At 44.0% G+C, this 144,179-nt stretch overlaps 2 protein-coding genes across 11 annotated transcripts in view; both read right to left on the reverse strand.

The window, feature by feature from the left end:
• Nucleotides 1–5,621, reverse strand: part of Lyve1 (lymphatic vessel endothelial hyaluronan receptor 1) — a 14,446-nt gene extending 8,825 nt beyond the window's left edge. Inside the window, exon 1 of the mRNA XM_070035306.1 lies at nucleotides 5,043–5,621. Within this exon, the coding sequence (XP_069891407.1) occupies nucleotides 5,043–5,127 (85 nt within the window). The 5' untranslated portion in view covers nucleotides 5,128–5,621. The remainder of the gene's footprint in view (nucleotides 1–5,042) is intronic.
• Nucleotides 5,622–11,073: 5,452 nt separating this feature from the next.
• Nucleotides 11,074–117,949, reverse strand: Irag1 (inositol 1,4,5-triphosphate receptor associated 1). Of its 10 annotated transcripts, none has more exons than XM_070035309.1 (21): nucleotides 117,875–117,917; nucleotides 87,315–87,463; nucleotides 69,858–69,958; nucleotides 68,486–68,556; nucleotides 66,251–66,424; nucleotides 65,203–65,280; nucleotides 64,431–64,483; nucleotides 64,209–64,253; nucleotides 62,415–63,032; nucleotides 60,531–60,609; nucleotides 46,321–46,444; nucleotides 42,885–42,915; nucleotides 40,740–40,880; nucleotides 39,704–39,835; nucleotides 36,934–37,075; nucleotides 30,059–30,105; nucleotides 29,429–29,536; nucleotides 27,563–27,627; nucleotides 20,282–20,401; nucleotides 18,934–19,068; nucleotides 11,074–14,786 (listed from the first exon to the last, which is right to left on the reverse strand). In XM_070035309.1, exons 2-21 carry the CDS (start codon nucleotides 87,381–87,383, stop codon nucleotides 14,543–14,545), a joined length of 2,577 nt encoding a protein of 858 aa, XP_069891410.1. In that variant the 5' UTR covers nucleotides 87,384–87,463; nucleotides 117,875–117,917; the 3' UTR covers nucleotides 11,074–14,542. The 10 variants fall into 10 exon arrangements, with proteins under 10 accessions (XP_069891410.1, XP_069891408.1, XP_069891412.1 ...); XM_070035307.1 differs by having other exon boundaries at nucleotides 30,059–30,108; nucleotides 117,875–117,916; XM_070035311.1 differs by lacking the exon at nucleotides 117,875–117,917 and adding an exon at nucleotides 117,797–117,870 and having other exon boundaries at nucleotides 30,059–30,108; nucleotides 64,209–64,256.
• Between the last annotated feature and the right edge of the window lie 26,230 nt (nucleotides 117,950–144,179).

Genomic DNA, 144,179 nt, shown 5'->3' on the forward strand with positions numbered 1-144,179 from the left:
TCTGGTTCAAACTGTAAATCTCACCCATCAGAGTCCATCCTATCCCCCTCATGAAGGTATTTTGCTAACCCTTCAAGTTCCTGAAGGGGAGGGAGGTATCTAGATAATACAGGTTGCTCCAAACCTGTTTAGAATCCGTAAAAGTCTGACACTGAGAAAATTCAAGGCTCTTATTGATAGGATAATTAATAATACCAGCAATAACTCCAAACTAATGTGGTCGATGACACCACCATTTCTGAAAGTGGATAAGATGTACTTGTTAGAAGAGAATGGGAGTTTTTAGTTCCAAGTCTTGTCTGGCCATTGGGGGGCAGGCTCACTCAGAAGTTCCTAGAGGAAGTGAGCAGGCAATCTTTCAAGCATGGTAGAGAAACTAAATATAGGAAGGAGAATTTTATTTTTTCTAGTCCTGGGGCTTGAACTTAGAGCCTGGGTGCTGCTTTTGATATTCTTTTGCTCAAGGCTAGTGCTCTACCACTTGAGCCATGCCACTACTTTCAGCTTTGGGGGGGGGGGGGAGTTTATTGGAAATAAGAGTTTCACAGACTTTCCTGCCCAGGAATGGCTTCAAACCATGATCCTCAGATCTCAGTTTCCTGAGTAGCTAAGATTACAGGACATGAGCCACTGGCCCATAGCTAGGAAGTAGAATTTTAGAATCAGATCTGGTGCTTGGATGTCACCTGTGTTGTTTGCTAGCTCTGTAACTGTAGGCTAGTTGCTTTATCTCTTTAAACCTGTTTCTTATTTGTAATATAAAGAGGAACACTATCTACCCCATTGGAGAATGAGGGTTAAGCCAAAGAGTTCTAACAAAAATGCTTAGCCCAAACCTCGTGCAGGTGGCTCATGTCTGTAATCCTAGCTGCTCACGAGGTTGAAATGTGAGGATTATTGTTTGATGCCATCCGAGGCAGGAAAGTCTGTGAGATTCTTACCTCCAACTCAGAAAAAGCTGAAGTGGTGCTGTGACTCAAGTGGTAGTGTGTTGGCCTTGAGCCAAAGAAGCTCAGGGACAGCACCCAGGCCCAGAGTTGAAACACCAGGAACAGCAAAAAAAAAAAAAAAAAAAAAAAGCTTAGCCCAGTGCTGGGTGCATAATAGACATTGATAAGTAAGCATTGACAAACTATCATCATATGTTATCTTCAGAGCATTTTGGATTTAGTGAGTTACTGATTGGTCTTCCACGGGAAATGGAGGTGGTTGAAATGTTAAGGATGTGAATAATATTTTTTACACACAATCTAATGGACCTGGAAGACCTTTTGAACCTTTCCTTCCAGGTTCCAGGATTTATAGTTCTGTATGAAACTGCCACAGTACACTATAATGAAGCTCAGAGCCTCATCCACTGAAAGCCAACACAGGGTGTTTCCATCTCCCCAGCAATTGCTGTGCAGAAAACTCTGTGGAGTCAATGCTTAAACACCTCCATAACTTTTTGTGGGTATTTAAGGGAAGTTTCTTCTAACAAACATAGAAAGAACATTCCAAAGTCCTCTGTGTGCTGTTGCTGTGTTGTGGAGCAGGGGGGAGTGGAAGGGGTTTGTGTCTGAGGCACAGGATTAGGTTGCTAGCTTCCAGACTCTTCTCTCACCAGCATTTCAGTAGGAATGATGGTGTATAAGTGAGAAGACAGACCAGCAGCAATACTGTGATTTGTACTCATAGTCACTCCAACACCTATGGTCTACTGATGTCACTCTGTGCCTAACCTGGCCTCTTTTAGAGAAAACTGAGGCTCGAGGAAAGAATAAGCATTTCTCCAAGCTCACATAGAGATATTTAGGAGGTATATTAGGGGCACAAACCCAATTTTGCCTCTCATTTTTCTTCTTCATGGCAATACTAGGATTTGAGGTTAGGGCCTTGTGCTTTCCAGTATGGCATTCTACCACACCTAAGTCTCTAGCCCTGCTTTTTGCTATTTTTTTTTCTTTTTTGAGATAAGGTCTCACAAATTGCTCTGCTTATGCTGGCCTGGAACTATGATCTTCCTGTTCTCTGCCTCCAAAACTTCAGTTCTTAACTGAGATTCTGCACTGTTTTCTACTACTATGCTATAGGGATACAGACAGACAGACAGACAGACAGACACACACACACACACACACACACACACACACACAATTGTCCATTAGGACACATGTAACTGTCTTGGAATTTTGATTTCTCTCAGAGCCTTGCTATTGCTCATGGTGCTTCTTTGGAAGTTGGCTTCAGAGGGGGCTTATTTATTATACTATAAAGCAGTTTTACTATTCTTGCTATCACACTGATCTTTAAATATTATTTGGAGCCAGTGTGGTGGCTCATGCCCATAACCCCTGCTATTCAGGAGGCTGAGGCAGGAAAGACAATAGCAAGCCTTAATCTAAAAAAAAAAAAAAGAATAATGATGTACCTATTCTGAGAGAATAAATATGGTTTTAGATATTTCTGCTATTGTTAATTGGTTGGACAAATTAGTATTGCTATCTGTAATAGATGATTATATTTTCCCAGATTTTTACTCAGAATTAAATTAAGTAAATCTAGCCAACAGAGTCTGGATCCATAGAAAGCAGTTAATTAAATTAATTTTAGCTCTCCTATTGTGTTTATAGATAGTAATACAAAGCTGGAGTTCACAGGGGGTACTCCAGCAACTCCTTTCTTAAGACTTCTATGTAAACAACAAATATGTCTATAATCCAAGCTGCTTTGGAGGCAAAGATCTAGAGGACTGCAGTTCAAGATCAGCCTAAGTAAAAAGTTAGACTCTATATTTACAAACAAGCTGGGCATTGTGGTATACATTAATCACTGCTCATAGGAGGCACAGGGAAGATAATTGAAGTCTGGAATGGCCTGAGGAAACAATGAGAGACTTTATCAAAAAACAAAACAAAACAAAACAAAAAACCCAGCCAGGTGCACATGGCTCACACCCGTAATCCTAGCTACTCAGGAGGCTGAGATCTGAGGATCACAGTTCAAAGCCAGCCTGGGCACGTATGTCCCTAAGACTCATTTCTAATAAACCACAGAAGACCAGAAGTGGTGCTGTGGCTCAAGTGGTAGAGCACTAGCCTTGAGCTGAAGAGCTGAGGGATAGCACCCAGGCCCAGAGTTCAAGACCCACAACTGACAAAAACAAAACTAAACTAAAGTATAAAAGGGTTAGAACCATGGCTCAAGAAGTAGAGTACACAAGACCCTGTATTCAAGCCCTAGTACCACAAGAATGGAAGAAAGAAAGAAAGAAAGAAAGAAAGAAAGAAAGAAAGAAAGAAAAGAAAGAAAGAAGAAAGAAAGAAAAGAAAGAAAGAAAGGAAAGAAAGAAAGGAAGGAAGGAAGGAAGAAAGAAAGGAAGGAAGAAAGAAAGAAAAGAAAGGAAGAGAAAAGAAGAAAGGAAGGAAGGGAAAGAAAGAAAGAAAGAAAGAGAAAGAAAAGGAAGGAAGGAAGGAAGGAAGGGAAAGGGGGGAAGGAAAGGAAAAAGTAAGTGTAGTTGAAGCAGTATGTGATTAAGAATCAGAACAGAATTCAATGCTAAGTTAAATAAAACCATGGGTGTACACCTAACTCTGTATCTCTATATAACAGGCCCTCAAAAGAGTTCCCATCTTCTTCCCCACTCTTCCACTATCATGACTGGGGACCCTGCTGCTCTTCCAACCTTTGCTTTTCTTAGGAAAACACTGCCATTGTGGAGGATGGGGCAGGGTGTGAGGAAGTAATTGTTAAAGTATGACTGCCAAAAGAGTTTGAATAATGGCAGAGTTGTTGGGAAATGGGAATAGTGTCTCTAAGGAATGACTTAAAAGTAATAGTTCTGAGCCAGGAGTCAGTGGCTCATGCTATAATCATAGCTGCTCAGGAGTCTGAGATCTGAGAATTGCAGTTAGAAGCCAGCCCAAGCAGAAAAGTCCCCTTGAGACCCTTATCTCCAACAAACTACTCAAAAGAGCCAGGAGTGGCGCTGTAGCTCAAGTGGTAGAGTGCTAGCCTTGAACACAAAGAGGGTCAGGGACAGCATCCAGGCCCTGAGTTCAAGCCCAAGACCAGAAAAAAAGAAAAAAAATTAATAGTTCTGCTATTTGGTGGGAAAAAAGCAACCATATAACTCCAGTCTCCCTTTAAAAATTAAAATATTACTGTAGAGGAAACAACTCTGAATGTCTGTCCTGATATATTTCTATCACAGGGCATCTTCTAATAGAGGAAGGATAATCTTCCTTTAATGAAAGCACTCAGGGCTTCCTTGCCTAGAGCTGTAATAAGTGATTTGTGGTTACACTTTTTGCCTACAGTGCAGAATGAGGCTTCTGTGTAGACATTTGAAAAGCCTAGAAATTCCTGGATGTCATTCCTTTGGTTAGGGACTAATGGCAAATTGTCAAACCTGAACTTTTACAGAATTCTTTCAGTTAATTTACTACATATTAAATTTACTGTGAATTAAAAATCACATTTCATTTTATAGTATAGTAAACTTGAAATTAATGTAATTATATAAGCACTTTGAGAAACATAAAATAGGCCAATATTTATGAAATGTTACCCATTTTTCCCCACAGGCTTGATGGTTGTTTTTCCAACCACTGTTTGCTTCTTTTTTTGCTGGCTAATTGCAGACAAGATTCTCCTGGATTTGTCTGCTCAGGCTGGCTTTGAACTGTGGCCCTCAGATCTCAGTCTTTGGAGGAGCCAGGATAACAGGCATGAGCCACACACACCCTGGCTTTGCGTCTTGAATAAAATACTCTGAAAAATGAGTAACTTCTCACTTGTAATTTCCAGATAGCATTAGTGAAAGTATACTATACCCAAAGATAAAAGCCAAAGTTATGTAAAGGTGAATACAACTTATTTGGGAAAGTTGATGTTATGTGGAAACATTTCTGATGGATCAATGCTACCAATTAGATGTTCCACTGACCTTGAGTCTCTTCAGCTGACCTTGAGTGTCTCACCATTCCCAGCAATCTATGGTCAAGAGCACAGTGGGCTGAGACCTTGTGTCTCTTATTTGGAAATATGGCAAAAGAACGTACCTTGAACTGAGATGGAGCCTTGAACCAGGAGCCCAGTGGTCCAGATGGAGGCGAGAAGCCACAGCAGACAGATGTACTTGGCCATTGTACAAACCCCTTAGAGCCAGGGAAGCTGTGCAGATGGCTACTGGCAGTGAGGGAAGCAGATGCTCAATCACCAGGCTGGATGGAGAGTTCTCGAAATATGCTGAAGCTCCCACTGTTTCACTTCATAATGGAGACATCCGGATTTCCCTGCTTTCAGGCTTCTGACTTGTCAAGGTCACTTGGGGGAAATGAGTGACGTCCCTTGAATGCCCAGGCTGTACTTTGTGGATGGCTTTCTGGAAAATTCAGCTAATGCTGACTCAGAACACACACAAATGAGGAAGGCAGATAGCACAGTGTGAGCTGCTGAAGGTTTTCCTACTTCCCAAATTCCCTGACACTGGCTTTCCCCAGGGGCTCAGTTCTCACACCATTCACAGTTATTGTTTGCAAAACCCATTCACCCATACATTCCTTGGAAACTCTCTGCCTCTAAAGGAGATGGAGCCCGGCTGTGTTTCTTTCCCCTTTGACCATCAGTGATGGTTTTTCTCCTCTTCATCTGCATTGCTCTGTGACATGTGGAGAAATGAAAGCTCCTGAGAGCAAATGCCTCTCTCTGGGACGTTTTATCTAGGTTGGAAATCTCACTACTAATATGGGGGAATTCCCTTCTCAAAAAAACAAAACCAAAAAACCTACATAAAAATTCATATTTACAAAACACAGAGGGTAAATTAAAAAGCTACTCATTTTATACCTTAGAAAAGACTTTTTGACTTTACAATAATAAACACCACAGGGGTTCTTTTCATCATTTTTATTTTAATAATTTCTGTTATGTTCTGGCAGGCCAATATTCAGCTAAGACTCCCCTTTTTCCTTGAGGAATGTGAGGAATATCTGTACTTGAAACAGCAGTGTACTCTCTATGTTTTCCCAAGTAGATTTTCAGGGGTTTTGCCCTCCAGGTAATCATGGAATCTTGGCTTGTGAACAGTGCTTTAAAAAAATGTGAGTATTTTTTTTTTTTGACCAAGGTTTGGCTCAAGGGGTAGAGCACCTACGTGTCAAGTATAAGGCTCTGAATTCAAATCCCAGGGCTACCAGTTTGTGAGTTTTCTCCAAAATGATTGTCTTCCATAGGAATACTGTATGGATAATTAGTTCTAGTCTATATAAATGGAATTGATCATGAAGTTATATATCTATGCAGAAAATACTAATAATGAAAAAGAATCTGTTCTGTACAAGCACAAAGAACTTCTAAGAGGCCAGGGGAAAAGCCCCTAATGCTCTCCACTGTATGTTGTATTACTTATGCAAGCACAAGTTTCGCTTCCAGTACCTCAAAAACATAGATGACTACTTAATTACATACATTATTACAGGCTCATGCCTCTAGCCCTAGCTACTCAGGCCGCTGAGATCTGAATATAAGGTTTGAAGCCAGCCAGGACAGACAAATATGAAAACCTCTTATCTCCAATTAACCAGCATACAGCTGGCAGTGGAGGTGTGGCTTAAATGTTAGAGCACCAGCCTTGAGTGAAAAAGCTAAGAGAGAATGTGAGGCCCCAAGCTCAAGCCCTAGGGAAACAAACAAACAAAACCCCATAAGATTCTAACATTATAGTAGCAGACAGAGAGGCAAGATCTTATCTTCATAGTTGTTCTAATGCCTAACACCATGTATGAATGGAAACTAGATTTCAAGTTATTTTTTAAAAAAGAAAAAGAAGGAAGACGGGATGAGAAAAATAGATCATGGGTGGCAACACAGGAGAAATAGCTTATGAGAAATGAGAAGACACTTGATTCTGCAGGATGGGTATCTGGATAAAGAGAGTTTCCCTCATAGTGTTGATTCTTAATAATGAGTTTCTGGAAGTGGAAACAATCTTTAAATTTTTTTTTGAAGTACTGGGGTTTAGGAACATGGCCTCATGCTAGCTAGGCAAACTTCTTTACCACTTGAGCCATGTCCTATGCCTAACAATCTTATTTTTATATCCTCATTGAATGATGTCATCATTGGAATGTGCTTTACTTCCCTTTGGACATTCTTTTTCATTTTTATTATTATTTTTCATCATTATTTTTATCAGTGTATATTAATTGTACAAAGGGGTATCGTTTGTGATTATTTCCATACATTCACATACTGTGATGAAACTCACATCCTCCATTACTATTCCTTCAGAAATTCTGGATTGGAACTCTCTGTCTTGTTAAGTGAGGATGTTTAGGCACATGGTACTCTCTCACCCATGACTAGGCTGTTCTCAAGCAATAAGAGCTGAAGTGGAGAGCCATAAAGAAAATATTACCAAAGAGTGTTTGCCATTTTAAGAAAGCTTAGGATATAGCACTTCTACCAGTAGTTCATTGGCCCAGAACCTTCTCCCATGTTTCAACCTGACTACAAAGAATCTAGCTTCATGCTAACCATAAAAGGAAATACAATGTGGTGAACACAGTGTGGACTTCACTACAGTTTACTTTTCTGGTCACATGATATTAGGCTGCCACGAGGCCATTTCCAGAACTGAGTTATGCAGAACTATGTTCTTGAATCCCTAGCACTGTGAGCTAAATAAACCTTGTTTTGTTTTTAGGTGGTCATAGTGGTATACACCTGTAATCCCAGCACTGGAGAAGCAAAGTCAGGACAATTGATGAGTTCAAGACCAGCTGGGATTCATAGAGACACACTTCTCCCTTTTATTATTTTTTTAACAAAAGCAAGGGATGAGGATGTAACTCAGTGACAGAGCACTTGCCTCGCATGCCCAAGACCTTGTGCTCAATTCTCAGCACCTCAAAAAGTATCGGGGGCCTGTTACAGGTATTGGTTGATTATTTATTGATTTTTTGCCAGGTTGTATTATGACTAATACAACCATGCATAACACATTACTACTGAATTAGTGCCTTAAAGGATTGGAGTGGTATGTCTTTGGAAAGCAATTTTAAATAACATCTATTTTTGAATCTTAGTTCCTGTGAGTCAGAAGTCTGGGTAGCTCAGCTAGGTCCTCAACTCTGGTTCTCACCACACTAAAATCAAAGTGTCAGCTGGGCTAGACTCATACCTAGAGGCTCTGGGGAAAACTGTATTTGCAAACTAATTCAGATACATAGTAGAATTTTTTCTTTTTTGGTTGATCATGGGTCTTGAACTCAGGGCCTGGGCATAGTCTCTGACCTCTTTTGCTCAAGGGTAGTACTCTACCACTTTGAGCCCACAGTTCTCCACTTTTGGTTTTCTGGTGGTTAATTGGAGATGAGTCTCACGGAGGCTGGGAATGTGGCTTAGTGGTAGAGTGCTTGCCTTGAATGCATGAAGCCCTGGGTTTGATTCCTCAGTATCACAAAACTGAAAAAGCAGGGTGGTGCTGTGGCTCAAGTGGTAGAGTGCTAGCCTTGAGCAAAAGAAGCTCAGGGACAGTGCTCAGGTCCTGAGTTCAAGCGCCACAACTGGCAAATAAAAAGAAAAAGAAAAAGAAAAAAAAGAGTCTCATGGACTTTTCTTCCTGGGCTGGCTTTGAACTGCATTCCTTAGATCTCAGCCTCCTGAGTAGTTAGATTACAAGCCCTTGGCCTAGAGTTCATTTTTTGAGATTCTTGGTTTCTAGAGGCCTCTCCATCTTCAAAACAGCACAGCAGGGTTGGGAAAGTGGCTCAGTGGAAGAGGGCTTACCTTGCATGGATGAGGCCCTGGGTTTGATTCCTCAGCACCACATAAGCAGAAAAAGCAGGAAGTGGCTCTATGGCTCAAGTGGTAGAGCACTAGCCTTGAGCTGAAGTGCTGAGGGACAGCGTTAGGCCCAGAGTGCAGGCCCCATGACAAAACAAAACAAAACAAAAAACAACAACAAAAACAGCACGGCACACTGAGTCTTTCTCATAATCCTCATCCTCTGATTTCCACTTCTACTCTAACCAGAGCAAACTGTCTGCTTATAAAGGCTTATAGGATCCCATGGGGCCACCTGGATGATCCTTAAGGCCACCTATACAGTGTGATGAGATTGTTCCAGGTGTTACAGCTCATATTTAAAGGCTCCAGGTGTTGCCTCCTCTTTGGGAGGCATTGTTAGCAATCCTGTTTATCTATCCTTGCTTAGATCCTGAATCTCTCTGAGACCAATACTTACGTCTTCATTTTATCAGTTCTTTTGTTTTGTTTAAAGTTTGTTTGTTTTTTTAACAAAACGTGTTTGGAATTTAAAAGAAGCCAGGTGTTCTAATACTTCGATCTCTCAAATTTCTGATTCTCTATATTCTTTCATTTCTACTTCTCAGTGGCTCATTCTTTCACAAGTTCTTACAATATCTCATCAAAACAACCAACAGAAGTTCACATAGTCTAACATCTGATTTCTTCCAACCATGCTTAGAGCTGTAGGCAGCCCATAGGTGGCCCTTCAAGTTATTGTGGGCAAGACTTCATATTTTGTTTTATTCACAACATGGTTCATGACCTTCCAGTTCCTAATATTAGTTTTGTGATACTTAGCTGATAAGCTACTTCCTCATATTTTGCGATCTTGTAACTAAAGGTCCTTATTCGGGGCTTAAATATATATATATATATATATATATATATATATATATATATATATATATATATATATATATATATATATATATATATATATATATATATATATATTAGTCAGAGTAGCCCAGCTATCACAAACATTCCTGAATCTCATTAGCTTTAGCTGTCGAAGATCCTGGTTCTAGCTGGGCACCTGGTTCTAGCAGTGGCTCATGCCTGTAATCCTAGCTACTCAGGAGGCTGAGATCTGAGTAGCTAGGATTCAAAACCAGCTTGGGCAGAAAAGTCTATGAGACTCTTACCATCATTAAACTTTCACATACACCGCCCCCCAAAATGGAAATGGAGCTGTGGCTCAAGTGATAGAGCAAATGAAGCTCAGGGACAGCACCCAGTTCAAGACTTAGGCAGAAAAAAAAATCCTGGCTCAGGTTTCAGAGATCTCAACAGAATCCTCAGATTTTGGTAGGCAAAGAAGGAAATAAAAAGAGTGTTAAGACTGGGTATGGTAGTTCATTCCTGTAATCAAAGCTACTCTGTAGGCAGAGATCCAGAGGATTGAGATTCAAGGCTAGCCTGGGCAAAAAGTGTGTGAGACCCCCATCTCAACCAATAGAAAGCTTGGCATTATGGCACGCACCTATCATCCCAGCCTGTGAGTAAAACACAAAGGAGATCCTGGTCCAGGTCAATCCAGGCATTAAACTGAACTCCTATTTGAAAAATAATGAAAGCAAACATGGATGGAGGCAGAGATCAAGTCATAGCCTTGCCTGGAAAGCCTAAAGCCTTGAATCCAACCTTCAATACTAAAAAAGAAAAAAAAATTGAGGGCTGGGAAGGTGGCTCAGTGGTAGAGCGCTTGCCTTGCATGCATGAGGCCCTGTGTTCGATTCCTCAGCACCACATAAGCAGAAAAAAAAAGCCAAAGTGGCGCTGTGGCTCAAGTGGTAGAACGCTCGCCTTGAGCTTAAGAGCTGAGGGACAGCGCCCAGGTCCAGAGTTCAGGCCCCACGACCGGACCCCCCCCCCCCAAAAAAATTGAAAATGCTGAGTATTGTGCATGAGTTTGTTTTTAGGGGAGTAGAGACAGAAATTTACATTCCCCAGTATCTGCTTCAAGAAAGACCAAAAATTCAGGAGAACTGTGAAAATAGGATTTGGTAAAAACTTAATAGTCTATCAAAACACAATGTATTATATTTTAGACCTCATAGGAAGGTATGGGAAATGAGGCCCAGGGAGGGGCAAGGGATGAAGAAAGGTTGTTCCAGCCCTTGTGAGGGAGTCTAGAGAACAGTGACCCACTGGCGGGGTCCTCTGCCCTGGTTCTGGAAGCATTGATCTCCAAGGGCATCTAATTCAGGGTTGTAGCGATCTGTGGCTCCACTGTATGGAATGAGGAGTCATTTGACTACTGTCCAAAGTTTGGAAATACTTTTTTTTTATTTTCAAACTCAGGTATGTAACACTACAGTTCAATGCTGGCACACCTCTGTGAGGCTTAACCTTAGGGACTGAGAGCCAGTGACCCACAAATCCAGCCTCCCCCCCGCCATTCCTTCTGCCACGCTGTACAAGGAGAACAATAAATGATTTTGTGGCAGCCAGAAAGTGAAGGTTCTTTTAGGTGACATCAACCACAATGCAAACAACACATCACTTTGCAACTGACCATAGGTGACCAGCCTTGTAGGGCTAAACAGAAATGTCATGTTCAAGAGGCAATTTTTTTTTTTCAGGTCAATGTTGCGGTGAAACTACAAGGTCTGTTTCCATTTCACAGCTGCTTTGGCAGAGGCTGCAACTGCTTCAGGTTGAGCTTTCATTTTCACATAGACCAATGAGTACTTTTCCAGCTATTCCCTTGCAAAATGACTACCTTATCCTGCCTTTTCTTTGACCTCCCTTACTCATAATGGAGTAGTGTGGGCGAGGCCTGATGTACTCCTGCAGGCCTCCCTGTAGGGCCATTTGGAGGTGCAAAAGCTCATTCTGCCTGCTGTTTGCCTCTATCTTACCTAGGGACAGGGGTTGGAACTTGTGGACAATGAGCCAGCTCAGCCTGGTCTGCATTGAAGTAGGCTGAGATTGGACATTGGCCATCTGGAATCCTGGCCTACAGCTGCTCTCTCTCTCTGGGTCTCCATTCACAGCCCGCCTTTGGCTCTGAGGGGCTCATTAACTAAAGCTCCTTCTGTAGTGTCTGGTCCCTGTGGAAGAGACCAGTTAAACCACCCACTCATGCCCCTAAGTATCTCTACTCCTCTTCACCTTAATGGCACATCCTTGGGCAATTCTGGCAGGCTTCTCTTTCAGTCATTTTCCAGCCATTGTAAAAGATGCCCACTTCAATAAACATGTTGTTTATGGAACACCCCTTGTCTAGGGGTGGGTGTTCCTCTGAAGAGAGTGACTGCATTGAACACAGTCCTTCAGCTGCTAATCTGTTTTTTATTCCTGTGCTCACTTAGATTAAAGAACTATTAGAACAAGCTGAGGTCACAAGAAAGATGTGACTTCTCTAAGAGATGGTGTTGGTACTGGGAAACTCCATAAAATATCATTTGTCTCAGGCTGCCCACCACCACCTTGCATGTTCTTGGTCTGACATTTGTTCATTTATTCTTGACACCTTCCCAAACTTCAGCCACCATGTTAGGCACCTACCCAAGAGATGGGTAAGATATGGTTCTTGTCTTTGAAGAAGAATGCCCAGGGAGACAGATACATAAATAAATTATGGTAACAAACTATAGGTAGAGGTCAATAATGAAAATACTTAACAAATGCTGGAAAGTACAGAGGTGGTGACCCATTATGTTGGGTATGGTAGAAGTGGGGAAGAAGGTCACCAAACTGTTTACACTTGGCCTTCAAGATCGGCCAGATGGGGCTGGGAAGGTGGCTCAGTGGTAGAGTGCTTGCCTTGCATGCATGAGACCCTGGGTTTGATTCCTCAGCACCACATAAGCAAAAAGAAAAAAGCCGAAAGTGGTGCTGTGGCTCAAGTGGTGGAGTGCTAGCCTTGAGCTGAAGAGCTGAGGGTCAGCGCCTAGGCCCAGAGTTCAGGCCCCATGACCAGACCCCCCCCCCCAAAAAAAGATTGGCCAGATGAAAAAAGACTGGCAGGAGAAAAACTCAGGAATGGAAGTTCAGAGCAGCGAGAGAGACAGTTTGGAGAACCAGAGATGGTCTGGGGTAGCTGAGGGCTAGTTGGGGGTGTGAGGCCAGTGTGGACTGCATCTAGCCAGAGGACCAGTGGAGAAGGCGACACAGCAGAGGGGTCAAGGGCACAGCCCCTGGAGCCAGGTCTCTATGAATGCTGTTCCACATCAAGCCGTGTGTGCTTGACAACTTTCTTGTTTTGTGTCTTGTTTCCTTATCTGAAAATGGGAAGAGTAGTATACATCTCTGAGGTTGCTTTTTTTTCTTGATGACTAAATGAATGCTTACATGATACTGAGATGGTGCTTGACTCATAGTAAGTTCTATGTGTGTTGGCAACAAAAGCAAACTCTATCAGAACAAAACCAAAAGCAACTACAACAGAAACCCCATAGAAACCGGCAGCGTCTAAACTGATAAAGATTAAAGCGAAGACAATAGCTGAAAACCAGGAAGGGAGACATTAAATTGGCAAGAAGATGTGCTCCTTCCGGTATATGCTGAGCAGGGGGAACCCCCGCCCTTTTTGCCATTCCTGGGGCTTGAACTCAGGGACTGGCACTATCCCTGAGCTTCTTTTGCTCAAGACTAGCACTCTGCCACTTGAGACACAGGGTCACTTCTGGCTTTTTATGTTTATGTGGTACTGAGGAATCGAACCCAGGGCTTCATGCATGCTAGGTGAGCACTCTACCACTAAGCCACATTCCCATCCCCCAGGAAACCCTTTGAAGCATCCACTTGAGTTGGAAATCTAGTGTGAACTGAAGTCTAAAGGTGTGCCTGAAACACACAGAGTGAGAAAAGCTGAGTGCATACCATTTCTTCTTGCTTACCCAAGAGGAAGGCCAACTGTATAGAATCACTTTTGAAGTGAAGAAACACATGGAAAACAGAAGGTGCTGTACAGCAGCTTGGAATTGGCATTAAAATATGCCATTGAAGCCATGAGTTTTAGTGTCAAACTTTAGTCCATGTGGAGAACACACAATACAGGTGTCCCATGACTGTCCCGCACTTAGGGAAGCCTAAGGATGGGCTTGACAAGTATCTTATTGCTCCAGATCACACACCCCAGAGGGTTGTTAGCTTTGTGTACATGCATGTCATGTGTATTTTGAATGTGTATAGATGCATATATATTAATTTACATCTTTCCATTTCATTTCAAGCACTGAGCTAATTATCAGCCTAGACAGTATATTTTTTTCTGAGAAACCTTTCTACTCTGTGAAAAGAAACTATGCTTCCAAATGGGAGAAGGGGAGGCTGAAGGATAACCATGGAAAATGAGATGGGAAATGGGAAGATACTCCCATTCCAGATGTGATCTTTAGGGTCAGCATTAGCTGTCAAGCACATGTCTTCCCGTTAGCCACTGCGGGGAGGAAAATGCCAACAATGAGCATCTCACTGTCCCCCTGGTGAAGATGGTTCAGCTCTCCCTCACCACCTGAGCTGGGAACAGGGGAGTTCCTTGGTCAAGGTCACTTCTTCATCCACCAGATGCACTCCCAGGACAGTTGTGTCAATCTTCCGAGAACATCTAATTACTGTGTGTGAATAGCTCACACTATTTCTACTCCAAAAATAGGTGTTGAGTGTGAAAAAAAAATCCCTCCTCATTCCAAGATGAGATGGGTGGCAGCATGTTCACATCTGGATGTGACACACCATACTTGGGGACTGGGTGGTGAGCTGAATCCACTGGAGCAGGGCTTGATGAGAATGAGGCTTTCTACTGTTCTGTAGGCTGCTCATGCTGGAGTCCTGAGCTCCACCAGGACTCTCTCTGGGCTGCCGAGCAGGTGGATCTTCCAAGGGGCCCATCAGCCTGCTCCACACAAGAGTTATAGGAATTGTAGAGCCCCAGCACAATAGTTAAGACCAGCAGCACTGCAGCCATCATCCAGATCACTTGCCAGTGCCGACACAGTTTGGGATACATGACTTGTAAGAAATGGACCAGTTCTTCAAGTTTACTGTCAATGATAAAAGAGGTAGAGGGTTTAATATAATGAATACATATTATCATGCCCAGACCCATGCTTCTCCATTTGAGGATATCTCCTATGCTGTCAACAGCAGAGGGTTTTCAGCAGAGCTGTGCATATTACTGAAAATACCTAGGGGTATTTTCAGCAATTACTCAAAATACCCTAGGTCTTCTGAATGAGAATCAAGAAAGCTTTGGTATAGGAATCTATACTCAAATTTCCTTAGGTGATTTTTGATGCTACTGTAGTCCCATAGCTGCCATACTGATAGCTACTGGTCCACAATACTCTTAACTCTGATCCTTTACCGATTCATACCTATCCTATTCATGGGATGATTACTCAAACTGTACTTTACAAGCCTGAGGATATGTGGTTAGCTGATCCATACACCCATTACCATTTCTTAGCTGACTTAGTGATCCTGCACTTAGTGTACTACTCCCTGATTTGATATCTTCTTCAGTGCTGAGATGTGTAATTTGTTGCTCTCAGTTCACCTTTGTGTCCATAGTGGAGGAATCATACTAAACAATCAGAAAGAGTTTGATGTCCAGTGATAACTGGTAAAGGTTCAGACCAACCGCAAGAGTCACTTCAAACCACCCCAAAGGCCATGAGAAGATGAGTAGCCTCTAGCAACTTCTAGTTCATATATTTTAGCAATCTCTTTATACTTTCTCTAATTTCTTCCTCTTCTCTTGCTCTCTCCCTTTCTTCCCTTTATCTCTTTTTTGTACCTCTCCCCCCCTCTTTTTTTTTATACAGGGTCTTGCTATATAGCCCAGGCTGGCCTAAAACTTGTAATACCCTATCTTAGCCTTCTAAGTGCTGCTACTATACCTAGAAATTCCTCCATTTTGCTCACTTTCCTTTTTGCTTCTTTACCAACTACTTTTTAACCTTTGGTGAAAAGACATTTGTTCAGAGATCCAGTATAGAACTCACTGGCAAAGCCCTGTCTATTTTTAAAACTTTTTGAGAAATGAGAATACTTGGGATTATCAAACCAAAGAGATAAGGCTCACATAGACCCTAAGGTGCAAACAGATACTTGCAGTATGCTAGCCAATTGGTGAAGAGTTGGTTATTCTAATACAGAACTAGTAGATGAGTCACCATGGCATGAAAATCTCTATAAATGGCCTCCTTAGGAAGGCACCAGAGGCTCAGTGTACTTACCTCAGATGTTAAAGCTAAGTAAAGGAAAGAGCGATTGGTTTCTTCTCAATATGATAAGTGCATCAGCTCATTTCAGGTACAATTAAGCAAAGATAAAAGTGAACACATTAGCTGATGTGAAAATCATTGGTTATTTTAATAACTTTTGGGAAGAGAGAGACTGGAAATGCCAGCTTATTTTCTTCTAGACCTTTCTAGGTTCTATTTAAATATAGTTGGATACCCAAATGGAGTCATTCTTTGGAGCTGTATTTCCATGCTCCAAAGCAGACTGCTGGAGCAGGAAGAATCACTCTCTAAACCCACTCTTAATAGATGACCAAGGATGGGATCAAGATCAACTTTGTGATTCTTGTCTGGTCACCCACTTCAAGTGTCTAGGAGAGGTTAGAAGCAGAATTCTTACTCTTCTGTCCTCTGTGCAGCTGCCAAATAATATATTTGGCAATGTCCGAGCACAGTGTGACTTCTGTTTTCTGAGAGTTACTGGAAAATTAAAAGCATCGGCCTAACTATCATTTTAACTTTGTAGAACAGGTTTGAACAGGTGGTAAAAAAAAAAACAAAAATTTTATGTCACAGCTCACGCATTTCACTCCTTTAGTGTATTATGTAAATGTCAGAAGATTTCATTTTCTGTTTTATTATTACTCAGATGGGCTGAGTCACCCAAAGCTTCTTTAAAGTGATTCTCTGGAGATCAATATTTATAGCAAATTACATATTACATATAACAGGGTGGAAATTCAGACACAAAGACTTTAGTGTTTGATGTTGAAACTCTTAAATAAGGCACTGGCTTCTGGGCTTAGCTAAATGTTTTTAAGATACACTAAGTAGAACATGGAACAATTACTAATTTGAGACCTTTCCTGTTACTGAAGTGCCAAACTTGCATGGGGACTCGGGTTTGAGGATAGATGGCTGTAGGCAACTCTGGGTCTAAGAGACTCAGGGATGGAGAAGCATTGCCCAGTACTGAAGATAACAAACTCTTGGGTTCAGTCCATTGGGTTTCAGGTGATCATGACTGGGAAGTCATGCCAACCCCTATGAAGAAGATGGCTCCATACAGCTGGTCTTTAAAAGGTGAAGCGACAGCTTGGGTCTGAAGGCTGAGGACCCTATGAGGGTCTTGCTCCTGCCTGCTATCCATCACCCGGGGAACACACACATTCTCAAAATCAAAGGTTAGGTCTGAGGAGGAGAAAAGATTGGGAAACTGATCAAGGCCTCTCAGAATCAGCAGGACCAAGGGCACTTCCAAATGCTGATGACCAGCTGGGCAGAAAGGGACAAAGGAAAGGCTTTCCCTGGAGTTTTATGGAAGGGTGGGAGCTGCCAAATGCCTAAGATCAAATTAGCTAGATAAGGCCTGTGCTTTATAAACCATACTGTTTATATTCCATGTACTCTCTCTGTTTATTTCTCTTTTGTTCTTTCTGTGTTTGGGAGCATTAGAAGTTCTAGCTTATTTTAGCTGTATTTAAAGTGACAAAGGGAGAGTTTTTGTCCAGGCTTGGGCTTGATGACAGTCAAGGAGAAGATGCTGTGTTGTGGCCTGAAACATAAGAGCAGATGACCCCTAACAGGGAGGTGGAACCTAAAGAGAACAGGATCAAATTGCTTAGAGTATGGCTTATGCTTGTTCAATTTGAGTGTCTTTCATTAGGAGAGGTGTCATGCTAGCACAGGCTACCTCTCCATGGGAATGTTTCTCTCCCTCCCACCCCCAGAATTCCTGGATGGCTCTTCCCTGAACAACAGGGGGGCTCAAAGGAACCCCACGTTAAGAACTATACCTTTGGTTGAATCTTCCATTAGTGGGCTCTATTGATGACTCCTACATGCTTTGAAGCACAGTCATCCTGCTTCTAACCTTCATTGATTACCTTTGCATGTGGGTAATTTCCAGTTTAGCAGCAAGAAGTCACAGACACATCCCCTGTCCCAAGTTCAGCAGCAGATCAAATAACCATTTTGTCTGGGGACTGCCCTAGACCCCAGAAGGGCCCAAGAATCTAAAAACAAAGATTTTGGTGAGATGTTCCAACATTGCTATAACTATATTAAAAATAAATAAAATTTCAAAGCTTATAGTGTGAATGTGCTAACAGAGACCATAGCACAGCATATATGAAGTTTGGGCCGTTCTGAAAATCCAGTATGTTGGTGTGCAGTCATTAAACATAAAGGACAGGGTCCATTCATCTACTGGCACAAGTTTTTCTATGAGATAATCCAAGCCTAGTAGGGTTGAGGATATATTGAAACTAGACAAGGTTACATCACCTGTTCTGTGTTCTAAAGGCCAGGCAGGAAACAGGATCTATAGTCTCTTTATCTACATATTCCCTACCTTCTACTCTAATTTAGGGAGAAATACACATGAAATATAAAGTATCTTTAAATAAAAAGATAAGAATTTCCAGTCCAAAATAAGAGACTCTATATGGATGACCAAACTGATTGGAAACACCTTTGCCAGTAATCTAAGTTTGTCTTCTACCTCATGTGTTCCCTCTGTTTTGCCCTTGTTCTTATTCTTGTAATATATACCTTCCTCTCAGTTTTCAGGTCAAGTCTCTTCCTCTTGGCCTTTTTATGGGGTTGGCTGGGTAATGGGCGGACCGTGCTATGGCTGGGAACAAGTCTACTAACCATCTTTGATCCTTTCTCAGCTCCTAAGAACTCTCCATGGCTGTTTCCCTTGCTCATAAACACCTCAGACCGCTTGGCTCTTGCAAACATACCATGAATTATTTAGGCTCTTGATGTCCTTTACCTCATCCCAAATGAGTGCTTTGTTGGTTTCTGATGGCTCCATACTTGGGCCCTAGACTCATTGCTGTGCTTGACTAGCATTTCCAGAGAATTTGTGCAAGTCAACCATTAAGTGAATTGTAAACCATTTCAGCAATGGCACAGGCTCCAATTGCAGGCTTCCCACCTGCTTCTCTGGTCCTTTTCCTCATCCTCAGTTTCTTCCATCTCCTCAGGCTCCTCAGGACTCTCATTCTTCTGTTCGTCCTCTTCCTCCTTCAGGTCTTGAAGTTCTTTGGTCTTCTTTAGACCTTCTTGGTATCTAGAGAACAAAAAGGAACAACTGAGTCTGGAATGGCCAGACATGCAACATCCTTTCCTGAGTCCATGGGGGATGGGACGGGAGCAAGCATCTCCAATGATACGCACTTCCTGTGGTTCCACACAACAGGAAAAAGCTGGGAAGGTCCACTGAACCCCAACATGGTTTATGTCAGTACAATTTCCCCTCACTCCTCAGTCATCCTTCCTGTTTATGTGACAATGTGACAAACTGACAAGGGGAAAAATGTGGGACAGGGTCTCCTGCCTCGGTTCTTGTCCAATAGAACATTCCATAGAGATAAGATTGCATCTCCTCTCCACATAATCTTGGAATTTAACCTATGCAGCCATAGAACAGCCCCTGTGTCACAGGATACTAGAATGTTTTTCAGACATGTCAGGGCTTGACCTAGAGAGGTATTTGGTAAACGTTCACAAAGCTAGTACAGGAGTTTTCCCCCACACTTTCCGGGGGCAGATGACAGTTGTGAATGTGAAGACAAGCTTTCCTGGCATTTTCTGATGTCCTTCTCCCCAGGACTAGCACTGCCCTTAACACAAGCTGTTCACTGTTCAACAGCTGTCTTTAGCTACAGCAGTTTTGCTTGGGCAATCCCACCAGCATGTATGGGAAGCTGTAGCTTTTGAAGGTGCTCCCTGCCATGTTCAAGGTGATTTTCCACATAGAGGTCTGTGCCCAAGTCCTGATCTATCTTGTCACCCAGTGACCAACAGCTGGTCCTAGGTGCTACTGCTTCGTTTAGACAAGGGGATGGGTGGAAGTGGAGGACTCCAGTTTATAGGAGGAAGGGATGGCCAGGAAAGTAGTAGGCAGCAGAGATGCAGCTGCCCCTGAGCATTGTTGGCAGCAACACGCCCACTATGCACATGTGTCAGGAAGTCTCAGGCACCACCAAGAGGAACCTACCCTGGCCCCTGATTTCCAGACCATTCTGGGCAGTGGCATTCTTGTGGCTTTGAGCCTAAAAAGAGAGTAGTCTAGTTATTGTCCAACCACACCCTCTGACCCTGCTTCCTTCTTTCTTTCCTTTGGAACAGTCTCACTCTTTCCTATGGAGTTTCTTCCAGGCCAAGCAGGCTCTGGGGCCTCTGGTTGCTTCCCTAATGTCTGTAAGAAACAAGAGAGGCCGTGGGAAGGTACTGTCTAAGATCTGCCAGGTGCCCTTTGGTGTAGCTCAAGTCTGACTCACCCCTTGTTGTAGGCCTCTTCCTCCATCCTGGCCTTGGTCTCCTGGCTTATCTCCTCCAGGCAGCTCAGAGGTGGTGCAGGGGCTGTGGCTTCACAATCTGCCTCGCCATTTGTCTTTCCACTAGTGAGAAGGAGGAAGTACAAGGTGTCATTTCAGGGAGAGGTTAATTGTCTGCAAACAGAACCATGCCTCTGCCCCAATTCCTGCTTACAAATGAATTTTCAGATTTTTAAAATTCTTTCTATCCTGACACAAAATTTTATAAAAGCACTAGTCCATGAATCCTCCCATGATATTATGTGAATATCACATAATCTCCCCTTTTCCTCATGCTCCCAAATCCACCTTTATTCCTATTCCAGGAAGTGTTGTGAGTAGAAAGACAGGAATTTTCCAGTACTGAGATGAGGAAAACACAAGCAGGCCAAAATGTTCTGGGTCATTCCTTACATGTAGTCCATCTTGAGCCTCAACTCCTGCTCATTCTTTCAAATATTTACCAAGTATAATAAAAACATAAGCATATTGTAATGTGGAATTTAAAAAGGGGAAATAAGAATTTTTTTTGCCAAAGTGGTGCTTAGAAGAGAAATTTCCCACTCATCCTCAAAGAAAAACAAGGAGAAGAAAAAAATGCACTTAATTACAAATTACAGTATACATAAAAGAAACCTTACAGTGATAAGAAAGTACAAGGAGAAAATATGTTTAATGTGAATGGCCAGAAAAGGCCTCTCAGGTGGTGAGCTTGAAGCTCGTGACTGAAAAATGAGGTATCCATGTCTCTCAAAGGTCATCCCAGACAAGAAATGCAGGATGTAACAAAGATTTGGAGACACAAAAGTGTGGGGAAACCTGAGAAGCTGAAAAGTGTGAGTCTGGCAGGGGTTACGGCTTAGACAGGGTAAATCTTTGAGATGTGTAAGGGTCCAAACTGACTTGTCAAGTGGACAAGTGGATATACCCAAGTCAGGCAGATGAGAGCTCTCAACACGAGATATTCATTTGGTGTCATCAGATACACATGAAGTTCAATGTTATGGAAATGGACAAGATTGCCTAGAGAGACAGCATGAGAAAAAATGAGAAGACCCAAGAGGAAGCCCCAGCTAGCTCTGCACTAAGCTTGGGGTTGGGGTGGAGGGAGCAGGAGGAGAAGCTCACAGAGATGGAGTAGCAGCTGAAAGGGTACAGGGAAGACAGGAGAAAGTAAAGCTTTGGGAACCAAAAGGGATATGTGTCTGAAAGGGAGAGCTGCTCATTTTCTTCTGAGTCCAAGGTGACTGACTATTAGACTTGATAATGGAGAGGTCACAAGGAATCCTGAGGTAATGCTGAGGTACAAGTGTGGTTGAAAAGACTAAATAAGGAAGGGAAGATGACAAAGATGGGAAATGGAGGGGTATATCAGAGGGAACACTCAGCTGAAGCAGTTGGATCAGAGGATGAAACCCATTTGGATGTAGCAGAGGGAATAAAAGGGATGGCCAAAAAAATCAATGTCCTTGACTAAAGAAGCCAAGATCTTAGAAAGACAGAGGAACTGCTCCTTGGTTATAACGAAGAGCAGAAAGTGAAGAGTTGCTGGGGATTGGTGAAGGAAGATGAGACATCGGCCCTGTCACTGAAATGTTCTCTGTGGAAGGTAAGGTCATCTGTGGAGAGGTAGATGATCCTGGGAAGGTTGAGGAATAAGTACAGCGCAGGAAAATAAATATACTAGAAAATTCTAGTAGCAAGGCTGGGCATACTGGGACCCACTTGGATATATGGATGGGTCCCAGGTTCGATGGAAGTGTCCTGATGGCCAAAGGCAAGATGCCTTCCCTAGAGATCCTGCAGCCCGCCTGGGTAACCAGAATCCCACTGGGAGTAATGTGGTTGTGGAGGAGCCCTCAAACAAGGTAAAAGTGTGAGCAGAGCCTTCTAGCCCAGGTGCTGAGACATCACAGCTGCCCTCTGTCTCTGACCTCTTGGGCAGGGCTTGGGAGTGAGCCTTCACTCTGTTCCCCATTCTTGGCATAGGTGTTCTGTTTCTTAGTTTTCACTCAGACCTTGAAAATTTACATTTCATCAGGCTGGAAGTCAAAACCCATTGTGAACAAGAAAGATAACACTCTAAAAATACCAACTATTCATAACATTTCTCCCTTTGCAAGTTACATTATCCACTCCCTTCCATGTGACCTTTACCTAATGTGCATGCAGTTTCCTATTTGTCAAAATGATTGGAGCAAGAGAAGAAAAACACAGCTGCAGCCAAGGGCAAGGAGAGGAACTCCTTCATGAAATACATTCAGACAGTAGAAATGAAATACTGGTATCACAATTTTTAATTTCTTTTATTTATCGCTGTTGACTTTAGAGGCTTAATGTTAACCAAGCATGAAGGAGGACAATATATTATAGAGGAAAAAAGCCTGCGTGAGGTAAACCTAGGTTCAAATCCTAGGTTCCACACATGCAAATTACCTAACCCTGTTGAAGTTCAGATTCTTTTACTGCAAAATGAGAATAGTAATACAGATTTGATGGTGTAAACTAACGTTGAGAATAGCCTATGGCTACCCTAGGGATTTCTGGGAAATCTTGTGCCTTTCTGTGGGGTAACTCATTTCAAATGTGGGTTATTTTTTTCATAAGTCTACCAAGTCAAAAGTGTTTTTCATTGTGCTTAGTAACATGAGGACTAGTTAGTCAAACTATGTTGCTGACTGGGTAGGCATACTAGATTGAATTTTCCCCACCTAGCAAATAATATTTGAAAGTGATTCCAGCCCTTTTCAACGGACACATCTTACCTCTTGGCTCAGCAATGTTTCTAAGATACCTCTGCTCACTCTTTGCAAATCCTGGCCAACAGATCTAAGCTAAAGCATCTTCTTCCTCCTTGTTACTCAGTCTACATTTCTGGAGCTGCAAAGCTTATTTAAGGGGACAAATTTACTTCCGAATATTATCAATAAGGAGACTAACTTACTGTACAAATCTAGTGTCCTCTAAAATCTTCAAGCAATTTACCTTGACTTCTTCAAAAGTGTAGCTATGATGTCAGAGATCATAAACAACATCTCACTGTGATACCTAAGCAGAATGATTGCTTTTATGAAGCTTATCCTGGGTGTCATCCTGTTATAGCTTTACTGGTCCCTTAATGACTATTTGCCTCACATAGCCTGTCTTGCCAACACTCCATTCTTTCCCTGCAGCCATTGGCCATGTTATTTCAGAAGGAGGTCTTAAATCCATCCTCTTCTCTGAGGCCACCACTTTTCTATTCTTTTTTCAGAGATCAGGAGCATAAACTACACAATCTACAAGTGGTGCAAAGTCAGGCAAGTGAAGTCTCTGAGCATTAGTTTCTTCATCTGTAAGATAAGGAGATTAATAGTATATCTACCTCCAGCCAGGTATGGTGGCTCACACTGCCAGCTTAGTTATTTGGGAGGTAAATATCTGCAGGATTGTGATTTGAGAGAGTGTGATTTGAGAGTATGATTTGAGCACCTGGGCAAGTAAGTCAAGTTTGTAAGATATCGTCTCAACCAGTAAAAAACTGTGTGTGCTGATATGTGCTTGCCGTCATAACTATGTAGGATGGGTCAGAAGGAGATCACAAGCCAGGCTGGTCTAAGCATAATACAAGACCCTATTTGAAAAATAACTACAGTACAAAGGACTGGGATGTGGCTCATGAAGAACATCTGCCTAGCAAGCAAGAACATCTCCGACACTGCCAAAGGAAAAAAATAGTCTACCTACCTCATGGGATTATTGCAAGGATTAGTTAAGACTTGTAATGTTCAGTAATTAGTAAAGTACTTGGCATATAGTGAGTGTTTAGTAAGTTGTAACAGTAATTATCGTCACTATTCCTTGACAATTCTATACCTTTTTTCTTTTTTTTTCTTTTGTCAGTCCTGGGGCTTGAACTCAGGGCCTGGACACTGTCCCTAAGCTGCTTTTTGTTCAAGGCTCTACCATTGAACAAAACATTGCTCTACCACTTGAGGCACTATGCCCCTTCTGGCTTTTTCTGTTTATATGGTGCTGAGGAATCGAACCCAGGGATTCATGCATGCAAGGCAAGCACTCTACCACTGAGTCACATTCCCAACCCTTTTTTTTCCTTTTACTAAAAGCTGGAATGCTACTAATCTCTTGCTCATCTAGTTTATCAAATAAAGTTAGGTTTTATTTTATAAGTAAGTTCCTAGGGAAAATCATTTCTTTCTTTCTTTCTTTCTTTCTTTCTTTCTTTCTTTCTTTCTTTCTTTCTTTCTTTCTTTCTTTCTTTCTTTCTTTCTTTCTTTCTTTCTTTCTCTTTCTTTCTTTCTTTCTCTTTCTTTCTTTCTTTCTTTCTTTCTTTATTTTTTGGGTCCGGTCGTGGGGCCTGAACTCTGGGCCTGGGTGCTGTCCCTCAGCTCTTCAGCTCAAGGCTAGCACTCTACCACTTGAGCCACAGAGCCACTTCCAACTTTTTTTTTCTGCTTATGTGGTGCTGAGGAATCGAACCCAGGGCCTCATGCATGCAAGGCAAGCGCTCTACCACTGAGCCACCTTCCCAGCCCTGGAAATCATTTCTTGAGCCATCGTTTTCCTCATCCTGCACCTGTTCTGGGTTTGGTACTCATTTTCTTGTGTGTGTTTCCCTTATCAACCTGTACTTACACTAACATTTATGACATTGTAGAATAGTAAGATTATTTCCTGCCTTTCCCATTAGAGTAGAGTTTCTTCAGAGTGTCCTATGTTCCTGGATCTTAATGAATAATTGTTGAAAGAGTAGAAGACTAAAAGAGTATATCACTCTTCCTATATGTAGAACTGCCCTTGAGTTTTGCTTTGTTTTAAGCTTCAAGGTAACTTTGGATATCACTCTCTATCTATATGCTTCGTTAAGTCTCCAGTTCCTATACTGGAGACTTGCTTTGTGAAGAACAATTTCTTACAAAATGACCTATGAGAGCAAGGTTTAGAATTCTACAATAAATCATTGGGCAGTGAGTGAACTTCCTGGTATTTGCTTGTGAACCAGCCACAGGCTGTTTGATCTTCTATCACAGTCATTGCCAGTCCCTGCCCTGCTTAGTTACTGAATGCTTAGGAAATGTAGAATTGTTTTTAACATGAAGTTTAATGCAGCAGTGTAAAACACAATGTCGATAGTAATTGTTTAGTAATATAATTTAATAAGATGTAACGTATTTTCTATCTTATGAATAGGGTAGCTGGAATCCATTAACTGTGAACATATTCATTCATTTTCATGTTGTTTCTTATTGTTAACTGGGAATCTATTAAATATTTCTAGTTTCAAGACTTAGATGGAAATTGCTTAGTACCTTTTGTAAATCCAGCGGGAGATGCATTAGGAGTCCCTAGTCTCCTCCTTGGAGTCCTCCCTACCCTTTTTGCAGTCAAGCTTATTTGGTTTTATTCCCAACAGATGAATCAGTTTCAGCATACATGGCTGATGCTGATTTCTGGTCAGGTGTAGGAAGCAGCTTCATACTCCCTCCTGGGAACCTTTGCTGTGACTGGCTTTGATGCTCACCCTGATCTTTCCTCTGTTGATTCTAAACCCATGGAAAGTTAATGTCACCAGTGACTCTCATCCATTGACATTATAGGTTTGGTGCTTTGCTTGAAGCCCCCAACTTTGCACCCTAGATTCTCCTACTAAGATCATGTTCTTATCCATTGTCTTGGACAGCAGCTCGCAGATTGCTGAACATTAGTTTTACAAGTCAGGCCCTGGCCCAGCATGATTAGTCTGCTGGGCACAGTGGGACTTAGATCTGCAGTGACTGGCTTCAGGGGACCCTCCGAAATGGAAGGGATGAGAAGGAAAAGTTTAGGGAGCTCTTCAGTACATATGTGACAATTTCTGGAAAGATTCTGAGACCATGGAGTAGGCACAATGGCTCTAGGGATTTGGTAAGATTCCATGGCCTTCGTTTCTTCTACATGGTTAAATGTCACCTTTTGACAATTTCCCTGTGATAAGAAGAGAGATGAAGGGGGAGGACATATCACATAATGAAGGACCTGTGAGCTTTTAAGAGTCAAGTGGCAAAGGAGTTACATACCAGGCAAACTTGCCACTAACCCCAGGGAGTCACTAAGTGAGAAGTAGGAGGCTGAAACATGGGGAAAGGTGAGGGAGGAATACAGTCGGGAGTTGGGAGCCTGGGAGCTTACCTGCACTGATAGGGCACACGCATTTCCTGTAGGGTTAAATAAAATGTTTCTAATAGCAATGGAAAATGATGGACTAAAGTTGCCTGAAGGCAAGAAAGAAGACTAAGGTATCTGGTCCACCAAGTGAGGAAAGACACAAGGGGAAAGTTCTGAGAGGTAGCAGCTGTGATCCAGATGTTTTCCAACAAGCAAACGAAAGAATTTGAAAAGTAAGTTATAAATTCCTCTCAGTACATAGAAACAGTCTGTCTTGCTCTGGCTAAAGATGAAAAGACCTTCCAATTGCATAGATGCCTAGAAAAGTCAAGCAAAAGTCACGCGAAGCAGATCCTATCGACTCCTCTCCTAACACTCATCTTCCTTTCTACTGCTTAACAACACATATTTTCCCCCACCCCCAGGAATTTAGTCTTCTTCATGGACTTTCTGTGCTTCAGAGAAAGGTGACTCTCTCCATGACTTCATGAGCAGTTTAAGCCCATAACCATGAGCCCATTCCCAAGTCTGTGGGTGGTTTAGAAAGGGGCATCTTACCAGTTCGACAAAACACTAAAAGAAAAGACTGTGAAGCCTTCTGGGTTCAAGCCTAGAAACAAAAGGAGAAGGAAGTGGTGCCTATCTTCCTCTAGATACTGTCTTGTCTGGAATCTCTGGAAATATCAGTCATTTGCCATAAACCTGTTGATGAAGTCAACACAGAAAGTGGCTAGAGGGCAGGGAACTGCAGATAATGAGCCGGAGCCCTACTGTCCACATTGGACAGTACTTATTATTTAAGCACTGTTCAAAAATAATGGGGCTTTTTTGTTTCTGTAACCAAAAGAATCCCAACCACCAGAGAAACTCTGTTTCTCCTGGACCCTACTTAGACTTGGTGCGCTTGGCTTCATCCATAGCATCTTCTTGGCTTGAGAATTTTACAAAGTGGAGCTGGACTGCATGGGCTCAGTCCCATGCATTACCCTAAGACTTCCTTTTCTTTGCAGTGCATTTTGGAATTGAGGATGGGAAGAGAGATGAGTTGGGGAAAGGTTCCTTAGGGATTCCTAACATTAAGAGGAAACTCAATGAACTTACTTTTCCAAAAGTGCAGGCAGTGCTGGGGTGACAGGTAGATTTCCTTTACCATTGGGTGATTCTGACTGGATAGGAAAACAAGAGATGGAAGTGAAGATGAGAAACAAAGAAAGCCAAGGCTCTGAGAACGCTGGCAATGCCGCCCCTCTCCTCCCCTCCCCTCTGTCTGCACCCTCTCCTCTCTCCTTTTTCCCACTCTGCTTCAGAGTCCATGTGTGCCTCCTTCTCTCAGGCTTTCCCTGTGCCCCTGTTCTCAGTGTCACATCCCTGGGGGACCTGCAACTTGCTCCTTTGTTCTTTTCCTTCTCCTCTTCTATATGTCCTTGAGTGGAGAGCAGCGTTTACACTTGGAGCTCTCATTCTGAAGAACAGCCATGAGTTTTTCTCTGTTCTATTTCTTGATTGTGAACGAACAGCAGTGAGCCTGGTACCAAACACAGGTCCCAAGTTCCCCCAGGGATGGGGAGGGGAGGGACACTTGCAAAAGCCCATCACTGAGACATTTTTCTCATAGAAAAATTGTCTTTGTTTAAAGAAATTGAAATGAATATTTTTTCTCTTATTATACATTCTTCCTATAAAAATATCAAAAGGGGGACTGGACTGGGGAATTATTCAAGTGGTACAGCACCTGTCTAGCAAGCACAGGACCTGAGTTCACATCCCAGGACCACAAAAGTAAGAAGAAATAAATATAAAAAGACACCAATGATAAAATTTCAAGACAAAAAAGGATAAAAATTTCCCTTTTCTATATCATTGTCTAGAGATAACTATTTAGTAGTTCTACATACATTCATCTAGAATTTTTTATGTCTTTACATAGCTACACTCTTTGAAAGTACAAAATGGAATTATACATGTATATACACACATATGAATGCTTCTTATTCAGAATAAATTATTAACAGTAGTTCTATCCCATAGGAACTCTGTAGTAACACTACTGGGTGTTTTCTGTGTTTCATTGTTATAAACAATGTTACAGTGAATTGAGGGAGGACAATACCAGGTTAAGAATTCAGGCTCTGGGATTGGAGGGTTCAAAGCTGTACCCTATCAGTCACCAGACATTATAACTTTCAGCTACTCAGAGCCACTGTAAAGTGGAAAAAGAATTGAAGAATAAAAGTGTGACTGTTAGGCCAAGCGTTGGTGGCTCATGCCTGTAATCCTAACTACTCAGGAGGCTGAGATCTGAGGATCTCGGTTCAAAGCCAACCTGGGCAAGAAAGTCCGTGAGACCGTTATCTCCAATAAACCTCTAGAAAACTGGAAGTGGTGCTATGACTCAAGTGGTAGAGTACTCGCCTTCAGCTGAAGAGCTGAGGGACAGTGCTCAGGCCAGAGTTGAAGCCCCATGACTGACCCCCCCCCCCAAAAAAAAGTGTGACTGTTTACAAGGACACATTCTGTACTACCTAAGCCCTACTCAAGGGACTGGACCTTTTTTGTTTTTGGTCAGTCGTGGGGCTTGAACTCTGGGCCTGGGCACTGTCCCTGAGCTCTTCAGCTCAAGGTAAGTGCTCTACCACTTGAGCCACAGCACCACTTTCAGTTTTCTGGTGGTTAATTGGAGATCAGAGGCTCATGGACATTCCTGCCCAAGCTGGTTCTGAACCATGATCCTCAGATCTCAGTCGCTAGGATTACAGGCGTGAGCCACCAGTGCCCAGCAGACTGGGACCATTTTAGAGCAGTAGGATACATGTGATATGGTCTACATTGAGTTTTTTGTTTTTGTTTTAGTCCATCACTCAAATTCTGTGCTAGAAATTCCTCTCCTCTGGTGGCCTTGCCCCCATGTTGGTGCCCTCTCCATAATCATGAACTTGAGGGCTGGGAGACAGGTATAATCATACTTACCAGGACTGGTAAGGAGGGGATAGGTGATGAGCTGGGTGACTGGCCAGGCAGGTTCAAGGCATTAAACTTGGGAACCACAGCAACACTGACTCTCCGGCGGGGCATATTCTGTGGGAAGACAAGTGACCTGGGCCTGCTGTCTTGGAGGTAGCAGTAATTATAGTTCTAAAGAGCTTGGGAAAAGCCTTCTGGTTCCTAACATTTGGTGGATATTTTGGTTTTGGGGTAGTGATCGTGTTTGGAATTCGTAGGAAAAAGTAACCAAAGTGAGTTGTGTTCACTCTGTTGGTGATGAATAATCTCTCAACATGTTCCTATGTTAGACAATGAGATCTTTGTGTAACAGAATGGAAATGATCCCTCCTTACAGTGTCCAAATGACTCTGTAGATAATGTATAAAAACTGCCTATAGCGACAGCAAAAACTCAAGCATCATATCACTTTTGTTTAAGGGAAGTCAGGGAAATTACATATGAGCAAGAAAGGTGAGAAGCTACTTAGTCTAGTAATAGAAGCTTTGTAGAGGTCTCAGGCACCCATGTTACCAAGAGTGAAGCATTGCTTGCGTGATCACTGAAACTTCTGTCATAATCTGGGAGCCAATCCCAGTGTTCCTTGAACATGCGTACCTTTCCCATTGTGAGGGACATGGACCGAGCCGTTCGAGGGACCCCATCTTCTACAGCAGGAAGGAACAGAGAAGAGAACTCATGTAAGTTTTAGAATAGGCTCCAACAAGGTATCCATGGGTCTGAACTGAACTTCAAGGGATTATTATAGACACATCACTTTCTGAGAGATTACCTACAGAGTGGGAACTCTGTGTTGTTGATCAATGATACTGACATTTTTTTAAAAAACTGATTCTGTTTTTCTAATCCTCCTATCCAATACTGGTTTGGAAATTATCCATTTTAGTTCTAATCTTTAATATATTCCTTTAATGTTTGAACATACTATTTTATTTCTAAATGAATCAAGATTTCTATTACTTTCTTGAGTAGACCTTAAACAACAATAATTCCCTTTGACTTTAGTTATATTCTTTCACTATTTTTATTTCACCTTGTTTTATATTTCTAAGTTATTCATAATAGCTATTCATTATTAGTTGTACTCCACAATTATTCACTATGATAGATAGTTTCTATAGCTTAGATCTACCCACATGCCTATCAATGCCTTTGACAAAAATCATTCGTTCTGGGCTGGGAAGGTGGCTCAGTGGTAGAGTGCTTGCCTTGCATGCATGAGGCCCTGGATTCGGTTCCCCAGCACCACATAAGCAAAAAGAAAAAAAGCCAGAAGTGGTGCTGTGGCTCAAGTGGTAGAGTGCTAGCCTTGAGCTGAAGAGTTGAGGGACAGCGCCCAGGCCCAGAGTTCAGGCCCCACGACCAGACCCCCCCCTAAAAAAAAATCATTCGTTCTTATATCCCACTTTCTCTTTTGAATTCAGTTGCATTCTTCCCTAAGTATATCCTTGAGTTGTTCTTTCAGCAAGAACCTGGGAAAGGCAAATTTTCTTATTGGTTGTCTCAAAATGTCTTTACCTAGCCATCAGCCTTGTGTAATAGTTTCTGTAGAAGTGTCATTTCTAGGTTTATCAAGTCTCTAGGTTGCTCTCATATCTTGGAAGAGATTGCGTCAGTATTTTCTGATGCTATTATTACTTTCATTGTGTTTGCCAGTCTTTGTACATTAACTTCTTTCTCTGGTTACTTTTAAGATCTTCACTTTATCATTACTCTTCTACACTTACCATTTTTTTATTTTTATTTCTTCGTCATGCAATTAACTATGCTTTCTGAACCCCAGTATGTGGCTATTTCTTTAGTTCTATAAAGTCTTCAGCTATTCCTTGAATGATCCCAGGCCTTAATTTTCTCTCTATAGACCACCTCATGAATGGACTGCAGACTTCCTCACTCTATACTCTATATCCCATGTCTTGTAAGGTATCTTCTATTTCTATAATCACTATATTCCTCTGCATTTTCAGTAACCATCTCAAGTCTATCTTCTAGACAAGATAGACCTTCTAGTATTCTGGGAAATGATGACTGTAGGTTCAGGAAGAAGAAATAGAGCATGAAGTATATACTGATTATTAAGGGCCTCGGCTCAGTTGTGACACTTCTTCATTCACAAAGACTGCCACATAGCCTTGCATAACTTTAAAGAGATGGAGAAGTATATAGAAGAAGGAGATCTGGAATACTGAGAAATTACCTCATCTCCAGTAGCTACCACATTTACCATTATTTTAATAACTATATTCTTTCATTTCCATATTTCTATCCATATTTTTATGCTTCCAATAATTAATTTTGTTGTTGTATGAGAGTTTGAACTTAGAGCTTTGTGCTTGTAAGGCAAGCCCTTTACCACTTGAACTACATACCCAGCCTTTTTGCTTTTAGTTTGTTTTTCTGATAGGATCTTGAGCTAATTTTGTCCTTGCTGGCCTCAGACTACAATCATCCAACTTCCACCACTTAAATATTTGAGATTACAGGTGCTTTCTACCATATTCAACTTTTTTTTTGTCAGTCATGGGGCTTGAACACAGGGCCTGGGCACTATCCTTGAGCTCTTTTGCTCAAGGCTAGTGTGCTACTACTTTGAGCCACAGCACCACTTCTGGTTTTTGAGTGGTTAATTGGAAATAAGAGTCTCAGACTTTCCTTGCCTGGGCTGGCTTTGAACTGAGATCTTCAGATCTCAGCTTCCTAGGTAGTTAGGATTGCAGGTATGAACCACCAATTCCTGGCTTACACTCAACTTTTAATTAACTAATAAATTTGTTTTCCTTTTGGCTTTTTTGTATTAAGTAACATGGTCTTTTTTTTTTTTTTTTTTTTGTCGGTTATGGGGCCTGAACTCTGGGCCTGGGCGCTGTCCCTCAGCTCTTCAGCTCAAGGCTAGCACTCTACCACTTGAGCCACAGCACCACTCCTGGCTTTTTCTGCATATGTGGTGTTGTGAAATCGAACCCAGGGCCTCATGCATGCAAGGCAAGCACTGTACCACTGAGCCAACTTCCCAGCCCAGTAACATGGTCTTATATGTATACATTTGACAATTTAGGTTATGAGCTTCCATCTGTTATCTTAGCTACATAACTGAATATGGTATGATGGGAAAACAAGTTAAAAAAAAATCTCATAGCTTGGAAGACCTCATTGAACTATCTTTGGGAACAGAATCAATTAAATATGTGTTACCTGGACATCGTACACATAAATTGTAGGTCAAGCTTTGCAAAACAAGACGATTTTAGAGAATGTTAGGATGCGTAATTTTTAAAGGGTCTGTCCCCCTTTATCCTCCTGTGCAAAAATCAGAAGTCTTTTGTCAGTCATTAATTTTTAAAGACATTCAGATTATGTTACTGTCTGAGGTTCTTAGAACATAATCCTATCATTTGGTGAGTCTGGTTTGTGGTAGATTGAGTGTGTGTGTGTGTGCGCGCGCGCGAGCGCACGCACGCACATGCGTGTGCACTTGCGCACACACGCCAAGGTATTCTATAATTTCATTCTGTGCACTTGTCTTTATCAAAGCTTTATGTAGAGGGATCTGTGTGTCCTGGGTGTGGCATGTCTCTAGAGTGGTTGATGGTGTTCCAGAGGCACATCTTGCTGCTCTTTCTGATTCCTTCTGCACATTGCATCATCACCGCTGTCACTCTGGACAAGTACTTTTCCTATGAGGAAGGAGAAAGTATTTTTTCCTACTAGAGCTTATGGTGAAGGAGACCAGCTTGTTTCTTTGCTGGCTGGTGATTGTTTTTTTCTTAAGCAAATTCTATCTCAAGATCTAGTCTCAAGATCTAGTTATCTTTCTGTTTGGTTCTCAGCGTGGACTCTTTCTACAAGTATAGTTGAGAAGTTCAAGTCCTCCTCATACAGAGTGCCAGGGACCAGTCCCCATATAACTGAGGCCACCCTGTCCCCAGGCAAGCTGCAGGGTCAGCTTGGTTTCACTTCTCTCTTCTTTTCTTGTTTCCACGTATTTCATTTCTTTTCTTGTGGATTCAGCTCTTCTTTTATACTGCTAGTTTTATTTTGTCCAGCAGAAATTTCTAAATATTTGTGGTCAAGGGATTTTCAAGTTTTCCAGTCAGCCAGAATAGCAGAATCAGAAAATATTCTTCATAAACCAAGAGTTCAAACAAATTAATAAGATATTCTTTTTTACAAGTGGGCAAAGGTTTTAGAGTATTGATAAAAGCAGAGGTATGTTTAATAAATAATTGGAAAAGCATGGAAATGCAAATTAAAATGAGAAATTAATATTGGGAGACTATAAAAGTCATAGCTCTTTTTTTAAAAAAAAGAACAAGAATGATGTTCAGTGATACAATGAATTAATTCATTGTGCTTATTTCCTTGGAATAGAAATTAATTAAATGGAATTACCAATGAGTTATTTAACAATAAGTATTTTCCTGATCTAGGTTTTTATATTTCTAGAAATATAAAGAGAAATCTTTTTTTTTTTTTTTTTGCTGGTCATGGGGCCTGAACTCAGGGCCTGGGCACTGTCCCTCAGCTCTTCAGCTCAAGGATAGCAATCTACCATCTGAGCCACAGCACCACTTCCGGCTTTTTCTGCTTATGTGATACTGAGGAATCGAACCAGGGCCTCAGGCATGCAAGGCAAGCACTCTACCACTGAGCTACCTTCCCAGCCCCCTAAAGAGAAATCTTAAAGGAAGAACCTGAACTGCAGATAATCAGTGTGTCGTATATTTATAAAAGGTTTATTTAAAAAAATAAAGGAGGAGTAACAATGCTTAGTAGGAAATGGACTCATTACCTTGCTCATGGATCTGTAACCCCTCTGTACAGTATCTTTGCAATTAAAAATATATATTAAGGGGCTGGGAAGGTGGCTCAGTGGTAGAGTGCTTGCCTTGCATGCATGAGGCTCTATGTTCGATTCCTCAGCACCACATAAGCAGAAAAAGCCGGAAGTGGCGCTATGGCTCAAGTGGTAGAGCACTAGCCTTAAGCTGAAGAGCTGAGGGACTGTGCCCAGGCCCAGAGTTTAGGCCCCATGACAGGCAAAAAAAAAATAAAAAAAATATATATATATTAAGGAAAAAATAAAATTGGTAAATGGGTACTATCACTTTTGAAATCATGGATAGTTCATTTCACTGTACTCTTCAAGTCTCAGCCATATATCACTAATTATATAAAGGCTTAACAAAGCAAAGGTGGCAGGCGCTGATGGCTCACTCCTGTAATCCTAGCCACTCAGGAGGCTGAGATCTGAGGATTGCAGTTCAAAGCCAGCAGGAACGTCCATGAGACTCTTCCCTCCAATTAACCACCAAAAGACTGGAAGTGGTGCTGTGGCTCAAGTGGTAGAGCGCTAGCCTTGAGCTAAAGAGCTGAGGGACAGCGCCCAGGCCCAGAGATCAATCCCATGACCAAAAAAAAAAAAAAAAAAAAAAAGCAAAGGCTGTTTGGTCAGAGCATTACTGACATGCCTGCTGAGTGGGCTCACTCCCTTAGCCACAGTGCAATGCATGTACAGCTTGGAAAAACAGAAGTGGGGTAGAATACCCCTCACCAGTCAAGTCAGCCATCTTGTCCTTTCCCATGAGCCCCTTTCTCATCCTCCCCTCCCCAGCATGAGTGTGGACCCTGTGACATGTGCCCCTAGAAGTCTGCTTCCTTCTGTCACAGCCCGGGCTGTGCTGCTCTGGCTCCCATAGCTTGGGAGCTCCATTTGATCTGTGAGTGTATGTCTTGAATCTGGATAGTGGATCTTCACATTCCAGTATTACATGAGGACATTCCAAAGGTACTTAATAAATATCTGGAGCATGAATGGGACTCATGGGTAAGCTACTTTATCACATAAATCTTTTTTTGAAAAAAAGATAGGGTCTTGCTGAACAGCTGGATTTCAAATTCACAACTTTGTCTTCATCTACAAAATGCTGGGATTATAGGTAGTTACCCCCGTGCCAGGCTTCATTCCATAAAAGTGGTTGGAAAGTGGAGACCACGAACCTTGCAGAGTGATAAAGCAAGAACCTATGTAGTAGGATTCCCCTCTTCTGCAGCAACTTCTCTCACGTCCAGTACTGTTTCTGAGAGGTTTGAAACAGGCCCAGAGGCCTGTGGCTCAGAAGTCTGACTGCTGAGATCCAGAGCAGACAGCCTACAGCATGTGTGTGCTGCCTTTAGACTCTGGGAAGTGTTACTGATATTCCCCAGGAAACTTGTGAAACCTCCTGTTTATAAAGGTTTCTCCATCTGTTATACTTTCCCTTCTCCTGTTTTGGGAACACGGATGTTTGCATTCCACGGGGATTTCTGATGTGACAAAGTCAACTTTCCCCAGCTTGCCACCTCACTCAGCCTGAGCCCAAGTTTGGCAGCACCCAAGGAGAGATTCTGGTCCAAAGTACTGTTATTTCCTTTCTGGACTGAGCAAGAGCCTCCCAGCTCGTCTCTCCCTGTTTCAACCATTACTGTAATCAGTCCTGCATATTGAAATCAGTTAATCTTCTAAAAATAAAATCTGGTTATGTCATGTGACATGTGCTCAACCAATGATGACTCCCTGTGCTCAGGGACAAAGGTCTGTGTGTTAGCATTGCCTGATGGTTAGTCTAACCCACTGAGTCCCCACGCCAGCATGTCACCATCACAATCGAGGGATGTAAACATAAACACACCAAACCATTTGCTTTATCATTTCTTCCCAACCTCCACACCTTTCTCCATGCTATTCTTCTACCTGGGATGAATCTCCTGTTCCTGACTGCAGAACTCCTATTTTACTTTAAAACTCTGGCCAGTTTCCCTTTACTGTCTCAGGCAGAATCAGGCAAGCTCTTCTCTGTGCTCTTATAGCCATCTGTATAGAAACTTAAAAATATTTCTTCAAAAACATTAGTTTTACCTATGAGTCTGCTGTTTTGTTTATCTCAGCAATATCTTCTTTATCCAGGCCCTTCTTCTAACCCCGCTGCCTAGACTTTATCCCAGAGCTGGACTAAGGCAATAACTCCTGGCACTAGTTTGCCCTGGTAATGTGACTCATTGTGATTAGAGGGAGCCCATGTAAACTGCATGCATTTTCCTTAAACTACATGCAATTGCCTTGATGGAAATCCTTGTTGGGATCCCTAATGTTTTCCAGAATAAAGCCCCAGTTCCCCAGTATGTGCTACCTAAAAGGAGGTCCCAAAGCACAAAGATTGGGGGTGTCTAGGATCACTATCACACTGTATACATTAAGTTTCTTACAGTCAGTAGGCTGAAGTCAGCTGCTCTGGTTAGCTGGGTTAGGAGTTAGGGGTCACTTTGAGGCCACTGGAATTTTCTAGCTCTAGGCCCCCCAGGTTCAAGGGGCAGAGGAGCAGGAACTCTTACCCAACCAGAAATCAGTTGGGGTTGTCCTGATCTCTCTAGTCCTAGCTGAAAATTAGGGACCCATACTGCAAGACAAATATGGGGGACAAGATCTACTTCCATACCAGAGGGGCCACAACTGCGGCTTGAATTCTGATTTGCAAGTTTCTTAAACTCCATGAGCTCTGCGTGGTCCTTCTCGTAAGTTCTCTTCAAGTTCTCCACATACTGCATCATCACCTCTGTTGCTTTGGACATGCGCTTTTCCTGTAGGAAAGGACAGTGTGAGTGCTGGAGGTTATAGGAAGAAAGACACAGGCAGCACTTGTCTACTCTGAGTGAGGCCCTGGATTGTGAGGATGGAAAGGATAGAGAAAGGCCTCAGTTATGAGAGTCTAGTGCATGGGATTTAGGGCGAAGAGGTGGACCCAAACTCAAATATCAGGTGCTGCAGGAGGTAAGAAGAAGATGGGATTTATTTCTGCTTGCAGAGACTGTTCTCTGAGGCTCCATAGAGATGGGGATTAAGTTGTGAATGCAGGATATATGCAGCACCCGGGTGCAAAGAAGTAGTCAGGAGAGACAAAGAGCACAGGCCAAGAGAGCTTCAAGACAAGTTCTCAGAGGTAAGACTTCATAGAACTTGTATGTAGGTGAGGATTTATTGTCCAGACAGTAATCTCTGGAGAGTCAAAGTGAATGTCATTAAAAATTATGCTTCTGGTTTATACATGTTACTTATGTAGAAAGCAGAAAGCAAATGGATTTGCTTTTAAGAAGAGCAAGCGCATTTGAAGTGCGTTGTAAAGGACCTTGATTTCTAGATGAAGGAACTTGGACATATTCCAAAGGAAAAGGGGAGCCATTGAATCTTCAAGTAAAGGATGACATAATCAGGTCATGAGTGGAGGAAGGAGGGATCAGAGAAAGCAACAGGGAAAACCAGGACAAGTGCATGAACTAGTCCAATGGAAACAGAAAGGAAGGCAAGGACACGCGGAAGCCAATGTTGGGGAGCCATCTAAACAAGGGGGAGCAGCAGGCATGGTGGCATAGTCCTGTAATCCCAGTATTTGGGAAGCTGAGACAGGAAGATTTCCAGTTCAAGGCTAGCCTGGGCAAGAGTGAGACCCTGTCTCATAAACAAGCAAGTTGCTGGGTGCTGGTGGCTCACGCTTGTAATCCTAGCCACTCAGGAAGCTGAGATCTGAGGATCAAGGTTCCAAGCCAGGCAGGGAAGGAAAGTCTGTGAGACTCTTGTCTCCAATTAGACACCAAAAAGCCAAAAGTAAAGTTGTAGCTCAAGTGGTAAAACACTAGCCTTCAGCAAAAAAGCTCAGAGATAATGCCTCGGCCATGATCCTGTCCCAGGATCAGTACACATACACACACACACACACACACACACACACACACACACACACACACACACACACACACACACACAAAACAAGGAAACAAGCTAGAAAACAAACAAAAACAAGACAGCATAATGAAGATAGAATTAATAACACAGAGAACTAGAACACATTTAGAAGGGCTAAGCGCAATAAGGAAGTTCTTTTTGCTCACACATGCCCCCAGGTCCCTAAAAGGAGTGTGCTTAGGCCCTGATGAACCTCAAAGGGACTTTCCCTTCAATTTCCCTGGTAAAGGTCCCCACAACCATATAGGATTGAGACTAGCCACTTCCCTTGCATCCTTCCTGTATTGCTTCTCCCAGCTGGGTGACATCCTGGGCTACACTGCTGAGAGTCAGGAAGGCATGAGTTGGGTCAGCACAGTGGCTTGGCCTTCTTTCATTTTACAGGAGGGGCCCAGGGTGTACCAGAGATCATCCTCTCACACAAGCAGCAGAGCAGGACACAGGTCTCTGATAATAACAACAGCTAAAATAACATCCACATGCTTTACAGGAATCACAGCAACCATATATGGCAGATACCATAATCATCCTTTTAGCCTAGATGCTAAAGTGGATGCCAAAGGGAAGCTCTCTAAGGAGCCCAAGGTCACACAGTAAAGGAAGGGCAGAAGTAGGGTGGGAATTCAGGCAGAATTGCCCATTGCCACCATACTGGAGCTCTGGATGCTTAATGTGGCCAAGAGGGAGCTGAGTTTGGCTCTGAGCCCCAGCTTTGCCATTAGGTGCTATTACAGATACAATATCTCTTACCTGAAATGGCGGTACCAGAAGTGTTTTGTATTTTGCATAATTTTTTTTTAGGTTTTAGAATACTTGAATATGTAAAATTTAATATCTTGGAGGAAGAATCCTAATCCTCAATGTGAAATTCATTTGCATTCTCTATATACATTTCATATGCAGCCTGAAGGTAGCTTTATACATATTTTGGTGCATCTGTGTTTGATTGTGAGTTGTACAACTTTCCACTTATGCTATCATTTAGGTGCTTAAAAGTATTGGAACATTTTCTGTTTGCAGAACAGGGTGATTCAACTTACATGTTTCTTAGACTCTGCAGCTTCATCTAGGAAAAGATGGCTACCTGACAGGGTTACCAGAGGATTAAATGCAACAATGTGTTTCCCCACGCACATTTTGCCCAGGACTAGTTCCGTGTGAGTTAAACAGGTGTTTTGTAAGCAAATTCTGTGAGGAGGAAGTTCCTTCAGTTTAAATACATGGGCTTCTCAAAAGTACATAGGATTCTCAAAAATAATATGTTTAGAAATCTCCAAGAAAAGACTATAGCAGTACACAATTCTTCCAAGATATACCTCCATAGAGGGTTCGATAACCTAAATTGGAATCCTAGCCTTGAGCCAGTCATCCTTAGGTGGAATCTCTTATTGTCCCCGCCGGTGTCACCATGCTAGTTACTATAGTGGAGCAGAGCCAGTTGGCCAAGGCTGGGTGCTATCACAGCTCACCTGGCGGACGGCTCCTACAACCTCAGCTCGGCTGGAGAGGCGGGCAGCCAGGCGGTGCAGGACTGCAATGTCTTCCAGCAGCTTCTGATAGGTCTCCCGGTGCTCACAGTGATGCCATAGTGACGCTGATGACTGCGGAGTGACAAGGAACATTACCTGGGGCTCTTGCATCGTGCTACAGACCAGCTGTCTGTGTCCCCCAAAGCAGATACTGCGGTCCTAACTTTTCCCCATGTGAGGGTATTAGGAAAAGGAGTCACTGAGGCAGGATTAAGTCACAAGGGCAGAGCCCTTTTTAATGGGATTAGAGCTCTTGCCCTTTTTCTGCCATGTCAAAATAGAATGAAAATTCAGAAGTCTGCGAGCCCTAAAGGGGTCTCATCAGAACCTGACCATGCCAGAGCTTGGATTTTCAGCTTCCAGAACCATGAAAAACAAATGTTTGTTCAGGCCACCCAGGTGAGGACATATAGCATCTCAAGCAAAGACAACTAACTACCAAGCCTGAATGTGGCTCTCCTAAGACCAGACCTGGTGGTGGAGTAACTAGAAAGAAATTTGTGCGTTAAAATATGAAGGAATAAGTGGGTTTTTAAAAATGGTTTGAAGCTAGGGTTTCTGCAATGGAATACTGGGAAAGAATTGCAGGAGATCAGAGAAAGAAAGGTGTAAAGATTGAAGGTAGAGGAGACTCAGGCCTCACAAATCCAACTGTCTCATAAGACAAGTCCTGGGGAAGATCCTAGCTGGAAGAAGAGGACTCAGAATGGCCCAGGTTACATGTCTTCTAAGGATTGGACACTCTGTATCTATCTCCCTCCTGAGAAGCTCCCCAAACTCAAAGGCCTAGCCCACAGCTCTGAGACAGCTGGTCCTTCCAGTCCCTCCCCTAGGTCCTTCTAGAATGCTGAAGCAAACTCTGTTAGGATCTACCCCTGTTCTCACTTCAAGAGACTCTACTTGGTGAAGTGTAACACGTGTCATATCCTTTGGAGACAGTACTCCATGGGTTCCTTGCATCAGGCTCCACAATTACCGTAATGGAAGCTTTGAAGTTTTCCAGTTCCTTCTCTGTGTTCTCCTCTGTCAGGTTGCGTTCCCTTTCGGCCTGGTTAATTCTAGCTTCCAGAGTGTAGCTGTCATTTCTAAAGGCCAAGGACAGTTGTACAAACACGTTCTGTTGGGAACAAGAATGTGGGAGAGGTGCTAGGAGGAGATCCTGCATGGACAAAGCTGCAGGTGGGTTTCTTGCTTGAGCATATTACAACAGTCCCCAAGGAAGCCATATGCAAACAAAACTTTACCTCATGGTAACTCACACAAAAGGTGGAGAAACAGTAACTTGAGGTTTGGCTAGGTACTCCCCAGCACCAGAAAATGAAACGCATTTTGCTCAGAGAGAGGAGGGGGGGATGAGGGGAGGGGTGAGGAAGGGAAAGGAGCAGAAAGGAGGGAAGGGGAGGGGAGACAAGAGGAAGGGAAGGGAAGAGAAGAAAAGAGGAGAGGCGGGGAGAGGAGCACTTTACTTTCCCCTGAATTACAAAAAAAAAGAGATCCTGTGTTTGGGTTTAGATAAACATAGCTATTGCAGCTGAGTGTCTAAGCAGTTTGGATTTATTGCATGGGGGATTATGGAGATTTTTGCATGAAACCTCTGTATTTAAAGAAATCCTATTTGAAATTTAAACCTTGTTGATTTAAAGCAAACTACAACCAGCATCTAGTCTGAGTACTCAAAAATCCTACATTAATAGCAGCCTTAAGTAGCTGCCAGGAGATGAAGTAAGACAGATATGATCTAGTTAGAATAAACGTTCAGGAATAAATATTCCATGCCTAGAATGTTGCTAGCATTCCTGAATGAATTTTGAAAGGCAGTATTGTTCAGACATGTGATTCTTGGAATAATAGGAAACTACTGGGGAGGAGAAATAGACAGATGGACTCCACACAGGAAGGAAAGAAATAAGAAAAAGAGAAATAAGGGCCTTCAACTTTGGAGCCTTCCTCTGCCCTATCTGAGCTAAGTGGTATCAGATTTATATTCTGTAGTCACTGACTCTGCCTGAGCTTCTGAAGGTCATAGAATGCAGCCCATAATGAGCCATCTCCAGAGATGCCATGATGATGATGATGATGATGATGATGATGATGATGATGATGATGATGATGATGGGGGTGATGATGATGATGGCAATACTAAAAACAACCCCATCTTGCTCATCTATTATATGCTAGAGCTACTGTGAATTTTAGGAGCTTTACCTCATTTAATCCCATAGCAACCCTGTGAGTGAAAACTGCTCTGATTTTATGGGCAAAGAGATTGAGACCAGAGAAGTCTTTAACATATTTAAGGTGACAGGGAGGAGCAAAGCCAGGACTTAACCTCACACTGTCTGATTCCAAAGCCTGTTTTACCTCCACCATGCTGACAGCAGATCACATTAGTATCCATGTGAACTTAAATGAACTACCTGTGGCCTGTCTCTACAATGTCAGAGTGAGCTTTTCACTCACAGCCCAGTGATGAAGAGTCTCTGTCTTCCCCCACTTTGACTGTCGTTGCTTATCTGGTCCTCAATGATCATCATTTCTCACTCTCTTGCCTCTGGTATGAATTTTGTAAATCTACCCCTTCACCAGCAAGGAACACAAGCTTCTTTGCTCACTCACCACCCATACTGGGACAAGGAGACCCAAAGGGAGTCAAGGTCGAATCAGAGGACGCTGTGACAGGGGTAATGCTACAGTCACCCTAGCTGGCCTTTTGGCAGCCGAAGCCCTCCAAAGACGAGTGCCTTCTTCCTCTAGACCAAAGTTTAAAGTTGAAATTCAACTACCTTTCTAATAATAAGTAAATAAATGTGTACAATTCTGCAGTCTCTCAGCTGACTGTGGAGCTAAGTCTACATTGAAAGAATATGGGCAGCCCTTGAAAAAAGACTTATTTCCAACTTCCATCTCACCTCTGAATAATATCCGTCAAGATCCTCCACTAACTGGGGCAGGAGTAGGAATCTCAGTATTCAGTAGGCCTGGGTATGAAAAAACCTATTTTCCCATAGTCCTTCATTCTAGCTTTTGAGAAAGAATGTTAGGCTGAAGTTAGAAGAAGAACATTCTAGATAAGCTCAGTCAAGCACAGACACTGTATTTCATCCAGCAGGGAGTGACTTACCTCAACTTCCTTTTCAGTGAGTGGCGGGGCACTGTGAAAAAGACAAGAATGCACAAATGAACTTTATCCAACCTACTGGGTAAACCAAACGTGACTCTGAATGACAAACAGACCATGTGTCTCTAGAAATGGTGTGGGCTAAGCTGGTGAGATAGAAATGATGCAGAGTTCCCTTTGGATGCCCTGTCCTCTGTGAGACAGTGACTTTCACAGAGACAGTGTGGCAGCTGCGAGGTCACTTCTTGAGCAGTGTCACCAGTACCTCTGTGAATTCCATGTCAACTGTATCAGGTATTACAGGTCATGTAGAGATGTCCAGTGCATGCGAGGATATGCATAGGCCATATGTAAGTGCTATGCTTTGTTATATAAAGGACTTTTGTGGATTTGGGCATCTGTACATAGGATGAGACTTGGGGTCCAGGAACCAATCCCCACAGGGACTGTGGGATGACATTATGTGACATTCAGATTTAATAGACATTCATTACTATTCACTCAAAGAAGGCTTGCTGTAGGAATCGATTTTTTAATGTTGTGTGCATTTAAAAACCATGCACATCTGCCGGGCACCGGTGGCTCACACCTGTAATCCTAGCTACTCAGGAGGCTGAAATCTGAGGATCACGGTTCAAAGCCAGCCCAGGCAGGAAAGTCCGTGAGACTCTTATCTCCAGTAAACCACTAGAAAACCAGAAGTGGGGCTGGGAAGGTGGCTCAGTGGTAGAGCACTTGCCTTGCATGCTCGAGGCCCTGGGTTTGATTCCTCGGCACCACATAAGAAAAAAGCCGGAAGTGGCACTGTGGCTCAAGTGGTAGAGTGCTAGCCTTGAGCTGAAGAGCTGAGGGACAGTGCCCAGGCCCAGAGTTCAAGCCCCGTGACTGGACCGCCCCCCTAAAAAAAAGAAAAAAAAAAAGAAAACCAGAAATGGCACTGTAGCTCAAGAGGTAGAGTGCTCGCTTTGAGCTAAAGAGCTGAGGGACAGCATTCAGGCCCAGAGTTCAAGCCCCACAACAGACATACATAAATAAACAAACAAACAAATAAATACATACATACACATCTGAATTACATTCTAGTGTTTCTGGGGCTGTTTTAGGTCTGTACAAGCTGGCTTTTCCATGTCTCTGAGGGTTGTGGCAAAGGTCTATTTGAGCCAGAGTTGAAAAGAGTGTCTGGAGGCTTTTCCCTAGTTAACCACTGATGACTGAAATCAGAGTCACAAGAGTCTCCCAGCTGGCGCAGAGGTGACTTTCTGGAAGGCTCTTGTACAGTTCCCACAGCCTGTGCTCAGTAAGCATCCTCTTATCTGCACCCCCACTCTGTATGGCTGCCACTGTGGCTCCTGCTAGTAACTAAAGCAGACCCCATTTAAAGCCCAGATAATGTAAATATGGCTCAGACTCTTTCCTGTGCTGGGTGGAGAGGCCGGGAGGAGTCCGACCAGCGTCACAGGACTTGGCCAGAGAACACACCATCAATAAGCTTCTCAGGAAACACAGCTTCCTCCCTTCGACGGGTGCAGAGAGACCCTGAGAGCAAAGGTAGGGGTCAGCCATCTCTGCAAGGGGGCTGGTTCTCACCCTTCATGAGGGATAGTGAGAGCCTTCCTGCCAGGATGAGGCAGCAGCAAGACCCGGTGGCCATCACAGGATAAACAACTGCAAAGATGTTTGATGCATACCATTCCTGTCACAACCCCACCCAGAGGCCCTTACACTGAGGGCCGCGTACTAGTCACTGTTATGTAGAACATACACACACGGTCCAAATGATTTATCAGAGCACATGGAGGTGCCTGACTCCTGGGTTTGTTTGGCTCTTACGTGAAATTTACATATTTTCATAAATAATTAACCAAACATTTTTTTTCCTTTTCAATGACTTACATTCTAGTGTTTTGCTTTACAACACATCCAACCTTTTTTTTTTCTTTTGTTTTGAGTGTTGAAAACTGTGAAGACTCGGGGAACATAGCTGATTCCTAATACAGAGCTGTACCTTATAAACTGCTGTGGGCATCAGGGAGGCAGAGCTGTGGGCTGCCAAAGGAACGGTGTCTTCATGTGACCTCTTGTAAATCTTTGAACAAGTGCGTATTTCAATTCTCTGCCCATCCTGAGAAACTGGCTATTTGCGCTGAGTTATATGAATTCCTTATATTTTCTAGCAACAAGTCCCATATCAGATAAATGACTTGTAAATATTTCCTCCCATTCTGTGGGCTGCATTTCATTTTTGAGATGTAATGTTTGGAGCACAGACTTGGTTATTTTGAAGTACTATTCATCTATTTTTTTAAAAATCTTGCTGCTTATATTTCTGGTGCCATATCTAAAAGTCAGGGCCATAAAGTTTCCTGTTTTCTTCTGAGAGTTTTCTAGGGTTAATCTTTCATTTTTAAGTCTGAGTGTGTGTTATGTGAGGTAGGCTAGTAACTTCACTCTTTTGCTGGTGAAATCTAGGTCTCAGAATTTTTGCACAGATACTTCATTTTGTCATTTGTGTATCTCAGGTTAATTATTATCTCATTAGAGAATACGTCATTCTCTGTATGAGCCCTATTTCACAGACTTCCTGGACACTTCACTATCTCAAACCTCCATCATGTTCACTTTATAACCTAACAGTTACCAAGGGCCTGTTTGCTATGTGCTAATACTACCTTAAATCCCTACTTACACTTGATCTCATTTAGCCAGCACCACGCCACTGCTAATGACAGAATACGCATGATCCCTATTGTACATGCAATGGAGCTGAAACTCCAAAAGAAAAGGCACTTTCTCCTCATGAGTGAAAGAAGTTTTCCAAGCAAGCCTTCATGCGGTTCCAAATATTCTACACTTCTTTCCACACAGTTATTAGTTCCAGAATCTCTCATTATGGGTAAATGCTGTTTCTTTTTTTTGGGGGGGGGGAGATGGGGGATCCGGTCGTGGGGCCTGAACTCTGGGCCTGGGTGCTGTCCCTCAACTCTTCAGCTCAAGGCTAGCGCTCTAGCACTTGAGCCACAGCACCACTTCTGGCTTTTTTTTTCTTTTTGCTTATGTGGTGCTGAGGAATCGAACCCAGGGCCTCAGGCATGCAAGGCAAGCACTCTACCACTGAGCCATCTTCCCAGCCCCGTAAATGCTATTTCTGAACTGAAATCCACATCTCCTGGCCAAGTGCCCATGACGGTCTGCCACCATGCATATCTGGTAACCCTCATGATCTCAAGGATTGCACCTGCTTCTGAACCCAACCTGCTCTTGGGCTCGAAACACTCAGACTGGCCCTTCCTTAATCTTTTTGTTTTGGCTACATTACCCCAGCCTGGACCACTGGATTTTCTGGGGATAATATTCAAGACTGGTTTTCTGTGTTCCACCTAGAATCTGGCCCAGAGGATACCTAACACAGGACCTGTTGCAGCCTACATTCAGATTTTACCTTCCAGGGAGAGACTTGTGGACCCGCAGTTTGCGTAGCAGCACATCAGAAATATTGGGCATGACATCCAAACCACTCTTTGACTCTTCTTCCTCAATAGCTGGGGACACTTCAGAAGGGGGGCCTGAAAAATAAAAGTGCTTCCTTATAAAGGATATGTTTGAAAAAACAACAGTACTGTTTCAGAGAGCCAGGAAGACCTTCAACACTTATAAGCACTTCATTATAGGTCAGGGGCTTTATAATTATCTTCATACTTTATGATCAAGTGAACAGAACTTGCCCATCCTATTTTATAACTAGGTAATTCAAGGCTCAACAAGGTTAAATAACTTGTTCAAAGTTACAGACCTCATTTACAAGGTCTATCTGTTCAAAATTCTTTCTCATAATAGTTCCCCCCCACAGTGTCAAGCAGAATCTTTTCACATCTTTATTTTTTAGAGACAGAGTCTTACTACATAGCTGAGGCTGCCCTTGAACTCACCAGGTAGCCCAACTCATGATCTGCCTGCTTCAGACTCCCAAGTACAGGAGATGCTATGGCTGGAGTCAGCTGTTGGGCTCAGGAAACTGGGAGGTGATTTAGCTATAATATTTTGGAGGAAAAATAAAACCTATTTTATAGGCTTCTTAAGAAGTGTCGGGGCTGGGAAAGTGGCTCAGTGGTAGAGTGCTTGCCTTGCATGCATGAGGCCCTGGGTTTGATTCTTCAGTACCACATAAGCAGAAAAAACTGGAAGTGGTGCTGTGGCTCATAGTAGTAGAGTGCTAGCCTTGAGCTGAAGAGCTGTGGGACAATGCCCAGGCCCAGAGTTCAGGCCCTATGACTGGCAAAAACAAACAAAAGAAGTGGCTTGCCTAATTATTTTTCTCAAATAAATTCAAAAGTTCTATCTTCCAGATCCTTCCTAGAAGTCTGATTGCATAGTCCTGTAGCCAGGAATAGAAACAGGAATTTTTCAGCTGTGTGCTGGTGGCTCATGTCTTAATCCTAGTTACTCAGGAGGCTGAGATCTGAGGATTGTGGTTTGAAGCCAGCCAAAGCAGGAAAATCCATAAGACTCTCACCTCCAATAAGCTACTCAGAAAAGGCTGGAAGTGATACTGTGGCTCACATGGCACAGCACTAGTATTGAGCAGAAGAAGCTCAGGGACAGTGCTCAGGCCTCCAGTTCCTACAACTGACAAAACTAATAATTATAATAATAACAATAGTAACAATAACCAGCGAAACACTGGAAGTGGAAGTGTGGCTCAAGTGGTAGAGTACCAGCCTTGAGTAAAAAAGCTACAGGACAGTATCCAGGCCCTGAGTTCAAACCCCATCGTGTACACACACACACACACACACACACACACACACACACACACGCACACACACACTTGCACGCGTGTGCCCCAAATCTGTATGGGTGTTTTTTTCTTTAGTCAATTCAGGTGTCCTCATGATGTACACTGATTACTTCCCATTTACATGCAAGAATTTATATATATATATATATATGTATATTTTAAAATAATTTACATTTATCTACTATTTATTGTCTCTCATTGCCTTTGGTTTAGCAGCTTTCTGGCCTATATGGTCATTTTCCAGGGCTGAAGGTCAGGACTATAAGCACAGTTGTAATGATCATTTAAATTGAGACAACTGGTAGTCACATGAGAGACCAAGCAAAGAGAAGAAGAGATGTAGCTGGATTCAGTTACATAATCTTTGTTGGACATCAATTACTAATACCTGTAATCCTAGCTACTTAGGAGGCTGAGATCTGAGTATCATGGTTCGAAGCCAGCCCAGGCAGGAAAGCTTGAAAGACTATCTCCAATTAACCAGCTAAATTGGAAGCTTAGCTCCAGTGTGAGAGTAACAGACATGAATGCCATACTGGCATACATGCTTAGAAAAGAAATCTTTAAATCCACTGAGTTTTTCAATAATAGAATGGTACTTTTAGGTTTCTTGATATTTATTCAAATAAAGAAGCTAGAGGATCATCTGTTAGAGATGGGAAATCAAACATCTTTCTCTAGGTATAATTTGAGTAGAATAGATGTCCTCTTAGTGACTTGTCAGTTCTTGGGTTCTGTCCTGGCATTTATTATTCTCTGATATTTCCACATGACAGATAGCAAATCTTGAATTGCCTCTGGCCTCACTCTATATTTCCATATCCCTACCATACTCAGCAAAAAATATGACAGTAGCAGACTCTGACAACTCTATATGATTGATTGAGCCATCTGAAGTCTGTTCATCAAGTGACACTATATCAGGAGCTTTTGCTCCTCAACTCCACTAAGTTGGGGAAGGAAAGAAGGGGTAAAAAAATCAACCAGTTAGGGCTTCTGGCCTTATTAAAATAGGTACTTGAAGAGTGATCCCAGATTTGGTAGACTGCAAAACCACCATCCTCTTGAGTGCAACAAAATTCACAAGAAAATACTTAAAGCTTTTCAAAAATATGTAAGCAAGAATACATGAAAAGGCAATACTCTTAAAAAAAAATGGCAAGGCAGCTGGGCGCCAATGGCTCACACCTGTAATCCTAGCTACTCAGGAGGCTGATCTGAGGATCTCGGTTCAAAGCCAGCCTGGGCAGGAAAGTCCGTGAGACTCTTATCTCCAATAAACCACTCAGAAAACCGGAAGTAGCACAGTGGCTCAAGTGATAGAGCACACACCTTGAGCTGAAGAGCCGAGGGACAGCATTCAGGCCCAGAGTTCAAGCCCCATGACCAAAAAAAAAAAAAAAAAAAAAGCAAGAGAAAAACAGAAATGATTAGGAATACTTGTGTGGCTTCCATCCCACCGCTGAATGAGTTCTGGAAGGCAAATATGAAAGGAACACTTCTGACAAAGTGTGATAACTCATAGGGAAGTGGACATAGAGGCGAGTCAGCAGCCTGTGGAGAAAGTTACTCTAAAGAAAGTTCTTCATTCCACCACACCAGCCCTTGGAAGAGACGAAAGAGAAGGGGGAAAATGCCCATGTTGCCATTTCACTTTTCTAGGCAGAATGATAGTGTGGTACTTTTATCAGAATTGCTTGCCTTGAACAACATGTAGGAATTTACCAGAAAGGAAGATGAAAAACAAATAAAACAAACCCCTCTGGCTAGAGCAAAGGGCAGGGGACAGATGGAAAGCCTCCACTGAAGCCCTCCTCCCACTTCTCACTTCTAGTAGCCAGCGTCATTCAATTTTGTCATCTTTTCCGTCTTTGCTCAATAGAAGGACCAGTGAATTCTGGAAAAGGTTGGATCAAGTATTTTTGAAAAAGAAATACTTAGGCAAGCTGTCTTTACAATTCTTTCCTAAATTTGTGAAGCCATCCAAACCCCATTATATATGTCCCAAATTTGGTATGATAAATTCAAATTTTAGACTATAAACAAGAAAGAAGTCAAAATGAATTATATAAACACTTTACCAACAGCTTAAGATGAACTTCCTCATTTCTCCACCCTCTACCCAGGCAGCACTAAAACAAAGAAACATAAAACACCCAGTTTTCTGCTAAAGCGCTGAAGAAACCTCAGGCAAGATAGAAGGAATTGATGAAAATTAATCAGTCCCATTATAAGAGTAAATGGAAAATCTACATAGAAATGTCTAGATCACAAGGAAACAGAATGAAAACAAGTGACATGGCAACTATATAAAAATACTAGGGTCAAAAGAGGAAGGAAAGAGGGAAGGAAGGTAGAAGGGGAGGAAAAAGGGAAACATGTAGGAGACAGATGTCAGGATGAAAACTCGGCTGCAAGACACACATAAAAAAATGCAACAGTGCATTCCTGTGTAAAAAATATACTACTAATGCTTGACTCTAGGAGAAATGAGAACCTGAAAAAAAAGGGAAAATAAGCATTCAGGATGCAGATGAAACCTTCATCCTGAGAGGGAAGATGACATGTATTTAAAGAACAAATAGAAAGTCAAAATAACAGAATTAATCAGGAAGCTGGAAAATATAGAAGTAGCTAATAGATTGGAAAAAGGAATATAACATATGTAGCTTCAAACTGAATTAGTAAGGAGGATGGGAGAACTTTACTGACCAAAAAGAGTATAAAGAAGGAAAGAAAAATGGATGTATTCAGAGCTGGAATATGGACCTGGGTTTGAGACACCATTGATCATTCCATAAATTGTATCCTTTCTGAGATTGCAAACCTGAGACAAAGAATATTTTCAAACATATAATAGAAAAAAATGTCCTCACTTGATGACATAATTACTTTTTAAAATTTTGTTAGTGGTACTGAGGATTGAACTCAAGGATTCAGGCAACTACTCTTCCACTTGAACCATACCCAGTGCCTTTACTTTCAGGTTGTTTTTTGCACCATTGCTCAAGCCAGCCTTTCTACCTCTACCTTCTAAGTAGCTGGGATTAAAGGCTTGTTTCACTATTCCCAATTTGGTCTTTTGTTTGTTTGTTTGTCTTTCATTTGGCAGAACTGGGGTTTGAGCTCATGGTCTTGTGCTTGTTAGGTAAGACTGTATCATCTGAATTATACCTCCAGACATTTTTGCCTTAGCAATTTTTTCAAACAGAATTTTGCCCTTGGCCAGTCTTAAACTTAAACCTTACTTGTCCTACCTATAACATCCCATATAGCTGGGATTACAAGTATATGCTACCATTCCTGCCTTGTTTTTTAAGATAGGCTCTTACTAACAAATTTTGCCAATGTAGTCTTGAATTGTGATTCTTCCATATCTGCCGCTCAAGCAGCTAAGATTATAGGCATGCACCACCATATCTGGCTATTCACACATTATATATGAAAGAAATGCTTCTCTAACTACTCTCACAGGGAAAAAAAGACACCTACAGGGAGACAAGAGGGTTAAGGGAAAACAACTGATATCAACACTGAGTACAGAGAATCAATATGTACAGTTTCAAAGGGAAGAGTTGTTCAAGAATTTCATAACCATGCAAGGTGTCTTTCAAGAAGAAGGCAACATTTTCCAACATGTTAGATTTCAGGGAACATGGTAACTCTGCTCCCTCATAGCAAAATAATTGGGTAATGAAATCCAGCTAAACAAATTATAAATGAAAATAATAAATGAGAGCAGTAAGCCACTAGAGGGACTAGTGATAAGCATGAAATCCTTTTACCTATGAGTCTAAGGCTAAGCAACTGTGGAAGCCATCACTGCAGAGTGGAATGTAAAGTGTTACAACCTGGCTGATATGCAAAGAATCCTGAATCTGTGTAGGCAGAGAAGGAAGTCAGGAAGAAATACAGAGGTAGGCAAAATGCTGTCTGTCTCATCTCTTCCCACAGCAATTCAGTAAGCAGAACTGTAGTGACAAAATGTTCTGATCTTGCTGGGCGCCAGTGGCTCATACCTGTAATCCTAGCTACTCAGGAGGCTGAGATCTGAGGATCACAGTTCAAAGCCAGCCTGGGTAGGAAAGTCTTTGAGACTCTTATCTCCAATAAACCACCAGAAAATTAGAAGTGGCGCTGTGGCTCAAGTGGTAGAGCGCTTGCCTTGAGCTGAAGAGCTGAGGGACAGCTCCCAGGCCCAGAGTTCAAGCCCCACGACCAACAATTTAAAAAAATGTTCTGATCTTCTGGATTCTTGATCTCTATGATTTGGGGCTTTAATCCTGGTGCACCCCTCTCAAGGACAGCTAATTTCTGGAGATAGGGAAGAACTCTCCTTCAAGTATACCTTCAAGGGCAGGTTGGGAGGGATGTGTGAGAATGTTGAAAGGGGTGACATTGCTTAACATGCATTGTATTTATAAACTACTTTGTTAAATGTCAATTCCTTTGTACAACTACCTAAAGATAGTTTTAAAAGTGTACCTTTCACATACAAATCAACCAATCCAGAAGCTTCAGTCCCACGCATCTCTCTTACCAATCTCTCACACACTGTCTCCCAGAACTGAGTATCAGACTACACACCTCTTCTCTACTCTAGTGCCTGGTAAAATTATTCAGATGAATCCTAAACTTGCACAGAGGACCCACATGACTAGCCCACCCCTTTCCATGAAAACCCCAGTAAAGGTTTTAGGACCGTTGGCCTCCTGTTTGACCACCATCCTCTCCTAAGTAGGCCTCCTGATGAACTGTGCCTCCTAATTACAGAAATCAGTGAGTGTAAATTCTTCCTTCATGACAATCAGTTCTGAGTCGGGTATCTTACCAAACCCACCTAAAGCAAAGGCTAGACACAAAGCTTATAACCATCACCCAAACTAAAACATATGATGCAAAAAAAAAAAAATCTCCCAACTTTAATGTATTTCATAATACATTGTCAAATTAATTTCTCCTCTTTGGAGGAAGAAATCACTAAAATTCAGCAAGCCCTACAGTTTCACTTCAGTTTAATCCAAACCAATTACACTGTGATTGTTTTACTTCAAAGAAGCATAATCTCCCTCCCCTCTTCTTCCAGTCTTCTGTATTTTTGAGGAAGGGATATTTGGTGTAAGCTATTTTTAAAATTCTTTAGCAGTTTTCACTATTAGTCAAGATTTTTGATAATGAACATAAACCATTTCTAATAAAAACAATAAACTTTCAACATATTTGTCTGTACTAGATCATTCCAAAGGGGAAATATTATTTCTGGTTATCTCAGGGACTTGGAAAACTAACTTTTGGGGCTTTAGCTAAGCAAGCTCTGATGACAGAAATGCTCTTCCAATACACAAGCCTAATGGTTGGGATAAACTTTCTTCACATCTATCTCCCTGGGAGGTAGTGGGGGGAGGGAGACACACATATATAACTGTCACTTAAAACACTATTAATATGATAAGAAAATAAACATAACTTTAGACATCTACTATTCACTGAGTATTAGCCATACAGTAGATGCTCTTTGTTGTTTATTCCTTGCACTATAGTAACCCTGCAAAGTAAATATTACTAAGATCATTTTCTGGGGTGGGGGAGGGGCGCAATGATGCTCAGCTAGATTCCCCAGGCCCCAATGGTTAGTAGTAGGCTTGGGGTGTACAAGATGGTCTTTCAGACTAGTTGAATCCCAGCTGCTTCCCACAAGTATGCAATGTGGTCCCACGCAACACATTGTCTCCTCAACCGACTCTCCCTCATGTTCCCAGTTCCTGACTAATGTACCATCATCTACACAGTCATGCACACAGATACCTTGGGATCGTCCTAGTCTCCCCCTCAACTCCACCCCTAGTCACCATGCCCTGCCGAGCTTACCTCCTAACAGCGCTCATCATCCTGTCCCTTACATATTCTCTTTCCATTTCATCACCCCCTCCCCAGGCTCGTTCTTCCCCTTCCCTTTCTCCCTCCCTTCTGTGCCTCCTTCCTTTTGGTGATCTTGGGTTTTGAATCCGGATGCTATGCCACTTAAGCCATACCTCCAGCCTGTTTTTCTTCTTTATTATTATTTTTTAATGAGATCTTGCAACATTTTGCCTTGGTGGGCTCAGATGGCAGTGCCTGCTGTGTGGCTGGGATGACAGGCACACACCGTTGTACTCCATTTGTTAGCTGAGATGGGGTCTTACAATTTTTCCCCCTGAACTGGCCCGAAATGGAGAACTTCCTAACCTTCACCTCCCCAAGAGCCACCATACCCAAGACGGGGTTGTTTCCATATCCTCTCACGCAGTGTCTCCTGTGCAAGGGCAGCTTTTGTAACCCGGCCAGAAATTTTTTTTCCTAAAACATAGAAATGATCCTTACCTGCAGGGTTCTCTGGCTTTTCAAAGGGTCTTAATTGAAATTCAAATTCATTAATTGGCCCTCAAAGCTTTCACCCTTCCTGATCCCAGCCCACTGTGACAGCCTCGCTACCTATCTGTCTGGAACACATGGCATTCCTTCTGTTCCTGAAACATGCCAAGTACTAGAAGATACCTGCCTTCCTTGGTTCCTATTGTTACATCTGCCTGGAGGCGCCGCTCCCTCCCTCAAATCAAAGCTCCTCCTGGAAACTTTCCAAGATTCACCCTTCAGAGCCGGCTGTTTCTTCCTCTTTGTTCTTCAGTACTTTGTGTTCTTTTTAACATCTTATTGCGCTGTATCATAGTGGCTTTGTCTCCCTTGTGATTTCCTCTCTGAGACAGTGAAAGTGAGCTCATTCATTCATGAATTCATCTCACATTTACTGAATGCTTACTATGTCCCAAGCACGGGGCCTCAAGCTAAGAACAGAACGCTAAGAAAAACTGGGATGCTATAGTCTTCTGAGAGTGAGCTTGTCATCTGAAAGGAGAGAGCTAAATCAGGGGAAAACTCACTTTGTTTCACACTGTGACTGATTTGACAAAGGAGAAAGGACATGAAGGTACTGGAGGTGCTAGGAAAGGCTTCTCTAGGTAAGTGACATTTGATTAAATGGGAGTCCATTAGGCAGCGAGGAAGAGAGCATTCCATGTAGAGGGAACAGACAGCATGTGCCAAGCCTAAAAAGGGGGAGGAATGAGTTGTTGAAGGAAAGCCAAAATGGGAACAGTGGGTGGAGAATGGTCCCAGAAGATGCTGGGTGAGGGTTAATCACATAAGGCCTTGAAGATCCCACTGAGCATTCCAGTGCTCATCCTCATCTCAGAGCAGAATAAAACTCTGAAGACCTTAAACAGATTTGCATTTCGGAGACTCCTCTGGCCACCGAGTGGCTCCTGGTTTGGGAGGGGGCTGAGAGTGCAGGCTGTGGGCACGGCTGCAATGCCTCAGGACGGCTGCTGGGACAAGGCCTGCTCTTTGACAGTGGGGCTTGAGACTTTAACATTTGTTTTGATTGACTACATTTCCAGAACGCAGCCTGGGAGCTTGCCACTATCAGTCTCATCTTTGCCTTGAAATAACGTATAAACAAAGAACAAAACACTGTACAAAATGGGAAGAGAAAGGAAGTGTTAGATTGTTGGGGAGATCAGATGCTTTGGGTAAAAGGGCCTTCCAGTGCTTAGAAACTGAAGGAGAGCCAAAGTTCTGAAGACTCCAGAATGTTCTGATAAGGATCTTCCCCATCTCCCAAAGGAACAGTCACTAAACATGCTAAAAGCCTGAAGTTTTCCACATGAGCTCATTGTGTTGTTGAGTGGAGAGCCTGTAAGTACTGTCTGGGCCAGCACCCGGTGCTTGCAAAGCTTTTGTTTGTCCTGGGTACAGAAGGGGAAAGGGTTTTCAAAATGTAAAAGAAGGAAGTTACAGTTCTGCAGACTGTAGTCTGACAGTATGGCTAGCTGTCTACCACACCTCAACACTGTTCTGTGCACTGTGGAGTGCCAAGTTCAAGAATGTCCCATTTGGTTGACAAGATAGAGTTCTACAACCTCCATAATGGAAATCAGAATGAATGTCAGATTCTTGCTGATCTAAGGACAAGTTTCACATAAAACATTCCACCAGCAAAGTAGGAGCCATCTAGATGGGCAAATGGGGGTGCCAAAAGAATAAGAAACTTGCCTGAGGCTTTACAGCTGGCAAACAATGAAGCTTGAGCTCTTAGCTAGACATAAGAAAATTGGAAGGAGTATACATTTATTAAACACCAACCATGGTTAATTTACTTTTTGAAATTTGATGCTAAGAGCAGTCAAATTCACATACCTGATAATTTCATTTCTAAGATTCAATTTACTCTCTATTAAAATTTGATAGTGTGTAGATAATGGATATCTAAACTGGAATAATTTTATAAGCTGATTAGGTAGTATGTGTATACATTTAAAGATAAATATCTTTTGATCAACCAATTGGATTTACAGTAGCCTGTATAAAAACACATTTCTCATGGAACTGAAACCCCTTTGTACAACTACTTAATAAATGAAAAGAAAAAAAGAAAAACACATTTCTGTGAAGACACATATAGGAGAATGTTCATTATACCATTGTTTATAAGAGAGAAAAAATAGAATCAAAATAAGCATTAAGAAGAAAGGCAGGCTTTAGTGGTTCATGACTATAATCCTAACTATTCAGAAGGCTGAAATCCAGATCATGGTTGAAAGTCTTCCCTGTCATGAGAGTCCATCTCTAATTTACCAGTAAAAACCAGACTGGAATCAAAAGGTAGAACACCAGTCATGAACTAGCAAGCCCAGAGTACAAGTACTGCCCCCCTTCCCCCAAAAAAGAAGAAAAAAATTCATAAGAGATATGTGGGGAAAATATATTTAAAAATTAAGAAGTTCTTTCCATATTAATTAAAAGTTAAATTGTCTTAAGTTTGTTGTTAAGCAAAAAAGATGATGTGAAAGGTACCTAGAAACCCACCAAAATCTGTCTACATGAATGGAGCTCAGTCTGAGACACAGCTCGTTGTCTAATTAGCAATCATCTCCTCCAGCTCCCTTACCATGTGTTAAGAGCACTAGACTATGTCAATATCCACAAAATTGAAGCTAAGGGATATATCCAATTCCCACCCTATTTATTAAATAACAAGACCTGGTCTTAAAATGGAGGGAAGGAGAGGAGAAGGGAAGGAGGAAAGAAAGTATGGGAAGGAAGGGGGCTCAAAATGGAGGAAGGGAGGAGAAGGAAGAGGGAAGGGAAGGAAAAGGCAAGGAAAGAGAATGGAAGAGAAGAGTGATATTCTCTTTATCATATTGTCAAATTAATTAATTGTGTCAATAATAAAATAAATATGGATACAAAGAGTAACAAAAACAAGTGATGAGTTGGAAAAAATAAAAATGACCACTGCAACAATGAGATATACAAGTCGCTATGTCGAAAACGAACTTTACAACTTTGGCCAGGGAGGAGGGGGGTGCAGGAGATGGGAAGGGATGGGAAGGGGAAACAAAGGAGGAGGCAACAATGCTTGATAAGAAATGTACTCATTACCTTGCCCATGTCATTGTAACCCCTCTGTACAGTATTTTCACAATTTAAAAAAAATTGCAGAAAAGAAATGACAGGTGGTGTGATTGTGAATCTGAAAAGGTGTTCTGCAAAGTGGCCAAGAGCCTTTGAAGTTAGATGCATCTGGATGCCAATCCTGGCTTCAGCAGTTAATAAACACATGATCTTTTTAAAATATTTTTTTGTCAGTCGTAGGGCTTGAACTCTGGGCTTGGACCGCTGTCCCTGAGCTCTTCAGCTCAAGGCAAGTGCTCTACTGCTTGAGCCATAGTGCCACTTCTGGTTTTCTAGTGGTTTATTGGAGATAAGAGTCTCACAGACTTTCCTGCCCGGGCTGGCTTTGAACCACGATCCTCAAATCTCAGCCTTCTGAGTAGCTAGGATTACAGGCGTGAGCCACCAGCGCCCGGCTTAAACACATGATCTTAACCTCCAAAACCTTCAAATTTCTTGTTTGTAATGAAGGTATTAAATCTATTCTCAAGGTTATTATGAGCATTAAGTCAATAGTGCCAAGTGCTTGGCACAGTGTATGGCATTAGTAATGACTCTAGTTGTGATAATCATACTACTAGTAGTAATCATACAGACTGTGCGCCATAAGACATGAGACATATACAAAGGACTATAAGCCAGATATGATGGTGCATGCCTGGAATCCAAACTTGGAAGGTAGAGGCAAGATGATTTTGAGTTAGAGGCCAGTCTGTGCTATATAGCAAGAGTCTGACTCAAAAACAAACAAAACAAAATACCTTCAATTTTTTAGAGTTAAAAGAATGGAATGTTACAATAACAGAAAGACCAACTATGTGACTGAATGAAAAGTAAATGTTTGAAAATTATAAGCCTATAAATTGTCAAACAAAATTCAGGCAGTCCTTTCTAAATCCAATGTATAGTTAGAGTAACCACAATTAAATGTTTGAAATGCTATAAATTTCAAATGTGAATGTAGGTCTAGAGAAGCTAAGGAATGTATGTAAGGATTCATTCATATGTTTCTGGGGCTGGGACATAAATTAAAATCTGACTTGTTTTTGTTGTTTTGGTGGGTTTTTTGGTTGTTGTTAGAATTGGGATTTTTATCTTAGGACCTCATACTTACTAGGCAGGTACTATACCACTTGAACCACAACTCAGACCTTTTTAACTTTAGTTCTTTTTTCAGTAGGGTTTCATGTTTTTGTCTGGGGGGAAGTCTTATACTCTAATCCTCTTACCTATGCTCTATCATAGCTGGGATTACAGCCATGAACCACCATATCCAGCTTATTGGTTGAGATAGGACCTTGCTAACTTTTTGTCCAGCATAGCCACAAAATACAAGCCTCCAGATAGCCATCTCCTAAGTAGCTGGGATGACAAGCTTGAGTCACCATGCCTGGGCCTCAAATCTCTTAACTTCTTGTCCAGGTGCTCTTTCTATTACTTTGTACTAAATCTCTATATCCTGAATATTAACAAATATTCTGAAAAATAGCGATGAAGGAGAACTAACCCCATTGCCAAGTAAGAAATATTATTATTAAAGCGGAGATTAAAATAGTTCAGTTGATCAGAATAAGACAGAACTGGAAGCCCAGTACTAGCCTCTGGTGTGTATATATGTGATTACATTTCAAAAGATAGGATGAAATATTATAAGACTTGTTTACATAAGGCAACTAGAGAAAGAGGTCAGCTTCATGGCAGCAAAAGTGAACAATGGTTGCCTTAGGGACGGGGAAGGATAAAGGTGCTCTGGTGTTTAATGGGTGCCAAGTTTCAGTATGGGAAAATGAAAGGTCTAAAAAGGATGGGGTAATGTTTGTACAACATCACATACTTAATGCCACTGTACATACTTAATGCCACTGAATGCTATGCTTCATATAGGAAAACAGTAAACTTTGTTATGCCTATTTACCATAGGCAAGAATTAATATCAAAAGAGGGAGCAGAGCATACTGGCTACATCCTATTCTGCTTTTGTGAAATACAAAAGAGAGTAAGGAAAGGAGAACGTTTCAGAGCTCGAAGGACTTACCCAGAGAACGGGATAATTCAGAGAAGGGAGTGACAATAGGTCAGGAAGGAGACAGGACATGGATAATGACAGAGGCTACAGATTGGTGGGCTCTGGGAGCCTGTCCTCCTCTGGGAAGATGGAGGGACAGAGTCTGGCCTGAAGAGACTTGTCCTTCTGAAGACAGCTTCACTCCTTGTGGAAATATAGTTATTGGTCTCCCCTGCCACATTTTATACAATTTCTCTTATTATTTATTCAAGAAATCCTATCTCAGGGCCTACTAGCACCACACACTGCAGAATGCCTTGGAAGCAGAGCTATACACGCAGGCATATGCACTTAGGTGCGTGCATGTGTGCACGTACACACACACACAGACACGCATGCACACATACATTCAGGCATACACATGCATGCACACCTGTGCGTGTACCTTCTTACACCCAACGCACAAATTGGGCCTTAAAATCTTCTACTCTAGAGATATTCTATATCAGGTACTAGCATGTTCCAGGTATGTGAATATAATTTATTTATTTCATTTATCTCCCTGACAACTTTTTTGTTTTTGTTTTTGTTTTTAGATAAAATCTCCATATATAGAAGAGGCAAGCCTAAAGCTTAGATCCTCCAGCCTCAAGTTCATAAGTACCAGGATTATGGGTATATATCACCATGCCCAGCTCCTGATAATGTTTGAAACAACACTGATTAGCTCTATTTCACATGTGGTAGTAGGGAAGAGGAAGATTGGGCACCAAGGGATCAGGTAGCCTTCCCAGGCCACACGGCTGCTCAGTGCCAGAGCCAGGACTCTAGCTGGACAGTTGTAACTTGCAGTGAGGCTCAGTAGCTGCGTTGAGCGGAGGACAGTGCCAAGGGTGATGGGAGTTGGGCTGGGTCCATCAGTAGTGTGTAGGAGGGCCAGGACCCTATTCCTATTTTTAGATGAATGTGGTGGAAATGGGTGGGGAGGTGGAGAGCAGGTGGCTTGGAGGAAGGGACTTGCATCCATTCATTGGGGTTGGTCTTGGGTATGGACTTTGTGGTGACAGCATATTAGGAAGAGATGGCCTTGGGGACCCGAAAAGAGGAACTGGTCCATTTATGTAGCTTCCTGGGTGTGAGGAGAAAGGCAATGTCAAAAGTTCAGGCATGGGGCACCTTCCAGACCCGCTGTTGCCAACAGTGCTCAGAGGAGGCTGGCAGGAAGTAGACGGGTTCTGCATGGGCAGGAAACACCATCTGCAAATAGTGAGTGTCAGGCTTGCTGACAGGAAGTCTAGGGTTCATGCATTTACCCTCATTGAACAGTGCAGACAGTCCAGCTCTAGCCCTGCACACTTACCTTTTTCCTGCTCAGCTGCTTCACTCAGTTCGGGAAGCTTGAGCCCCACTAGATTTTGATTTCTCATCAGGATGTGCTCCTTTGTGGGGAAAAGAGAGACACATTGCAGAGAGTATCACCAGGCTGGGCTCATTTCTTGGTTCCTCCGGTGGCTCTGTGCCCAGCATTAGGTGGGAACCACATGTACACTGGCAAAGACGTGTGGGAAGATGTGAGGTGCACCAGCACTTCTAGCCTGAAAGGAACCTGAAATCCCACCATTAGTCCTACAAGCCTTGAGTTCTGAGCCACCATCAGCCTGGTCTGCTTGTTAAAGAAGTTTGGGTAAATGAATAGCCCAATCACAGTGACTGAGGTTTGCAGAGAGTTGCAGGACAGCAGGAGTGTTAAAGGCTCTTAGGTACAGGAGGGTCCTTTAGGGCTGCTCCTCAGTGGCACCTCCAGACAAATGAAGACCTGGGAATTGCTGCTGTGGGGCCTCAGCAAGGATTTGCTGAGATGGCATGCTGACTACACGTATGTGACACAAGGTGGTCCAAGTTTGTTCCAAACCAATTAACACAAGACCATAGGCCTCTAGTGGAAATGCCTGGATGAGAGACAGCACTCCCATCCCTTGTGACGTATGCCATCAATAGATTTCCAGCGTCCTAGGTAGCCAGTTGAGTATTTGGCCCATAGGTAAAGAAGGAAAGAAAGGGACCAGCAGAGGGTGCTCGTGATCAGGCATGGAAGTCACAAGCCAGGCCCTCTTGACAAGCAAGTAGTCCCTAACCCCTTAGCTCTCAGCACACTGGACTGGGTTATAGGCCAGAGGCTCAGCTATCAGGGCCAGAGGCTGATAGTAAGGGGCCTCGGCTGTCCAGCTTTATTTGTTGGGTGAGAGAAACCTGCAAGGCTATGGTTAGTAGGAGGGGAATGGCTGGTCATCAAGGCTTTTGAGATTCATGAGGGAAGATCCCTGGGCTGGCTGGTCCAATTGCTTTTATCTTCCTCCAGATTTGGAAATTGTGGCCTAGCCTGATATAATTATCGATCCAGGCCCCCATTGTGACCCACTAGTTACTTGGCTTTTTCCGTCTGTGGGTAAAAAATTCTGTATACTGTTTACATCAGCAGGCAGGGCCAGCTTCTCCTGAGCCTCCGCCTCAGAGCACCAGGCACGATTTCTGAATTGGACAAGGGCCAGTATTGGACTACATCCTGTTAACAAAGGAACTTCCTCACTCACGATAGAGTTGCTAGTGTACTTTGCTTCCTTTCCTGCCCCACATACCCTCTGGGTGGGAGGGGGGACAGGCCCCATCCTATGGAATTCCAGTCTGATTCCATAGGATTCCATGGAATCCTTGGCCTGTCTGGGTTGACCTCTGGGTGGGGACTTCTTGTGTCCTTCGCAATCTATTCTGCCGCCTCCCCCCACCAATGCCCATGGTAAACAAATGGATGTCATTATAGCAACAAGAAAAAAAACCCTACTTTCTCCTGACCTTGCCCAGTAGTAGGTCTGACCAGGAAGTCTCTCAAGGGCTCCTGTTTATAAACCATCAGCTCCAGCTGGAGGAGGAGAACAGACTGGACTGAGGGCCTATATGTTCCCTCCACACCCCCACCTTCCCCTGAAATGTGGCTTTATGTGGCAATGACATCCCACACTGACCTCTGCCTAGTAACAATTATAAAAGGTGATCATAGTATCAGAAACTGGTGTTATGGAGAGGCCACAATGGTGGACCTAGCTATTCAGGTTGAAACCTTTAGGGCCTCATGAGTCCAAGTCTAGGCCCACAGCTGCCCTACCCCAGGGACTGGTATCAGGTCCAAACTGCAGCCCAGGGGAGACATGGCATGCACACCCTGCCCAGCGGGCCCACAGGGACCCACCTCTCGGAGCTTGGTCAGTTTTTGCATGCGCACAGGCTGCACTTGTATCTGGAAGTCTTTGAGTCCAGGCACCTTGGCCGGCTTGCTGATGGCTTTGCCTGGAAACCTTTTCTCTTCTTCAGCCAATGGAAGCTTGGCAAGTACTTTCTGCAGCCGGGGACCTGGCTCTTCAGGGTCACTGTCCCAGGAGACCCCCCGTATCAGAGGGGGCCGGGGTATGGGCGCATGCAGTTCAGCTTTGGTGCCAACCTTGGACCCCAGGGGCTCTCCAGATGAGCCTTTTCCCTGGGGACCAGGGGAAGCCACCCCTGCTGAGCCTTGGGCTGGACTTCTTGGCAGAGGATTGCCCTCCTTAGCTGTCTTCAGGAGCATCTTCCCCAGTTCGCTCTCAGGAGAGCCAGGCTGGGGGCTATTCAGGGCCATTTTCCCACCACTGCTTGGACCAGGAGCTGGGCCCTTGGGTGTGGTCTCAGGGTGCTGCAGAGGATCAAAGTTTTCCTTTTGCTCTATTGCAAGCTCTTTGGTCTTCTCAACTGTGGGAGAGCGAGGAATCAGCCTGCCCTGAGACACTTTCCTCTGGTCATTCTGTTTCCAATCAGCTAGCCCTTTGGGGATATTCTGGAAGAAAAGAAGTAAATTTATGACCCTGGAGACAGTTTAAGGAGGTGACACAGTCCTTGTTCAGGGGCTCATTGGTGTTTGAGGGGAAGTGGGGAGGGAGTGTAGTGGGCCAGGTAGCAAGGGGACAGACAGCCTCTTAGTCAGATCTGAGCCAGTAAAGAAGATACACAAACAGAAAAGGCCAGCAATTCAAAACCAGCCAAACCAACCCAAGAATTAGGAGCTTAGGAGAGTTGGATATAAGACAGCTTTGTCTCCAAGTCAGTTGCTCAGATTCTAGTCTTGGCAAGGTCCATCACTCTAGAGAGAGTCACTCTCCCTACTAGGACTGGAAACCTTCTGAGATTGTATACAAATGGCATGTTTGTGGGGTTGAGGGTTATATTTTTCTGGGAAGAGCATCCATTGCCTTCTGGAATTTCTCAGAGAGCTCCATGATGCAAAAGAGAATAAGAGCCCCGGACAAGGTGATCTTACTGCTCAGAAGTTTTGCCATTCATGTTCTTCTTTCATTCCTCAGGAAGCCTGCTTAGTGAGGGACACTGAGTCTGTGTCTGGGAATCTATGAACGAATCTATGTAAGTGCTAATGCTCTTCTAGAAGATTCTAATCCAGATTCAGTTCCAGGTATGACTGAATTTTAACCTGCCCTCTGCATGACCTGCGGTACTTGGGTACCTTACTCCAAGCAAGATGTGGGGTGCTATGATTTTCTCATCAACAATGATGAGATTTTCCTGGCCACCTCCAGCAGAATCCAACTGCGAGTTGAGCTTTCCTGAAAATTTCCTGGTGCTGACAGGAGTGGTGGCTGCTTTGCCCAGGGGTTAGACCTGGGGGTTTGCTACGCTCTGCTAGCCTCACTGGGGAGGCTTGAGAACATGGCTGCTCTGAAGGACACCCCACTTCCGTCTCATTATAAGGCAGAAGTATCTGATGATTCCTTCATTGTCCACAGGGAAAGAGAGAGAGAGAGAGAGAGAGAGAGAGAGAGAGAGAGAGAGAGAGAGAGAGAGAGAGAGACAGAGACAGAGACAGAGACAGACAGACAGAGACAGACAGAGACAGAGACAGAGAGACAGAGAGACAGAGGCTAACACAGACCAGTTTAAGCTTCTAAGAGGCTGAGTCCCCACACCTAAATCCTCTAAATTGGACAAAGCTCAGACTCACAGGCTCGCCAGGGTGAGATGAAGAGACGTCGGCCTCATTGCCCTTCTGCTGTAGGAAGTAGACATGGATCAGCCTGAAATCAGGGGAGACCTGCCTCCCTCCCAAAATGTCCTCCAAAAAGCCTCCCCGGCACCTCACTCAGGGGTCACAGAGGACCTCCTGGTATTAGGGGGAGAGTAGGGACTAGTGGCATAGATACAGACCAGCGGGCCACATACAGACCTGTGGTGGTGCTCCGGGCAGAAGGGACTGTGGGCTGCTGCATGCATCCAAACCTAGAATGGTCCCAACACTAAGAAGTGATGTCCAGCACCCAGACCCTCAGCTGTAGCCTTTTGCTACAGAACCTCCTCCCTCCCACACCATTTTCCCTTAGCAATCTTAGCCCCAAGAGCCAGAAACACCAGTGTTTTTGTGTGTCTCGTGAATTCCAGGCAGGTTCTGCAGTGGTTCTCACTGATTCTCCAAAGATATCATATGAAGCAACTGAGGAAGAGGGACCTCAAGGGCAGGAAGTGTCCATACTGGGATGTGAACCCAGGCTTCCTAACTTGAACCTGAGCTTTACCTAGACAGAATATTGTTTATGCTGGCTGGAGGGTATAGTTCTGGACACAGCCCAGTGAAAGAAGGCCCAAATAAGAGAGGCCTTTCCAAATAAACTCTATGGAGATTTCTCACTGAGTCCTCCCAGGGCAAAGAAAGCCCATTACAACCCTTCCCATAACCTTCTCTCCATTCTCACCCTAACATGTCTCTTGCTGCCTCACTACACTGGTCTACCTCAATGAACAGTATATCAGTATCCTCTGAGGCTACTTAACCAGGCCTAGCTGGGAGCCCCTGGAGGGGAAACCCAGGAGGAACCTTTAATGGGAAAGCTGCAAAGTGGAGGTGGGAGGGAAATGTCACAGGAAGCATCCTCTTAGGCCAGGCTGAATGGTCCCCGCTATGGGAGATGTTGGAGCAGAAGTACCTGGGTGCCAGGCCTCACCTGGTGGGGTGGAGACGGTAAGCGAGCTGCTTCTAGAAGGTACAGGAGAGGTTCTGGGGCTGAGGTCTGGGGAGGCAACTGTGGGGACAGACACAAACCAACTGGCATTCATGAAGGGTCACAACTTCAGCCTCACAGAACCATCCTTTCCAGTACTTCGCATCCCTGGAACTGGGCCTGCTTTGTTGGGGCCAGAAACTAGTTGTGGACTGTCATATGAGACCCCCTACTACAGCCCACCCATCCGTATTGACAGAGTGGGCTCTCAGGTAATGAGAGGGTACAGGGGGGAGTCACACTCCTCTGCCTGCTGAGCCTGAACTCGAGGCTTTTAAAGGAATTAATGACACTGATCGACAGGTAGGATCTCTGAAGGCTACACAGTAGATGTCCCAGGATAGCGCTGACTCCAAATACTCCCCTTATCCTCCTATGTATATTCAGACTTGTCTAAAACCTGCTTCAACTTTGTGCTCAGGAAGAAGACTCTAACATGAGGATAGCTGAGGTGCCCAGGAAACCATGTCTTCAAACCCCAAATGTCTGAAGAACACAGGAACCCAAGATGACTCCCTCTGATATTTGCAGAGGTATCCACAGGCCCAGGCCTCCTGGGGAAGGGCTCCATCAAGCAGAGCCACCCAGGGCTCGGTGTACATGGCTTCACCACAGAGGATTTGTCTCTGTGCAGCAATGGAAGCTCTTAGAGGAGAGAGGGGACCCAAGTCAGAGGCATGTGTATCATCCTGGCTAGTGTTTATTAACAAAACAGGAAGCCACCATGACAGTCACACACAGGGCTAGAGTTGGGTAGGGATTTTAGGCTTCTGGAGCTAAATAAGACATCCTCTCCTGGCAGGATCCTCTTCATAAGATTCAGGCCTCCTGGGGCCAAGAGACCTAAGAGAAGGTAAGCGGGAAGCACACACTCCCCGAAAGCAAGGTTCTCACTGCAGTGAGGCCTGGCCATCCTCTCCCTATGCTTAGCCTCCCCCCTACCTTGGATGGGCCTAGGGACATCACCTGCACCCTCCTGCCCGTGCCCTACCTGATGGAGAATCTCCGGGGCTGCTCCTGGACTTTCTTCCACGGCGGGTCAGGAATCGCTCACTCACCGACTTGGCTTCTTCCAACAGCGCCAGATTTTTCTTCTTGTCCTCCTCTGAGATGCTGATGTCTGGTAGCTGATCATTTACCAGGTCAATGACATGCCCCGCAGGGTCTGCAGAGGGAAAAGTAAGCTTGGAGTGAGAGTCACTGCATCCTTGGTCCTGGGCTGAGCGACCCTACCACTCTGCACCTCAGCCCAGATGCTACCCAGAGCTGACCCAGCCAGCAGCTGCAGCCAGGTGCTTGTGCATGAAGGCTGTTTCATGGAGACAGAAGCTTCCTCAGATTGCTTTCTGGTTTGTAGCTGCTAACTTCTGTCACACATAGTCATGAAACCACCTTGGATTCCCAGAGCTGCCCTTAAACCCTGCTATTAAAGAAAAGCCAGCCCGGGCCCCCTGTCCATGTTATCAGCTTCCCCGATTGGTTCATTCTTCTGATCTGGGAGCAATCCAAAGATTTTGGGTCCTAGACACATCACATCCCACAGCCACCTTCTGAACCCTTTTTCCCCTAATTCACATATTCTCATTCCCTGAAACCATCCCTTTCCAGCAGCAGCTCTGCACAAGCTGACTAAATGACACCATCTCTCACCAGCTACTGAGGAGCATAAGTGTCATTTTACATACTTCTTTCTTCCTCAGACTCCACGTCCAACCACCTGACCCAGACCTGGCATTTACCTGAAACTTGCCCCTCAGCTAATGCTCAATAGCACTTACCTAATAACTCTATCAAACATCTAATTGATCCAGCTTTCAAACCATATCCTCCATCCCATCCTCTACTGCCTCTCTGAGTGAACTTCCTAGCGACCTCATCTGCTGAGAACAGCTCATGCTCATCATGGTGACATCCAAACTGGGTCATCTGCTTCTGCAGGTCCCATAAACTCCTTCCAAGCTCCCTCCACTTCAATTCCTCTGTTATAAGCTTCTTCCAGCTCTTATTCTCCTTTCAGCCTCCTTTCCCACTCTGGTACTAGTTCCTCATTTCACTTGATAAAACTAACTAATTCACCACTAACTTTAATTCAGAGGAATTAACCATTTCTACCCACAACCTCCCCCCCAAGTACCAAGAGTAAGAATGTATACCAGCCATGGTCTCTGAATGAATGCAATCCAATTGGCCACAGAGATTGGCTCAAGGATGGTATGTGAGGCACTCATGGAAATTGTGTAGGGGATATTAAGGAGAAGAACTCCAGCCTGGTGCCCGTGGCTCACTCCTGAAATCCTAGCTACTCAGAAGGCTGAGATCTGAGGATCGCAGTTCAAAGCCAGCCCAGGCAAGGAAAATCCATGAGACTCATCTCCAATTAACCACCAGAAACTGGAAGTGGTGCTGTGGCTGAAGTGGTAGAGCATTTGCCTTGAGCTGAAGAGTTCAGGGACAATGCCCAGGCCCAGAGTTCATGCCCCGCGACCACAAAAGAAGGAGAAGGAGAAGGAGAAGGAGGAGAAGAAGGAGAAGAACTCTGTACTTGAAAGCTTGGAAGTGCTAATAGCCACTTAGCATGAATGAAGGGCCTGCCCAAGAAGAACTAATACACAAGAAAGGAGACTTGAGAGATGGAATGAGACAGAAGCTCAAATACCTTTCCTCTAGAATGCCTGCCCAACATTATTCTTTTCTGGAAAAAAAAATGGCCCCCTCTTGCTGGGGTTTCCAAGCTCTTCTATGAAGGGTCTTATATCGTTGTGAATATGTGTGCACACTTTTCAGTCTCCTTATAGACTATGATCAGCATGAAGGCAGGGAACAAGTCTGTGTCATGCCTAAGCTCCAGTGACCCAGGAAAGACTATGAAAAACTGGAGACCCAGCAGGTTATCAGATTGGCCAGCCTTATACTCAACACACCAGCCAGGCTGAGTCCTTGAAGAATGAAGGACTGGACGCTTTGAGCTCCAGAACTAAGCATCAACCAGATGTTCTTTCTCTCTCTCTCTCTCTCTTTGGCTCTCTTCATTTTCCTCTTCATGCCCTCCCCCTCACCATCTTGACTTTTCAACTGACAAAATGTAAACCAGACATCACATTTCCAACATTAGGGGGCACTGCTTGCCACCAGGGAGGGGGGTGCAAAGGTAGTTAGAGTGAGCCACCTTGAACCCAGTCAAGATGCCAGCTGCTCATAGACACCTTCAGATTGACCTAGCCCTTACCCACAGAAGTTAGTGATGCTGTGGAAACTTTCAAGTGCCGGTGAGAGAGCCTCCGGTTGGGAGTGGGAGCTCTGAAAAACAGAAAAGAGTGATCATTAGGAAAACAACTTAGACCTGAATTGTCTTTCCACATAATCTTAGAGCATCGCCTTAAGAACACATGCAGGAGGCCTCTGCCTCTCTCCTGGGAAACTTGTTAGAACTAGAAATTCTCAAGACCCACCTCAAATATAGGATCAGACATCCTGGAAATGGCCCAGGGGGTGGGGGCATCATTCAACAAGTTTCCATTTATCCTGATGCTTACTCAAGTTTTCCAGTCACTACTCTAAGGAGACGTAACTTTCTTACTATAGTATTTTACTATCTACTCAGGCCCAGACTCTAAGCTAACAGCTAACATGTAAAAACCTCACAAAATCTGATTAACTGTGGTCTTGTAGAGAAGTCTATGATTTCTGATTGGCTCCAGGCCGATCTGAACCTATAAAAGTGGAGGGTAGGTGAGAGAACTTTGGCTTAACCTTGTCTGTCACCCCATGATGGTATTGGATTACTTATACTTATTTCATATTAAAATTATTAAATATGAGGGACAAAGAGAATGAACACTAAGCTCTTACAGTTGTGACTTTGCCGTTTGAATCAGTGTTCTCCTCCTCACTCACTACACGTGTGCCCTCCTTCTCATTTCCTTCTTTGAATCTGACCTGTTATCCTGCTCTTTCCCTTGGTGATGAATGAGTAAACCTTTGTTTGATATTTGATCACAATGGATGTGTGTGAGAATTGTCTCCTTTTTTTAGGTGTTTGAAAATGATACCCCCAAATCTCATTCCAGCTGGATTGATGCATAAACCCATGCTGCTTAAAACAGGGATATGTCTGTGCTCATGAACCAGTGTCCATGTGGGACCCGCTTTGCACAGGGCAAGATCCTACAGTGAAACACTTCTGCCTCTGATTCTCTGCAGGTATCAGGGAAGTTAATATGGAAAACTTTCCCTGACCATTTGTGTTTTCTTAAAATCAAGCATAATGCAAAGAGAAGAAAACTCATTTGGGGAAGAAAGATAATGTCCTAAGTTTTGTCTCCTACTTAAAAAAAAAGTCACTTGATGATGTATGTCAACCAAGTGAATCAAAAACTCAGAATAGAATTATTTGTAAAATATACTCCTAGTGTGAGAGAAGGGGTGGCATTGTCCAAAAATAAATGTACTCTTTACCTGACTGGTGTAACTGGAACCCCTCTGTACATCCATGACCTTTATAATAACAATTTCACTTTTGAAAAATACACTATCTGATGTCCACGTTCTAGGAAAGGTTGACTGTCATAACACAAGGTTCAGGCACCTGGGAAGTGTACCTGTTGGCCAGGTTTTTGTCCGTTTCTCCTTCTGGTGAACTGGCATCCCCCGTCAGGATGATTGTAGGTGGGTTATGAAACAGTGCTGCGGAGGGAGGGCCCTGGGCGAGCATAAACACAGATGGAGTTAAGCTTTCGCTAAGAGAGCACTCCAGGGCTGGAGTGGCAGCTTTCACTCCAGCATTATGACCACATCTTGATCAGGACACCAATGCAGTGTGTTTGCTTGTTTGTGGGATGTATAATGAGATCCATAAAGATGTACTTCAACAGGCCTAAGCAGACTGGGAGGTACAAGTTAGTCCGCATTAGCAATAAGACCTCGTAGCCTTCTAGTTCTTTTACTACCTACCAGCTGCTAAAATATTTTCATCTCACAATTGTTCCCAGGTATGTCTGGGAAACTCTAGGCATTTTCTCACATGTCCACCATATGAAACTGGTACCTATTATTTTTCTTCTCTATCTGTTTGACTGCCAGGTGCTGGTAGGCCCTTAGTACTCTCCTGCTGGAGGCCCAGTTCCTAGTGCTTGTGAGCATAGCAGACTATCTTCCACAATTGGTTCTGCTTCTTGCTCCATCAGAATAATGGCATCGGTCATGCCCATGGCCACCTTCCCTGGAGGTGAGTCCCACCTTCCCAGGTCTTTACCTCCAGTGGCCCTGCTGCAGCCTGGCAACACCAAGGCAGAGCTGTGTCTCCAGCCCTCAGTGCAGTGTTAGTTCTGGAAAGAGCCCCTCTTTTCTTTTCATTCTGCTTTCATATTAAGTGGGTTCTGTATAGTGCTGTGTGGACCTCGTAAACGCCACAGCTTGCAGTGAACCCAGCTCTTCTCATTCCAGTTGCGCCTCTTTCTTCCCTTGGCCTTAAATCTAAGGCAACACAAACTGGAGATGTCTCTGAGTAAGAGTCCTCTAGGGAGCATCACATTGCTTCCAAGGCCAGAGTCCTGAGAAGTTGTTCCCTGGTCTTTAGGCTCTTATCTTAGTCAGTGCAGGGAGCTGCAGTGGCTGGAGAGGTGCCGGGGGGGGGGGGGGTGGGGGACTTAGATTCTCCCCACATACAAAAGGAAAAGGGAATTTGAACAGGAACTTCACTAGTTAGGAACAAAAAGCAGCTCTGCCTATTGGAAGCTCAGAAAGATCTGGTTCGAATGTCTGCTCCTTGCTTATGTGCTGTGTGTCTTTGAGCAAATTACCTGATCTTTTTTATATTTAAGTGCTTGTTATTTTGGTGGTACTAGGGTTTGAGCTCAGGGCCTCCACTTTTTAGTCAGGAACTGCATCACTTGAGCCACACCCCTAACCCTTTTGCTTTCGTTATGTGTCAGATAAAGTCTTGCCTTTTTGCCCAACATGACCTTCTACTTATACTTCTCACATAGAGGAGATGATAGGCATATGCCCAGTTTTTGGCTGAAATAGGGTCTTACTAACTTCTTACTGGAGCTGGCTTGCAACCTGGATCCTCTCCATCTTCACCTCAGGAGTAGCTGGGATTACAGGTGTAAACCCCTGCACCCAGCCAATCATTTTAGAAATTATTTTTATTTATTTTGGCAGTACTGAGGTTTGAAATCAGGACCTTGCTCTTTCTGGGCAAGTGCTCTGCACTGGAGTCATGCTTCAAGCAAGTTATGTAATCTTTCTGTGCTCTATGATCATAAAGTCTAACTTTCAAGGTTGATGTGAAGATTAAAAAGAATGTCAATAAAGTACCTAGCACAATTGATGTTTTCTATCAATGACTACTTCACTGTCATGTTGTCATCATCGTCTTCTCCAACTCCTCCTCTTTTCCTCCTCTTCCTCCTTCTTTTTGCCATTCCTGGGTCTTGAACTCTGAGCCTGGGTGATGTCGCTGAACTCTTTTGCTCAAAGCTAGTGCTCTACCATTTGAGCCACAGCTCTACTTCCTGGCTTCTTGTGGTTAATTGGAGATAAGAGTCTCATGGACTTTTCTGGGTGGCTTCCAACCATGATCCTCAGATCTCAGCTTCCTGAATAGCTAGTTAAAGGTGTGAGCCACCAGCACCTGGCTACTTTCTCTTTTATCCAACAAACACATCTTGTTTTCTTATATGAACCAGGAGCCTCTTGAGTTGCAGAGAAGACTTTCAAGGGCTCACAGCCAAGCAAAAGATATAGGAAAGTAGCATACTTATGATCAATATAAGGTGATAAGAGATGGACAGCATGTAAAATCTTAGAGACAGAAAAGAAAACTACAAGGTCAGAAAAATGAGAAGACTATGTCAGAGTGAACACAGGAGCTAGAGGTCTTGATGGATGAATAGAAACTTGAAAGAAACAGTTATTAGGGCAGAGGTCCTGAGCAAAGGAAATAACATTACCAAGAGTTATAGTGGGAGTCAGGGATTTGTCAATACAGCTGGAGCCAGAGCAGAGGCAGTGTGAGACAGAGAAGGGGTTGAAGCTAGAGTGAGTAGTTGAGGTAGTACTGAGGGACTTTGAATGCTTCTCCACTAATTTTGGTCCTAAGAATTTGGAGCCAGGAAACCCTGAAAATTAAGCTTAGGAAAAACATAGCTTCCATAAGAAAGAACAGAGAAAATGTGGAAGCATTATCTCTACCACAACTGGGTAAAGATGATGGAAGAAAGCTGAGTAGAAATCATGATGCCCATGGCTGGACCCAAACTGACCAAAGGTTCCTCTTGGAATTCACACCTACAGAGTTCCCCAAAAAGTTTCATCCATTCTCTGGATTATATCAGTTAAGATGAGGTAGTCTGTTTCAACCTCTTCTAGCACTATCTCCCAGTTCCCACAACAGCAAAATGGCACAAGGCCTTCTCTGTCTTGGATGAAGCTTGTGCTATAAAATTCACTCATGAATGGGAAGGGGAAACAAAGGAGGAAGCTAAATGCTTGATAAGAAATGTACTCATTATCTTGCCCATGTAATTGTAACCCCTCTGTACAGTATTTTCACAATAAATTTAAAAAAATAAATAAAATAAAATTCACTCATGATTGACATTTTGGTAAGTGCCACATGGCCTGCAGATCCTCTCTAGTCATCACTGTTATAAGATCAAACAGTGTCTCCAGCCTGAGTGAACCTGTTCTTCCATCTTTTGCCCACTGGGCTCCCCTGGGAAGAGGCCAGTGAGCAGCAGATTGGCTGAGGACTTCCAGAGACAGAGGGGAAGCAGGACAGTGGTGTGTGGGCCTGAGGTCAGTGGAACAATATTCAGGAAGCTCCTGAGATCCAAACAGGAAAGCAGGGTCACAGTCTCAGGTGGCAGAATGCACCATGGCAGCAGATAAGGCTAAGTAGGAGAGCTGGGGAAGACAAAGACATCAGGGGGAAGGGTGTCCCTACTGTGTGGGATTTCTAGTGACCAGGAAGGGCTGAATTTTTCCAGAAACTTCTTTTCACATCATTAAGAGTTTCTACTATGAACTCTTGCGTGCATGTTCATTAAAAAATGAACATCCTCTGGGCATAGTTTCAAGCATGTGATATAAATTAAAGACCCATGGGCCCTTTTCCTAGGAATAGCAATTACAAGTTTTAAAATTAGTCACCAACATTTCATACTCGGAAGAATTGGAAGATGACCTGCTTTTCTTGAAACCAAACTACCAAGCAATCTTGGCCCGCAATTCTGCAGAGTAATCTGGAATCTCAATGGTCCTAAATTGGCTTACTCCTATTGCTGAAGATAGCTGGGTTCAAAAGTGCTTATGGCTGTCTCTGTGTCACCAGATTCCCTTATGACCCAGTCTTACCACTTCTAGGCATCTGCCCTGAACAACAGGAACCAATATACAAGGACACATGCACCTCCATGCTTATTGCAGTACTGTTCACAATGGCTAGGATATGGAAACAACCCAGATGCCCCACCACAGATGAATGGATCCAAAAATTGTGGTATCTATACACAATGGAATATTATGCAGCCATTAGAAATGACAAAATAATGGCATTTGCAAGGAAATGGATGGAGCTAGAAGAAATCATGTTGAGCGAGGTAAGCCAAGAGCAGAGACAAACGGTACATGGTCTCCCTGATAAGTGGATGCTAAATCCAAAATGTTAGGTGATACGACAAAATTAACAGGACTTAAGAAACAAAGAACTTCCACTCATCCGGTCCAACCACTACTAAATATCCCCATGCTGCTGATCACATGTATGGTGTATATGTGTACACTGTTATATGTTATAGACCATGATAGACAATTTGCTCCAGGAAAGTTAGAATGAGCTTGTGACTTTAAATGAGCATCATTATTCCACAATACTGTGAAATTTAGGAAATTATGTAATCACTTAATCACAATAAAAAAAAAAAAGCACCAGAAAACTAGAAGTGGCGCGATGGCTCAAGTGGTAGAGCATGAGCCTTGAGCTGAATTGTTCAGGGCCTAGAGCTCAAGCCCCACGAGAGAGAGAGAGAGAGAGAGAGAGAGAGAGAGAGAGAGAGAGAGAGAGAGAGAGAGAGAGAGAGAGAGAGAGAGAGAGAGAGAGAGAGAGAGAGATCTTTCATGCGATTGTTTCTAACATATTTATAAGATTATGTCTTTGTTGCCTTGTATGTCCCTCCCCCATGGTACAACCCCTGCTTTCACTATATATGATGTTGGTATATGTGGAGGGGAAGGGAAAAAACAAATTGTTAAAACAGGGATACAGGAGGACCCATTGCAACAATGAGATGTACAAGTCATTATGTTGAAAAACAAACTTTACAACTTTGGTGTGGGGGGATGAAGGCGGGGGAGGATACGAAGGGACGGGAAGGGGAAACAAAGCAGGAGGCTACAATGCTTGATAAGAAATGTGCTCATTATCTTACCCACGTAATTGTAACCCTTCTGTACAGTATTTTCATAATAAAAATATATTAAAAAATAAAATAAAAATAAAAATAAAACAAAAGTGCTTATGGCTGTCTCTGTGTCACCAGATTCTCGTCCCCCACCTGGCTTTCTGGAACGCAGGAAGTTTGTGCACTTATGTCATCTTTGTTCATGATAACTCTTGCCACAAGAGCACCAGTGAAATCTTTGGCTGTTCTCAAAGTAAGTATGGGATTCTTTCTCTGGGCAGATTTTACTTTGACTCTCAATCTTTCAGCTCTGAAAATTGTCTTTTTCATACTTCCCATGTTTAGAGACTCTCTTGCTTTTATGAGTTCTCCAAGAAACAGGAAAAACGCACATTGGCTAAAATTTCATTTTCATGTTTATTGTATCACATGACTTTTGGCAATCTTGTGATGGAGCTTTCATGAATTCCCAGCATGCACCAAAGCAGGTGGATGACATCTATTGAAAGGAATGGAATGGGCCAAGTGTTAACTATTTTTTTCCTGTTCTAGTCTAGAAAAAAAATGTGGTAATAGTGGTAAAATAAGTCTCCAAAGAGTTTAACAAATCAATATTATTAGACAGATTTTATTTAAATTCATTGGCATACTACCAACTTCCCAGAACAATCCAAAGTAACCAGTAATAAAATAGAAGGCATAAAAACATGAGACCATACACATAGGTGAATTATTTGATAAATGTAAATATCCATAGCAAATAAAAATAAATGCTTGCTCCTTCTAACCACCTGTGGTTTAGCACTGAACTCAAACTGACCTGAAGTCCAATGAAGTTGCTATATATGAGGACTTGCCTCTGACAAATATTGCTTTAAACAACCATAGACACACACAAAAACAACAGAAAAAGAACTCCATTCCTTATTCTCACATCTCAAAGATCTGAAAAGTGAGCAGAATCTTAACTCACATCCTCATTATCTTTCCCATGCATTTGTTTTGTGTATGTGTGTGTGTGTGAAAATACTGTACAGAGGGGTTACAATTACATGGGCAAGATAATGAGTACATTTTAACGGCTTGTACATCTCACTGTTTCCCACGCATTTGTTATAGCCCACAATCTATGACTCTTTACTTGTTTACCCTTCCTACCCAAATCTTCCCTAGGTATCTTTATATATCTATTCATCTCTCTCCCTACCATGAGTCCATCCACCCATCTCTCCTTTTGTCTTTCTCTGTTTCTGTCTCTCTGTCTCTGTCTCTGTCTCTCTCTGTCTGTCTGTCTGTCTCTCTCTCCTTTTCTTCCCCCTCTCTTCAGCTCTTTTTTTTTTTTTGGTCCGGTAGTAGGGCCTGAACTCTGGGCCTGGGCGCTATCCCTCAGCTCTTCAGCTCAAGGCTAGCACTCTACCACTTGAGCCACAGCGCCACTTCCGGTATTTTTCTTTTTGCTTATGTGGTGCTGAGGAATTGAACCCAGGGCCTCAGGCATGCAAGGCAAGCACTCTGCCTCTGAGCCACCTTCCCAGCCCTCTTCAGCTCTTAATTCTGCAGCTTCACTCAGTTGACTCTGCAGATATTCTCAGCCTCTGCTTTCATGACTGCCTTACTCAAGTTTACAAGTCTTGCAAAAAAAACTTTCTCTGAGGACAAAAAGCCTCATGCTGGCTTCTCTCTGGACTCTAGGAAAAGGATGGAGTCTGTGAACACTTGCATATTCTTATCCCTTATTCTGGCCATTCTGCCAGCAAACATTTATGGGATGCTTGCTGTGGCCAGGTCTCAGCTCTTTGGCCCAGGGTGAAGCTGGCAGGCCTCTGCAATGCTTCCACATAGCACCATAGAAGGGAGGGAAGTGGACAGATCTGCCCCTCTTCAACTGATAGACAGCACTGTCCTCCTCCTCATGTTGGCATACACCAGGTAAATTGCCTTTAAGGCAGTGGAGGGAGATGCTTTCTGGTTGGAGTTTCCATTGTTTGCTGGCTAAAGTTCTCTAATAGAGCAGCTCCCTGACAGTGGCTGCCTGGTATAACACTTGACTCATAGGAGGAATAGAGCAGATATGCCCACAGTGATGGGCAGAACAAACCAAGCCATGGATAATGAGTGCCACGCATGTAACTACAGACACACACAATTCCAAACTGCTCGAAACCTAGGAGGCATAAAGCATCAGGAGCAATCCTCTAAATCCCGGAAGGAAGTGGGGAGGGGAGTCCTTCCTCTCTTCTTCCACTGCACTCATGCAAGATATACAAGCAATAAAATCAATGTTCTTTCCCTAATTAGCTTACTGAATGGGTGGACAAGCTGTGACAACGTCGAGTTTTCTGTAAAACTGTGTCCTGCTGGAGGCCATTCTTATCCTGTGGTTGCCTTTGAGTTTAGCAGGTACTGGGAAGACAGTAATCTCAGAGAATGAAGGAAGTTTTCAGGGACCCCCTCCAGTATATTCTGCCAGGATTTAATACACTGTAAATACTGTTCCCGCTCCCACTCTGAGCTCCAAGTAGCAGACAAAGCCTTGAAAAGAGTGCTCAGGTAGTTAGCACATGATTAGATACAGAGTCTGCCAAGCAAAATACTGGCTTGGGAAATTCAAGGCTTCAGGCTCAGGAACTGTGCTCTGATATAGCTTCCCTCTTCCTAGCTGAGTGACCTTGAGCAACTTACTACCCCTCTCTGGGCCTCTGTTAACTCATCTACAAAATAACTATAAATTTCACAAAGAAGTTGTAAGGATTTAAATAGGTTATTATCAAAATAGAATTTCCAGATAAACATAAGTACAGGATTCCCAGTGATATTTGAATTTCAAATGAACAATGCATTCATTTTAGTGTTAGTATGTCCCACTAATACAAGTATCCATTTGTATTACATTCCCCAAATCTATCTACCTTGCCTGGAAAGCTACAGATGAGCTCCTGGTACCCAGTGAATGGTCAATGTGTGATAGGGGTTATAGTTACCTGTTATCATTGGGAGTGAGCCACCTGCTTCTCAGGAAACTGATTCTTGGCCTGATTAACCATTTGGAGTCAGAGTTCATTGGGAATTGGATTAGCCTTTCTGGTCATAGCGCCAGAAAGGGTGCATCTCTCTTGGGATATCTCACCATGCAAGCCTTCAGGTCAATAACTTCCCAAAAGCCCATCAAGAAGACCCTCTTCACTGGCTCCACCCCTCTCTTACGCAGCTGCTTCTCAAACGGTGCCTAGTGAGGGTCATAGATCAAAGACATTAGGAAGTACAGAAATGAATATGGGCAAACATAGTGCAAGGAAGGGGTGGCTACGCAGGCCTCCCGTATGCTGAGCCCTGTGCAGATAGCTCTTGTTTCCTCAGTTAATCCTCGTAGCAATCCTTTGAGTGAGACTCAGGAGATGCATGCACAAAGTGGGGTTCTAAGGCCTCCTGATCTCATAAAACATGGTGATGACGTGACCTACCTCACGCTAGGTCACCAATAACTTTCCTTTATTCTCTTTTCATCCCTATTATACCACATAACGAACTTGTTCCTTTGTTGTGCAGCTTCTACTCAGGCTGTGTTCCCCCATAGTGCCATGCCTCTTTCCAACTGTCTACTTCCCCTGCTCTTGATTTCCTTCAGACCTCTGACATCTCTTCCTTTAGTTCCTTATGGAAGGTACCTCTTCCTCCAGAAAGGCCTCAAGCCAGTACCAGACTGAATACACAGCGTAGAGGAGACGGCAAGGTCAGAGGGTGCTGTCTGCTCACTACCTCTCTTACTGGTCCATGGGCTCAGCCTCCCCAGGGGTCCATTCCGCTTCCCTGGAGTCAACCAAACACTGTGGGGTTGGATTGTTGCCCAGCAAACTCACCCAATTATAAGCCAGAAGGTCACATTTTGTTCCCCTCAAATAAATCTTATAGAAACATTTAAATGTTTATTTCACCCATAAATTCCCAGGAATGCACAATAGTTTCCTAAGCACTGGACACAGGGATAAATATAGGCCAGTGTCATAGATGGAAATATTAGCTTCAAATCCTCAATATCACATGATTCAGCCTGGGGTAGGAAACTAAGAAATAGCCCCAGCTAGGGGGCAGACGTTGGGGAGAGCAGCTCCTGGAAGGGTCTTTGGATGACACCCCCAGGAAAGGGGGCCCCTGTGGGGAGGTAGTGTGGCATAGGAGAGAAGTTGGGTATCCCACAGGAATCTAGAGACTGAAATCCTACTCTGTGAACTCCAGCAAACTACTCAACTACTCCATTTTGAAGTTCTCAAACATCCTATGAGGCAAAGAAATTACATTTTCCAATTGTTTTCAAGCCAAAAACAGATAGCATAACAATAATAATAAACATGAGGGGGGTAGTGGTGGGCATGCACTGGTTACCCCTTGTCCCTATTTCCCTTTCTTAGAGCCGAGGGGGTGGCAGGCAAAGACTGCCTCAGAAGAAAGAGGCCTCAGCTGTAAACCGACTCCAGTGCTCTTAGGACAGGATAAAGGACCCTCAGGGGAATTACAAGAAAATCATTATTCCAGCAGCAAGTCCAAAGGCCATGGGAGAGAAAGACCATTGGACATAGGAATCCTCCCTGCTAAGCACTGAAAACAAGTCCCTTGCCCCTCAAAGGCCTCTAGTGTCTATCTTGTGGATCCTTCCATATGTCCACGGCCTGGCCTGCCTCTGTTGGACCCTTTTCCCTGACATTGTTCATTCTATTCCCAGAAGTCAGCAATCTGTAGTCAGATTATCTTGCTTTCTCCTCCATACCAATACACTTCAGGAGCATCGACCTGAGACAGTGGAGAGTCATTCAGCTAGTGAGTGAGCCTTTCATCCATCATCATCTTCTATCCTCCCTTCCCAATGCTTCTTCCATTCTGTCCTCTCCTCAGTCTAGCTATTCAATCATCCAAGATACCAATCATTCATGTACCTACGCTGCCATACAACCATCCAAACCTTCCTTTCCCCTGCCTTTCCTTCTTTCTTTCCTTCCCTCACTCCCACAGTTTATGCTGAGAGTAGATACATACATGTGAAAGACACAACCCCTGGCTCTCAGTAGCTCACCACAGTCTGACGTGGACAACAAAGGAACAAAGAAGAGCAGGCTACTCCATCTTTTGCAAAAGAAAGTGGGAATAAGTCACTAATATTCTCTCCTGACTGTCTATAACCACAAACACCTCTGAAACATTTTGTTCTTTGACCCAGACACCCCTATAGCTTTAGCCTCACAATTCTTACACTATGACTGTCCTTTTGACCCACCCCCACGCTTCCTTTCCATAGAGAATAAGACATCCAGCACCTGTTCCCCACACCTGGGGCCCCTGCTGCTCAAAGCACAAGCTTTACTGCTGGGTAGAAGGAGGTCAAACTGACAGAATACCTCAGCAGAAAACTTGGGCTGGAATTTCCATGAACCACAATATATGTGACCTTTGGCAATCACATAAATTCTTAGACTTAGTGTTTTCATCCACAAAATAGACATGCTCAGAATATTCCTTGATAGGATAAAATAGGCACCCAACAGATTTCCCCAGTATCTCATACACCAGATGCTAAAACTTTTCTTTTTTGTATGCTGGAAGTAGGACTTGGACTCAGGGCCTGAGTACTATTCCTTAGCTTTTTTGCTCAAGGCTGGCACTCTACCACTTGAACCATAGCTCTACTTCCAACTTTTTGGTTAATTGAAGATAAGAGTATCATGGACTTTCCTGCCTGTGTAGCTAGGATCACAGGCATGAGCCTCCATTGCCCATCACTAATGCTTTCCTGATCACTTCTTTGAAGAGACTTCATTGGATAAAGGATGTGATGTTATGGTTTGAACATGAAATGTTCACCCATAGGCTTGTGAGTTGAAGCCGTGGTCCCCAACTAGTGGCACTATTTTGGGAAGTGCTGGAAACGTTAGGAGGTAGGGCCCAGCTGGAGGAGTAGGTAGGAGGGGAAGCAGTGGTCTGAATGTCATCCCTGGCTACTTCCTGTTGTGCATTCTGCATCTGGTCTACCTTAAGGTGAGCAGCTTTGCTCTACCACATGGGCTCCTCCATGTTCTATCTCACCAGGGACCCAGAAACAATGGAGCCAAAGGACCATGAAATGAAAACATTAAAACTGTAACCAAACAGGTAATTCCTCCCTTTAAGATGTTCTCAGGTGTTTTAGCCATGGCTATGGGAAGATGAATTCAAAACCCTAAATAGAATATTCAAGAACTTCCTTCCCTGGTTTCTGGTGATGTGAGCATACTTAATTGTCTCAATTTTCACACCTTTAAAATGGGAAGCTAAAAGTACCTGCTTGCTGGAATTGTGAAGTTACTGCATGAAGAGTGCTTAGAAGACTGTCTAGCTCATCCCAAGCATGGTATTGAGGGGGTCTCTCTGGGCGAGCTGCTGGTAGGTAAGAGACGCTGTTATACACAGCCTTTACCAGGTTGTAGGTGTTCTATATACATTTTGAATTTCATCTTCCCCTTATTCCTGATACAGAATTGGTTCTTTGGGTCATAAAACTATTACCACCAGTAGGGAGAAGTTGCCATGGGTAATGCAGACTGAATCTATCAGCCAGTGAAGAAAGGACCTTCACAGCTCAAGGAAGGTGAGAGAGAAACTGGTTTATCTAGTAAAGCATATTACTAAATCCTGGATTATCTTGGGATAGCATAGGAAGAGTAAGCTAATAGACAGGGTCCCTATTACTGTCGTACTGTCTTATAGATAAGAAACAGACAAGATGAATAATTTATGTGGGATGGACTTTCCCTCCCTTCCATGCTTCTATAATATGTATATATAGAACCCAGAAATATTTCCATGTACCTTCTGCCCTTGCTCTAAGCAGGCATGGGGTTCCAGAAGGTACATGGAACTGCTTAGAGAGCACTGCTTGGTCATCTCCTCTAAGAGGATAGACCACCAAGATTGGATCAGACGCAGACCAATGACTGAGAATAAAGCTAGGATGGACTTCTGACTATACTACCACCAACAGGGAAGGAAAGTTTTGGTTTGTTGTGGTGGCATTTCCTCTTGTTTTCAATTGTAAGTCCAAAGAGGAGGAGCCCAATAGCTTCCTGGCCTAAAGGTCTAGGGGATCCACAGGCAGAGCCCCTTCTTAGGGCTACATGTAAAAGGCTGTTTCTCTAGGATTCATCCATTCTCGACTCAGTTGCTCAAACTATGGGGAAAGGTGAGTTGGTTCATTGAGTTCTATAATGATCTTAAGCCACAAGATACTGCACAGCAGGACTAAGCATCAATGTCTAACTGAACACCAAAGAGGAGTACCTTAGCTAGGAGCCAATGGCTCACACCTGTAATCCTAGCTATTCAGGAGGCTGAGCTCTGAGGATCATAGTTCAAAGCTAGGCTGGACAGGAAGCTCCATGAGCCTCTTATCACCAGTAAACTACTAAAGAAAGCTGGAAGTGAAGCTGTGGTCCAAGTGGTAGAGCACCAGCTTTAAACAAGAGAAGTTCAGGGAGAGAGTAAAGAAAAGGGTGACATGGTCCAAAAAAGAAATGTATTCATGACTTGATTTATGTAACTTTAGCCCCTCTGTATATTACCTTTGTAATAATAATAAAAATTTAAAAAGTGCCCAGGCCCTGAGTTCATGCCCCAGAGCCAGCACAAAAAGAGGGGGGGAGAGGGAGTCTCTTGGGAGACACAGAGCTCCCTCCTGGCTGTGGCCTAAGACAGGCCAGAGCAAGGCAGTCTGTTTTTAGGAATCTACATGTGCCATGTTGTGCTGTTTTGATATCTGGCTGAGGGAGAACTAGGAAGTCACAAATGTCTTAGCAGAGTGTGTGGCCAGGAGTTCTGTTCCCTGGCCCCTGGGCTTGCACACCTGAGGGAATGGTAAGATGAGGGGGTGAGTAGGATCCAGTGCCACAAGCTGCAGTGCTTTGGAAATCAGAGGACACAGACATCTGCACTTCTCTCAGAAAGTGGCTTGAGGAGCACAGGACAATGTCCCCTGGCCAAGGCCCCAGAGTCCTCATAAAGGACTCAGAGGCAAAAATGGCAGTGCTCAGAACAGGCCACCAAATAGGAGTTGTTATCTCTAGGACCCAAATGCCAGGGTTCAAATCCCAGGCCTGATACTTGTTAGCCGTGTGATCTTACAGGAAGGTAGTTAACTTCTCTGTGCCTCAGTTTCCTCACTATGAAACAGAAATGATGACACCTACCTCATAGGGCTGATTGGAAGTTAAGTGATAAATGGTACCTGGTTGGTTGTGATCTGATCACTGGATAGCCACATATTTTGTAGGCAGTGGAGTTGGGGCAGACTTAGGTGCTAGGGGGAGAGGCTAGAGTTGCTAATATGAAGATGTAAGGTCTATCTGAGCTCACACTGACCTGTCCCTAGGAGCTTCTAGGAATCCCTGGAGGGGAATTGGAGGGAGGATCACAGGGAGACCAAAGCCATTGAAAATCAAGCTTGTACTGCTAATGAGAGCTTCTTCACACCCCAGTTTGCCAAGCATCTCTGAGCTCATACTGTCCCATTGACTTGGCTTCCTGACATGGTTGTTCAAGAAATCACCTAATGCACTGGTCAAACTGCTTCTGGAGTTGAGGGCTGTACAGTGAAGTGAAGATAGGCTACAAGTGTCCTGAGGAAGGAGTAGGGAAGAAGAGACTGGGGAGCTAAGGAGGCTCTGAAAAGACTCAGATGTTGCCTCTTTTATCTGCAGGAAATTGTCCTGCCACAAGCTGTTATAGAGGGCAGGATTGGAGGGACAACTCTAAGAGGCAGATCCTCCATGGCCCAGGACAGAGCTGGCCAGTCATAGGTAGACTCCTTGTGGGCCATGAGCTTCTTGTCAAGGAAATATTCATAGAGACTCCCAAGACCATCCCCTAGAGATTCCCAGGTTGTAGGTCTGGGGGACTCAGGTATCTGGGGTCCAGAAATTGCCAATGTGACTGGTTTAGGGAATCACAGCTTTGCTGTGTAGTAGAGGCTTAGATGTGATTGAGGATCATCTACCTCTGACAGTGGTCCCCTAAGGCCCCAGGTATATGCTCTAATAGCTTCTCTTATTTGGCTACAAACTGTTCCTTTGACTCCTTTTCCTATGTCCCAGCCAACCAAGAGAACACTGCTCTGAACATAGCTGGACAGAGTGAGTTTATTGTTAGGAAGATTTGTTTCTTGATGGCCTTTAATTACAGCTTCTGATGGAACGGAGAGAAAGAGAGCCAGCAGAAATGTGGTCTTGTAGCCTTTGTGTGTGAGGCCTTCCCTAGCGCTCTTCTTAATGATGGGAAATGGGGGCTGGGATGGGAGCATCCAAAACTAGGACTGGACCCCAGGGAGCTGTAAATGCAGAAGGATGCTCTGTTCTTTGACTGCTTCACAGAGTGGGAATTCACACAGAACTAGGATTTCCAGCTGCGTCCCGGCCAGCCACGCTTCCCTGGCTGCCTTGCTTCCACTACTCCCAGGGATTCAGGCTCCAGCCCCTGGAGACCTCAGAGTGGCTCAGGAGGCCTGACCCTCCCCTGAGGCTCTGGTTGCCTGAGGAGCCCAATGTGTGCAATAGAGGCAGAAATCCTTTCTGGGCCCATGTCTGATTCACTTCTCAAAAACTCAGAGAGGCCTGGAAATAAGGATAGAGAGTAAAAAGAATAGTGAGTATCACACGGGCCTTCTGGGGATCTATAGTGTCTTAGTCCTTTGGTCCTTCGGCCCGACAGTGCTGGGCTAACAGACAGGATAGAGGAGGCAGCAGCTGATGCTTTTCCTGGGTAAGACATGAAGAACGGATGCAGGCAAGGCATGAACAGACTTGGTTTCAAAGGTCTCTGGACCAGGATGCAGAGCAACTTGGATTGAAGGTGATACCAGTTAGGTCTGACTGCAGAGTCCCCCTTCTCTTACATGCTGTGCTTGCTCTTTCCTGGTTGGACTTGGGGTCCCAGCTGGTCTGAATTCCTCACATGTCCTTCTCCTGCTGAGCTCTAGCAATGCAGAAGCCACTGGACTCTGCAGACTTTTGTCATGTGCCATAAGCACAGAGATAGATCGTAGCCTTAAAACGGCCTTCAGAGAGTTCTGGTTCAAGATCACAGGGAACACTGAGTTTGTGTCAAGCTGTTATGGGGAGCTTGTGCTGACCAATCAGGGGTCTCTTTCCTCCACTTTACAGTCAGCTCATGCTTGTCACCCTCAGAATCTCACCTTCACTCTGTCCTAAGGTTGTTCCTACGTGTGATGGGGTGTTGGAGCATCGAGCATTGGAAGGGTCCGTGAGTTTACGTGTTGTCTCGTTTTATTCTCCAGAGGATACAGTTTGAAAGAACCTTTTCTGTGGAACTGGGTTTTGAATTCAGGACCCCACAATTGTTAGGCAGGGTAGAGGAGGCAGTTGAATTGTCCACCTCCCAGCATAAAATAACTTTTTAATTAACTCTTTAAGAGCAGAACTCAGTGTTAAAAACCTGTGTTTGCAAGTGATGGAGCTGCATCTTCACTGGTCTTTTCTTAGTACTATGTTAGGAATGGTTTATTCTTAGAGCAGATGTTTTGGGGAGTTACACAGAATTTTAGAGCTAGAGTTTGCATCTAATCTAATTCCAGAATACTACTATTGTTCATGAAATGGAAGAAGCCAGGGATGGTAGCTTTGGGAGAAAATCAGGGTTGGGGAGTGAGACAGAGTCCAGGAAAGTCATGGCCTAACCTTTTTGGGTCCGGTCGTGGGACCTGAACTCTGGGCCTGGGCACTGTCCCTCAGCTCTTCAGCTCAAGGCTAGCACTCTACCACTTGAGCCCCAGCACCACTTCCGGCTTTTTTCTTTTTGCTTATGTGGTGCTGAGGAATCGAACCCAGGGCCTCAGGCATGCAAGGCAAGTGCTCTACCACTGAGCCACCTTCCCAGTCCTGGCCTAAGCTTTTGAGAGCAGTCATACCTGAATCTAACTGTGAGTATTTTGCTCTACATTGTCACTCCTTCATTAATCTCCAAGTTTCCAGATCTTGGCAACCTTGATGGTTTCTGCCAAGCAGCAAGCACCCCACTATGAACCAAGATGCCCCAGGATGGGTGTAGAATATTAAAAACAAACAAACAAAATCACCGAAGCTTGAGCTTCAGTTTTCAGAGAGTGGTGTCTTGTGCTACTCTCATGTAGGACAAAGTTCTGCAGCATCTCATGAACTTGGGACACAGTTTCAAGGGTCTGAGCTTTTCTAAGTAGTTGCTATTTAAATTCCCACAGTCATAATGTGTAAGAAAACAAATATCATCATGACATGAAAATGTTCACTAAGAATCTGCCCATTTGGAAAAACAATGCTCACACATACATTCTTCCTTCACTGAGCAAATATCTGTTTCTAGCCCATGTGGCTCCAGTCAGTGTGGATGACAGACAGAAGAGGATGATACAAGTTCAGCGCAAATCAACAACAAAGTTCACTAAGCCAAAGCAAGCCGCATTGGAAAGCTCCATGTGCAAGTTCTGGATACAATGGAGCTGAATGGATGCCAATGAAGAGAAAATCCAATAGGGATGATGGTAAGATAGATTTCTCAGAAGGGAATGATTTGAATGCAAACACAATAGTCAATGTATATATGTGAAAATGGAACGAGAAAAAATGAAGGGATGGGTAGGGTTAGAAGAGATGGAAGAGAATGATGAAAGAGATGACATTAATCAAGATGCATTGTACTCATGCAGTGACATCATGAATTGAAACTCCTTTGAACAACTGCTTACATAAATAAAATCTACAAAATAAACTCAAAAAGGGAATGATTTGAATATTAAAAGATTTAAAGAGATCCTTGGGAAAATGAATGGAACCCTTACATACTATATGGTCTCTTAACGAAGGTGCCATAAAGTATAATGTGAAGAATTGCTATCATGTTGGTATTTTTAAAAATCAACTTTGGTGGGGGGTGGGGAGAGGACCGGGTCGAGGGAGAGGAGGAGTATGGAAAGGGATGGGAAGGAGGCAACAATGCTTGATAAGAAATGTACTCATTATCTTGCCCATGTAATTGTAACTCCTCTGTATGGTATTCTCACAATAAAAAAATAAATAAAATAAATAAATAAATAAATAAAATAAATCATCAACATCAACACTTGATTAATTCTTAGTTCAACTTAAAACATAACCTTGTACTTTCTAATATATAAATAGCTAAAAAAAATAGCCTGTTTTCATATTTCACTTGCACAATAAAATCTCAGTGATATCCTTTCAACAAGTCTCTGTTTTCACTGAAATTTTTCACTATATACGCTGTAACTCTGACCTTCATTTTAAGTGGATTCACTCAGAGGGGACTTTCGGCTGTATCCACTACCATGACATGACTGTGCTCTCTCTTCCATGCCTTTCTCCAGTGCAGAAGGGACCCTACTGGGCCAGGGTGTTTAAACTTCCCATGAAACCTCAGTAGACATAGCCTAGAGGTGCAAGATCTCAGCCCACTGCAAGCTCAGAGTAATAATTCCTCAATGTTCAAGCAACCCACTTCTCCAAGCACCTACTACAGCTGCACTGACTGTCACAACTCTCTGGCCAGCTGGAGAGATGTGGCCTCGGACCAGGGCAATGTTTAGGCCCCCAGCCAAGCTAGCCATGGATAAGAAGAGGCACTTACTTGGCTAGTGGGGTTCTGGGCTGCCTGTGGCTCTCCGGGGGGCTCCTCATCCTCAGGAATGTGGGGCATTGCAGCCTCCTGGCTGGAGTGGCCCGGAACCTCTGCTGCGTCAGCCCCAAGGATGCTCCAAGAGGCCTGGGCTCCGCAGGCTGGGGAGACGCCAAAAGGACAAGTCAAATTCCTTCCCATCGCTGTCCCAAGCTGGGTTCCATTTCCAGGAGCCAAGAGCCACAGAGAGAGCTTGCTTGAGTTTGCATCACTGCTGGAGGTCAAGCTAGGCTAGGAGCGGCCATTCAGAATCACATTTCCTCCTGCTCTTTGGCTTTGTTTACAAAATCAGAGGTGACCTTTTGCATCTAATTTGGTCCTTACAGTAAACACAGCTATTCTAGAAGGGAGAAAAAGTGCCTCCGGCTCTTCAAAGCCATAACTCATAGACAATATTCCATTGGGATTAGATTGATATTTCTTTATCATTTATTGAGTTCTATTGAGCGTCAGCCACTTGAAGCATTGCTAACTCATCTAATTGAATCCATATGATGATCTATAATGTAGATGTTAGGAATCCTGCCCTACAGATGAGGGAGCTGCTTCCAAAAGTGGAAGCCACTCATCCTAAGTCACTTAGAGAACCAGGCAATTGCATCCAGATCTTCCCAATGTGAGGCCAGGGCTATTTGCACTGCACCTCACAGCCTTTCTTGGCTAAGTGTCCTGACTTCCTCCCCAGAGAGACAATAAAGAACACTGTCATTTACTGAGTACTTACTGTGTCCTAGGGCCTAATCCAGGTGCTGCTGACTGCTAGAAGAAAGCTCCAACACTTCCTGTGCCTTTAAGTGTTTTTCCTATCCACAGAAAGGAGTGGAAAGGCCCAAATGACAGAGTGCTACAGGACAAGCCCAGATCTGGCATCAGCCACAACTGAGAGATCCTCTGACAATACATACACTTCTGGACCTGGATCCTTGAAGCAGGTGGGATGTCCAGTTCATTGTGGATATTCAAAAGATTCAATAAAAAAAATGGTAGTTGATTTGTGTTTCAAGAACTAGAGAACTTGAGTCTTGGCATTTGTCATTTGCCTGGAATAGACACCACTCAACTCTGAAATAGGGCGACCCCTGCTGGTACCTTTGAGAAATCTTATCCCAAATGAACCACCCATGAACTGAACCAGTCTTTCACCACAAGCACACACTACTCTACTACACACGTTGTTACTACACACGTTTGAGGATGTGATCTTAGCTCTCAAGGAGACCAGTGGTGGGAGATTATTGGAAAGTAGCATTTCTGGATAAATAATTTGAAAGTGAGACGTTATCAGACCTCAGAAAAAGGCCTCTAACTACAGAAACAGAGGCATCAAGACAAATAGTGTTTGATATGGACCCTAACACTGAACGGGGAACTGAATTTATTCAAACAGAATAACTGGAGACTAAGTAGGAGATGAGATGGGAAGAAAAGAAGCCATGTTGGGCATATATTCAGCCTTGGGGGTGGAACTGTTATGTCCTCATCCCAGGCAGCTACTGTCTGAGTAAACTAAGTCCACAGCAAGGTGAGCTCTGGGATTCATTTCTATCATCTTTACTTTGACTTCAGCTGTGACAAGGCCAGTGGGGCTAGATAAAGTATACAGTAACAGAAGCCATGGCAGCAAAAGAGTATTTACAAACCTTCAACTCTACCTGGTTGGCTAAAGGTCTTAGGAAACCTCCTTCAAGTAAGTGGGATGTGGGTCTAACTCCAGGTTGTCTTAATGGGAATATGATATACAAAACATAAGAGGTAGCCATTTTACTTTTTCTTTAGGTAAGGGATTTTATGGGCTAAGAAGGGCTCAGACAAACTGAAGCATGTTTAGAGAAGTGGAAGCAGTATGGTTGGAGGCAAGAATTTATGTTGAAAGGGCTAGAGGCCTTTAACTTGGACAAAAGAAGCTGCAGAGAGAACTGCAACTCCTTTTCAGATACCTGAACAACTTTCAGGTTTCTGTTGTCTCCAAAGGACAGGTGTCTAGCCAATGACCAAGAGGACAGACTGAGGAAGGCAAAGGAACCCTGCTAGAGGGTGGAACCAACTGAAGATGAGACAAGACCATCTTTAGGGTACTGTGCTCCCTGTTCCTGGGAGAGTTCCTGGAAGGCTGGGTCCAGGGTCAGACGGATCTAACCACTTCAGGGACCTTTGCCAACCCTGGGAATTCCTGAAATCTTGAGCTCTTCCTACACACAACCAGCCATGACCTGATGCTCCCACCCTAGGTTTCTGGGACAATAGTATTCCAAAGGCCCATCAGGAATAGCTGATTTTCTAACCCTCCACTTCCCTTCCCCACCTCCCTCTCTCCAGAAAGACTTTATCTAGTCCCTAGTCAGAAACAAAAACAGTAATGAACTAGGTCAGTCAAACACAAGGATCCATGTCAGCTGCAGCAGGATGGAAACAGAATGGATGCTGGCTGAGGTCCTACCCATGACAAGATGGAACCCACACTCCTGAGGGAGAAGGAGTCCTAGCAACCCTGCCTGCTGGGCCATTCCCATGCTGTTCCTGCTCTGTTTGCTTTCTCTCCCATCCATTATTATAAACTCCCTGCTTAAAATAGCAAGGTAGAAGCTCAGTCCTGCCCCCAGGGTGACATCTGGGTTCTGCTGGAGTTTGCGGGCACGCGGACCTCACATCCATCACACCATCGGTTGGAATACAACCTCCAGGAAGCAGTGATCTAGAGCACAGGCCCATAAAAGGAGAAAACATCGAGTAATGTTTGGTATCCCCAACGTTCCTTCTTTAGCCCACCTTAGACAAGTCAGGCCCCATGAGCCAATCAGGGTTTACATCTCTGTTCATTCTGCCTCCAGCCAGAGCTGGCCCACTTTCCAAGAAGGGAAACTGAAGTATAGAGAAGGAAACAACATGATTGAGCCAGTTATCTTTGTATATAGTACAAATTACCCAAGGGCCTCTGGTGGCATAACTATCCAATCATTTATGTAATTGAAGAGATTACAAGTCCCTAACCATCCTTGAATGTTTTAACTTCCTCCTACTTGTGAAAGAAAGGAAAAAGAAAGCATCAATGGCAATGGTACTCACTGGACATTATGTTGAAAATGAACTTCATAACTTGTGGGGATGGGAGGGAAAAACTGGGAGAGAGCAAGGGAAGGGGTGACCTTATCCACAAAGAAATGTACTCTTGATTTATGTAACTACAACTCCTCTGTACATCACCTTTATAATAAAAATTAAAAAAGAAAACATCAGGCTGCCTAGTAAGTGTCAAACACTATGTTAGGTACCCTCAAGAGCTGTCTTGTTCAACCCCTATGAGATTGCTCCCACTTAATCAAGAACTAAGGCTCTTAAAGACTCAGCAGCGTACAGAAAATCACACAGCTAAGTCTGGTCAAGGATTAGCTCCTAGACTAGTTTGAGAGCAAAGCCCATCATCTTCCCCCTCTTTTCCTCTGCCTCCTCCATCAGGAGTTCTCCTAGAGTGTAGCTAAAGAGCATTACATAGGCCCTCTGTCCCCCAGGGAGACCTAGAGTGTGAACTTCCAGGGGCAGGAAGAGGAAGCAAAAGCAACACTTTGATTGTTGGGCCAAAGGTCTTCTGAGGCCAAGAGAGTGGACCCACAGTCTAAGGTTGAGAGACACCCACACACATACTTTGTGGTATGGTAAGTACATTCATTCATCTTTCCATTCACTACCAGTCCTTCCACTCAGTTCACTCCCTTACTTTCTGACTCTTTCATTCACACACACATCTATTGGTTTGTTCATTTAACCACGCACCCCAGGAAGTCCCACAAGAGAGCTGCTGTAGGACCCCTTAGGCTTCAGAGTCTGGGAGGGAAGGCAGAAGAGGACTGTCCTGACAGAGTGCACGAACATGCCACCCCAGGGGCACACATGTCCACCTGTTCATAGCTGCCAGTGGGGAAGGTTGTAGCAGCATGGGGTACAGCCCCAGTTGAGGGCTTGCTGTACCCCAGCATACCAGGCAGAGGGACTGTCAACAGGAGTCAGTGTGAAGAAATGAATGGTCTTTACAGAGACTCTGGCCATTACCTCGGTGTAGTGACACAAGTTCTGGTATTGGTAGCATGATTAGACCTATTTTACAGATCAGGAAACAAGAGGCTGGAGACATTGCCCATGAATGGCAGTACCACACATCCTTGTATGTCTACCTGGCTCACCAACTCCCTGCTGGGCCAAGCCTGCTGCTTGTGGGTGGTCTTCTTGGCTGGAAGAGACCTCTCCTAGACCTTGTAACCTGTTCAGAGAAAATCCGAGCCCCACAGGAGACATTGGATCCCAGGAACCCAGCCTGCATGCAGTGTGGATCTACCAATCAACCAATCTACCAATGTAAATGTCTGGGAGTTAGGGGAGCAGCCAGGGAATCAAAGGGTTAAGCCCCTCCATTGACCTCTGTGGAGTGACTCAATCTTCTTTCTCAGAAAGGAGGGTTTTAGTCTTCCCGCTTGGGACTGTTGCTTTCATTTAGCACTCAAAGAATGTGAGAGCGATTAGGCTGCTATTAATACCCACTCTAGCCTCTCCTGGCTAGAGTGAGGAGCAGGGGACTAGGCGGTGGGGGAGGGGGGGTGGAAGGGACTGCATGCATGTCCTCTGTTACCACCTTTGCAAATCCAGGGGTAAAGGGAGAGTTCCTGCTTCCCCTGCTTCCACTTTTGCAGACCAGGGCAACTGAGGCCCAGAGAAAGGTGAAAACTTAACCAATGCCACACCTGAGGGAGGGAGGAACACCAGAGCAGGCTCCCAAACCCCCTAGACCCTGCTGCCCCTGGCAGCATTCTGGTATCTGTACTGGAGAATAAGCAAATGTTGCAAGGCCTCCCATCTTTCTTCCCCTCTAGGCTTCCCTCAAAAGAGAGAGGGCATCCCCATCCCTGCCCACCCTGGCCCAGTACATTAGAGATGAGCCTAAGGTCTTGAGAGGCATCTCTGTAGGTCTCTGGGTCTGGACAACTGTAGACTGTGTCCTGTATCCCAGAAGTAGGCCTGGTGCCTAGGAACATCCCCATTAGCCTTAGAACCTTAGAACAGTGCAAGAAGACTTGAGGGCTCCACAGATGAAGCTGTTGCCTCTCTCCCTCTGTCTCTTCCTTGTTGAATTAGTCTCCTTTGGCTCATGGCTCCTACTTTCTTCAGTTATTGGTTTTTATTAGGAGCACATGCAAGGTGCTGGCACCCAGCACACACTCTCTAGCCCACCCAGGCCCTGAATAGGCATTGGAACTCTCCCAGCCACTGGCAGCATCAAAACCCAAGCAGTGTGCCTCCCAGGTAGCTCAGAATCCCCAGATGGGTTCTTACAAGTCAAGGAGACGCAGCCCTGGCTTAGCCAAGGCTTCTCCTCTGTACAAACAGATAAATCACCACCAGGCACAAATGGAGTAGAACCCCAGAGATGACCTCGAGAGACGCTGACACTTGCTCTGTTGGGGGTGGCCAGTGGCTGTGAGGAATGGACTGGGAGTCATTTTGCAAGTGTTTTTTGGCTGAGAGAAGGAGCACAGGGCTGAGAGCATCAATGACACCCAGCCCTCTTCTTGCAGCCCCTGTGCTGTGGTCAGTCCTGGGGCAGTGCTGTGGTCAGTCCTGTGCCTGTGTTGGTCAGTCCCAAGTCTGTGCTGTGATCACCCTACATTGGATCTACTTTCAGAGCCTTGGTTCTTTTGGTCACCCCCATGCTGATAGTCAGTCTCAAAGGTTAGAGGCTTCCATTTTCAAATAACAGGTACACACTGGAATGGGCCCTTTCTAGAAGAGGGACAGGCCCACAGGTACTTGGGCTATCCTAAACAGCTACATCTAGATGCTGCTGTTGCGGGTGGGGGTATTCTCTCTGAAAGCAGTTTTGTATTGCAGAGAAGAGTCAGGGAGCAGAGGTGGAAGGAGAACAGAGGTGGAGAGAAAGCCTTGTGGACAATAGAGAGGGCAGGATAATCAACTAGAAGGCCTTCCTAGGATTTTACCCCTCAGTACCCCTTTGTGGTCCTGGAAAGTCTTCTCAGTGTCCAGCTTTCTCCCCAGCTAAAGTTCCTCCCCCCTTCTATAATCACTATGGGCTTCATGGGCCAGGTGTCCTGGGAGTGAGGGGGGCCTTGCTCATCTCAGGACCAAGCCGCATCAAGAGGAGAGTCTGGGCAGCTCCTGGGAAGAACCAAGTCAGCCCGGATACCTGCACCTAGAGCAGAAAGGGAACACACCAATATAGACATAACAGCCACTAAGAGACCCTCACTTCCTTGGGTTCTCCTTTCCCCAAGGCCTATCCTTTAGGCAAGCCATTACAGCAGCTGGAGGCAGAGAAACAGAACCCAGTCTTACTTTGTAGGTCTCAAACAGATAGAAAGGACTAAAAGGAAAAGGACTTCAAAGAAAACATTCCAAGTAAGGTAACTCTCTCATCCCAGAGACTAATAGGCTTATGGGATGAAAGAGACAGAGGGGTGGAGACTCAGAGGCCGTGAAACAAAGAAGAGCTCCAAAGAGTAGTTATTTGGCCTATCTAGATAGATCAGGGCCCTGAATATTGTCCCGTAGGTGGGAACAGCACAATCATTTCTGTGCAGCCACAGCAGCATTGCCAGGCCCAGGGCTGCAACTCACTGAGAATGACTGAGTGGCCACTTGCTAGCTCAGGACTGATGGACAGGTTGTCAAGCACAGCCCAAGAGCATAGGACATCATCCTCTGGCACTCAGGAGGTCCCTTAGAACAAACGTTATCCTGGAGCAAAAGGAAGATAGACATATCTGTACCAGGTCTTATAGCCCTTAGAAAATGGCCACCCATGCCAGGTGCTGGTGGTTCATGCCTATAATCCTAGCTATTCAAGAGGCTGGGATCTGAGGATCTCAGTTCAAAGCCAGGCAGGAAAATCTGTGAGATTATGAGCTCCAATAAATCACCCAAAAAAGCCAGAAGTTGAGCTGTGGTTCAAGTGGTAGAGCACTAACCAGCCTTGAGCAAAAAGCTCAGGGACAATGCTCAGGCCCTGTGTTCAAGCTCCAGGACCAGCACCCACATAAACACAAAAAGGGCCCCCCTAAGGTTAGACCTCCTTTGTCCCCTCCCTGCCAGGAAATAAGCCAAAACAGCTCCCCAGGTTTCCTTTCTAGTTTGTTCACTTCAGCAATTCTTTAAAAAAAAAAAAATCCACTTGAAAACATTTTTTTTCTTCTTGGAAATATGTGCAATTGCTCAATCAGAGGCAGTTCAAAGGCACTGGGACAGCAGACAACTATCTGAGCCTCCTATTTAGCTCCAGGCAGAAATAAATCTTGTTCAGTTCTTCGTTGTTCCAGTCATCCAATAGCTTCTTCCCTGAGTCATTCACTACATGTGACATGAGTCATTATCTCTGGGGTCAAAGACCACATGACATTCCTAGGTCTGAGAGACCCCCAAATAGATCAGGGCCCCCAAAGGTTCACTAAAAATAAATGGAGGATCAGGAGCCCTCCGGGGCCCTGGGCTTTTCTCTACCCTCCCCAAGTAGATGACCTGGGGCCACTGAGCCTGGACTTCTCAATCTTTCTGCCTTGTGCTTTGAATAAGCCTCTGCAGTAATGTGCAGAAGCTGCTTGTACAGTTCACAAGGGTAAAAGGTACAATTTTCCAGAATTCTGTAAATTGTTAGACATAGACATTATTAAAAATCAAGTTACATAAGCTTAAACTAAATAAATTACATTTTAAAACAAAGGAAAAGGCCTGGGTCCTAAATGGTAAATTACTTGCCTTGCATGTGAAAGGCCCTGAATTCAATCTACAGTACTACAAATATAGATAGAGATAGATAGATAGATATTCAACTAACCATCTTTCTAATTATTTTATTAGATTTGACCATGCTATACTCTTGACATAACTGCTTCCTGCACAATGGAAACTGTAATAGCAAACCACCTACATACATCCTCTTTCCATACTTCATAAACTCCTATCCAACCTTCAAGACCCAGTTCATACAGTTTCGCCTTCATAAATCCATGCCTCCACTTCACCCCAGGAAAAGTTGTTCCCTTCCTGTATTTTTTCCCACTGCTGCTATAACCAATTACCACAAACTTGCTGGCTACCAACAACAGGAATTATTATTTTACAATTCTGGAGGTTGTAATTCAAAATTCAGTGGACTAAAATCCAGTGTCAGCAGGGTTGTGTTTCTCCTGGGGACTCAAGGGGAAAAATCCATCTCTTCTTTTTCCAGAGGCTGGAAGCTGGCACATGCCCTGGTTGATGATCCCTTGACCTACCTTCCTAGTCAGTAGAAAGCTGGTGTTGTCTCTTCCCTCTGACCTCTGCTTCCACCTCCCATTTCCTTCTCGTGGCCTTTGACCATATCTCCTTCCTAGGTAGACTCCAGAGATTACAGTGCGTACACCCAGATGATTCATTGTAGCCTCCCTGTGTAAGCATGCTCAGTTCCATGATACCTGCATAGATTCATAACCTGTTTGCAGTGTCACATTCACAAGTTCCAGGACTGTAGACCTCCGGGTGGGGAGACTACTCCTCTCTTCTCCATGGCAACTTGCACAGTCCTCTGCTCAGCTACAGCTGCTTAACACCTTGAGCCCAGAAACGGTGCTTTACTCATACGGTCATAAACAACTTTATGAAGATTCATAGCTTAAAGACTTCCATTCAGTACAGGTCAAATGCAAACCGCCACTCACTAAATCCTCGTTGAATGAACAAACAATTGAATGGCACCACATTTCTAATAAACAGATAAGAGAGCTTTGCCTCGATTAAAACAGCTTCTGTGAAACTAGAGTTCAGGTAGAGGTGGTATGGGTTTACTGGGGCAGGAGAGACAAATGGCAGAGCCCCTATGAAGCGATGGAGACCACGGAACACAAGAGAGCATCGATGTCATTTACCTGGAACAGCCTCTAATCAGTTTTAAGGTCATGAAGAAATACCACCTTTTGTTGGCTAGCTTCCCCAATTTCCAAGAAAAGCCAAAAGCTTAAGTTAAAAATAAAACTACCCAATTTAGAAATGTTAAAGCTAAAACAAAAATGCAGAAAAACACAACTCTGGGGAATTCATTCTGCAGCCACCAGTTACCACCTCTGATTTATACCTAAAAAGTATTCTTCCTCTGGGCCTTAGTTGCTAATTTATCTAATTTAAATCAAGCCTCATAAACAGAAGCAGCTACAAGGGCTTGCTGGGAAAGCAGAAAACTGAGCAGAGCCTGGCTTTTCCTAGTCCATCCACACAAGTCTTGCATTCAGGGTGGTTACCCTATGGGTCTCTTCTTGCTGACTGGGCCTAGAGAAGATGCCCATGATGTCCCCTTGCCTTGTTTCAATCCTTCATGGGAGGCCAAGCCTTGATCCACACCACAGGATGTCTTTACCTGTCCCATGGCCATGTCTCTGAAAATGTCAACTGAAATCCAGCCCAGGGCTAAGGCAGGTATGTTCTGTCCAGTGCGCATGTGCTGCTGCACTGTGAAGATGCAGACACATGCAAGGGAAATAGACCAGGCTGAGTTTTCCAGCTCTGTACCTGACTCTTGGTGACCTTAACAAAGCAACCAAGTTCTCAGGGCTCTGTCTGCCATTCATGAGATAGGATTCAGATACCTTTCTCCATGGATCATTGAAAATTTTAAGAGAAACTCGAGGAAAATACACTTAAGACCCTTACTCATCTCAGAGAAAAACATCGGCAGCACGTTACCTTTGCTTCATGCAACAAGGGACTTTGGTTACAGCCTAGCCATCCTCTTTTCCATGTACTTCACAGGTTTGGATTTCTGATTTCCCAGCCACCGCAGATAAAAAGCAGTGGAAAAACAAGTGACGTGACCACAGCAAGGAAGTTATCATGCTCTGACAAACAGAGGCCACACTGACCTCTGGCCCCATTTAGTCTGGTGGCTTCTCCCTCTCCAGCTGTGAAGCCCTTCCTGGTGTCAGCCCAGTGCAGCCACTGTGGGCATAAGGAGCCAAGCTCTGCTGCTGGCTACTGGAAAATGACCAGAGGACAAGTTCCAGTTAAGAATGTCCTCATCCAAAATGGTTCAGCTGTATAAGGATCTGAGAGCTGGTTGTTTTAATTTATATTATAAGGAGGGGCGTGATTTGTATGATTCTGTTTTCATTTAAAAATAAAATACATATTTCATGTATATACATTGCATGTGGAATACACGTATGTGTAGACAGATCATCAATAGCTTTTATGTATCCATGGGGGTGAGGAGAAAACAAAGACAAGGAAGCCTAAACCCAAATGTTAAAAGTGGCTATCTTCAAATGGAATTTTTTTAACTCAACATATTTAAAATATGTATCTTTATATTTTTCTGTGTTTTTTCCCACAGTGAACATAATTTACTTGCTTACTAAATAACAGACCCTTTTTTTGTGGGGGGGCAGCATCAAGGTTTGAACTCAGAGCCTCATAGTTGTTTGGCTGGCACTCTACCAATTGAGCCACACCTCCAGTGGAGATGTTGGCCCACTGGAAATTCTCAAGGGGCAGGGCCTCCTCCTTTGACCCCTCCAGGCCCAGTTCTACCACCAGGAGTCCGCAGGATTAATTTATGAGTGGAACTTCTGGCCTTAATGTAAGTCTAGCGATGGTCACAGAGCAGTCCCAGCGGTCCCTGCATATTCACTTGAAAAACCATCCAATATACTCCATGCAGTGAGTGGGCTGTTTTCAAAAGTGGCCCGGTGCTGGCTGCTCTGTACTCCTGGACCTGTCTCCTTCCTGTATACCCTGAGGCTTTGCAAGGTGGCACAGCCTCTGAACCCAAACCCTGACTTGTGGCCTAATTCCTGCACTGATAAGGGGGCAGACTGACATTTGGGGTCCTGACAACCTAGCACCTGGATCACTCCCTCCTTCAAGGAAGGTCTCATTATGGGGAAAGAGGACAATGAGATCATACAACTTGCTGGGCCTGAATCTTGACGGACTAGTAGAATCCTGTCCTGCCCACTCTGCACACAGGACTCTCAGAGAACGTACATGACAGAGCCTGCTTCAGAACTGCTTTTCCTCCTGTCAGAGGGCTCAATATCCTGCCAGAGATCCCAGCCCAAACCATGGGGCTAAGAATGCCTCCATTCCCTGTGCTACAAACATACATGGAAACTCTCAGTGCCCAGAGAAGATTAGATTTGACCCACCTCCAAGTTCTGGTCTTAAAGACACCAGGAAATCAATCAAGACACATTTGCTGAGTTAAATTTCAACCCTCAAGTGATTTTCAAACATTGTTGCTTCTTGATGGTGACCAAGGCAAGAAGATCTCTGACTCCTAACCCTCCCAAGAAGAGCAGACCCTGAGATGTGCCCAGGGTAGCAACAGAACAGGCCACCAGCCCTCAGTTCAGTGCCCCAAAGTTTAAGATGGGGACTCCACGGTTTCAGGTGGGAAGGACTCTTGCTTACTAAGGCCAGTGGTGGAGTGGGTACGGCTGTGAATCTTAGTCAGGGTCTTTTCTTTACCCCAAGCTGAACTGTGGGGCAGTTGTGTGTACACAAAGCAGTCCCCTTGGTGATATATAAACATTGCAGGATCTGAGCCTTTAGACACAATTCCAGCAGAGACTGGCAAAAATGGCAGAAGTGGGTGGGGTCAGAGTGATAGAGGGTGGAGTTAGGAAAAGCTCCTTCCAATAGACACTCCAGGGGCTGTGAGTTGCTTATATATCAGTGACCTACTACTTAGATGGGTGCGTGCAACTATGGCTCCTTTATGACATGAGACAAGAAGAAACCACGAAGAATTACTCTCCAAGGGAGCTGAGTTTCCACATGGAAGGAAAAGGAAGCATGATAGCAATTCCCAGGCAAAAGCAAGACAGAACCAATGTTTATCAGACCAAGTGCTCTCCCTGACTCTATATCCTTTGTCTTAACTGGTCCTTACAACAGCTCTGTATGGGATTAAAATCCTCATTTTATAGGCAAGGAAGTGGAAGCTCAGAAAGGTAAAATAATGAGCTTGAGGCTTCATAGTTACTAGGCATGTACTATAAATGGAGTTTGAGCTCAGGTCATCTGACTTCATACCCAGGTTCTGTTCAGTGTCCTCTGGCTGGTATTTGGGATGATATAGAACCAAACACCGGTAACATCAACAATGTCCACAATAACTACCACCTAAGAAATATTGACTCAGGACCAGAGGGGGTTTGTATAGCTTTTCATCAATTCATCACAGAGAGGTATTGTTTTGAACAATCAGGTTCACATTTTTCTGTCTGTATACTGCACCTAGTTATACATATAAGAGTTCCACTGAAGTTAACTGTTTAGTAAACATCCTAGAGTTTATGCCAAGGATAGGCTTTTCTTTGCCTCTAAAATTCAGTTCTGGGAGCTCTGAGAGAGAGTTACAGTCAGGGCTGTATGGAAGATGCCTGACCCAGTTCTGCAAGGGCAATTCTGGGGAGGGCAGGCAGGGGAACAGACTCCTTTCCAAGCCAATCTCAGCCATGAGGCCCTGGGAAATCACTGGTGCTGGACAGGGGTTATTGGATCACCCCATGAATTAAATCTAGCTATTCTGTGGGCCCTTCTTCTGAGCACTGCTGGGAGCACCTCAGATCCATGAGCTAATATTTAGCCCAAAAAAAATGGCCCTGGAAACACTGGTTCTCCCTGTGAAGTGATCAGTGTTCCACATAGCCTTTTGGAAACGTGATTGTACTCACAGTGTCTTCCCCTGCTCTAGACTCATTTGGAGTATTTGGTAAAACTCAGGTTCCTTGGCCCTCCTCAGTTCAGTACTGAACCTCAATATGAGAATAGGTTGGGAAATCTGCATGGCAACAGCGCTTGGAGACGGATGCACCTTGTCCCAAAGGCCTGAGCCGGTCAACCTCTGGTGTACCGATGAAGTCCAGTTCCTGCATGCATGTGAGAATTTCTCCTCTGAGCCTGACAGCCTCTCACTTCCTCTAGCCACTAGTACCAATATACCCTCATTACTTAATGCCCCAGTTTCCAGAATGTTCTGCATGTCAGACCTCAGTGCTGCTCCTGCCTTGGCCATCTCCCTCACTAATCTCCATCACAGAAAACTCTTTTCCTATAGGAGCTGCTTCAGGCTTCTTTGGGGGACTAATCTGCTCTGCCTCCATTGCTTTCTTGGTGTTTTGAACTGTTTAGCTGGAAACATAGATTTTAACCTTCTATTTGCTACTTTCTAGCTTTGTGACTTATGTCCTTACAAACTGTGATTTTTTTTAAAAGCAACAAGTGGCTGGGAAGGTGGCTCAGTGGTAGAGCGTTTGCCTTATATGCATGAGCCTTGGGTTTGGTTCCTCAGCACCACATAAACAGAAAAAGCTGGAACTGGTGCTGTGGCTCAAATGGTACAGCGCTAGCCTTGAGCTGAAGAGCTGAGGGACAGCACCCATGCTCAGAGTTCAGGTCCCACAACCGAAAAAAAAAAAAAGAAAGAAAGAAAAAGAAACAAGTATGAAAATTATGTAATATAGGCCTACACAAGGCAACCATCATAATGGTAGCTATTATTATTATTATCATTATTATTATTCCTATGTCGTTATGAATTCATCTAACACGGAATTTAAGAAATCATGGTTTGCCAGCCAAATACAACCTATAGACTAAATTTCAAATAAAGTGTTAATGGAATATAACCAAAACCATTCATTTGTGTATTGCCAATGGCTATTTTCACATGACAATGACACTTTAGTAGCCCAGGCAAATCCATCAAACAAACATATTTATGTTTTATTTTGTTTTGTTTCAGAAAAGTTGGCCAACCCTGATATAACATGGTTGCAATTATTTTTTAGATTGGTGTTCCCTATCTGGCTATGACTTGAAACGTTTTCATGGCATACTGCTCCTCACGCTCCAAAATCCAGTGTTGGTCATCTTTATATCCATAACTATTGATGTATAATTAAAGCAGAGTTTGAAGTGAATAATAAAAGCATACATCTCTAGAAGGAAAGATTGGCACGTCTTCTGGAGGGCCAGGGGTGGGGAAATTGGGGAAGAAGAATTGAAAAGAGGTTTTCATGGATCTGAAGTGTTCCCAATAGTTATGTTCCACATATACCTGTGGCAAAGTGGGTACTGGCCTTAGTAAACTAGTCTCATCATTTCCCACCATGCAATCCCAGCATCCTGGCCCTTGAAGTTGGATGGTGTTTCCTAATGGACAGGGGATTTCCACCAAGCACCAATGGCTCATGGCCATAATCTTAGCTACTCAGGAGGCTGAGATCTGAGATCTGAGGTTTAAAGCCAGCCCAAGCAGCACAAAAGCTAAGGGACAGTGACCAGTTTGAGAGCGGGCACGCGTGCGGGCACACGCGCACGTGTGCGCGCGCGCGCGCGCACACACACACACACACACACACACACACACACAGAATTAGTGGATTTCCATTCCCAGTCAAGGATGGTCCAACTGGTCCAACAACTCCTAGGATCTTTACGGTGATTAATTTTGTCCACCCGTGTTCAATAAATGAACCAATTGATTTTTTTTTCTCGGCAGATTTACATTTTGTTTAGTTTCAACTACCAATGAATTCACATTTTCTGAGCAAAGTAAATACCTTGTGGAAAAAGCACTCTGACCTTGGCCTATTATGCCCCTCTCTGGGGTTGGCTTTCAGCTTCTATACAATGATTTTCAGACTTTGGACTCCCTGGTATGCTAGTCAGAGAACTGGCCTTTCCAGTTCCTGGTGAGCCCATGCAGCAGGCTGACAACAGACAGCCTGGCATAGATTTTTGCTTCTTCTATGCCTCTGTTTTTGAAGACACACACTGTAGTTCTCCCCAGCAAGTATGGAAATCCCGTCTCTTTTTTTTTTTTTTTTTTTTTTAGGTTCTTATGTTTGAAATGATGGCCTTGCAGTTGTATGGGTTGCTGGCTTGTGGATGCTCTACCACTTGAACCATGCCTCCAGCCTAGTTTTTTGCTGGTTAATTGGCGATGGAGTCTCATGGACTTTTCTGCCCAGCTGGCTTCGAAGAGTAATTCTCTAGAGCTCAGCCTTCTACATTGCTATGATTACAGGCATGTGCCATCAGTCCTGGATTTCTTGAGGTTTCAGGAAAACACTAACTCTGAAGCATATCTTCCAAAGATGAAGAAGTCACCCATGTGGAAAACTGGTACTGAAATGGAAGCACTGAACTCCCCCTTGAGGCAAGATGAAGATCCAAACAAGCAATTCACCCTTCTCTTCAGCTAAAATGTCTCCTTCCTCTCCACCTTTCTGTAGGCATCCCCATTGGCAGCCAAAATCCTGAGCCTGCAGGACCCTGGTTATCTGGGGGTGAATCAGTTGTACTGTAGCTTGACTTGATTTCATTGTGAGAGATTTATGCCTGCCTGCTTCCTAAAAGGGCTCGTGGCTAGATGTCTATAGATCCACTCAAAGGCCAAGAGAGTTAAAAATACCACTAAAAAGTGACCAGAGGAAAGAGGGAGCAAATTCCATAACTCCATGCTGAGGAGAGACAACGCCCAGTGCCAGGATCCAGAGGGAAATCTCAAATCTCAGTTCCTGTTGACATAACTCATTGAGGCCAGCAACCTTCTACTTAGCCCAATGCTGGAGCTGTAGAGCAAGGGACAGCTATTTCTTGAATTTCCAACTGACCTTTAGCTCTACAGGTAGCAAAATCAAAGTGAGATTTTACATTTAGAGACTTCATAGGACTTTTTATACAAGTAGGCACATCACCATTTGGGACTGCTTTTGCTTTTTTATTTGTTTTATTTGTTTATTGGCCCTGTTCTAGCCAGTTTAGTTTCTAGTGAAGTCTTTCTTCCTGGCTTATAGGTGGCTCTGTTCTCCATGTGGTTGCAGTAGGCATGGTAGTAGTATAGAAAGACAAAGAAAGAGAGGGAGAGACAGAGATAGAAACATAGAGGCAGAGAGGAAGAGAAATGAAGAGAACTTGTATTAGTTTTGAAAAAGACAGTTTAAATACTGGTTCCAGTAGCTGTGAGCTTATCTGACAGCTAGTCATTGACCCTCCTTGATGTGGCTTTTGAACAGACCTGACTACCATAAGCTTCAGAAAAATTCAAAACCAAAACTGTGCCCAGGACCTGTTAGCTCAGAGATGAAAAGCAGTGCTTTCTACAATCCCTGTCTCTTGGTGGTTGCAGGGGATGTGTTTCATCCCAAATGTTACAGTTAACCAGAGATCAGATCTATTAGAGGAAAACCATGAGGCCATTGTTATGGGCTGAATTCTCTCCCCCTAAATTCTTATGCTGAAACCCTAACCCTTAGTACTTCAGAATATGACTGTATTTGGAGATAGGGCCTTTAAAGAGGTGATTAAGTTAAGAAGAGGCTATTAGGGTGGGCCCTGATCCAATCTCACTGCTGTCCTTATAAGCAGAGGAAATCTGGACAAGAGACACCACGGATGCATGCGCACAAAGGACCATGTAAGAATGTGGAAGAAGACAGCCACTGAAGAAATGAAACCAGGGCCAAGTGTAATGGTACATACCTGAAAATTCTAGCTAGTGAGGAACCTGACTTAGGAAGATGAAGATAAAAGTGTAACACTCTATCTGAAAAACAAACAAACAAAAAAAGTACTGGGAAAGGTGACCCAAGTGGCAGATCCCTTGTCTACCAAGCACAAGAGTCTGAGTTCAATTTCCAATACTAGAGGAAGAAGAAGAAACAGGGAAATCAAACATGTTGACATTTGACATTTTGATCTTGGCCTTCTCCAGAGCTATTAGAAAATACATTTCTGTGGCTTAAGCCACCTGTCTTGTATTTTGCTGTGAAAGCCCTAACAAATAAATACAATTGATAGACTTTCTCATCTCTATCAGATTTAAACTCCAATTTGTTTCACACACCTAATCTTTAATACTGAGACGAATAAAATTTGGGAAATAATTGCTTTAGTGTTTTAATTTCTATCCCAACCCTAACGTTCCTTTTAGGATCTTTTCAATAAAATGAAAATGCTTGGGACTTGGCTTCAAGGATTCTGTCTTTGAAGAAGTAAAAACATTTTGGTAGATGATTTGATCTTGTATATAAAAATCATGAAGAGGAAAAAAGCAAGAGGCCCTGAGTTCAAGTCCCAGTATCTGCACAAATATAAAAAGTAAGAAAAGAAAAAGAAAGAAAGAATAGAAAAATGGCTAAACAGATATATTGATCTACTACTTCTACTCATAGTTGTATTCTCAGGAGAAATAAAACTAATGTCCACACACAACCCACATATATAATGTTCATAGCAGAATTTTTCATAATAATCAAAATGTGGACACAAACTAAATGTCTAACAGGTAAACAAAATGTAGCATACAAAATGCAGTATATTGATAAAATGGAATATTACTCAAACATAAATTAAGTACTAATGCATATTAAAATGTGAAATAAATGAAAGACCAATTCTCCAAAACAATAGATGAAGTGAAAGAAGTCAGGCACAAAAATACCACATGCTGAGGCTGGGAATGTGGCTTAGTGGTAGAATGCGTGCCTAGCATACATGAAGTCCTGGGTTCAATTCCTCAGTACCACATTAAAAAAAAAAGCTGTGAGTGGCACTGTGCTCAAGTAGTAGAGTGCTAGTCTTGAGCAAAAGAAGCTCAGGGACAGTGTCTGGGCCCTGAATTCAAGCCTCAGGACTGGCAAAAGAGAGAGAGAGAGACAGAGACACACAGAGAGAGACAGAGACAGAGAGAGAGAAAAAGAAAGAAAAGAAAGAAAGAAAGAAAGAAAGAAAGAAAGAAAGAAAGGAAGGAAGGAAGGAAGGAAGGAAGGAAGGAAGGAAGGGAGGGAGGGAGGGAGGGAGGGAGGGAGGGAGGGAGGGAGGGAAGAGAGGAGAGAGAGAGGCAGCCAGGCAAGCAGGAAGGAAGGAAGGAAGGAAGGAAGGAAGGAAGGAAGGAAGGAAGGAAGGAAGGAAGGAAGGAAGGAAGGAAGGAAGGAAGGCAGGCAAAGAAATACTACATGTTTGAGGCATGTGAAATGACCAGAGTAGAAGGTGATAACCTATAGACAGAAAGTGAATTGGCTGCTGCTTAGGATAGAACAAGGAGTGGCTGTTAATAGGCATGGCATTTCTTTTAGGGTGATGGAATGTTCTAGAAATAGATAGTGGTGATGGCTACATAATTCTCTGAATGTACCAAACATAAGTGGATTCTACACTTAAAGTGGTTGAGTTGTATACTATGTGTATTGTATATTAATGTGTGTGTGTGTGAGAGAGAGAGAGAGAGAGACAGACAGAGAGAGAGAGACAGAGAGACAGAGACAGAGAGAGAGAGCATACTAGTTTTAGCCCTCACCATGTTGTGAGCTCCGTAGGCACAATTTTTCTCAAACACAAAGGTGGAAATTAAGCTAGATGAATTTACCTCTAATTCCCTGTGAATATATAATACAAGGAAAATGGATGAGAAAAAGAGAGGACATTCATGCCTAGGATGGGGTATTTGAGAAGTGATCAAGAACAGGACAAAGAGAAGAAATAGTAAGAGCAGAAGTAACAAAATGTGGGCTTTGAGAGACAGACACATGGACACAAGGAGACAAGACTCAAAAAAAGAAAGAAAGAAAGACAAGCTGACGGTGGTACAGGTGCACACCATATCTCCATTCTTCCTTCAAGCAAATATTCAGCAAGCACTCTCAAATGCTGAGCTCTGTGGACCATCACGAGCTTGGCAGATGGAGACATTCAGCTCAGAGCCAAGAAACAGAGCAGGAAATACCCAAGGACAAGCATGGACAATGTGAGCTGCCATGCAGAAATTCTAGTTAGATAGTGGTGATGACTGTGTAATTTTGAATATACTAAAATCCAGTGGATTCTATACTGGAAGTTCACAAGTTTATCCTGTGTCCATACATGTGTGTGCATACATGCATATCATAACACACACACACACACACACACACACACACACACACACATACACACACAAACACATTCAGCAGGCCACAGAGTAGAATCTTTTTGTTTTTTGTCAATTGTGGGGCTTGAACTCAGCCTGGGTGCTGTCCAAGGCTAGTGCTCTACTACTTTAAGCTTCAGTGCCACTTCCAGTTTACTGGTGGTTAATTGGAAATTCAAGGCTCATGGACTTTCCTGCCTGGGCTGGCTTCAAACCGTGAGCCTCAGATCTCAGCCTCCTGAGCAGCTAGGATTACAGGTGTGAGCCACCGGTGCCAAGCAAAATCATGTTTCTAGGATGCACCATTTCTCATCTGAGACATTTGAAATTCTGCTAGTAAAGACACCCGAGGGCTGGGAAGGTGGCTCAGTGGTAGAGCACTTGTCTTGCATGCATGAGGCCCTGGGTTCAATTCCTCAGCACCATATAAGAAAAAAGCCAGAAGTGGCGCTGTGGCTCAAGTGGTAGAGCGCTAGTCTTGAGCTGAAGAGCTGAGGGACAGTGCCCAGGTCCAGAGTTCAGGCCCCATGACCAGACCCCCCCCCAAAAAAAAAGACACCGAATAGTTGTTGCATTTTTATACACATGGGCAAAAGCAGAAATGCCATCTTGTGGGTCTTACCCTGAAGTCTCTGTGAAATAAGGATAGGAATTGTTTCCAGCCTGTTTGTCCCTTAGCAGTAAGGCCTGACTGTGGGAATGGAGAGATCCATGAGCTACTACATACATGCAAGCTCCTCTGGGCTTTCAGCTGGAAACTTTCCAGAACACATTCTGTTTCACTGCCCTTTTAGTCCTCTAGATGTGCCCCAGTAAGGGTAACACATGTGCCCCGTCTTATAGCTCTTTCGCTACGGACCAGTACGTGAAAGGGAATTTCAGCTCAGTAGGAAAAGTGACTTTAATCTCCACCAATCAGCCATCTTCAGGAGAGAGAAGGCTGGGGAAGATTGTGGATATTTCTTATTCTGTCTTCTAATTCCAGATTTAACCAGAGTCCAAGCTTCAGAATATTCCTGAAATCTGTGAGTCACATCCTAAGATTAGAAATTCATTTTTTTTCTATTAGCTCATGAAAGATTCTCTTTGGAATCTTTGGGGGCTCTGTAAGCTGGGTATCACACACAAACAGGAAATGCATAGCAACCTTGGGCAGAAAGAGTGTAGTTACTCGTGTGCAGAATCTGGGCAGGCTGCATTAGCACTGGGCCCAGAAGCAGCCCTTGGGCTTCTAAAGGTCTCCTTGGCTGCCCACCATATGGAGAAGTCATGAATTAATGTGATTCAGACTCCAAAAATAGTCATCAGAACATCTAAGATTGCCATCCATCCTGAGCTGGGCCAGTCCCCTGGGAAGGTAGACATTTCTAAAATGTCCCCATTTACCCAGCATGCCTTATGTCAGGCCCAATTTCAATCTTGGCCACTGTTAACCCTCCTGCTCCTGCCTGCTCATTCCCTCTCTACTCTGCATCAAGATTCATGCCTGCATCTTGCTGTGACCAAGTTGAAGGCTTTTAACCCAACATAGGATTTAAAAGGGCAAACATGGCCCCTTCACCAACCTGTGATTTAATTCCCAAAGCTGAAAATGGAAGCAGAATCCTGGGCAGCCCCATGCCTCTGGCCTCATGATGCTCTTGTCAAAGGGAGACATTGCCACGGGGCTGTCTTTCACTCTGAAAATTATTTTGGGATCCCTGGAAATGTTATGATCATGAAGACTAGTCCTTATAAGTATACTTCAGTGCTGGGTATGTCCTGTGTGTGGACAGAACATTGTCCCTTTCTTCCCTCTTCTCTGTTCTTCTGCAACACTTGCCCAAGAGCTGAGGGGATAAGTTGAGGTACTCAATAATTTATTTGCAGTGAGATGCTTTTGAATGGCCACTCCCCTGCGAAGGGCCTCCACCCCCACTAGTCAAGATTCCCAGTTCCTTGAGGGGGTGGAGATTAGGAATGCTCAAAGGCAGGAGTGATACAGAGAAAGAGAACCAACCCTTCCCATCCTGGGGAAAATGACTGGCTTTTGAGAGCAAGCATTTTGTGTGTTCCGATCCTGGAACTGGAACTCAGAGCCTAAGTACTGTCCCTGAGCCACTTTTTCTCAAGGCTAGTACTCAAACCACTTGAGCCACAGCTCTACTTCCAGCTTTTTTGAGTAGTTTATTGGAAATAAGAGGCTCATGGACTTTCCTGTCTGGACTGGCCTCGAACTGAAACCTCAGGTCTCATCCTCCTGAGCAGGTAGGATTGTAGACATAAGCCACAGGTGCATGGTGAAAGGGAACTATTTTATTGTGATAGCCATCCTAGAAAGCTGTTTCTAGTTTTGCACACTAACTCTGCTTAGAGCCTCCATTGCCTGCACTATTTCACATTCAAGATTAGATTTACCCTTGCAACGATCAGTATTGCCAGGTAGATGCCGTTCTATGTTTTTCAGGTGTAGATGCTGAGATGCAGTGGAGTAAAGTGACTTAGGACAATCACACAGCTATCAGAGGTCCAGCCAAGACTGACATGGCATCCCTGTATCTTTTTCACACTACCAAGAGACCCTCTCTTGAATTCTCTCTCTGCTCAAGGGCATTTAAAACTAATCATCTTCTGGAATTTATTCTCAGATCCATTGTTGTTTAGATGTGACCTTTGCAGGGTCAGTACTGTCACAGACTCCTACTTATATTCTACTAGCCATCACTTCATTTATAATACATCTTTTTTTCTGGGGTAGATTCTAGCCCACATCAAGAAGACTAACCTGTACTTCTGGGTCTTTTATCACTTTCTCGAATCTTGAGTTAATATTTCCTCTTCATATGGTTTTAAAGGCAAATCTGAACATGGGCCACAAGCTCAGCCTCAGTGTTCTGAATTTCTTCCTGTCTTTTAGCTCAGCCTAATAAGGTTCTTTTCCCTTCTTAGTTGGAAGCCAGTCTTTGAATGGGAGAGCCCCTGATCTCTTTGAAGTAGAAAGAGGCACATGAGTTCCAGACTGATAATGTGGCATTGTGTCCACCCTGCTTGTTAGGAGCTTCCAGTCTTAGAATCCTGGACCTACATGGAATCAGGAGCTTGTAAAGAAGAAAACAAGCAAACAAGACAATTAGCAATAATAACAACATCCCCTTAGCACCAAAGACATCCTGTGGGTATAAGGCTTTGGCTAGGAAGACTTCCTCAAGCTCCTCACTTCCTATGACATAGATTCTATCTTGCAGGTAAGGCAATGAAGTGCAATGACTTAGTAGCAGAGTAGTGCATAAACAAGCAAGGCCTTGAGACCACTAATTCTTACACTTCCCCAACTCAAGCCCCTGGTATCTCTTCCAGGAAGAAGCCTTCTGGGTTGACTTGGCCCATTTAGATCCTTCCTTGGTGGTTCTTCAAGAGGCTATGAAACATATCCCCTATTTAAGCACAAATGTCCCTAGCTAGCTTTTCCCAAGGCTTGTTCTAATAATGCCATGAAGAGCTCTGAGAAGTAAGATATTATATGTCCCTACATTTGGAGATAACAGCATGAAGTACAGGATATCTCAGAGACTTTAGGAGGCAAACATTCAGTAGGTCTCTGAGAAGACACAGGAAATAATGTCTTCTAACCTTCTATTGTTGTTGGGTTGTTGGTGATGACCAAAGTTTTTCAAGATATCTCAAAGGGTCCACTGCAAAACATAAGACTAAGATGTCCCCAATCCCTTTAGATTAGATGGTGTCCTAAGGGGTGAGTGAACAATAGTTCTAGGAGTAGTAGCTTGGAACCCTCTCACTAGCTCTGACCCATAGATTGTCACCTCTGAGCCTAGACACTGAGAGGTAACACCTCCTAGAAAAAAAAATCTAAGAGAATTAACTCAGGAGAGAATTAAGTCCTCCTTCCCCTTCCCCTAATCACTCTTCCACTGGGGGCAAGGGAGCAGGGAGCACATTGGCATGTGAAGGGAAGAAAAGGGTGTCCAGGGCCATCTGGAATTCCAGTCCCTTCTCTAACTATATAATGCTGGATATTTCCTCCATAAAAGATTTTCTGTCAGGATTTGAGGAATCATGAGAGATCCCCAGGATCTGTGTGTGATCCAGCTAGTCCCAGTGTCCTCGGGAACCATGCTCAAGTGGGGTATCTCAGCTGTCATGTACAGATGGTCACTTGGAGGCTGGTTTAGGCTCAGAGTGTGAGGTCAGGATTCTGCATGTCTAATCTGCTTCCAGGAGATGCTGGTGCTGCATCATCAGCCCATGCTGTGGGCAATGAGGTCATTTAGGTGAAGTAGGACTAGAATGAGGGCCCAAGAAAGTACTTCCATTCCAAATTCAGAAGAAAATAAACTTAGGTCAAAGAAAATATTTGAATAGGCAATGCTAGTATACATTTCTTTTTCTCTAGTATAGCCTTAAAATTAAAATTCTTAATATTTTCTTACAGAGGGAGGTATCTATGAAGGCAAGTGCCTGGAGCCTACAGAAATGCTAGTGGGGCAATGGGTGTGGTTATATGGATAAGACTGACATCTGGAAACATTGCTTATTGCAGAGCCATCCATACTGGAGCTCAGCTCGTTGGAAGGAATGATACGCACAGGCACACTCATCTGCCCCCAACATAGCTGGTCCTATATATAGCATGAAAGAAGGGGATCCAGGGATCTGACAACTGCTTTTCTTAGCGACAAAAACAAAAGCATCCGTTCTCATCTGAGCAATGGCTGTCTACAGCATGAGTCAAGTGCCTTGCTAACAAAACAATGAATAAGCAGTCCCTTCAGCAGTTAATGTTTCCTTCAAAACACAGCCTTGCATTTACTTTGGACCTGATGCCAGTCCAGCTGTCCCCAAAGGCACTGCCAGGACTTTCTGAGGATGAACAGTGACAGCTGTCTCATCTAACACAACTTACAGGCCCTCTTGTCACAGACACCATACCTGCCACAAATACTGCTTTGGGATGGCCTATACTGTGTGACTGTGAGATGAAATCCTTGGCCTTATGGAATGAATGGTTTGAGGAAACCCAGGCCTCAGGAAGGAACTTATTTGCTCAGGGCCACAACATGTGTTGGAGACAGAGCCAGGCCAAAACTTGGGGTTGCTACTTCTATGCTTTCTTCATTTCAGCTCAGGAAGTGGCACCATGGATGGAATTTCACTGCCTTCAAACCTGGGAGGGTTCATTTAGTCATTCATTTGTGCATTCATTTGTCCATGCACATATTCATTCATTCACTCACTATCCATCAAAAACCTTGTATAAATTTGCCAGGATCTAGCTTCCTTTAATACCTCTCTGTAAACTCATGATGAACTTAGGGTTTTGAAATCTTGCTGGCCCTGTCTCTCCTGTCTCTTGGCCTCATCATCTTTCCCGTGTGAATGTTTGTCTCTTGATGGGCTGCATGCACTTTATACTAAGGGCAAGATGACTTTGGTTCTACCACTTTCCAACTGTGTCATCCTGAGTGAATGACTCAGCCTCACAAAACTGAGATTACTTCCTCTCTCACAAGATGCTGCAAAAATATGAGCTAATACATCACTTAACACAGTATTTAGCAGATACTCAGTAAATACCTACTGTTACTCTTGCCATTGAAACATGGAGGTTTCAGCAAATGGAATCTTTCCCTCCAGGCTCTGACAAGGAAGCAGAGCCTTTTCTGTTTGGGTGCCTAGACAATGTTTCTGCTTTCTACACTGTAGCTATGGTCATAGGGAACAACTTGCCACTGGTTCTGTGTCTATGATGCTGGATCCTGGAGGCTTATCACCAACCACTCTCATTATCCTCTATTCTGCTTAGTGGACCTGAGAAGCTGTCTGACTCCAATTTAGGGGATGTCCTGTAATCCCCAGACCTGTTGGGAATGTTGGCCATACACAGAGACAATAGCTAAAATGTAAGTCTGTCCTTGAATATACTAAAAGGTGAATCAACCCACAATAAATATGATGAGTTGTCTGTGTAAGTAACCCAAGAAATTCTCCATGTGTATGCAGAGGAGAGGAGATTTGATGGTCTGAGATCCTCAGAAACAGGAGACAAAAAGGCCATTTTCATGAACAGGTAATGACTCCTTTAAAGACATTCATTTAATATTTTGGCAGTATTGTGATTTGAAATTGGAGTTTTTGTGCTTGCTAGGCAAGCAGTCTTACTGCTTGAGCCAAAACTTCAGCCATTTTTGCTCTGGTTATTTTTGAAAAATGGTCTCGTTTTTGGCCTGGATTGGCTTGAGCCACAATCCTCCTAAATGCTTCCTGCTGTAGCTGGGACAATAAATGCTCATCACCATTCTCAGATTTCTTATGAATCTTTTTTGCCCAATCTGGCCTGCAACTGAAATCTTCCCAATTGCTACCTCTCAAGTAGTTAGAATTACTAGTATGAACTGCCACACCTCACTAAAGACATTGCTTTGTTATCAATTCCCTCTTCTTGAGAAACCTTTGTGTACATGGGATGACTTCCTATGATTCTGAATTGACCTATGGAGCCTATGCAAGGCCCAGATCTTTCTCCCAAGAACTTAGACAGAGATTAAAAGCTACCAGAACGTGGCCAAGTTGGGCCTGTGCCCTAGAGTGACAGTCCTTATACTGTGGTTTACATGTCCAAGAATACAAGATGGTCCAGTAGAAAAAAATTGGAAACTCCTATCTCTTTTTATTGTTTTATTTTATTTATTTTGTACCCATACTGGGACTTAAACTCAGGACCTAGACAGTGAGCTTTTTTGCTCAAGTCTAGCACTCTACTACTTGAGCCACAATTGTACTTCCAGCTGTTTGTTGGTTAATTGGCAATAAGTATCTCACAGACTTTACTGACCAGGATGGCTTCAAATCACAATCCTTAGATTTTAGCCTCCTGAGTGGCTAGGATTAGAGGCATGAGCCATTGGCATCCTACCATTTTTAATTTGAAAATAAGAACAAGTAAACTTTCTTAATATGAGGAATGGCAGTGGTGGCCTTATATGGAAAGGTCACTGTCACATCCAGTATATGAGATATCCTGAGTCAGTGGGAATTCCACCCTGCTAAAGGAGGTACTACCATAGCACGAGTGAATTCATTTGCTTTTGGTGATGCATGACACAGCTTATATACATCCAAGTTGATTAGTGAAATATATTTACCTAGTTGAACCAAACCAACCATCATAAAATAGGCATGTGCTTTTAAAATGTGGACTCAAACACAGTGCTGGTGGTTCATGTCTGTAATCCTTGCTACTTGGAAGGCTGAAATTTGAGGTTCCTGGTTCGAAGTCAGCCAGGCCAAGAAAAGTCTGTGAGACTCTTATCTAAAATTAATCACCAAAAAGCCAGAAGTGGAGCTCAAATGGTAGAGTGCCAGCCTTGAGCAAAAAAAAGCTCAGGGACAGCAGCCAGACCCTGAATTCAAACCCTCAGGACACACACACACACACACACACACACACACACACACACACACACACACACACACACACACACACACACACACGGTCAAGATGCTAATTTTTTTTACTAAGGCTACAAGTGACTTTCGGAAATGTTTGCAAACTAGTGAATAAAACTGAAACTTTAGCATCTCATCCAAAAAGGTGGAGATATCTGAGCTGAGTTTCCTCTGCCTTCTCTTCCTTCCTCTCTCTCTGCTCCAGCCTGAGCCACTCTGCTCCTCTCTCCCCCACCCCCACCCCGGTGACACCCACGGATAGTCCCACTTGGCCATCTTCCCTTGATGGCTGAATTGTCCCACTGTCCAGCAAGGAAAGGGAACTGGCATCCCTCTCCACTCTCTTTCCCTTCGTCTCTGGTAGGCATTGGGCTCCCCAAACCTAGGGCTCATCCTAAAGGGATCCCCTGTTCCCCGTTCCAGAGCTCATAGGCCATTTCCTCTTTGCCCCTTGGCTGCAGCTGATAATGACTTCCTGCTGTTCTCCTTTTGGTGCGTGGCCATCTCTTTGGGGGCTCCTACATGGCAGTAAACAGTCTATTTGCTAAATCTCTTGAGCCATCTGGTCTGGGCTGGTTCCTTACTGGGAGCCTGATTGATAAAGTGTCTCTTTCAGCCATGACAGTCATTAAAGCCAGAGGCTATCCAAGTGCCAAAATAAGACTTTCAAAAATATACAGCATAATCAATCACATATCTCTTGCCAAAGAGTACTTACTTAGGAAAAACAGGATGGTTGTTAGCACTATTCCTCAGAAGTTCTTGCTAATTAAGCCTCGCCTTAGCAACCTTTAAAAAAAAATGATGATGCCCATGAAGAGTTTCTGGTGACAACCTGTCTTTCGGTCTCCCTTACAGAAGGCCCTGACAGAGAAAGCAGGGTCTATATTAGGTCCTAAGCACAGGTCGCTTCTGCTAAGGCATTGAGTCCAAAGGCTCATCAGGTAAGGCTGACTTGAGCTGCCATCTGAACTGAGTCTGACTTCACAGGTCTTGATTTTCCAGTCAGTTGCATGGTGACACTCAAAGACCAGTTTCTGGGACCTGAGTCACTGACTAGAGGCAAAGTGACAGCCACTATAGAAAGAGCCCACTTTGGGGCTGCCTTGCGTGCATGAGGCCCTGGGTTCGATTCCTCAGCACCACATAAGCAGAAAAAGCCGGAAGTGGCACTGGGGCTTTAATGGTAGAGCACTAGTCTTCAGCTGAAGAGCTGAGGGACAGCACCCAGGCCCAGAGTTCAGGCCCCATGACTGGCCAAAAAGAAAAAAAATGAAAAAGAAAAGAAAGAAAAAGAAAGAAAGAAAGAGCCCACTTTGGATTGAGACAGCCTGAGCTAGAATCTCTACTCACCACCAGCATCCTTGAACCATCGTATCCTGAACTCTATATAGAGTAAATGAAATAAGAGATCTCGATAGTAGGAGTCCAATTAATAGCAGTTTCCTGCCCTCTTTCCTTTTTTACTTACTATGCCAGAACTCAGTTCTCCATTGCCCTTCCCAATTAGCAGGTGCAGAGTCTGGGGCTGTGATCTCTGTCCTCCCCAGACATCTGGGCCTGGGCTCCCTCTTGGGTGGCAAATAGAACCCTTCTGCTGTCTAGCCCCAGCAAGGTGGCTAAAGAGCAGCCCAATGGCTCCGTGAGACTGCCTAGGAAAGGTGATCGGGAGTGGGTGATTAGAGACTCCATCTTCATCCTTTCAAACTTAATCATAAGTAACCAATCATCAGGAACATGTGCTTAATAAACTCTACCTATTTAGCCAGGATACACTTTGGGAGCATCCAGTCCAATTATTTACCCAAAAAGAATTGATCCTGCTGGACACTGAAGGCTTACACCTTTATCCTAGCAACTCAGGATACTGAGATCTGAGAATCAAGGTTCACAATCAACCCCAGACACACAAATTCAAGAGACTCCAATTGGAGTGGCTTAAGAGATAGACAGCACTAGCCTTAAGTGAAAAAAGCTAAGCAACAACACAAGGCCCTAACCCCAGTAACACCACCTACCCCCAGAAAAAGAATTGATCCAGAGCACTTACAAGACACCCAGCATCATTCTGCATTCCTATACAAAGTGGGAACTCTGTCTTGCAGTGCTCCATTCCCCCTTTTCCCAGGAAAGGTATGAGTACATCCATCCACACCATCACAAAAGGCTTTGAGGAGGAGATGGGGGCTGTTTGGACCTCTAAGAACCTGCGCCATACAGCATAGCCCATCCTCTAAGGAATCTATTTTCCTCTCTTAGACTCACAGAGCTTCTTACCCCCCAAACTATGAGCCCCCTGGGCCCCTAGGGAACCCAAGATACTATTTAAATCCATTGCTTCATCCCTCGATGGCGAGGTATGCTTGGACAAGTCATTGAACAGCCAATGTCATCACCTATAGACTGAGGTACAGCTACAGCCTTGCAAGCCCTGCTGTAGGGACACAGGACGCCACAGGTGACAGGCAGCTCCACATGTAGTATGTTGGGAGAGTCTGTGTTTCTCCCACCCTCCGCTCAGAGATGGGACCAAGCAGAAGTGAGCAGACATGAGTCTCCAGAGAGAGGCCCTGAGATCAATGCAGCTGCGTGTTCTCTCTGTGCTATACGACAAGGATGGTAATAAGAAACCGTGACCCAGGAGTCATGAATTATGGCACAAGAAGAGCTTAGAACAGTGGTTAGCACATCATAAGAACTATGTATTTTCTCTCTCCACCACTCTAGACAATATGCTTATGGGCATAATGGATCGAGTTATCTTTCCCAGGCAATCTTAGCAGCATGTGAGAAGGTTTCATATACCATCAGGCATACGAAAAGGGCTATCTGTTATGAATATAAACAGCCACCCCTGACACACATGGATATACAACCCTCACAAACAAACACAAGCACCACTGTTTGCTCTGACAGATTAAAAATCACAAGTCACCATGGGAGGCACTCCCAGCAGTTTGAAAAGGCAGGAGCCAGGGTCATGGTCACTCAGACCTAGAACAAGCCCTAGCTCTATCCTTGGTGGTATGACCTTAGGCAGGTCCCTTCACCTGACTTTCCTCCCATCATGTAAGTATTGGGGTTACAAGTAAGTGAAGCCACCTGCCTCACAGGCATGTATCACCTTCGGATGGGGGTGGCTGCCTCTCTCCTGCCCCCTGTCTGACAGTCCTGGGTAGCTTCTCCCTGAAGAAGACACAGCCCAGAGCAGCCCCTGCTGCTGGATTTTCATGAACCCAGAAAGCTGCCTGAAGTGTGTTAGGAGATCAGCAGCTGCTGCTGCTGGGAGGGAGGTGGGAGCACCAGGGGTCCCAGCCCCATTGCTGTTTATACAAACTGCAGAGCCTCTCCAGCTTTTACAACTGTTTACTGTGCAGGATGGAGCCGGGCAGCTGGGCCTCTCTTCAGCCTTGGGTTCCCACTGCTTCTCTTTGGAGAAAGCCAGTCTGAATAGCTCAGCCATTGAGAATCACTTCAACATGAGCCCCTGGACAGGAGCAGGGCTGGCGCACCCAAGGCGGCACATGTATCCCCCTTGAAGACTATCAAAAGTGCAAAGAAGTGGAGGAAGCTTGGACAGAAAGAAAAGTTGGAGCAGAGATTGAAATAGGGGTTATGACCAGCGCCCAGGCCAGAAGGGTGAGACACAGACACAGGGGCAGGGGCAAGGATGAAGACAGGCAATTACCAGTATAGAGTTCACAAGCAGACGGGTACAGGGCAGGCAGAGGGGAGAAACAGGAAACATAGAGAGGAGAAATTCACTCCTGGTTAGGTTGCATAGCCTCAGGACCCCTCTTCTGCCACAGAAGCCCCCCCCCACCAAAAGTTAGAGGTTGAGATCTCCAGTGAGAAACCCCAATGAATGCACATTTTCAAACAAGGAGCAAGAAAGGAGAATTTCCTGAAGTTAAGACTGGAAAGTTTCGCTTCTGATTTGCAACTTAAGATAGCAAGAATAAAAAAAATATTCGGCTGAAATGCCACCCCATCAAGCCAACTCCCCTGAACGTTAAGAGTTCAGCGCCCCCATCCCAGCACCCTGTACCTTTAAGAAGGCTTCCTTCCCTCTGCTTCCCTCCAGGCTGAAGAAGCAGGTTATTCTAGGCTATTGCAGAGGACTTACCTAAAACTGAGTTATTCCCCTTTCCTCCTCTGGCCAGCCTCTCTTCACTCTGGGGAGCTTTTACCATTTAAGGTCAATGTTACATCTGGCTCTGGAGCTCTGAGCTGAGAAGCCTCTGGCTGCAGAGTCCTGGCCACCCTCCTCCCCTGAGAGGGGCTGGTTCTTGGAGCCAGAATGCCTCCAGGGCCCCCTGCAACTGGGTTCTGGGGGCGTAAAAGGCAGAAGAAGCCCAGCAGTGGGCCTCAGAGCTCAGGGCAGACTGGGTGGGCCTGAGAGACAACTTATCCATGGCCCCTCCCACAACTTCCCCAAAGTATATGGCAGTGCCCATGGGCCATTTATGCCACTGAACACTATCCTAGCCAGAGGGATGAAGGGGACTCTGCAGATCCGCCTCCCACCCTAAAATCTTCAGCAAGCATGGGAGCCTACATGAGAGCCTGGCTACATGCCAGGAATATTTCCTGTCCCAGGGATTGGAGAGTGAGCATTGCTCCCACCTTAAACTCTTGGGGTTGCCAGAGAGAAGGGCCTGAGAGGTCTGGCTAATCCCAGACGGCCACTAGCCCAATCCCTTTTTCTCTACTAATGGTCATGTGGCCATACTATCACAAAGCCTCAGTCTCCTTTTCTCTAAAATGGGAATAGTAGTTTTAATACCTAGCTCACATAGTCACCAGGGGCACAAAATGAGACAATATTCAAGTGTTTTGCATAGAGCCAGCATCCTCTGAATGCTAGGTCAACATAAATGAGCTCGCATCCCTACCTAGCCGGGTGGGAAGGGCTGTCTCTCTCCTGGAAGTCCACACTCTGTCCACACTGGCTTTTTACCCTCTTTGAGTGCCTTGCCTAGCCAGAGTCAAGATCATAGCGTGCCAAGCCTAGACAACCACCTGGGAGTTCCAGGCTTTCTGGGATTTGAGGCAACACAGAGAAACTCTGGGTAAGATTGCCCGAGACCTACAGGATTCTCCTTCACTTTGACTTTCAGATAAACAACATTATTTCAGTATAAGGATGTTCTGACATTGCATGAGACACAAAGTGTTCGAAGAGATTATGTGTTTTTCATCTGATGTTTATATCTGGTTGAGCATCATATATTTTTATTTACTAAATCTGGAAACCCTAAGCCCAGGCCATCACTTGTTATTCTGAGAACATTGACCAGCCATGGAAAAGATGGCAGGGATGGCAGCTCCAAAGCCTCATGATCTCCTGTGACAGCTGCAGGAACCTGCACAGTCCCCTCCATAGCTGTGCAAGTGCTCTCCACTGAGCCTGGCTTACCAGGCCTCCAGCCCCAGGATGTAGTCCTGAACTGTCCCAGGATCATTGTGAGAGAGATCTCTGCTAGGTGTGTTTGTGTATGTGCGTGTTGTGTGTGTGTGTGTGTGTGTGTGTGTGTGTGTTCAATCCCATTTTTTTTTGGGGGGGGGGTCCAGTCGTGGGGCCTGAACTCTGGGCCTGGGCGCTGTCCCTCAGCTCTTCAGCTCAAGGCTAGCGCTCTACCACTTGAGCCACAGCACCACTTCTGGCTTTTTTCTTTTTGCTTATGTGATGCTGAGGAATGGAACCCAGGACTTCAGGCATGCAAGGCAAGCGCTCTACCTATGAGGCAACTTCCCAGCCCATGTTCAATCCCATTAAAAGAATAAGAATGAATACAATTAGCAATTGTATTTTGTAGATAAGACCAAGAAAGGCTGCCTTGTGTACTAACATGTTTTCTCTTGGTGTTCACAACTGTCCATCTCTGGGTACAGTTCCTACTGCCGAGCCATGAAATAGGAACCACTATAATTACAAGTAGATCTTTACTGAATTCTTTAACACTGTTTCACCAAAGTTCAATGTAATTAGAATCCCCTAGTGGGAAGCTATTAGACTCCTCTTCCAGAAGTTCTAATTCTATAAATCCAGACCGTTGGAGGGATTCTCCTCATTTCCTACTTTGGGGAATGTTGCTCCAGGGGTTGATTTTATGAAGCCAGCAGCTGGTATTACAGAGACCCCTGGAAACCAGAAGTTGAAGTAAATGCACAGTGTGCCTGCACAGTTGAAGTAAAACCTATACCTAGTGTGCATGCGAGTATGTACACATGCCTATGTGTATAAAATATGTATTAACTTCCTAGTGTATTCCCAGGGCTACACTACATGCTTTACATAAAAACATGTATGTATCTCTTAAGTGGCTTATGATATAGAATCATTATATTTCTCTCTGTGTGTCTGTCTCTTTCTTTTTGCTGTAGTTTGAACTCAAGGCCTCATGCTTGCTCTCTACCATTTGAACCATGCCTCCAGCCTGGCTTTTAGCTGGTTATTTTGGAAATAAGAGTTTGGGGGACTTTTCTGTGCAGGCTGCCTTTGAACTTTGATCCTCCAGAACTTAGCCTCCTGAGTAGCTAGGATTGCATTTGTGAGTCACCAGTGCCTGACAGATTTATTATATCTTTCCTTCAAAAATGAAACTGAAGGCTTGGAATGTGGCTTAGTGGTAGAGTGCTTGCCTAGCATGTATGAAGCCCTGGGTCTAATTCCTCAGTACTACATAAACAGAAAAAGCCAGAAGTGGCTCTGTGGCTCAAGTGGTAGAGTGCTAGCCTTGAACAAAAGAAGCTCAGGGACAGTGTCCAGGCCCTGAATTCAAGCCCCAGGAATGGCAAAAAAATAAAATAAAAGGAAAAAAGGAAGGAAGGAAGGAAGGAAGGAAGGAAGGAAGGAAAAAGAAGAAGAAAGAAAGAAAGAAAGAAAGTAAGAAAGAAAGAAAGAAAGAAAGAAAGAAAGAAAGAAAGAAAGAAAGAAAGAAAGGAAAGAAGGAAGGAAGAAAAAGAAAAGAAAAGAAAGCTCGGGGCTGGGAAGGTGGCTCAGTGGTAGAGTGCTTGCCTTGCTTGCCTGAGGCCCTGGGTTCGATTCCTCAGCACCACATAAGCAAAAAGAAAAAAAGCCGGAAGTGTCACTGTGGCTCAAGTGGTAGAGCGCTAGTCTTGAGCTGAAGAGCTGAGGGACAGCGCCCAGGCCAATAGTTCAGGCCCCACGAGCAGACCCAAAAAAGGAAAAAAAGAAAAAAGAAAAGAAAAGAAAAGAAAGCTCAAAGAAATAGAATGACTTACCTGATGATCCACAGCCAGAAATATTAAAGCTGAGACATGACTCCAGATGGTCTGGTCCTAAACTCTTCCCTCTATCCCAAACAACAGCCTCTTCTATCACTGTTTCTTAGCCTAGGGCTCCTGGATAGCCTTGTGTGTCTCTGAGCCAGCTGTACTTATATGTGTGACTGTTTTCTGGAATAGAGGCTACAGCCTTCACCACACTCACAATAGGGCCACCAAATAATTTTTTTGAAAAATCATTATATTTCTATAAGCATTTTATAGAACATACACTGGTGGGGGTATAACATGAAATATGCTCTATAGAGGATGAGTTAGCCCTATCAAGATTACAAGGCTTGAACCTCTGACCTAATTCTACTTCTAGGAATTCATTTTGCAAACACACTCCTACACTTGGGAAATGACTGATGAACAGGATTATCCATTGCAGCATTATTTATAAAAGCAAAAGGATTAGATGTGGCATAAATGTCCACTAATTAAGGATAATAAAAGAAGATGGGGTACAGCCATAACAAAGGATGAAGAAGCTCTTGGTATACTGATAGAAAAGTCTCAAAGATATATCATTACAGGGGAACAATAAAATGAAAGAATAATGCCTACCAAATGCTACAATAGGGGTGAAAGTATACATATATTGACCTATTTGCATATATTGTATTATATGCATATATATACATATGTCACTCTCACAAGTGCATATATGTAGTTATATGACCTTTCTGCAATAACACAAAAATGAGTAACACTGACGTTGGGTGCCATGGAAAAGGAAAATAAGTAGCCTGGTTAAGAGTTAACCACTGTGTACTTTAGGAATTTAAAGTGTTGGATCATAGGAACAAATGAAGTGTTTACACTCAATAATAATGATTACAAAACAAAAGCTTTGCTTTGGACAAGAATTTAATCAAGTCATCTTCTACCCTCCCTCGTCCAAAAGTGTAAAAAGATCCTGATTAAAGGTTACTGGTATACTTAAAAAAAAAAGAAACCTTTTTATTTTGGAGTAATTATAGACACACAGGAAGTTGCAAAAATAGTGCTGAGTCCCATGTACCCGTCACCCGGCTTCCTTCAATGTGACATCTTACATTGCTCTTATACAATATATTTCAAAACCAGGAAATTGGCACTAGAATGTTACTGTCAACGAGACTATAAATCTCATTCTGAAGGTTATTTTTAAAATACAATCTTCTCAAAGATCATTCATTCATTCAAAAGTGTTGGTGGAGGCCTTTTAGTGAGCTGAAGGTGCAGGCAAAGTGCTGGCTGGTGGGATATGAGGGACACCCCTACCCATCCTTGCCCTCACAGCAGGTTGATGAGTGAGGGTGACCCCATTAGTCAAATGAGAGCAACTTCACCAAGGCCAAGGGCTAAGCAATGCACAAGGAGTACTGACCACAGCTCTAAAAAAAGAAACTGAGTCCCTGGCTGTCCTGTCATGGAGCTTCACAGCTTGCCTGAAAGCTGACTTTTAATCCTTAAAAGAACATGAGCAATTACTCCAGCTATATTTATCCCATTCCTGGAGCCATACCGGGATTTGGCCTCACTCTCCCCAGATCTCTAGCTCTCCCCTCATCCCCATCAGGGACATTCACGTCCTCAGCATGAAAGCAGTGGCCAGCGAAGCACACTGGCACACAGCTCTGGGAACCTGTCACCACGCCATGTGACCTGAGCCCAGGGAAGAAGTTTAAAAGCCCTAGGAAAACAAAAGCACATCCTGGGACCTGGGAGAGGAAGCTTCTTGCCAAGAATACAGCCAGCACTGGAAATTTGACTTTCCCTGTCCCTTTTATATTTAGGGACTCTGTGACACAGCAGCACTTAGTGGGCCCTGAGTGAGTAACTGGACAAATGAGTGGCCAAATCAGTAGGAACGGCATCCAGGGAACAATGGCAGGTGTCATTTACAGAACACAGTGCCAGGCTTCATGTCAACCACTGTCCATACATAGACTAAAGCCATGCTAGCCAAATCCATGTGAGGCAGATGTCCTACCCCAGGTCCAAGATGAGGAAACAGACACAGAGAGCTCAAGGAGCTTGGCATTGCTTCATAGTTTGCAATTATAGGTCTTTCTGATTCCAGAGTCCCTAGAATCAAACTCCATGAGAGCAGGCTGGAAACATAGGCTCTCAGACTTCCTCTCTCTCCAATGGGAAATAGTCTCACTCTCCCCCACCCTTCTACCATCCCATTCCACTGATAGTAAAAGACTCCTTAAAAAGGAATGCATGGGGGGCTAGGAAGGTGGCTCAGTGGTAGAGTGTTTGCCTTGCATGCATGAGGCCCTGAGTTTGATTCCTCAGTACCACATAAGCAGAAAAAGCTGGAAGGGGTGCTGTGGCTCAAGTGGTAGAGTGCTAGCCTTGAGCCAAAGAGCTGAAGGTTAGTGCCCAGGCCCAGAGTTCAAGCCCCACAACAGGGGAAGAGGGGAGGGTGGGAAGAAGAATACATTTAAGCCTAGCATGGCAGTACATGTCTGTTATCTCAGTGCTTGAGAGGCTGAAGGAGGAGGATCTTATTTGAAACCAGTCTAGGGTATACAGTAAGACTTTATACCAAAATAAATAAATAAATAAAGAACTCCAAAAGGAAGATGTCCTAGTCACAAAGACAATGGGGAGGAGGGCCATGAGCAGACATTGCCAGAAGCTGGAAGAGGATGAAGGAGGGCTGCTTTAGGAAGCAAAGAGGAGAAGGTTGAACCTTCACAGACAAGGTCTAGAACCAAGAAGGGAGTTCAACAGCACTGAGCCTTCTCAGTGCTAGACTCCAAAACCTATATGTGATAAGGACTCCAGGTGTGGACAACTGTTTAGTATATTTCTTTTTCATTGATAAATGGGTACACACTTCTGAAATAAGGTCCACACATTCTAGAATGGAGCAAATTAGCGAACAGATTGTGAATAATAAGCCAGGCACCAGTGGCTCACTCCTGTGATTCTACATCTCAGGAGACTGAAATCTGAAGATTACAATTTGAAGCTAGCCCAGGCAGAAAAGTCCATGAGACTCCTATCTCCAGTTAAGCTCAAAAAAATCAAAAATAGCCAGGCGCCAGTGGCTCACACCTATAATCCTAGCTACTTAGGAGGCTGAGATCTGAGGATTGCGGTTCAAAGCCAGCCCGGGCAGGAAAGTCTGTGAAACGCTTATCTCCAATAAACCACCAGAAAACCAGAAGCGGCGCTGTAGTTCAAGTGGTATAATGCTCTACTTGAGCTGAAGAGCTGAGGGACAGCGCTCACGCCCAGAGTTCAAGCCCTAAGACCGACAAAAAAAAATCAAAAATAGATCTGTGACTCAAGTGGTAAAGCTCCAGCTTTAAGCAAAAGAGCTAAGGGCCAGGGCCCAGGCCCTGAATTCAAGCCCTGGTACCAACACACACACACACACACACACACACACACACACACACACACTTCCCTGGTACCAACACACACACACACACACACACACACACACTTTGTGAAAGCAGAAGGCAGATTTGGGTAGGGACTTGGTGAAAAAAACAGGGCTTTTTGTTTTAAGGCCTTTTCTCTTACCTTGTTCTTTTAAAAAGCCATCTTGTGATTGAACTAAAAAAGAAAGAAAGAAAAGAAAGAAAGAAAGAAAGAAAGAAAGAAAGAAAGAAAGAAAGAAAGAAAGAAAGAAAGAAAGAAAGAGAGAAAGAGAGAAAGAAAGAAAGAAAGAAAGAAAGAAAGAAAGAAAGAAAGAAAGAAAGAAAGAAAGAAAGAAAGAAAGAAAGAAAGAAAGACGTTCCTGGTATTCTTGTCACTAGAAGTAGGGCCTGGGGTGAGGGACATAAAAAGAAGAGGCCAGAGTCCTGGCATCCTTAACAGAGAAAACATGCCAGAAAATCACCACCTACCTTGTCCATGCTGCCTGAAGCGCATGATTTACTCACTTGTCCCATAGCATGCACTGTATATCTACCTTGCACCTGGGCCCCTGCTAGGCAGAGAGGTTCCAGAGTAAGCAATATTGACTCCTGCCTCCAGGACTTGATGGCTACAGACAAGTCACTAACAGCTAGAACAAGATGTGTGAAAGATGTGTGCACACTCATTGTCGGTGCTTGCATCAGATGTTTAAAAATGTTAAATATTTTGCCAATGTAAGAAGTAACTGACTAGAATTTAAACTGAAGCCTGTTCAAGTACAAGGTCAACATTCCACTGGACCCTCCGCCTGGGATTTGGGGATATCAGAGCTAGAGAGAACCATCAGACCAAGCAGAGGTCAAGCAGCCTGACAGCTGAGAGGCACTGCCTATGGAAGATACAGACCTCTGGGAATCTGGTAAAATCTATGCATCCAGTTCCCAGAAAAATACACATATGCCCCATGACTTGGCATGTGCTTTCCTGAAACTTCACTGGTCCATCCAGAAAGTCTGTACTCTACACATAAGCATTTCTGACTGCCAGTTACTTGCCCCTGCTTGATTCCTCCAGGGAAAGACAACTCAACTCAAAGTTGTATGTCACTTTCCCTCCTCTAGTTCTCCCTATGGAGAAGTTCAGAGCCAACCTCCTTCTTGTCCTGGCAACTCGTCTGATATCTGCAGTGATTATGGCATACCCTTGGCTCTAGCCAAAGCTCAATATTGTTGTCTGTCTAACCCTTTGTCCTATGTTGCACTCTCTCCATTGAACACCAAGATTTGCCAGAACTCTCTCACAGTGCAATATCAAAACAACATCAGAACAGCTGCCATTGTCCAATCATTCAGGGGACTCTGATTTCCTAGAGGTGGGACACTAGATCACTTTGGTTTCTTTGGAGTTTGTAATAGCCATGTTGTTACGGGGCTCACTGAAAAGCTGAGGTCTATTGAGAACCTCAGGTCTTTATTGCAGGGGTTGAGTTCTCCTTATTTTGTCTCCTCTCCAAACACTTCTTGGTAAGTCTCAGTCTGTTCTTCCAACACAGGCTTTCTATACTGGTGCCCTGACACAACAGATTGTTTATCTCAGCAAAGAAAGAGTAAAACCTTTCTCAGATTCTCCCTTCTGGCTCCACATGGTTTTTTCTGTTGGATGAAAAAAGAGGAAGAGATGTGAAGCAGAAGAGGATTTTTGAGGTTTGTGAGCTGACATTCCATCCTTAGATGAATGCTAACAAAAGCTTCATCTCACTAATCCCGAAAGGATGCGTGGCCTTGCTGGGTCACTGCCTGCACCACGGGGCCTTGTCCCCCAGCCCAGAGCTGCTTTTGCTTTCTAAAAGCCTTTGAAGTTGCAAAGAGCACATATCACTGTGAAAGAGCCAATCCTGGAGAAATTTAGGAAGCAGTTGCTCAAGTGAAAGCTAACTGAATTAAAACAGAATTGTTTTTTCATAACGATAAAAGAAGAAAAGGAGGAACAGAGGGAGAATGCATTTATCTCTTCTCATCTTCCTGATGTGTAGACACTGCACTGCTCCAGAGCTTAAGCATCAGCACTGGATGCTTTTCTATCTATACTCACTGCCAAGAGTCGAATCCAAGCTCATGATCTGAAATACCATCTATGCTCAGAAAACTCTTACATGCTGATATCCAGCCTGGGTCTCTCTTCCATGTCACACATCTAAGTGTCACCTGACACCTCTTCTTGGATGTCTCTTGACATCTGCAATTTTTCACATTCCAACCCCAATACCTGCTCTTCCTTGCCTTCTCTGTACCCGTAAATAGCATCAGTTGTTAACTTCCTTCCTTCCTTGGGGAAGCCATGAAAAAGTCTTGTTGGTCCTATGTCCAACCTTTGTCCAGAATCTGATCATTTGCTCCTATCTACATCACCACACCCAGTCAAAGAACCACAATTCCCTGTAATGGAATGAACACCTTCCCCTTCCTATGCTCCCTGTCCCCACAGTGCTGAAGAATAATTCTTTTCTGTTATGTTAGATCGTGTCCCTACTCACAACCCTCCAACAGCTTCTATGTACCCAGTACAAAAAGCCATCAGAAGCCAGGTGCTGGTGGCTCATGCCTCAAGTCCTAACTACTCAGAAGGCTGAGATCTGAGGATTGTGGTTTGAAGCCAATCTGGCAGGACCACTTAAAAAAACCAGAAGCAGAGCTGTGGCTTGAATGGTAGAACACTAGCATTTAGCAAAAATGCTGAGGGACAGCACTCAGGCCTTGAGTTCAAGCCCCAGGACCAACAAAAACAAAACAAAACAAAAAGCCATTCGCCTCAGCCTGGTGGCACAGGTGGCTCATGCCTGTAATCTTAGCTACTCAGGAGCTGAGATCTGAAGATTGTGATTCAAATCCAGCCTCCAATTAACCACCAAAGAAGTGGAGCTGTGGACCAAATGGTAAAGTGCTAGCCTTGACTAAAAAAGCCAAGTGAAAGTCGGAGGTCCTGAGTTCAATCAAGCTCCAGTACCAGGACACACACACTCATACACACATATACACATACACACACACACACACCACCACCACCACCAACAACAACAATAACAACATCAACAACAACAACCCAAACATGCTGAGCATTTTAAAAAATTGGAGAAGTCAAACAGCCCCTTAGGTATGGAAGATTCATCAGGTACCTTGCAGTACTTACTCTCCAAAAGGATTTGTGCTACATTTTCTAGTGAAGAGAATAAAGCTCCTCATCCAAGCTCATTCCAGTGCTATGTGAGAGAACTGGGCCTGAACACCCCAAGCCCCATGCTGTTTCTTTAAAAAAAAAAAAAAAAGCAGGAAGATCTGCTTCAGTTGTGAAACAGAATTGCACACACACACACACACACACACACACACACACACACACACACACACACACAAACCAGGCCAGAAATCTATTCCTAAAAGCTTCCAGTAAAGCCAAGTTCATGAAAAGATTTTATCAAACTAAGGAAGGTAAGGATAATGAAAGCCAGGTAGGTCCCTTTAGTAGATTCATCTTGACAGCAGTTTGCCTGGCAAATTTATCTGAGTGAATCCATGCAGTTTGGGGCTTCAGAAAACAATTGTTCTAAATGGAATCTGGCCCTTCTGGGGCCATATTTTCTCTTCTTGGCTCCTTGGGATCCTAGACCCTAAAGCATCACATATGAGTACAATGTACAATCTCAGTACATTGTACTCTTTCCTTTCCTTTCAGCAATGACAAAACTTGTACAAACAAATCATCATCAGAGTACATCCTCCAAACATGGAGAGATGTCTGTGCTTCGGAATTCACAAATATCCATCCAAATCATTGTTTTTGTAACCTTGGACTTTCACATTTAAAATAAACCATGTACTAGACAAAAGAATCCAATTTGGATCTGAGCCTTTTGTGATATTCCCTCCTTCTGGATGGAAAACAAAAGTCATCTTCCTTAAGCATCTAATCCATTTTGGATTCTCCATAAGCTATACTCTCCTGCCTTTCCTGGGTAGAAGGGATCCCTAGTATGTTTCCCAAAATGAACATCATCCTGGAACTGAAAACCTTTAAGTGCCCAGAACTTGGACAATGTGTTCCCCAGGAGGTGCAAAGCCTGAGCTGGAGTCAGTTGACCTCTCGCAGATACCTGGCTTTTCACAGCCATCTTGGTTCTGCAAGTGAGCCACCATCCCATGGTCCTGAGATCATACTTTGAATGTGGGATGCTAGGGTGGCTACAAGTGGTGGGAATCAGTCAGGATACAAGACAATTTGCTATTATGCAAAAGACAACTCAGACCCTAAGATATGCAGAAGTGGAGTTCACCAAAGTGCAGAATTTGATGTAACAGCAACTTGTGACTGAACTCCAAACACAGATTAGAATAGCAGAGTCTCAAGGGCTAAAGCCAAGGGATATCCCAGGAAGGCAAGAGTGGGGTTCAAGGTGAGTGGAGGAGACAGAAGGGAAAGGTTTTACTGCTCTGGGAGTCTGAAGCCCCACACATATACAGAGCATGGACTAAGCGGCAGAGAATGACCATCAGCCAGAGCAGAAACAAAAATCCATAACTTAATACTCATTGCCCAATATTCATTCATTCATTCATTCATTCAATAAACATGTGCTTTCCTCTACATCCTTCTGTTCTTCCAGTCCAAACTCCCCATGGCAGCCACAGAGGTACCTCTAAAATGCCACTGGGCTTATTTACCACTGACAGAGGAGAATGAACTGAGAATGGACTCAGCCCCTTCCCACTTCCCTTTTCCCATCTCTGTTTTCTTCTTAGACACTCCCTCTGCTTCTGCTTTGCCAGGAGCCTTCTGCAAAGGGACCAAGGGCCACACTCTCCATCTCTACCCCTGAAAGTCAAAAGTACCATCTTCAATGTCAAGGCTGCTCTGTACGCCCTCCACTCCATGCCCTTCCCCCACCTGCCAATGGCACCTTCCCTGCTAAGTCCATCTCTGGCAATACCCTCTCCCCACACCAGACAGTCAGCTAGAAAACAATGGACATACCCCCAGAAGCCGACTTGACCTCCTTGTTCACAAAGCAAAGCTCAACATCTAAAAGAAGCAAAGAACAACTCAGGGACTCAAAAATCACTGAGAAAACTCCAAGTACCCAAGTTTTTCCTTTGTAGGCCTGGGATGGTCAAGGTGCTCCACCACCCAGCACTTGACATTTGGAAAGTAAGTCATTTCCTCTGGGGAAAAAATATACTAGCCTAAAAAGTTCACTTAGGAAGATGGATTGGGAGGAGATTTCTTTTCTGAGTTATAGATATATTTAAAGAACAAATTTCCCAATGATCTAAATTTCATATTGAACTTAGTTTCACATTCAGCACAGCCGTTGTATAGACAAAAAAATAAAACTCTACCCTGACCCCCAAGTTATCTGTCAAGACAGGATTTGATCCAGATACACACACACACATGCACACACGCGCCCCCCCCCACACTTATATTGTACAATAGTGAGGTCATTTCCTCACATGGTTACCTATGATGCATCCTGGATGTACATTCTGGGGCTAGGCATGGTAGTGCACACATGTAGTCTCAGCTACTCAGAAGACAGAGATTGGAAAGCAAGATAGTTTCAGGTCAAATTTGAAACTTTTTGGGCAACAGGTTATTGAACAGGTTATTGAGACCCTATCTCAATCAACAAGCAGATATGGTGAACTACATATAAAATCTCAGCTACATAGGAAGCAAAAGTAGAAGTAACAAGGTCCCAGGTTAGGCCTGGAGGTAAAAATGTGAGACCCTATCTGTAATATAATGAAAGCAAAACAGTCCTGGGGAGTGATTTAAGTGGTAAAGTGCTCATCTGGCAAGTGTGCGGCCTTGAGGTCAAACCTCAGTACTGCCCCCTCAAAAAAAAAAAAGTACATTCTGACTCCACTTCAGCTCAAAGTTAGAAACAAGCTTTCTAAAACATTCCCAGTGAAATTTGAGATTCACTGTCTTAAATAGCAAAAATAAAAAGAAATAAAGACAAATTAGCTCATGTGAAATATGTTTTAGAATTCTCCCAAATGCCTATAACTTCCCTTTAAAAATACTCCATGATGATATGTGTAAAAGACTGTTAGTGTGATTTAAACATGGGATCAATGACAAGAACACTAATTCCCCACAACCTAAGATTAATGTGTTCTAGGGAAAAGAAAGCGCCCAGCCTGCCTGTGGTAAGCAGAGTGCAGAAGAGCAAAGGTGATCAGGGATGGCAAGCCCCCTCCCACTGGTCCCTTTAAAGACACACTGGGGCTGCAACCAGCCATCTATGTGCCTGGGTAGAAGGCAGAGTAGGAGGGATGCTGAAGGCACCCCAGTTTGGAGGGGATGTCTATACTCCTCTACACATGTGTATGCTTCAGACAATGCTCACCATGCCTCCTCAACTTACTTTAAGGCATTCACAAGTACCAGTCCTTTTCTGGTCATGGGTTCAATGCTCTCAAACCCCTTTAAGGCCTAAACTAGAGGACATAGACAGCTGACCATAGCTGATCTGAAAAAGAGGTTGCAGTGTGGCACAGAATGAAGACAACAGCAGGTCAAAAGCACAGAATGAGGCAGAGTTCCCAACAGAATGCTGGGCTCCAGGCTCCCTATCTGGAATGCTAGTGTTTGCCCATTTGGGCTCCAGGCTCATGCTCACCATTTAGGGAGAGTCTACCCTTACTATATCCATGATGCTGTGGGACATGAGACATCCTGGCCCCACCTGATCCCTATTTATCCCAGCCTGAACTCTCTAGGTGATCTGCCACTCTGTCCCATCGTCTAGTACTTGCCAGGTAAGGAGGGTTTAATCTTGGTCCCCAGACACCCTGCTTCTCCTGCTGGGTAACTGTTTATCTACTCTGAGTCCCAACCTGTGAGCTATCTGCAGCTTATCACAAATCATACCTCATCTCTCTCCTTGACTGTAGTAGCAGATTCCATTTTGGCTTTTCTGCTTCCAGCCTCCACTACACTTACCGGATAATGCTACCTGAACAATCTTCTTCTTAAGGCATAACTTTGATCAGATTGTCAACATAGTCTAAACTTCTTCACGGTCACCCTTATTGCTTACAGAGAAAACTTGAGATCCCTCAAGAAAGATATACAAGTTCTTACAAGATCCAGGCACACCTTTCAAGTTTCACCACCCACCTAAACCCTTCATGAATCCTGCTGTCATCCAGTGTTCAAGCCACACCAAATGCCTGCTTATCTCCAGAGCCTGGCACACTCTAACTTCCTGCCTGTACTCAAACTGTTCTTCCCATGCCTCCATCCCCCTCTGTACTCATTGAAATCCCATCATTCCTTGCAATCCAAGATAAATACCACCTCTTCCATGAAGCCTTTGAGACACCTCAGTGGGAAGTAGCAGCTCTTTTCTCTCTACCTCTTGTACTTGCTTTCCTCAAAATAGCTCCGTACTTCAGTAAGGTTTGTCCCATTTTAAACCCTCTCTTGAATGTAAACTCCTTGAAATCAAGATCATGCATTATTATTCAGCTGCAACTGCCAACATGATGTGCGTAGTTATTAAATCTTTGCTGGATCTGAGCTGAACTAGAAAATAAAATTAGGAAGTAAAGTTCAGGGTCATTTTTTAGAAGAGCAGGCCTAGGCATATGTCTTCTGCAAAACCTGCTCAACCTCAAAAATGAGCTGAGGGTGAAGAATGTGGAGTCTCTAGACCTGGCTGCACCCCAAGGGCTCACTTTTAATCCCCAGCTGTCTCCAGCCTTGCATTGGGGTATCTGGGGTATTAAGTTGCAATGAAACAACAGTCAGGCAGAATTTTGACACACGACAAAGTGTCCAAACTACAAGTCACCTTGGTGCTAAGTTGCCTACACACTGATGCCACCAGTGCATGATCCAGACACTTGAGTGTCTGGCTCTCATTCCCCACCTTCGGAGCAGACCCTTCTTAAATGAGGCTCCCCTTGAGCAGGGGACAGGGAGAATCTGCCATGGCCATAGGCTTCAACTACCAGTGTCAAGTCTAAGAAGTCATCAAAGTTTGGCTCTGTCCAACATACCCCAAAATCCTTCAGGCATTTTCCTTTTCCCCTTCATTTGATGTGGTATAAAAAAGGCTTACTGTCAGCTGCTGGCCCCTGCTCCTACTCCTGTTCCCTTGAAAACTAGCTTCTCTCCAAACAGGGAGGTGGTGGAAGCCTCTTTGGGTCTTTGGGAAACAGTTACTGGTGGTGTTGGAATCTGCTGTGAGGCTCAGTTTCTTCAGAGGGACTTGTGTTGGAGGTAGGTGAGAAGGAGGTAGGCAGGGTCAAGATGTGGCCCAGCCTTAGGCCTTAGCTACTCAAGATACCTGGCTCAGGAGTGGTCTTCAAGATACTTGGGACCCACTCTGTCTTCACTGTTTAGGGAAAAAGGAAAAAAAAACATTTTCAGGACTTGGCTTCTACACATGGCCTAGGAGGCTCGTAGAGTGCCCACACACTCTAGTGTAGCTAAGTTACTGGGTAATCAAATAGAATGCAGTTCACTAAGAAGGTCATGTGGCTGCCACTTAATTCCACTAAAATCCCACCAACAACCAGGGCTTCATGGAAACCTCTGACAAATAGTGATCATATACTATTATGGGTTGAATTGTGTCACCCCAAAACTCATGTGTAGAATTCCTAACCCCCAATTCTTGAGAATGTGGCCTTATTTGGAAATAAGGTTGTTGCAGATTTGCAGATGTAATTAGTTAGATGAAGTCATTAGGGTGGGCCCTAATCCAGTATAAGTATTAGTTAAAAAAGGAAATTTGAACACAGAGATGTACATGCAGCAAGAGTACAATGTGAAGAGATACAGGCAGAAGACACCATCTACATATGAAGCAGAGGGGCCTGAACATAACCTTCCCTTAAAATGAACCAAACTTGAGTCAGGTGCAATGGCACACCTCTGTAGACCCAAACATGCAGGAGGCAGAGATAGGAAGATCAAGGTTCAAGGACAGTCTAAAGCAAAATGTTAAAGCCCTGTCTCAAAAAAAAACAGTCCAGGGGTGACACTGTCCAAAAAGAAATGCACTCACTGCCTGACTTATGAAACTGTAATCCTTCTGTACATAACCTTTACAATAACAATTAAACATATATGTTAACAACAACAACAGAAGCCAGGCGCTGGTGGCTCATACCTATAATCCTAGTTACTCAGGAGGCTAAGATCTAAGGATCCTGGTTCAAAGCCAACCTTGGCAAAAAAGTCCATGAGACTTATCTCCAATAAACTACTCAGAAAAAGCCAGAAGTAGCACTATGGCTCACATAGTAGCCATAGTGCCTTTAGCACAAAGAGGCTCACAGACAATGCCTGGATCCTAAGTTCAAGCCTCAGGACCAGCAAAAATAAAAATAAAATTTAAATTTAAAAGAAAATAGTCCAGGTAGCCTAGAGATATGGCTCAAGTGGAAGTGGACCTAGAAAATGGGAGGCCTTGAACTCACCCCAGTAGCACAAAATAAAGACAAACAACAACAAAAACAAACAAACAAACAAAATCTGGAATATCTTGGCTTCAAACTTCTAGCCCTCAGAACTGGAAGGCAACAAAGTCCTGTGGTTATGTCAGCTCTAATATAGTCCTAATACATGTTAAAAATCCTCAGAACAAATCATGCTTATTTATTTTGATTTAATTATCCTTATAGAAATACTTTTATTTGTTCCTCAGTTTCCAAACAAGGAATCTAAAGTTCTGAAAGGTGAAGAAACTTGCCCAGGTATTAAGTGGTTGTTCCAGTTTGAATATGAAATGTCTCCCATGAGCTCATGTTATTTGAAGGCTTGATCCCCAGCTGGTGGTGCTATTTTGGGAGGTTCTGGAAACTTTAGGAGGTGGAACTTAGCTGGAAGTAGATCACTAGGGGTGTTCCCTTGAGGGCTGTGTCTTGTCTCAGGCCTTTCTCTACTTTTTCTCTATCTGCTTCCTGTCCACCATGAGTGATCAGCTTGCCCCTCTCCCTCCCCCACCCCACATCCTGACACCATATTCTGCCTCATGACAGGCCCAAAATCAACAGAGCTGCGACTATAACCGAAATCTCTGAAACCATGAAGCAAAATACATCTTTCCTCATTTTAAGTTGTTCTATAAGGTATTTTATAACAGAGACAAAGAAAAGTCTGACTAATACAGTTCCCAAGCCATTATTTGAATTCTGCTCCTCCATGTTGGCACCTCTGTTCTGGTCCTTTCTCTACACCACCTATTCTGCCTCAAACTTTTGTGCCCTAAACTTGAGTGTGCTATACTTTCCTATCACTTTCTTTGTGTGGACTCGCTCAGTATACTTGTCAACACAAATGGGCTTCCTGCTCATGCCACACAGGACAGTGTGACAGTTCCTAGAGAGCCGCACAGGAGCTAGAATGGCCAGCAGGCCAGTAAAGGGTGTCAGTAAGAGAGAATATGGTAAAGTCAGTATACATAGACTGTGCAAGTCAACAGATAGAATGCAGCCCTGAGCAGGAAGGGAATCTAGGAGAATCTAGGGCAAGCCAGAAACAGATGGGCAATTCTGTGGAATAGAGCCTGGGGTAGAATCGTTAAACAGAAGAGGCAAAAATGTAGAATCAGGGTCCCTGATTCTGAAGCTTCAGTTCAAAGTCAAAATTATAGCAGCACTGGCTAGTAGGTTGGGGGAAGGGTAGAGATGCTGGCCCAAAATCAGAAGGAACTGTGTCAGAAGCTAGTTCCTAGGTGATGACCTTGGTGAGACAAGATAGGGAGGAAAAGAAGTGAAGAGGATCAGTCAAGACTTTTAGCTGCTTTTAGACAAAATGTGCCTCCCTTCATTTCTCTTCTATTCTGGGCCCCTGAGTTCCTGCCAGATAACACACCAACAGGCCCTTCAAAAGTCCCCAGCCACTTTCCAAGAGTTCCAGTCATTATCAGCTGGCTGCCATTGATTCCTCATGTGTGTGGGGATCTCAGATACCAGCTTACAGGATCACCAGATGAGGCTGAGGCCAGCCTTCAGGAAGCCGCAGACAAAGGACTTCCTTCTCCTCTCAGCTCTGCTCACCCAGCTTTCCAACATACCATGTTTTTCTCAAGTATGTATGCCTACCTTTAGTGAGGCATGATTCTGGGGAAGCTTCTGGATTCAGCCAGAAATACTCCTTAGCCAGTCAGGAACACTGGCAGTGAGGACATGGAGAGTAAGTCACAGATTCATTCATACTGTGGCTTCCCTCATGTCACAGCCACTCTCTAGCCACAAGTCCTGACCTCCAAGCTTGGCAGTCCCATTGACCTGTGAGCTAAGCTGGAGACTAGAGCCAGCTCCACCTCCTTGGCATCGGAACAAAGCACACAAACTGGCACATCACAGGTTCCCTGTTTGGGTGTTGATCTATAGACTTCAGGCAAATCATCTCAATTCTCAGGTTCTAGAAATGTGTGTGTGTGTGTGTGTGTGTGTGTGTGTGCGCGCGCGCACGCGCATGTGTGTGCACGCATGCACTGTTCCTGAGACTTGAACTCCAGGCTTTGTATTCTCCCTTCCCTTTTTGACTCAAGACTGGCATACTACCACTGGAGCTATGGCTCCACTTCTGGCTTTTTGCTGGTTATTTGGAGCTAAGAATCTTTCCAACTTTACTGCCTGGGCTAGCTTCAAACCTCCATCTTCAAATCTTGGCCTTTTGAGTAGCTGGGATTATGGGCTTGAGCCACCAATGCCTGGTTTAAACGTACATCTTAAACTGGGGTTTTCCCCACACAGGGAAACTGAAGTAGAGGCATACTTCTAACAGCTCTTTGGGATAACAATGTCTCAAGAGCCACAGAGAAATTCCCACCCTTCAACCAGCCATCACATCTTGTTGATGTCATTCTAAGGAAACTTTCCATTGTCACGATAAGCTTACTGAGGACATACAGCTTTGGGGAGGGGTCACATAAAAGAACACTCATATTCCATCTTGTCAGAAACCTCTTCAAAAAACAAAAAAGAAACCTCTTACTTCCCCTGTTCTCCCTCCACACCAGCTATGCCTGGCTTAAGGCATATTTTAAATGCTACCCAGCCCTCCTCAGCTCTTCACCCCAGCTTTCCATGGGCTCAGCTGTACAGAGCCTCCATTCCATGGAAGGCAAGACAGGTTATTTCACACATTTCTTTCTTCCCTGAGAGACAGGGGAAACAGACAGGGAAGAAACTAGGTCTGTATGGCCTGATATGGAAAAAGATGTCTGAATTTTTTTTTGTCAAATGCAGGGGAAAAAAACACCAAGTTACAGGTCAGTATGTAAACAGAATTCTTGCATATTCACAAGGTCTGGCTAGTCACAACTGTTACCTATAATGGAGAAAAGAGATTGAGGAGAGCATTTGCTCTTTTTTGTTGTTATTGTTGGTTGTGGGGCTTGAACTCAGGGCCTGGGTGCTGTCTCTGAGCTTTTTCACTTAAGGCTAGCACTCTACCACTTTGAGCCACAGCTCCGCTTCCAGCTTTATGGTGGTTAATTAGAGATAAGAGTCTCATGGACATTTCTGTCCAGGCTAGCTTTGAACTGCTATCCTCAGATCTCAGCCACCTGAATATCTAGGATTACAGGCATGAGCCACCAGCACCTGGCTCCCTTAAAAAAAAAAAGCAGCTTTAAATAGTTTTACAAAGGGATTTCAATTCAACATGTCAGTTTATGAAAACAATTTTAATCAATGTCTCCTCTTCCATTATTCTCTCCCATCTCTCCCAACCCTACCTAAAGTTAACAAATTCATTTTTTACATACGAACCTTGAATTTTATATTTTTTATTCCACATAACAGTGTTATTTGACAACTAAACTCCCTTGTACTATTGATGTGTGCTAACAGAACAACAATAACAACAACAATGAAACAACAACCGTAGTTTTAAATAAGATTTTTCTGTTTTCTTGAAACAGAATCTCACAAAGTAGTCCAGGCAGAACTTTTCTTGTAGCCTGGGCTGGAAATAGTTTTTGCAATGCAAATATATTAATTATACAATTTTTTAAAAGATCAAGGATTTCAGTTTGGCAAAGCTAGCCAAGAAATGTCAAGGGCCCACCTTCTCAAAGAAGGAAGCTTAACCTTCAGCTGACCTTCTGGGTGAGGCTAGGTGTTTGTTCACCCTCCCTCAACTGGGAGGCATTGTTGGAAGGGTTGCTTGATGCACTTCCACTCAATGTTCCTACATTACTGCTGGGCAGTGACCTGTTATAATGTTTGGTGTGGCCTTTCCAAGCCTCCTTCCTACAGCCAGTACCGTGGTGGTCCAAGCCTGAAGACTGATCCTCGATGGCTCCCTTCTAAGTCAAAGACTCTGGGTTCACTGATCACAGGGTCCCCTCTGAGCAGGAGAGTGAGAGGACTATGAACTGCTGATGTCCTTCCTTGCCTAACCACAACCAGTGACCTTGTGTGAGAACAGGAAGGCCTAGTCCCAGTTCTGTGAGTCAGTTTTTTTGGGGAGGGCGGGGGGGGGGGGGGATTCCGGTCTTGGGGCCTGAACTCTGGGCCTGGGCGCTGTCCCTCAGCTCTTCAGCTCAAGGCTTGCACTCTGCTACTTGAACCACAGTACCACTTCCGGCTTTTTCTGCTTATGTGGTGCTGAGGAATTGAACCCAGAGCCTCATGCATGCAAGGCAAGCACTCTACCATTGAGCCACCTTCCCAACCCTACATAGAACATTTTAATGCTTATTTTCATGTTGGTTTTATTAAGATGAATCTCTTTTACAAAAATGAAGGTATCGGGGCTGGGAAGGTAGCACAGTGGTAGAGCACTTGCCTTGCATGCCTGAGGCCCTGGTTCAATTCCTCAGCACCACATAAGCAAAAAGAAAAAAGCCAGAAATGGCGCTGTGGCGCAAGTGGTAGAGCACTAGCCTTGAGCTGAAGAGCTGAGGGACAGCGCCCAGGCCCAGAGTTCAAGCCCCACGACCGACAAAAAAAAAAAAAGAAACTCTCAGCTTGGGCTGGGAAGGTGGCTCAGTGGTAGAGCGCTTGCCTTGCATGCCTCAGGCCCTGGGTTCAATCCCTCAGCACCACATAAACAAAAAGAAAAAAGCCAGAAGTGGCGCTGTGACTCAAGTGGTAGAGTGCTAGCCCTGAGCTGAAGAGCTGAGGGACAGCACCCAGGCCCAGAGTTCAGGCCCCATGACCGGACCAAAAAAAAAAAAAAAAAAGAAACTCTCAGCTTAAAAAGAAGACATGTTTTCCTGGACAATAAACTGGGGATCTCAGAGCAGAGTATTATCTACAGGAGGAGGAGGGGATAGAGAGGAGAGGATCACAGAGGAGGGGCATTTCCTATGGGTCTTGGAATAGGAGTAGGAGTGTGTTAGGTAAGCTGGAAGGTGCTCAAGACTCATTCCAACCTCCTCTAGTGTACTTTCTGTGCTGTAGAAACTGATAAGATAAAACTACATTTTCCAGATTCCTAGCAGGCAACCCCCTGCGCAAGATCTTGGTTCTACCAGTAATCTGGGCTAAAACAAGACCAGGTGAGGGCCAAGCTCCTATCTCTCACGCTGTTCCTGCTCACAAGGAGACATCTGCTTTTTCTGCAGCACAGGCGGCAGTGGCCCCAGCATTCAAGCATTTGTTTTGTGCAGAGGAAGCGTGGGTGTACTAGTGTGAGGAGACTGTGGAGGTGGGCTCCATGATGGCAGTTATACACACTGACACCTGAGAGTATAAAGTTCTCAGCCCTCCCAGAACCTAATTGAGAGAATAATGGGGAGACTCAGGGCCCACAGACAGTGAATTCCTTCCTCCCATGTCTCCTCTGAAGCTCTTTCTTAGCCTTCAGTGGGAAGGAGCTGCCCTTCCACAACCATCTGTAGGTGATCTTGGAAGTGGTGAAATTTTGGAGCATCAGAACCACAATTGAGAGTTCAATCCATTCCGCTTGCCCAATCAATGACTCCAAGCTAAGAAAGAAAAAAAAAAACATAAAATGCCAACAAAAATTCATCTGGCCCTCCGCAATCTCTTATTGTCTCCTCCACTGACCTCATCCACACACCCCTCGGCAAAGCTGTCAGCCAAATGGAAGTGTTGCTGGATTCGTTGAAGAAATAAATAGGGGAACATGAGAAAGTTCACAAACCCAGCAGTTGTCAGAGACCCAGCTTTTCTTGACTGGTATTTGTCTGTGATTTCTGGGCCAAGATGTATGAGTTAGAATGGGCAGAGAGATGTGGTCTCATGATAGGGTTTTATGGCTCGTGTCCTCAATCTCTGAGGCATCAACATCACATGCTGGCTACATGAGGCTCTCCTTCTTATACACGTGCACACTGGACACTCTCAGGAGCCTGCAGCCCCTATTTTCATTTAATAGATATTTGTTTTGTAAGAGACAGCAAGCTGGATCAACTTAGCCAGTTAACCAGAGCAGGGCAGGGTGTCCTGGGGAAGGAACTATAAACACGCACTCTTTGGATGGCCCTTGATGAATGCATCTTAAAGCCAGACACCAATTCTAGGTTTCCTCCATGGCCTATAAGCTGGAGATCACCATGTAAGCCTCCATGTAAGTCTGGCATGAGGAAGAAATGGATTTCACTTTAGAAAGATGATTCTTTTTTTTTTTTTTTTTTTTTTTTTGGTATGTAAGAAAAGCAACAAGGTCCCTTTGTACAGATTCTTTTTTTATTTGAAAATGCTAAAGAGGGATTACAGTTACATAAGTCAGACAAAGAGTACATTTCCTTTTGGATACTGTCACCCCTTCCCTTGCTCTCCCTTTGTGCAGATTCTAAATATGTTCTAGGTCCTAAACTCCTCCAAGGATAGGGTTATAGTTCTGGGTAGTCTCCCCAGCCCCCCCCCCAAAAAAATCCTGCATGGTGGCACCTACAACACATAGCACTTGCAAGTAGTAACTTGAGAGACTGAAAGGTGAATCAACCCCAGGCCTCTCCCAAGGGCCAACTGTCTTGTGAGAAGGTAGACAAGGACAGCAAGTAAAAGCGAGAAGGGAGCTGTGTGCTGGCGGCTCACACCTGTAATCCTAGCTAGTCAGGAGACTGACTACAGAAAACAAAGTCTGTGAGACTCTTATCTCCAATTAACCGCCAAAAAGCCAGACATAGAGGTATAGCTCAAATGGCAAAGTACTGACATTCAGCACAAAAGCTCAGGGACAATGCCCAGACCCTGAGTTCAAGCCCCAGCACTGGCACACACACACACACACACACACACACAGGTGAAAAGGGACCATTGCTTCAAGCTCTAAGGCACTTGAATAGTCTGAGCGTTAGGGAGACAGAAATGAGGTTGTAAAGGTCAAGAGTTCCACAGAGAATGAAGGAACTGGTCCTAAATGCCATTTGTGTTTTACTCTGAACCCTACTAAGGGACCCTGTGCTTGACTTCCAATGAGATAAACTTCTGAATCCAAGGGACTGAAGAACTCAACATCCTCACCAGGATTTCTCCTGGCTCTCTGGGGGACCCTGTGGTTTCCAGGCCCTTCTACCTCCTTCACTTCAGCATGAAATTCAGCCACTCCTATGGATTCAATGACTAAACAAAGAAGTCGGCCATGTCATGTATTTGCGCAGTGGAAAACATGGGCCAGGGGTGTTTGGCCCTCGGCCATCTAGAGTCCTTCTGCCTTCTCTATATTTTTGTCTGTGTTCCTCTCTTTTCTCAGGAGCAACTGTAAAAAGTTCCCCCAAGGATTTGTGTGAGCTGCTGTTTAGGCCTGGGGGTGAGGGCATGGCCAGGACTGTAACAAGTTATGACCAGGCATCCTTCCAAGTTATCTGTGAGGATTCCAGCAATACAAAATAAATAAATAATAAAATTTAAAAGTCTCTCTGCCCCATTTGGATTGGTTAGTTGAAAACATATCTATCCTAGCTATAGTCACTAAGCATGGATTTATGACAAGGTATTAAGTGTCTTACAGAACTATGAGAAAGGATTTAGGTTGAGCTTTCAAGCAAGGCTCCCCAAAGGAGACCTGGCCCACCAAGACAGCCCCAGGGTTGCCTCTGGCTAGGAAGCAGCCAATGCTGTTTCTACCAAAAAGCCCCCAACAGGATGGACTTCCTTGTCTCCCAGTCCCTGAGAGGTCAGTGACAGGAGTCTGGTGTTCCCAGAGAAAAGCCAGTCAGTCCTCCACTTCAAGGACAGCAGCAAGAGCAGGAATACAAACATGCATGGTTTCTGCTAGCTTCTGCCCACATCCTCCACAGTGCATTGGGATCCCTTCCAGAGGTCTAGGAAAGGTTGTTTTCAGTTCTCCAGACATCGCAATACTGGACAGCCCACCAGGAAGCAGATGGAATGAAGGCTGACTACCCGTTTATTGTATCTGTACAAACCACACCATGTCCTTTTGAATGGGAGGAGGAAGGAAAGGGGTAGAAGGAAAAGAGCTTGTTTTTATTAGGCAACTACTGTATAATTATTGACTTGTATCTGTCACTTCTTTAACTCCTATAACACACTTCAGGTAGTATTATCCCCAGGCATGGGCTCTAAGGCTTACGGTGGCCAGTGGTCAGGTCGGGTCAGATGCTCCTGAGACAGTAGAAAGAAGTCCCCATAACAGATCATGCAAGCCAGAGACAGCTTCATCTTCTAGCCAATCCCTGTGTTCTTCATGTCTCCACCCTGATTGATGTTCTTCTACATAGCTCCTCCTGTTTTCACATCTCCACCATCTCAGGACCTGCCTCATCTGCCACTTCTACTGAGCTGTCATTTAAGGGATGTTCTGCTGACCTGCCCATAACTACCCTCTGGAAGCACCCAAGATGCTTCTCAAATAACCCCCTGTTCTAGAGACCTTTACTATGTCCTCAAACCTCACCAACAACTCCAGCTCATCAGTGTGCAACTGCTTCATCCATCCATCCCCACCCTCTGGGAACTCACCACAGCAACCTCTCCATTGACCCCCTTCACTAGTCACAGAGTGCTGACCTTCACTGCACAAACAGAGGCTTTGGAGTTAAAATTGGCTTGTCTCTCAGTGACTTGCCATGCTACACTCTTAACTAATCTCTGAGTCCCAACTCCAGGGCCAGACTTGCAGCTTTTACAGCACTCTGAATTATCTTCCTTAGATGGATGAGGGTCTTTCAAATGACCATTAATGTCTCAAAAACCATCCTCCATGTTCTTTTGTGAGCAAGGTAAGTGAGCTTAGTCTCTTCCCAGGTCTATTGTGAGAATTTACTAGGCTCAGACACATGCTTGGGCCTCAGTAAATCCCACGTGCCTACTCTGCTCCCTTAACATGGTAGGACATTTTGAAATGGCCTCTGATGATTTAGTCTTCAGGTAGCCACACTTATTATAATCCTGTGTGTGTGTGTGTGTGTGTGTGTGTGTGTGTGTGTGTGTGTGTGTGTGTGTGTGTGTGATATCAGCTAAGGTTTCCTGCTTTATGTAATCCAAAGTTATTAGCTTGAATCTTAACCTCTGCACTAAACAAGATCTATTTACAGATTCACTCCTCCACAGATTTGAATTGAATCACTTATTAGGTAAAGAGGCTACAATTAGCTGGATTTTAAACACTATTCTTTTCTTGTATGTATAAAGCATCAGGAACTTCACATTTCAAACCCAGAGGCCAAAAGAGAAAGAGGGAGAGACAACCACAGCGTCCCAGATTTTGTTCTCTGAGTTCTAGGAGGACCTGGTTCACTTTGAGCTATTTGGACGTAAGAAACAGAAACTCCAACTTGAGTGCCTTAAGCAATCATAACTATTTGTTGGTTGACAGAACCTGAAATCCAGAACTAGTTTGGGCTCTGGCACAGGCTGTTTAGGGACTCCTAACTTCCAGGGATGATAATTCTGTCTGTAATTCTCTCACCTAAACATCCCCTTCAGCTTTTTCTAAACTGGTCTTTGTTTAAATCACAAGACTGTTGATGGCTTTCTGGTCTGCCTGCTTCCTCGTTCACACCTAGTGGAACAGGGTATGCCCACTCCTAAAATAGAGGTGGGCCAAAGGGGTGGGGATGCTGTTGATAGGCTCAGTTTTAGACCAATGGGAAGCAACTCTTGAACAAAACAAAGCATTGATTTGACCCTAGATTTAAACCACATTGTGTCAATACACAATGTCATAGTGCAAGGGAAGGGATTTGAAATGGCCACTGGAGAGGAAATCACAATTTCTAGTACAAAAAGCCCTGATGAGTGTGAATGTGGCTCCATGACTGTTTTGTAAGTCAGTGTGAATGTGTAATGTATCAGTGGGTGTGTATGTTATGTAGATCATGTGTCTATGTAAGCTTCTGTGTGAGGTGTGTCTACTCTGATGCATTTATGTTGTGTACAACTGTGTGAACTTGTGGTTCTTATTACTGTATGTCTGTTCCCTGGTTTCTGTGTGGGGTTCTCTAATCTCTGGTGCTGCTACCTTGCTGTCCCCTAGGAGGCTCTGTGCTCACCTCTGACCCAGGGCTGTCATTGCAAAAACCTTTCCCAAGAATACAGATAAGCTAGAATTTATTTTTTATTTTATTTATTTTATTTTTTTGTCGGTCATGGAGCTTGAACTCTGGGTCTGGGCACTGTCCCTCAGCTCTTCAGCTCATGGCTAGTGCCCTCCACTTGAGCCACAGCGCCACTTCCAGTTTTCTGGTAGTTTATTGTCGATCTCATGGACTTTTCTGCCTGGGCTGGCTTTGAACCACAATCCTCAGATCTCAGCCTCCTAAGTAGCTACGATTACAGGCATGAGCCACCGACGCCCAGCAGGTT

This window comes from Dipodomys merriami, unplaced genomic scaffold (assembly GCF_024711535.1).
Source record: "Dipodomys merriami isolate MVZ:Mamm:240054 unplaced genomic scaffold, mDipMer1.0.p SCAF_25, whole genome shotgun sequence".
In the NCBI taxonomy this organism is placed as follows: domain Eukaryota; kingdom Metazoa; phylum Chordata; class Mammalia; order Rodentia; family Heteromyidae; genus Dipodomys; species Dipodomys merriami.

Coding starts and splice junctions, on each gene's coding strand:
- Irag1 (XM_070035311.1), bottom strand. CDS start 87,383: ATGCCCCACATTCCTGAGGATGAGGAGCCCCCCGGAGAGCCACAGGCA. Junction 60,610..62,414: donor AACTGACCAAGCTCCGAGAG/GTGGGTCCCTGT, acceptor TTCCCCACAAAG/GAGCACATCCTGATGAGAAA. Junction 27,628..29,428: donor TCCCCTCCTTACCAGTCCTG/GTAAGTATGATT, acceptor TTTCCTATCCAG/TCAGAATCACCCAATGGTAA.